At 46.5% G+C, this 131,181-nt stretch overlaps 1 protein-coding gene and 1 pseudogene across 3 annotated transcripts; both read right to left on the bottom strand.

Annotated features, from left to right (window-relative positions):
• Positions 1-9,776: 9,776 nt before the first annotated feature.
• LOC144115821 (uncharacterized) lies at positions 9,777-125,392 on the bottom strand. Of its 3 annotated transcripts, XM_077650322.1 has the most exons (12): positions 125,254-125,344; positions 106,348-106,392; positions 92,301-92,389; positions 84,641-84,685; positions 82,466-82,492; positions 75,218-75,301; positions 55,972-56,161; positions 53,252-53,398; positions 40,472-40,656; positions 38,069-38,264; positions 24,753-25,142; positions 9,777-10,834 (listed from the first exon to the last, which is right to left on the bottom strand). In XM_077650322.1, the coding sequence occupies exons 3-12, from the start codon at positions 92,385-92,387 to the stop codon at positions 10,173-10,175; spliced, it is 2,013 nt and encodes a 670-aa protein (XP_077506448.1). In that variant the 5' UTR covers positions 92,388-92,389; positions 106,348-106,392; positions 125,254-125,344; the 3' UTR covers positions 9,777-10,172. The 3 variants fall into 3 exon arrangements, with proteins under 3 accessions (XP_077506448.1, XP_077506447.1, XP_077506449.1); XM_077650321.1 differs by lacking the exon at positions 92,301-92,389 and having other exon boundaries at positions 125,254-125,392; XM_077650323.1 differs by lacking the exons at positions 75,218-75,301; positions 82,466-82,492; positions 84,641-84,685; ... (1 more) ...; positions 106,348-106,392; positions 125,254-125,344 and adding an exon at positions 72,729-73,257.
• Positions 56,921-59,609, bottom strand: LOC144115820 (uncharacterized; annotated as a pseudogene).
• Positions 125,393-131,181: the final 5,789 nt, after the last annotated feature.

Here is a 131,181-nt window from a genome sequence, read left to right as displayed (position 1 = left end):
AAAAATATAGCGCAAAAAAGTACGCACCTGCATGAATACTTATCCTGGTGCGCCTGCGTAAAAGCTTGTTTTGTTTGTGGTTTCTTTCTCTCTTAGCTCTGCGTTTTTTTTTAGTAAACACCCAGTTGCGAGTAAGCGCTTGTTTGGTCTTCCTGGTCTGTTGTCCTGAGTGCGCTATATTTTTTCCATGATGCTATACCAACTAGCTCAAATGTCGATTCTATTTCTGCTGCTCCCTGCCTACGCTTGCCTTCTCTTGGAATCCACTCTGTTACCCCAAATGACCAGCGGTTATTTTGCCTCCACATTACATGGCCTGAAGCCTATTTCTTCCCCTCAATTTCGACTAAGGTGTCAATAGCTTGCGTTAATTCCCTTACTCACTCTGGCCGCTTCCGGTCTCTTAACGTTAACCTACCATTTTTATTTCCATAGCTCGCTGCGTTGTCCTTAACATAAGCTGAACCCTTTTCGTTAGCCTCCACGTTTCTGCCCCATAGGTGAGTACGGTAAGATACTGCTGTTGTATAATTTTCTCTTGACAGATATTGGTGAATTGCCATTCATGATGCGAGAGAACCTGCCATATGCGCTCCACCCTCTTATTCTTCTAGTTACTTCCTTCGCATGATCCGGATCAGCGGTTACTACCTGCCCTAAGTAGGCGTATTTCCTTGCCACTTTCCGCACCTCACTACCAATTGTGAACTGCTGTTCCCTTGTGCCGACGAAAGGTTCGGGTCAAAAAATAGACGTTTCGGCTTCTATACGGAATACTTGTTCACTGAAAGTTTCGCTTACGCAGCGCTGCTTATGAGCGTTCCAATAATCGTCCGAGGCATCTTGCATACTTAGTCGGCAGGTTGTCATCGTTGCGATTAAGCGTCATTTTCGTCGTCTGTATCAGCAGAGACTCGAGATACTGGCATGAAAGCCCGTTCCTCTCCTTGGCGATGACCGAAGCCTCTTCCCAACAGATATCATGTCCAGCTTACTCGGCATGCTCTGGAAGTGCACTCGAACCAGCTTTCTTGTTTTCGACGTCCTTCATGTGTTCCTTCAAGCCTTCATGTGTTCCTTCAAGCGCCTTTCAAAATTCCCGCTCTCGCCTATGTAAACATGATCGCATCCAGCACGGGGAATCTTGTACACAGCGCCGGAGAATTTTTCTTTTTTTTAGTTTGTCCGTCGCGCTCACCAGCTCGTGCCGTAACTTGCGGGTGGGAACGTGGGCAATGTGAACGTCGTACGTATGCAGAACTTCCCAGTGCTTCACTTATGCCCCGTACATATGGAGTGGCGACTCGTGATCGGCAATGGCTGCGGTCCGGATTTTCTGGGTGCACAGAGCGACACTCTACGCAGTCTACAAAATTTTGGTGCAGCTGCAACTGGCCAACTCACGGCGTACTTGCGGCAGGTCTGAGGCATGGTCCTCAGGTCGTGAGCAGATTTTGCGGGACCGCTGAATTAATGAGGCCACAACGGCGCGTTTATGGCAGGTCGGGTGCACAGAGTTGAAATACAGGTACCTGTCTGTGTGGGTGTACTTGCTAAAGACTCTGAAGGAAAGGTTGCGGCCGTCTCGTTCCACTGAAACGTCCAAGAAAGGCAGTCGCTTGGCAACCTCCTCCTCGACAGTGAACTTCATGGCCTCTTCCATACTGTTGAGGTGCTCCGTACGTGAAGGCGGTGAGTGCGTCCTTCTTGATGATGCAAAAACAGTCATCAATATATCGCAAGAAGACCTTCGGCCAGGGTTGGAAAGAAGCCACAGCCCGGTTTTCTATGGCTTCCATGGTCAGGTTAGCGGCTGTGACAGAAATGGAAGCACCCATGGCAGTTCCGTGAAGCTGCTTGTAGAATGTGCCCCGAAAGACTAAGTATGTGTTTTCGAGGCAAGATTTCAACAGCTTCAGTATGTCCTGCGCCTCGAAAGGTGTCCTCTCGCCGAGGTTCTCGTCGTTCTCAAGGGCAACCGTGCACACCTCTACCGCCAGTGGGACTCTGGTGAACAGAGGCTTGACGTCGAAAGACACCATGATGTCATCGTCCACCGTGAGGCCTGTCACACATCTTTTCAATGAACTCATACGGGTTTCGTAAAAAAGTGGACCCTTTTCCAACTAGCGGCGTTTAGACACGATGCAGGTAGCCCGAGAGTTGGTACAGAAGTGAACGGACAGAATCCACTATCGGTCGCATAGGGACGCCCTCCTTGTGGATTTTTGGAAGGCCATGCAAAGCAGGAGCGGACCCATTATGGCAGAGGAGCCTGTACTATAGTGGCTTGCGTTGTTTAGGCACGAAGCGAAAACGTCGGCGAGTAGTTTCTGTAGCTCTCGTTCTAACTTCAGCGCAGGATCTTTCTTGAGAACGACGTACGTGCTCTTGTCTTCCAGGAGCTCCGACACTTTTTTGTCGTAGTCGGCGCTGTTCAAGATGACGGTTGCATTACCCTTGTCAGCGGGAAGGATAACAATGTCGGTTTTTAAGCAGGCTCCTGGCTGCACGGCGCTCTTCATCAAGCATGTCGGTGGGCTGTCAGTGCTGAAGAGTAGCAAAAATGCTCACTGCTCGCGTTCGAGCCTCATCACAGCGACCAGGGACTCCAGAACATTTTTTTTAGTGGCGGGGGGCAAGACTTTACGCTTATTTTGTTATTTATTTAATGCTAATTTACATAATAAATTTCATATTTTTGCTAATATTCTTTCTTTTTCAATGTTCAAAGGATGATGCAAACTGTCACGTTGTAGTGAAGGCACTCCAGCAGCCAGGAAGAAAACGAAACGGCTTCCAAAAGAAACTGTTTCGCGGCCACTAAGAACTGAATGACTCGGCGATGGCGAAAGCCACAAGTGTGCTGGGCGGTCATCAAACTGAATGCCTGCAGTTCTTGGTCGCACTCAATTTAAAGCTGGCAAGGAATCTTCGAGATGAAGAACCAAAAGCATCTACAACAATCTGGAAAATGAGGAAGCATTTGCACCTGTCCAGGATCAATGGAGATAAGCCTAATAGCATCTTGCATTACAAAGCAAAATGATAAAGCCTTGTGCCCGCGGTTTTGAATTCGATCAAACGGTGCAGATTCAAGCCGATATAAAATTAAGTGAAATTGGCAGCTTTATAGATGTATGCACGGGGAGTGATCAATTGTATAAAAAAGTTTGTGCATTAGTTTAATTCTGCTCATCATGATCATGTACACGGGACAGACAGTCGACTTCTGTTGGGACATGACTGGTTCAGGTTACTCATATACGAAATACTTTTACAACTGGCTACGAAGCAAAATAGCTCAGCTCCACTGTGCTTTGCATTAAGAGAGTCCCAGAAACTGAAGTGCTTCAATTGTCAGAAATCTGATCCAAGTGCAAGCAATTGGAGACTGGGTGGGAAGGGGGGAGGGGCGGTCCCCTCTAGAAAAACCTTAGGAGGGCGGCTGTCCCCCCTCCCCATGTTCCGGGATCCCCGATGGCGACTATGGTCAAGTCAACTTGGCTAATTGCACGTTCAAAAGCGCACATCATTTTCCTTGTGTCCGGTGCAGGTCTGGCATTGAAGTTTAACCCAAGCTCAAGCACGGCTAGCTCGGGTGGGGTAGGCCTGTAGCTAGAAAGATTGTGGACTCTGGAACTTGTCCAGACAGCGGAACTAACAGCACCGGCCTCCTTGCGATGGGGCATCAGTCTCATCAACTTGTTCCTGTGTGCCACTTGTCGTTGACGGGACTGAAGGCTGGCCTTGTAGTTGGCATGTAGCTGGATGCTTGCGAACTCATTCGGGCATATGTACTCAATTAAGGTGGCGACCAACAAAGAAAACTTGATTCTGAAGGTCCCTGGATGTGTCTCTGCAGTCTAGAATCCTGTCCTGCAATAGCTGGCGTTCCGCTCTTGATATGACGAGGTGTCCAAATGCCGAGTCAACGGATCAGGAGTGACGTCCAAATCAGGTTCCTCGCTTTGCAGGCGAGGATGAATTTCAAATTATATTTGAAAGATGGTAGTCGAAAGACCATGGAAACGTACTGGCGGGCTTGAGTTTCGCTTGCTGAGGTTTCGACTTAGTCAAAAGCTTTCTCATAAAATGAGAAGGCTATATACAGGGGTTGGTAATACTCTGCGCATTTTTAATAATAATTACTCATTGGCATCCACCCAAGCGCACCCCCGATACGGCTACACCCGATTGATATTTTGGTCTATTGTCGAGTAACCTTCACGGAAGCCTGCCTGATCATTTGGTTGATTGAAGTCTAAGGTTGTACTGACTCTATTAGCGATTACCTTAGTAAATATCTCATAGCCAACGGACAGTAAGCTGATCGGTACGTCTGTAAGTTTTCAATTTCTTGACATCTCATTTCTTATGGATTAAGATAATGTTAGCGTTCTTCCAAGCTACTGGTACGCCCCTGGTAGGGGATAGCACAATACCCTCTCCGTTCAATAGATCTGCATTTACCTGATCCTCACCAGCTGCTTCCCGCCCCTCTGCATTGTTCCCGAGGCTTTCTTTGCTTCTTTCGTTTCTGGCGGGGTGCCCTATTGCTGCGTGATACTGCCCATCTCATTTACGTCCTCATTACATTGGCTACTGTATAGATTTGTGTAGAACTCTTCGGCTACTTTATCGATATTGATAATGACACTGCTCTCTTTGGCTCTTAATTAATGCATACAACTGGTTTTCACCTATGCCTAGTTTCCTCTTCACTGCTTTCACGCTACCTCCCTTTTCTTTAGAGCATGCTCGATTCTCTATATATCAAACTTCGTTATGTCAGCTACCTTGCACTTACTCATTAACTTTGATAGCTCTCAGTTCTATTCTGTGGCGTCTGATGCTTTCACGCTTTGGCGTTCCTTAATCAGATCTTTCATCTCCTGAGATAGCTTGCCGGTATCCTGCCGAACCATACTACCGCCTACTTCTCCTGTGCACTCCCTAATCATAGCTGTGAGAGCATCGTTCATTGTTGGAACATTAAGGTCGTCGTCCTCAGTTAAAGCCAAATATGTGTTCTGCAGAGATATCCTGAATTGCTCTACTTTACCTCTTACCGCTAGCTCATTAATGAACTTCACTAGCTTCCGTTCCCTCTTAAAGTCTAGGCTAATTCGAGACTTTACCATCCTGTGGTCACTACAACGCACCTTCCCGAGGACCTGCACATGCTGCACAATGCCCGGGTGAGCGCATAATATGAAGTTTATTTCATTTTTAGTCTCACCATTGGGGCTCTTCCACATTTACTTAATGTTCACTCTTCCCGTTCACTCTTTTTCAGAAGAAGGTAATCATGATCCGTAAATTATTTCTCTCCGCAAACTCCACTAATAACTCCCCCCTGCTGTTTCTAAAGCCTATGCCATGGTCACTCACTGCCTGGTCTCCAGCCTGCTTCTTTCCTATCTTGGCACTGAAGTCACCAATCAGCACAGTGTAGTGTGATTTGATTTTATTCATTGTTGATTCCACGTCTTTATAGAGGCTTTCGACGATTTGGTCATCATGGCTGGATGTAGGCGCGTAAGTCTGTACATACCAGCTTCCATTTGTAGCTGTTATGCCTAATTAGAATAACTGCCATCCTCTCGTTAATAATACAGAATTCCTGTATGTTGGCTTCTATATCCCGATTGATAAATCCCACGCCTAGTTCTCGTCTGCCCGCTCATCCAGAATAGCATAGTACGTAACCACCCCCTAGCACTGTATACGACTCATCTGCCCTCCTAACCTCACTAAACACTATGACATCCCATTTAATACCCGCTAGTTCCGCGCACAGCACTGCTATAGACTAGCCTCACTAAACATCGCCAGGTTCAGTTTCCAATGGCAGCCTCTCCGGAGCCGGAAATTCTTAGCTCCCTCCGCTGCGTCACAGGTCTGCCCGCAGCCTTCCTCTGTTGGTCCGCAGCTGCTGGCGACTGAGGGCCGAGAGTTAATTGGTTTGATCATAGAAGGTTGTGGCCAAGTACTGCACCAGGGTGACCAAAACCTGTTCTGGTGAAGGAGTGCATTGTCGGTTCTGGTCACCGAGATCAGACCGCACCCCAGGCCTAGTTATGCAATTCGATCGACTGGCGGAGTGTTTTTGTTTAGCACCAGGATTTCGAACCCCAGTCCTCTTGTACACGAGGCGGATGATCTACCTATACTCCATCGCTATACCATATACTGCTTTTGCATTATTAATCACTTAACGAACTTTCTGAATGCACAAGGCAACCACTTGGCAGCTAGCTGCCTAAATACTAAATGTATGTTACATGAAAACAATAAATACCGTATAATAGCCTTTCAGAGAGAGGACAATTGTCAAGACAGTGTTCCTTGCACTATGCTTGAAGTGAGCTAAAGACAGAGAATGTAATAAGCTAATGTTATTTTACCTGAAAATGACATTGGCATTAGTTTCATTTTTTAGTTTCAGCTATTTTTTAGTTCGTTAGTTTTGGCTGCTGGTACGCTTGAGGTCATAAGGCATTGGGTATACAGGGTGGCTAGTTTTTCTAGCATAATATCCTCTCCATCCTTCAACATCTACTGTTACCTGATCCTCACCAGCTCCTTCCCCCTTTGCATTGCTCCTGAGACTTTCTTAAATTGGTAATTGGTTGTTGGGGAAAGGAAATGGCGCAGTATCTCTCTCACATCTTGGCGCCTTAACGGGCGCCTTAACGTTTCACCTCCATCAAAACACAGCCGCCACAGTCGAGTTCGAACCCGGGTACTCCGGGTCAGGAGCCGAGCGCCCTAACCAATGAGCCACCTGCTTCCTCTTTCATTACTAGCGGGATGTCAAATTGCTGCGTAATACCGCCTATCTCATTTACGTCCTCAATTACATTGGCTACTGCATAGATTTCTGCAGAACTCTTCGGCTACTATAGCTACTTTATGCATATTGCTAATGGCATTGCTCTCTTTAGCTCTTAATGCATACATCTAGTTTTCACCTATGCCTAGTTTCCTCTTCACCACTTTTAGGCTACCTCTGTTCTTTAGAGCATGCTCGATTCTATCCACTTAAACTTCATTAGGTCAGTTACCCTGCGCTTACTGATTAACTCTGATAGCTCTGTAAGTTCTAATCTATGGGGTCTGATGCTTTCATGCTTTGGCGTTCCTTAATCAGATCTTTCATCTCCCGAGATAGCTTGCCGGTATCCTGTCGAACAATCCTACCACCTACCTCTACTGTGCGCTCCGTAATCATAGCTGCGAGAGCATTGTTCATTGTTTGAACATAAGATCTCTCCCTTAGCTAAAGCCGAATCCTGCAGCGATATCCTTAATTCCTTTACTTTCCCTCTAGCCGCTAACTCGTTAATGTGCTTCCGCTTTGCTAGTTTCTTCCGTTCTGTCTTCAAGTCTAAGCTAATACCAAGACCTTACTGTTCTGTGGTCGCTGTGGCAGCGACCACAGAACCTTGGGTGTAGCCAGGATTAAACCGCTAAGATTCTTTTTTTCAGAAAGGTTGTACCTTTGAAAGCACCAACTCGCCCAAACGAAACTACTAATTTAACTTCCCTGTCCACACTTCAACCCAGAGGCATTACGTACGACAGGGGCCTTTCTTCCCCTCTCAACATCTCACCCTCCACACAGACAGGAAGTTGGCTTGACTGCCCATCACTGCGCAAGTTCGCTGGCTCCTGGAGAAAGCAAGCCTGCCTGTCTCCTCTCAACCCTTCATCCCTTCCCTTCCCGCCAACACGCACTTCACCACTCTACCCTGTCATATGGTCCCTAGTATGAAAAATGAGCGCAGGCAGCGCACTATAATCGTGTGGCAGTGACGCGAGTGCACACAACCAAAACTATACCACAAGAGAGAGCGCGTGGGCAGCAGTGCTATAGGAGATGCGTCAGCGTGGGCTGGTCTCAAGGCTTTTGTTTCAGTCTTCTGCTGTGTCTAATCCCATATGGCCTAAAGGACCATTTGAAGAGACGAAAATTGTGCAGGGTGAAAGGGTCACTGCAGATACACTGCTGGAGTGCCCGAGTGCGGCAGCTTCGCCCGCCCCGCTGTTCTTTGCAAGCCCCGTATCCGTGCACGCCACGCATACCGTAGAAATCGCTAACGTTGGGAGCACAGGTACAGAGGGCAGAACACATGTATATAACCAACGAACCGTGTGTTACGCAGCTCCCAATGCCGCTGCGACCAGGAAGGCAAAAAATGACAAATCCTACGAGTTTAACTACACATGCTAACATCCAGACCATTTTTAACCAAATGTTACGCTAGATATTGCGTTTTCAGGCCAATACACGCCCAGACCGTGTTGTAGGCAAGCGGTCAGCCCGCTGTACTGTCTTTCTCAAAAGTAACCAGGCAGGCGCGAAGGGCCAGAGAGTGGAAGCGCTGTCGTGAGGTGGCATGGCATTCGCCGACGCTTCCTCCACCGCAACGGTTCAACGACGTTGCCATTCGGCTGCTGAGGTTGCGGGATTGAATGCCAGCTTCAGCAGCTGCATTTCAGTGGAAGCGAAATGCAAAGACGCTCATCTGAAGTGTGATGTCAGTGCAGAACCCCAGGGGGCCCAAATTCGAAGCCCTTCACTACGGCCCCCTTCATTCCCATTATTCCCATGTGTCGCTTTCTTCTGAACGGTAAACTGTCTACATTTTATGTAAGCCCGTTCACAGCCAACTGTCAGCTACATCTTGATACGACCCAAATACGCACCGCATGGTGCTGCACTTCAGTTTTCCTATCCAAGAGCGCGGAACGCGACCGCAACGGCTCTCAATAATCGTCAACGAATTTCATCCAAGGCCTAACACTACCTTGCATGAGCTTTTATCGTGTGCTTACTAACAGCCACGGGGCAAGTGCAGGATCATTTACGTGACAAGCGCGAGATCGTGCATGGCAAGTTAGCGCCGTTTAGAAACGGCACAAGATTTTACCGCAAGCTCAGGGTAACAATAAAATCTCTGGTTTTCAGATACTCGTTCGATACTTCAAGCCGAAAACATGCGGTACTCGAACAGCAGATTCTCTCACAAGGTATTTGAAATTTTGATTATTTCCATAATAAACCTACTATGTGACACTGAAGGGGAAGGACCGCGCAGCAAACGTTTGAAAGCACTGGTTCCTGTTTGTTTGTTTCCATCTCGTGACAGTTTTGCAATGACCTTTTGGCGGAGGTATGGCACAAAAGTGAGCAAAAAAATTGGCGGTGGTTTAGCTCTGGTTGCACCTGGAGTGACGTGATAGATACAGCTTGCCAAGTGGAACTTGGTCACGTGACCAACCTCGTAATCAGCCACGGCGCCGCGCCGCCGGCAGCTGCTCCACACGACGGGACAGCGTGGCGGCGCCGCCACGCTGATGGCTCGAAACGCTACCGTAATGTAGCTCTCGCTACAAAACTCCATTTTGTAGCAGCAAGCACGTAGCACAATTTGCCATTTGGCACAACCGCCACAGCAGTTCCACCATTGGGAGCACTGCGAGCTGTAGCGGAGGGCTCCGGATCAATATCAATATTAATCACTGAGGTTCTTTGATCTGCAGTGCACTGACATCGCAAAGCACACTGCCATTTTTGCATTTCACTTCCATCGAGATGTAGCCGCGGCAGCCAGGATTCGATGCCACGACACTGGGCTTGGCAGCCGAAGAACGCCGCAGCCATTAACACACTGCGCCAGGCAAGCACACAGTAAATCCTTCCAGAAATGTAAGTGCACACAGCACATGCATAAACACATCTGAAGGGGGACAACTACACTTCCATCTATGCAGTGTTCCACCACACACTTTATTTCAGACGAATTAACTTACAAATCAACATGATATAGATGATGCTGTGGTTACCATGCTCCATGTACAATGTGACTAACTTATTATGAATTTCACATGATCCTTACAAAAAATTCAATACACAATCCTGAGACAAGATCCCAATACATGATCCTCATTCATACTTGCTAAAACCGGGTCAAAAATGCAGGCTATGTCACTTTTCAAAGTAAAAAATGTATAAACTGCCAAGCAAGCTTTTCTTGGCAGTGCCAAGACCTTTCCAGTCCCCTGAGAAGTTTACCTTTTGCGAACGCTTAATTTGCGGGAGATACAAAAAGTTCCCCACTTAATGGTAATCTTAAGGAATTTCGAGATCCTAATGATAATGCCTACTCTAAACGTTTGAAGGTCTTTGCTGGAGGAGCTGGAACTTCATCATCTGACAAGATTATAATGATATCTCCCTCAGGATCCTTCTCAGGGCTGCTCCTCCGCCTTTTGACAGGCAAATTTTGTCCCCTCGAGCAGTCTTTGGGTCTAGGACTCAATTTATCACAGTGAACAGGAAAGATGGAGACCTCGGGCATTAATATGGAGCCATTTTCAGTGCCATGTCTTTGTTGATCTTCAGCACCTAAACTCATGGACAGTTTGGATTTACCACTGGCAATGGGGACTGGACTGATGGTCACCCGAGGTGATTCACTGGCCACAGGAACCGCAGTGATGGTAAGCTCAGCTTTTCTCATCCTGGTGGTGGGAACTGGAATGATGGCCAGGTCAGCTGCAGCACTGCCGCCACAAACTGGACTGATGCTCAGCTGAGCTATCCTACTAGAGCCACCAGAGGGTCCAGAACTTAGCGGACGTTCAGGAATTGGCTTGATGGAAAGTTCAGATGCTGAATAAGAGCCACGTGTGAGTGCCAGGCCCGATCCACCTCCAGCAACTGGACTCTTCGAACTGTCTTCACCCGTTAGTGAGGCTGGTGAGCCAGCTGCGCAAAGGGGTTTGCACACTTCTCCTCCTCCCTCTTCTACACCTTGCTTACCTGAGAAAAGAATAAAACTCTAATCAGAGCACTATTTATGTTACCATTTCTGTGAAGACACAGATGTACAAGCATCAGTGCACAGTAATTTCATGTCTTCTTTATGTCCCATATGAAGTACAGGAAGTGTGCAAATGTGAATTAGCTTCCAAATTTCCCACCAATTAAAGGGCCTCTCAGCAGATTTGGACATTACACATATAGAAGTGCAGTACATAGACCAGGCGGTTATGACCGCCTCTCTTAAAAATGAGAGCCATGCGCACTTCAAGAAGCAGCGAAAACTCCAATTAAGCCCATTCACGATCTCCCTCGATAAATCTAATCTCGTCTACTCCACTAATGTGCAAGGCAAGGCTGAAACTAAAAAGGCAAAAGCATTTCATTGGCCCATCGTTCTAACCGATGGGTTAATGGTGGATGTAGAACGGCACTTCCAGTGATGTGATCATTTTCCCGTTGTGCTCTTGCTTTTTCTTAGTGCCCTTCATTGCTGTACATTAAAAAAAAGGCTTTTCAGTTTCTTCTCCTAGTCCATGTCTTCTGTGCAGTCTGTGTGCACGACTGTTTACTGTTTGACTATTTCTTTCTATGTCAGCACCCCACCAGGCAATCGTCCCTGTAGAAAACAAAAGTTTACATAACTCCATTTCGAGTCCATTGCTCACACACTGCCATGCTCTCCTACCCTGCATTTTTTGTAATCGTGTCCCACTAAGAGGACAGCCCACAATAATGCATTTGCACATTGAGACACCTGCACAATGTAATAATGTCATACTAATGTAATGTACTACTGTCTCTGAACTATTTTGTCAGATTAGGATACAGTCATGACCATCAAAAATGGTTCATGAATTCTTGATATAAGCAACTACAGTGCCAAGCTAAATCAAAGTTACACTGCAGCTCCAGAAGTGGAAGCATTGCTTAAATTAAAAAAGCAAGCCTTGTGTGCTTTGTTAGTCAGGCTAGGTGAATGATGAAACCAGGTTATTTGCACTGTGCACTGTAACTGCACAAACATACCCTTTAATGCATGAATGCATTTATCGCCTGCAGTGCCACTTAATCATTCCTGAAAGATTTTTCCATCCTGCTAGATTACTAGAAAACTCCCGAAAATAAAATACACAAGAACGAATTCTAAGTCCCATCAGGCTTCAAACCTATATCCCTTGGGTGTGCAACGAGAACCATGAGTGACACTTTAAACTACTTGGTTATCGTTGCAGTGCGTCTCTGCACGTCTCAAGGATGCATTTGCACTTGTAAAAATCAATGGCTGGCTTTAAGGGGAGATGCAACAATTAAAACTATTTTGTTATTTCTGCATGAAATGTAACCAAATTTGGTATAAGTACATAACTTTGTACGCACATTTAAGAACATTTCATTTTAGGGTGTTTGGGATAAAAATATCGTTTTGGGGGCTAGCATTACCAGTGTCCGCAAACACCAGAAAACCAGTGAATTGCCTTAAGTAGTAAGCAGTTAACTCATTTTGAATAATCAACCTTTTAACTAGTAGATTTAGGCACCGAGTTGCAATTAGATATGTACACGGTCATTAGTAATAGCCATATCAGTTTTAGAATTTTGAAAACACGATTACAATCACTTCTGTCGCTCGACAAAATCTGACTGCATCGTGCGAAAGTACATGCGCTTTTGAACGCATGCAGGCAAAGTAAACCCACAGTGCACGTAACTAGTCGAAAAAGCCAAATTTAGTCAAGCCACAGCGCCAAGGATAATCGCGTTTTCGGAATTCTAAGAACTGATATGGCTATAACCATCAACTAGCTACAAATCTCTAACTACAACTAGGTGCCTAACTATACTAGCTAAAAAACTGCGAGAAACAATACATAATTTTACTGAAGTCTAGTGAGCGATTTAATGTATAGCACGCACATTGAATATTTCTGCATCTCAGGTGCTGCGTAATTTCCAAGTTAATTTTTATATACACTGGGAACACAGTCCGACGCGTTCCTGTAAACAATAGGTTTGCAGCAACTTCAAAAGGGGTTGACGTCATTGGAAGCCCTCGTGTGAAGTACAAACCGCATAATGTATTATAATGACGGGGGGATAACTGGCTAAAGATAATAAAAAAGTGAGGAAAAAAAAATTGGAGGACGCTTAAGCTTCATCTTTAAGAGGGGGACGCGAAAGCATGTTGCAGTCTTGCCAAGGAGTCCAGGGAACAACATAGTCCCTTCAGCACCCCGCCTTTCCCATTGGACAATTTAAGGAAAGGAAATGACGCCTGTCCCACATATTTTGGTGGACACCCCAACTGCCCCTAAGGCAAGGAAAATTAAATGAAAATTGGTTTTAAGGAAAGCAAATTACGCCTATCTCACATATCCCACATATCTCGGTGGACACATATACCGCGGCGCCGTAAGGGAAGGAACATTTCTGATGCGCGACAGACAATTACAGCTACGCATTCCGGTAAGCATTAATTAGGTTTGCAGCTGCTTTGAAAGGGGTTGACATCATTTGAAGCCCTCGTGTGAAGTGCAAACCCCATAATGTATGAAGCACGTTCCTTCTCCCCACGTTTGTTTCCCGGTAAAGATTACGGTTGCGTTTTCGTGTCATCGTTGTAAGCAAAAAACGCCAGGATAAAAATTGAATGCCAACAGCATATCTCCATAGAAATCAGGCATACAGCATACAGTTCAAGTACATTTCACTTGTCTCTGGTTTCACTCTTTCTACAGCCACGTGTGTGAGTTTTCAAGTGACGTCGCAGTGGGTAACTGGGTGTCGTTTTACAGCTTCGCTGTCCAACTACCTTACCAGTGTGGATTGGAGTGACATTTTTTTTATTTAGCCTGGCGTTTTTTGCTTACCACGACACGAAAATTTCCTTGGTCGATAGAGACATACAGCTTCGCTGTAAAATATATTTGCATTCATGGTCATCTACATATCTATGTGTATTAGTGTGAAGCTCTCTACGCTTACAGTATCGTGCTTCACGCCTGTGCATTATTACGTCGGCATCTCAAAGCGGTCGGTCAGCCTGTTGGCTCGGAGCCGATCGAGAAACAGCTATCGAAAGACCCCATATCCCGCGGAACGCCGGTTTCAACGCGGCGCAGAATGCTTTTCCCCTAGTTACGGCAGAAACAGGGAGGCTTTGTATTTTGCACGAGGAACTCGTCGTCGACCCTTTATCCGACGATGAACTTGCAAGAAATTTGCGTGCAAGAAATTTAGCGTGATATGCTCCATGCATCTGCTGAGAATGCAGACGGTACAAGTTTGTGAGTGCTCCATTTGAGAGGAAACAGAAATGTCCTTTGCACTTCTCTACCATAATAAACGCCGCGCAAAAAACCTTTTGCAGTATACATTTGTTCACCTTATATTACGACTCAAAAGTTCAAAAGTTGTCTGCTCCCGAGGACGACGACGCTCGATATCACGCTATAGGCTGGCGCTCATGCAGACAAGTGCAGCACCTTTACGTCATAGCTTTAGCCCCGCCCTCCACTCGCCTACACGAGCTTGCACGAAGTGTAGCTCAGTGTAGGTTCAAAAACTAGCCCTTCTGCCAAATGCGTCAAAGCCAGAGAAACTATGTATGCGTCAGTGGCGTCGACACGCTTTTCCGTCAGCACGCTCTTCCGTCAGCTACCGACACCCCCCGGCACCTCTGCTGTTCCCCAAAAGTTTCTAAATACTACTAAGGAACTCCATGGCTATTCCAAATGGTGGTGCCGCCGCGACAAGCGACTCAGCAATTGAACGGCGCGTCGCAGCGAAATTTTCCAACTTGTTGGAAGCTCGCCCCTCATCGCCGCTACGACTCAAAACAGGTTTTTCCGCCACCGCGGCAGGATTCACAAGCATTTTCGCTTGCATATGAAACAGGCTTTACGCTTCGCCTTTAAAGAGGTGCTCTGAAAGGTGCTCTAATAAAGTTGTGGTATGCCTGGGATGTTAAACCACGGCACTTCACGAAATTTATCCGCCAAAAAATTTTTTTTAATGCGCTTTGTAGAAGCTGAGTTATCTGTGGTTAAAATATGCCAAGTTTCCTATTCACTGCTTTCACGCTACCTCCCTTTTCTTTAGAGCATACTCGATTCTCTATATATCAAACTTCGTTATGTTGGCTACCTTACACTTATTCATTAACTTTGATAGCTCTCAGTTCTATTCTGTGGGGTCTGATGCTTTCACGCTTTGGCGTTCCTTAATCAGATCTTTCATCTCCTGAGATAGCTTGCCGGTATCCTGCCGAACCATACTACCGCCTACTTCTCATGCGCACTCCCTAATCATAGCTGTGAGAGCATTGTTCATTGTTTGAACATTAAGGTCGTCGTCCTCAGTTAGCGCCGAATATGTGTTCTGCAGCGATATCCTGAATTGCTCTACTTTACCTCTTAACGCTAGCTCATTAATGAACTTCCTCTTCACTAGCTTCTTCCGTTCCCTCATCAAGTCTAGGCTAATTCGAGACCTTACCATCCTGTGGTCGCTACAACGCACCTTCCCGAGAACCTGTACATCCTGCACGATGCCCGGCTGAGCGCATAGTATGAAGTTTATTTCATTTTTAGTCTCACCATTGGGGCTCTTTCACATTTATTTCCTGTTCACTCTTCCCGTTCACGCCTGTTCACTCTTTTGTGGAAGAAGGTAATCATGATCCATAAATTATTTCTCTCCACGAACTCCACGAACTCCACTAATAACTCCCCCTTGCTGTTTCAAAAGCCTATGCCATGGTCACCCACTGTCTGGTCTCCAGCCTGCTTCTTTCCTATCTTGGCACAGAAGTCACCAAACAGCACAGTGTAGTGTGATTTGATTTTATTCATTGTTGATTCCACGTCTTTATAGAGGCTTTCGACAATTTGTTCATTATGGCTGGATGTAGGCACGTAAGTCTGTACACACCAGCTTCTGTTTGTACCTGTTATTAAGCCTAATTAGAATAACTGCCATTCTCTCGTTAATAATACAGAATTATTGTATGTTCGCTTCTATATCCCGATTGATGAGGAATCCCATGCCCAGTTCTCGTCTGCCCGCTCATCCAGAATAGCATAGTACGTGCCCACCCCTTAGCATTGTATGGACTCATCTGCCCTCCTAACCTCACTAAACCCTATGACATCCCATTTAAAACCCGCTAGTTCCGCGAAAAGCACTGCTATAGACTAGCGTCACTAAACGTCACCGGGTACAGTTTCCAATGGCGGCCTCTCCGGAGCCGGAAATTCTTAGCTCCCTCCGCTGCGTCACAGGTCTGACCGCGGCCTTCGTCTGTTGGTCCGCAGCCGCTGGGAACTGAGGGCCGAAGGTTAATTGGTTTGATCATAGAAGGTTGTGGCCAAGTACTACACCACGGTGGCCAAATCCTGTTCTGGTGAGGGAGTGCGTTGTCGGTTCTGGTCACCGAGATTAAACCGCACCCCAGGCCTGGTTATGCAATTCGATCGACTGGCAGAGTGTTTTTCTGTTTAGCACTGGGATTTCAAACCCCAGTCCTCTTGCACACGAGGTGCAAGAGGACTCCTCTACTCCATCGCTAGACCATATAATCCTTTTGCATTAATAATCACTTAACTAAACGAACTTTCCGAATGCACAAGGCAACCCCTTGGTAGCTAGCTGCCTAAATACTAAATGTATGTTACATGAAAACAATAAATACCGTATAATAGCCTTTCAGAGAGAGGACAATTGTCAAGACAGTGTTCATTGCACTATGCTTGAAGTGAGCTGAAGACAGAGAATGTAATACGCTAATGTTATTTTACCTGGAAATGGCATTGGTGTTAATTTTATTTTTTTAGTTTTAGTTAGTTTTGGCTACTGGTATGATTGAGGTCATAAGGCATTGGGTATACAGGGTGGCTAGTTTTTCTAGCACAATATCCTCTCCATCCTTCAACAGATCTGCTGTACCTGATCCCAACTAGCTGCTTCCCCCTTTGCATTGCTCCTGAGACTTTCTTAAATTGGTAATTGGTTGTTGGGGAAAGGAAATGATGCAGTATCTCTCTCACATCTTGGCAGACACATGAACAGCACCATAAGGGAAGGGATAAAAGAGGGACTGAGTGAAGAAAGCAAGAAAGAGGTGCCGTAGTGGAGGGCTCCGGAATAATTTCAACCACCTGGGGATCTTTAACGTGCACTGACATCGCACTGCACACGGGCGCCTTAGCGTTTCACATCCATCGAAACGCAGCCGCCACGGTCGGGTTCAAACCCGGGTACTCCAGGTCAGGAGCCGAGCGCCCTAACCAATGAGCCACCTGCTTCCTCTTTCGTTACTGGTGGGATGTCCCATTGCTGTGTGATACTGCCTATGTTATTTACGTCCTCAATTACATTGGCTACTGTATAGATTTGTGCAGAACCCTTCGGCTAATTTAACTACTTTATCCATATGATTGAGGTCATAAGGCATTGGGTATACAGGGTGGCTAGTTTTTCTAGCACAATATCCTCTCCATCCTTCAACAGATCTGCTGTTACCTGATCCCAACTAGCTGCTTCCCCCTTTGCATTGCTCCTGAGACTTTCTTAAATTGGTAATTGGTTGTTGGGGAAAGGAAATGGTGCAGTATCTCTCTCACATCTTGGCAGAAACCTGAACAGCACCGTAAGGGAAGGGATAAAAGAGGGACTGAGTGAAGAAAGCAAGAAAGAGGTTTTCACCTATGCCTAGTTTCCTCTTCACCACTTTTAGGCTACCTCTGTTCTTTAGAGCATGCTCGATTCTATCCACTTAAACTTCATAAGGTCAGTTACCCTGCGCTTACTGATTAACTCTGATAGCTCTGTAAGTTCTAATCTATGGGGTCTGATGCTTTCATGCTTTGGCGTTCCTTAATCAGATCTTTCATCTCCTGAGATAGCTTGCCGGTATCCTGTCTAACAATCCTACCGCCTACTTCTACTGTGCGCTCCGTAATCATAGCTGCGAGAGCATTGTTCATTGTCTGAACATTAAGATCGTCTTCCTTAGCTAAAGCCGAATCCTGCAGCGATATCCTGAATTCCTCTACTTTCCCTCCAGCCGCTAACTCGTTAATGTGCTTCCGCTTCACTAGTTTCTTCCGTTCTGTCTTCAAGTCTAAGCTAATACCAAGACCTTACTGTTCTGTGGTCGCTGTGGAATCTTGGGTGTAGCCAGAATTAAACCGCTAAGATTTTTTTTTTTTTTTTTTCAGAAAGGTTGTACCTTTGAAAGAACCAACTCACCCAAACGAAAGTACTAATTTAACTTCCCTGTCCACACTTCAACCCAGAGGCATTACGACAGGGGCCTTTCTTCCCCTCTCAACATTACTCACCCTCCACACAGACCGGAAGTTGGCTCGACTGCCCATCACTGCGCAAGTTCGCTGGCTCCTGGAGAAAGCAAGCCTGCCTGTCTCCTCTCAACCCTTCATCCCTTCCCTTCCCGCCAACACGCACTTCGCCACTCTACCCTGTCATATGGTCCCTAGTATGAAAAATGAGCGCAGGCAGCGCACTACAATCGTGTGGCAGTGACGAGAGTGCACACAACCAAAACTATACCACGAGAGAGAGCGCGTGGCCAGCAGCGCTATAGGAGATGCGCCAGCGTGGGCTGGTCTCAAGGCTTTTGTTTCAGTCTTCTGCTGTGTCTAATCCCATATGGCCTAAAGGACCATTCGAAGAGACGAAAATTGTGCAGGGTGAAAGGGTCACCGCGGATACACTGCTGGAGTGCCCGAGTGCGGCAGCTTCGCCCGCCCCGCTGTTCTTTGCAAGCCCCATATCCGTGCGCGCCACGCATACCGTAGAAATCGCTAACGTTGGGAGCACAGGTACAGAGGGCAGAACACATGTATATAACCAACGAACTGTGTGTTCCGCAGCTCCCAAAGTTGCTGCGACCAGGAAGGCAAAAAATGACAAATCCTACAAGTTTAACTCCACATGCTAACATCCAGACCATTTTTAACCAAATGTTATCGCTAGATATTGCGTTTTCAGGCCAATACACGCCCAGACCGTGTTGTAGGCAAGCGTTCAGCCTGCTGTACCGTCTTTGTCAAAAGTAACCAGGCAGGCGCGAAGGGCCCGAGAGCGGGAGTGTGGTCGTGAGGTGGCATGGCATTCGCCGGCGCTTGCTCCACCGCGACTGTTCAACAGCGTTGCCATTCGGCTGCTGAGGTCGCGGTATTGAATGCCAGCTTCGGTAGCTGCATTTCAGCGGAAGAGAAGTGCAAGACACTCGTGTGAAGTGCGATGTCAACGCAGAACCCCAGGGGGCCCAAATTCGAAGCCCTTCACTGCGGCCCCCTTCATTCCTATCTACATTTAAACATGTAACTACATGTAAACTACATGTAAACTATCTACATTTTATGTAAGCCCGTTCACGGCTAACTGTCAGCTACATCTTGATACGACCCAAACACGCACCGCATGGTGCTGCACTTCAGTTTTCCTATCCAAGAGCGCGGATCGCGACTGCAACGGCTCTCAATAATCGTCAACGAATTTCATCCAAGGCCTAACACTACCTTGCATGATCTTTTATCGTGTGCTTACTAACAGCCACGGGGCAAGTGCAGGATCATTTACGTGACAAGCGCGAGATCGTGCATGGCAAGTTAGTGAGCGCCGTTTAGAAACGGCACAAGATTTTACCGCAAACTCAGGGCAACAAGAAAATCTCTGGTTTTCGGATACTCGTTCGATACTTCGAGCCAAAAACATGCGGTACTCGAACAGCAGATTCTCTCACAAGATATTTGAAATTTTGATTATTTCCATAATAAACCTACTGACACTGAAGTGGAAGGACTGCGCAGCAAATGTTTGAAAGCACTGGTCTCTCACAAGATATTTGAAATTTTGATTATTTCCATAATAAACCTACTGACACTGAAGTGGAAGGACTGCGCAGCAAATGTTTGAAAGCACTGGTTTCTGTTTGTTTCCATCTTGTGACAGTTTTACAATGACCTTTTAGTGCATGTATGGCGAAAAAGTGAGCAAAAAAAATTGGCGGTGGTTTAGCTCTGGTTAAACCTGGAGTGACGCTAGCTGGCCGAGTGGAACTTCGTCACGTGACCAACCTCGTAATCAGCCACGGCGCCGCGCCGCCGGCAGCTGCTCCACACCACGTGACAGCGTGGCGGCGCAGCCACAGGGTAGCGGCGGCGCCACGCTGAAGGCTCGAAATCCTACCGTAATGTAGCTATTGCTACAAAACTCCATTTTGTAGCAGCAAGGACGTAGCACGATTTGCCATTTAGCACAACGCCCGCAGCAGTTCCACCATTGGGAGCACTGGGAGCTGTAGCGGAGGGCTCCGGATCAACATCAATATTGATCACTGAGGTTCTTTGATCTGCAGTGCACTGACATCGCAAAGCACACTGCCATTTTTGCATTTCACTTCCATCGAGATGCAGCCGCGGCAGCCAGGATTCAATGCCACGACAATGGGCTTGGCAGCCGAAGAACGCCGCAGCCATTAACCCACTGCGCCAGGCAAGCACACAGTAAATCCTTCCAGAAATGTAAGTGCACACAGCACATGCATAACACATCTGAAAGGGGACAACTACATTTCCATCTATGCAGTATTCCACCACACACTTTATTTCAGATGAATTAACTTACAAATCAACATGATATAGATTATGCTGTGGTTACCATGCTCCATGTACAATGTGACTAACGTATTATGAATTTCACATGATCCTTACAAAAAATTCAATACACAATCCTGAGACATGATCCCAATACGCAACTCCACAAGCCACAGCTCGTGCACTCAATGCATTCGTCATGATAAGGAACTCAACCAACTTGTGTGAACATGTTGGTTTTTATATTAGAGCATTAATTTGTTCAAAGAGGTGTAATCTGCCACTGGTTTTTGTGCTCTCCACAGCAAGCATTTCCACAAAAAATTTCTCCATAAATCAGTCAAATTTCATTAAGGCAAGACTCAGATGACATAAGTTGCTTGCATTTTCTCTTAACAAAACTAGACGAACATATGTATTTCGTTGGTTGCCCTTTAATCAATCATCATCATCACCATCATCACCAGCCTTACTACACCCACTGCAGAGCAAAGGCCTCTCCCATGTCTCTCCAATTAACCCTGCCCTTTGTGGGGATACGGTGGCCGCAGCTGGCAAACTTCTTAATCTCACCCGCCCACCTAACTTTCTGCCGACCACTGCTACACTTGCCTCCTCTTGGAATCAACTCCGTTACCCTTGAGGACTAGCGGTTATCTTGCTTTCACATTAATACCTTGCACTAAAAATGCAATGTGATCAAAATTACGCTTTACAGATTCCTTAAAATTAGGCACTGAGAGGTATACAAAATCCACATTCGCACAAAGTTATGCAGCCAAGGGGACACAAAGCGAAACAGTAACTGTCACTGTCAGGCACTAAATTAACTAAAGCCGATAAACTTTTTAGTGACTGCAGTAAGCAGGCATGTTTACACTGAAGACTAAGAGGCAGTAGTATACGTGCACAACTCCATTTGGTAGAATTATCTCAGCCAATGTGTGTTGCAAGATATTTTCATTAAATTTTCAGCTCAATCCACGCAATTGTGCATCCAAGGCGGTGACGACTGTTTCGAAACTAGGCACGTGCAAATAGCGGTTTTTTGGTTCTAAGCGAATATTTTGAATACTTCAGGCACACAATTGCACAATTTTTTGAACACACAAGACCACTACCTGAAAAAAAGAGAGAATGCATTGAACTTCATCACACCCACTGAAGCTGTGTCGACATCCTGCAAAACGGCCCACCGGAAATTCAGGGGTTGAGACACCAAACTTTCGGTTGGCGTGTTCTTTATTTCAAAAGTTGCGTATTTCCCCAGAACGCGTGATACACACTGCGCAATTCATATGAGTGCAGTAAATAATTTTTTATCGCATTATTTATACTGAGCGATTTCGGTTTCGGTTTCTGAGCGCCGGGGTGTGCTGCGACGTCACTGTCAGGGAAGAGCAGCAACCCTGGTCAGATGGGCCCCAAAAATTGTGACGCACGTATTTCTGCGTCGTCTGCTCCCGTACACGTGCTGCGCATAGCAGCGCCATTCGAAATCATGTGCCCGCGAACTTGCCAGGTACTGCGATATGCTAAGAAAAGCCAAGCGAGTGAGGCACGACACTGAGCCCTGAAACCAAGCGGCTCACTTCGGCCGATCTTAGTCGCCATACTGCGTACGCCAACGCGGTTTCAGCGTTCCATTTCGCTTTGCCACTCCGACACCGATGCTCGCCGGACATCTGTGTCAGTGGCCCGTAGCTGACCCTGGTCACATTACAGCGACCCGATGCCTCACTTTTCCTACCAACCAATACCCGTCTCTGTCTTCACTTCGCGCCGCCCGTGCAGCCGCGCTGTGAGACTGCTAAGGGTCCCGTGGCTGCTGATCACAATATCTGCTGCTTGTTTAGCAAACGTACAGTCCATGTATTCGCTAAATGAATGCTTCCAGACAATTGTACAGAATTCAGCATTTACCGCACGGGTACATAACTCCTCCAGGAATGCGCCCATGATGACGACTGCATCTCGGCGCTACTTCTTTTGTTTACATATCTGCATCTGTATACAGGCAGCAATTGTGCATTAGTTCGGCAGGAATTGCAAGCTACGTTCCACTTAGGCTAAGCAAGCTCATCTCTTTTGCGCTGGTTGCGGGTTTACCTGTTTGCGCAGTGCGATAACTTTGCAAGAATCGCCGAAAAATGCGAGCACCAGCCTGGGGAATACTTCATAGCCATGTTGTTGACAATGTGTAGGACCGGCATGTCAGACTCGTTGTAACTGCTTTTTGCTTTTTCCAATGTGTTCAGTAATTGAATTTAAATTGGTTTATCTAGAGGTATGTTCGCCACTCATTTGAGATAAACAAAATGATTTAATTTGTTGCCTTCAAGAGACGCTGACGTCTGTATACCTGCCGCCGCGAGCGTCTGCAGCATTGGTCGACACATGGGTCACACCGCCTAGCAGCAGCGCTTCCCGCTTGAAGTATTTGCGTCCTAAGATGTAAACCATCCTCTATTTAAGGTCACTTTTGTCAAAAGTACGATCGATGACCATATGTATCCACTAAAACTTGTGAACTCGCTCTCCACAATCGCCGATGTTGCACATACGAACCCGGCGGACTCGCTAGGCCTATATTCGTATTGCAGGTGAGCCAAAGAGTGAACATATGAAATGTAGTCGCTCGCTTCGCTTATTCGTATTATGGAGAAGGTGCAAACAAGAGAGCCATCGTCTCATAGACGTGAAGGGTTCGCTTGGCCACCGATATAAGGTGTCGGCTGGTGCATCAGCAATGGCATATATGCCGATCAGCACACCGACCACTGAGTCGCCCAAGCAGCGCCTCGCCGATGTCGCGCGTCGCCGTTCACGTCATGTTACTGTGCTGTGATGTTACTGCTGTTCACTGATATCGTTCCCAGGGCTCTACGTCACCACCTATAGCGCTAGCAATGGGCCTCCATTGTAAGAAAGAGCACTTCGGGACTCTTTGCAGCTCAATTAAAATATATTTTAAGCGTTTGTTGCATCCAATACTTTGCCGTGCGTGACCTTACATACAAAGAAAGCCCATAACAAGCTTACTATAGCCTCAAAATTTGATGTCCCAACCCCTTTATGGCAATGACTCCATAAACACCTTCATTAGAGGGAGACAAGTTTCATGGCAGCGCTCCCCCCACCCTCACTCTCCCACGCACTCCCCCCAGATCACAAATGGTTATAAAACATTTGTTTAGATATGATGGTATTGCAACATGCACAAAATATTATTGAGCAGTAGATTTTTGTGGTATCGTCAGAAATCCTGCACGGCCATAACCCTGCACTTTAAACAATGGCCAAACAGGTCCAACAGAGGAAAGGTATGAAGGAAACTTGGCACCCCCATTAAATGATTAGGTGGGGCAGTCGCTTCCTCCCACCCTTGTGCACACGCCTGTGCCTCCTAGGTGCACACTATGTGTGCCCAGTGCCACCCCACATCAGGCATCAGAGAGGGGCCCCGGTCACAATGTGCGTCGTGCTAGCTTCCTCTAGTGCTTGCGCCGTCGTGCTTGATTCGCGAATTTCAAGTGGCAAAGGGCGGCTGCGGCATCTGCGGTCTGCTCAAACTCGTTCCGCGGAAATAAAGAGAACCACACATGCTCTAATTACATAAATTTGGCATAGCGCAATCCACGGATGCTACGGCGATCCGATTTCGCAGGGAACCACTGCGCACGTGCCGATCACCCTGAGAACGCCACAAGATGCCAGGTGATGTGACTAACGTATTATGAATTTCACATGATCCTTACAAAAAATTCAATACACAATCCTGAGACATGATCCCAATACGTGATCCTCATTCATACTTGCTAAAACCGGGTCAAAAATGCAGGCTATGTCACTTTTCAAAGTAAAAAAATGTATAAACTGCCAAGCAAGCTTTTTTTGGCAGTGCAAAGACCTTCCCAGTCCCCTGAGAAGTTTACCTTTTGCAAATGCTTAATTTTTGGGAGATACAAAAACTTCCCCACTTAATGGAAATCTTAAGGAATTTCGAGATACTAATGATAATGCCTACTCTAAACGTTTGAAAGTCTTTGCTGGAGGAGCTGAAACTTCATCATCTGACAAGATTATGATGATATCTCCCTCAGGATCCTTCTCAGGGCTGCTCCTCCGCCTTTTGACAGGCAAATTTTGTCCCTTCGAGCCGTCTTTGGGTCTAGGACTCAATTTATCACAGTGAACAGGAAAGATGGAGACCTCGGGCATTAATATGGAGCCATTTTCAGTGCCATGTCTTTGTTGATCTTCAGCACCTAAACTCATGGACAGTTTGGATTTACCACTGGCAATGGGGACTGGACTGATGGTCACCCGAGGTGATTCACTGGCCACAGGAACCGCAGTGATGGTAAGCTCAGCTTTTCTCATCCTGGTGGTGGGAACTGGAATGATGGCCAGGTCAGCTGCAGCACTGCCGCCACAAACTGGACTGATGCTCAGCTGAGCTATCCTACTAGAGCCACCAGAGGGTCCAGAACTTAGCGGACGTTCAGGAATTGGCTTGATGGAAAGTTCAGATGCTGAATAAGAGCCACGTGTGAGTGCCAGGCCCGATCCACCTCCAGCAACTGGACTCTTCGAACTGTCTTCACCCGTTAGTGAGGCTGGTGAGCCAGCTGCGCAAAGGGGTTTGCACACTTCTCCTCCTCCCTCTTCTACACCTTGCTTACCTGAGAAAAGAATAAACCTCTAATCAGAGCACCATTTCTGTTACCATTTCTGTGAAGACACATTTGTACAAGCATCAGTGCACAGTAACTTCATGTCTTCTTTATGTCCCATATGAAGTAAAGGAAGTGTGCAAATGTGAATTAGCTTCCAAATTTCCCACCAATTAAAGGGCCTCTCAGCAGATTTGGACATTACAAATATAGAAGTGCAGTACATAGACCAGGCAGTTATGACTGCCTCTCTTAAAAATGAGAGCCATGCGCACTTCAAATAGCAGCGAAAACTCAAATTAAGCCCATTCACGATCTCCCTCGATAAATCTAATCTCGTCTACTCCACTAATGTGCAAGGCAAGGCTGAAACTAAAAAGGCAAAAGCATTTCATTGGCCCATCGTTCTAACCGATGGGTTAATGGTGGATGTAGAACGGCACTTCCAGTGATGTGATCATTTTCCCGTTGTGCTCTTGCTTTTTCTTAGTGCCCTTCATTGCTGTACATTAAAAAAAAGGCTTTTCAGTTTCTTCTCCTAGTCCATGTCTTCTGTGCAGTCTGTGTGCACGACTGTTTACTGTTTGACTATTTCTTTCTATGTCAGCACCCCACCAGGCAATCGTCCCTGTAGAAAACAAAAGTTTACATAACTCCATTTCGAGTCCATTGCTCACACACTGCCATGCTCTCCTACCCTGCATTTTTTGTAATCGTGTCCCACTAAGAGGACAGCCCACAATAATGCATTTGCACATTGAGACACCTGCACAATGTAATAATGTCATACTAATGTAATGTACTACTGTCTCTGAACTATTTTGTCAGACTAGGATACAGTCATGACCATCAAAAATGGTTCATGAATTCTTAATATAAGCAACTACAGTGCCAAGCTAAATCAAAGTTACACTGCAGCTCCAGAAGTGGAAGCATTGCTTAAATTAAAAAAGCAAGCCTTGTGTGCTTTGTTAGTCAGGCTAGGTGAATGATGAAACTAGGTTATTTGCACTGTGCACTGTAACTGCACAAACATACCCTTTAATGCATGAATGCATTTATCGCCTGCAGTGCCACTTAATCATTCCTGAAAGATTTTTCCATCCTGCTAGATTACTAGAAAACTCCCGAAAATAAAATACACCAGAACGAATTCTAAGTCCCATCAGGCTTCAAACCTATATCCCTTGGGTGTGCAACGAGAACCATGAGTGACACTTTAAACTACTTGGTTATCGTTGCAGTGCGTCTCTGCACGTCTCAAGGATGCATTTGCACTTGTAAAAATCAATGGCTGGCTTTAAGGGGAGATGTAACAATTAAAACTATTTTGTTATTTCTACATGAAATGTAACCAAATTTGGTATAGGTACATAACTTTGTACGCACATTTAAGAACATTTCATTTTAGGGTGTTTGGGGTAAAAATATCGTTTTTGGGGCTAGCATTACCAGTGTCCGCAAACACCAGAAAACCAGTGAATTGCCTTAAGTAGTAAGCAGTTAACTCATTTTGAATAATCAACCTTTTAACTAGTAGAGTTAGGCACCGAGTTGCAATTAGATATGTACACGGTCATTAGTAATAGCCATATCAGTTTTAGAATTTCGAAAACACGATTACAATCACTTCTGTCGCTCGACAAAATCTGACTGCATCGTGCGAAAATACATGCGCTTTTGAACGCATGCAGGCAAAGTAAACCCACAGTGCACGTAACTAGTCGAAAAAGCCAAATTTAGTCAAGCCACAGCGCCAAGGATAATCGCGTTTTCGGAATTCTAAGAACTGATATGGCTATAACCATCAACTAGCTACAAATCTCTAACTACAACTAGGTGCCTAACTATACTAGCTAAAAAACTGCGAGAAACAATACATAATTTTACTGAAGTCTAGTGAGCGATTTAATGTATAGCACGCACATTGAATATTTCTGCATCTCAGGTGCTGCGTAAATTTCCAAGTTAATTTTTATATACACTGGGAACACAGTCCGACGCGTTCCTGTAAACAATAGGTTTGCAGCAACTTCAAAAGGGGTTGACGTCATTGGAAGCCCTCGTGTGAATTACAAACCGCATAATGTATGATAATGACGGGGGCATAACTGGCTAAAGATAATAAAAAAGTGAGGAAAAAAAAATTGGAGGACGCTTAAGCTTCATCTTTAAGAGGGGGACGCGAAAGCATGTTGCAGTCTTGCCAAGGAGTCCACGGAACAACATAGTCCCTTCAGCACCCCGCCTTTCCCGTTGGACAATTTAAGGATGGAGAATTTAAGGAGGGGAAATGACGCCTGTCCCTCATATTTTGGTGGACACCCCAACTGCCCCTTAAGGCAAGGAAAATTAAATGAAAATTGGTTTTAAGGAAAGCAAATTATGCCTATCTCACATATCGCACATATCTCAGTGGACACATATACTGAGCCGTAAGGGAAGGAACATTTCTGATGCGCAACAGACAATTACAGCTACGCATTCCGGTAAGCATTAATTAGGTTTGCAGCTGCTTTGAAAGGGGTTGACATCATTTGAAGCCCTCGTGTGAAGTGCAAACCGCATAATGTATGAAGCACGTTCCTTCTCCTCGCGTTTGTTTCCCGGTAAAGATTACGGTTGCGTTTTCGTGTCATCGTTGTAAGCAAAAAACGCCAGGCTAAAAATTGAATGCCAACAGCATATCTCCATAGAAATCAGGCATACAGCATACAGTTCAAGTACATTTCACTTGTCTCTGGTTTCACTCTTTCTACAGCCACGTGTGTGAGTTTTCAAGTGACGTCGCAGTGGGTAACTGGGTGTCGTTTTACAGCTTCGCTGTCCAACTACCTTACCAGTGTGGATTGGAGCGACATTTTTTTTATTTAGCCTGGCGTTTTTTGCTTACCACGACACGAAAATTTCCTTGGTCGATTGAGACATACAGCTTCGCTGTAAAATATATTTGCATTCATGGTCATCTACGTATCTATGTGTATTAGTGTGAAGCTCTCTACGCTTACAGTATCGTGCTTCACGCCTGTGCATTATTACGTCGGCATCTCAAAGCGGTCAGTCAGCCCGTTGGCTCGGAGCCGATCGAGAAACAGCTATCGAATGACCCCATATCCCGCGGAACGCCAGTTTCAACGCGGCGCAGAACGCTCTTCCCCTAGTCACGACAGAAACATGGGTGCTTTGTATTTCGCACGAGGAACTCGTCGTCGACCCTTCAACCTCTGGGAGCGGAGCTTCCCGACCCGCCGGAGCTATGCGGCTTATTGGCCGCAGCCATGGTAGCTGCGTGACGTCTGAAAGACTCGAACACATAGCCACTTCTCAACTTGTACACGCAGGCACAAGCGACAGAGGATGATGCGAGCATGCAAAAATTGCTGGGAAGGGCTCTCCAACCTTGTCACGCGATTGTGGGTCCTTGCTGCGTATAGAAGTGTATTATTTGGCTCGGGTTTGCATGACAACACAACGCAGTTGAGCGAGTTGATGAGCTCTCCTCGGAAGATATTTTGAGTCCCATTAAGAGCAGAACATGACAGTGTTATCCGGTCACCGCTTCTCAGCAGCCGCAATCGGCAGCCACTCGCGGGAAGGGGGTGCCAGTTCTGTGCACTGACAGCAACTGCTCAACGCACAGCACCAAGAGGGATGGGATGGATCCCGCAGCAAAAATGCAGCCATGCTCTAGCATCCCCGATATCTCGTTTATCTCACCTTTATGGTGCCATGCTATGGTCTCGATTGCAAGTTGAGCAGTCCACTTCGGATTTTAAGAATTTTAAAATAGGTCAGCCTAAATCATGTTAATACAGTAACCATCCTTGGGCTAGGAATACTGTTCTCACGATACCCTCCTCCTCCCTCTGTAAACAACCTCTGGATGCTTCTGGTTGTAACCACCCACCAGTTATGCACTACTCTACTCGCATCATCCCTCCTCCTCCCATGGTAACCACCCTCCCAGTGGTTCCCATGGTAATGCATCCACCTGTTACGCAGACGATTACTACAACATACTACTTACTACGACGTGAAACCCAAGAACCGAAGCTTAACAGCTGTCACTGTAAAAGAAGTTGGCCATAGCGATGAAAGAAGGAGGAGACGAAGAAGGGGTCAAAGGAAGCAAAAAAAGGTCTACGCGGCAATTTTGTCCAGCACCATGAATGCCAGGACAAAGCAACAGCTGCCGCAGCTAAGAGAAAGCAGGACTGCCTTCACAAACAGTGGATGAGAGCCAAGAAATGAGGACTGTCTTATGCCACGGCATCTACAATATGTAGTACAGCCATGCCTTCACGACGCCCTTGGTCGTGGAGGAAGCTTGACCGGTGGACGAGGTTTCACAAAAAGTTGATGATCACTTGGTCACCATCCTGAGCGACAGCACAAGCAAGTGCAATGAAATGCGTGCATAAAATTGTGGTTCCTTTATGCACGCAGCAATAACCGGGTGAGGGCGGGAGTCCATGGAGGAAGGAGAGAATGCTGGAATCGGCGTCTTCCACGTGACTTCTGCGAAGCAAACGAATGGGAGTTCTCGCTGATGCTCGCTGCACATCTTTGTCTCGGTTTTTCCGTGTCCTTTGCGTCACGCTCTGTGCAATTAGCTGCAGCCATAGCAATCAATTATGCGGTGCACCCCAGTGTAGAGACTTGGAAATGCCATCCATTTGCAGCAATTACCACAACGAAATGCTTCAAGAGGAGATTGAAACCATACATGAAGTCGACGCTGGTGCATTATTTAAACAGAACATCGCCAACAAGCACGCACAATGGTTCGCAGTTTGTAACTTGTGGTCGGAACACTAGAAAATTGGGTAATGTACATGCACTCATCCTGGCGACTTTTGCCAGGGGGGTGAAAACTTCCTATACCTCCTAGCAGGCACGAATTACAGATGGTAGTGCCAATTCTTTCACATACAATCATAGTGAATGGTGTACGAGTTATCGCCATAACACTGGACGACCGAAACACGTGGACGCGGGGGGTGTTCGCATGGCATCTGTTTCATGCATGGACTGGTGCAAAATCGGGCCTGCTAGGGGTGATAGACGGATGTATCGTTGTCCACCTGCTCTGTGTGTGGCTGCGCGCCGTGCTTTACTTGGGCTTCCGTACACCCTTTCTTTGCTGTTGTGGCATGTTAATATTGGCTGTGCTGCTCGTCAGTAATGGCCACCGCAGCGCTAGGCCAATGTATGAAGAACAGTGAACAAATTTTCCATGGTTTAATTGACAAATATATCCTTCCCATTACTTTCGATCTAAGAGGTATTTCTCAAAATACACTGTATGTCAATGATACAGCATTCCATACAATACAGATAATGTGTTTTGACACACCAGAGGTGTTAAGTTTATCTCGAACGGTACAGCCGACATTTTCAATACGTCATTTCGTACATGATTCATGCAAATACATGTGTGATCATTCCTGCACACTGTTCATGCCATACAGAAGGTTCATTCTGAGCACAGTGAGTGCATGCAGCTGTTACGGACGGCGGCAGCCTGTCTGGATTAGCAACATCGGCAGCAAGTCTCGCCTGCTGGCAGTCAACACGTATGGTTCTTCGGGGTGGCTCTGAGCCACGCGATGGTGATCGCTCCCCCGCTTCCCACCAAAAACCACGCGGAGTGGACCCAGGTGTCAGCTGGTTACAATTAGCAAGCGTCGCCCTGTTGGATTATGGGAACCGAGGGAGCGGAGGCCTGAAAGACGCCGCCACAGCGAACGAGTGGCAGTTACCTTCCCCAATAGTCGCGACTATGTTGGGGGAACAAAGGGGCCTCGTTTCTGGTGGAAGACGGTGTGCCGAGTACAGCAGCGGGCTGGCGGTCATCGTCCGCAATCTTCGCAAGCATCTCACAGGACGAACAACACCTTTCGGCTTCTCGACCCGACCTTGCGATCTAGCCTGACGCATCGGCTGACATCTAATGAAGAACAGGTGTGAGCAGTGCGTGGGAACCTTCGGCTGGCCAGATAACATCCCCTTCCGCAGTCGACGTGAACCCGACAGCATCCTCCCCTCTCCCAGGCTCAACATGTGACGCGGACGTGTGCCTATGTGCCGTGGTGTGTCTGTGCATGTGAATGAAAGTTTCAGACCACTCCCACCCCGGCAAGGGCGCCTTCAACCTAGGGAATTTAGGGACGAAGAACAGTATAAAACTCAACAGCGAGTGCAGTGAAAATCATCCTCCATTCTGATCTTTGTACAGTTCTACTGTACAGTTTCCTTCTTAAGGGGGGACACGAGTCTTTGGGACCAAAAAATGACCAAAAAGTCAAATTTTCGAAAATGAAATTTTCGAAATCTGCAACTATTAATCTCCAGTTTCATGAATTTTTGTCTCCCAGAAATCAATATTTTTGCCATATTACGAAATGTAAATCACCGCATCACCCGATTTTGTGCATGAGCAGACGATAAAAAGGTGGATTTTCTACTCCACGGAACGCTCGTTTCAGCGCACTGATCGCAGCCATCTTGGTCTCGTTTTAAAGAAGACTCTCTACGCTTCAATTTCCCACCACTTGTGCTTGCATGCCCTGAATGGCCGCGGAGAAAAAGAAGCGCAAACAACAAAGAAAGCACGAGGTCAGATTCGCTGATATGAGCACGTAACTGAAACGAGCCCTCCCATTGGCGGATTCTCGCATGCTTCGTCTGCTAGGCTTGCTGCTGGTCACTGGCAGACGCGTCCCCGGCGCCATTTTGTTGAAAGAAGAGAGACCGACGCATAACGATGTCGCCTAAATTCCACTCGTGGCACAAGTTCGGTCAGAGGAAAAGAAATAAGCGAGTCAACAACCTCCCTTTACGCCCTGCATCATCGGAAAGCACCGATAATGCGCAAGAGCCAGCGGCCGGTGAAGAAGCGCTGTCGAAGTAAGCCTGACGAGCTCGGCGACAGCTACGCACAGCGGCCGCATACGCTGCGACACCAGGATGCTACAGCGTTCGGAATTGCTCGAAATCGAAGCGAAAGCTGAAGAAAAGCTACAAGCTCTCGATTCGACTTCAGCAACGCAGAGGAAACAGGATTTCATCGGCAACTGCGACGATCACTTGCTTCGAGACGGCAACGGCAGTGTAGACGATACTGCGTTCACTGTTGTGAATCTGGAATCTTTCACCGAACTGCTGAGTGCCGTCAAGTGCAAGGTGTGTGGCGGAAACGTGGACATTTCTAAAGGTGATCGTGAATACGGTTTAGCCGTGAGGCTCGCTCTCTTGCGCGTGAACTGCGGCGAGATTTCATCTGCATGGAGTTCGCCGCACGCTCAAGGGAGCCAAAAAATAAGGCCATTTACTGTGAATACAGTAGAACCCCGCTGTTACGTTCCTCACTGCTGCGTTTTCCCGGCTGTTACGTCGTTTTCGTCCGGTCCCGGCATAGCTCCCATAGGATCCAATGTATTGGGTACCCCGCTGTTACGTTGTAGCTGTGAAAACGTTCCCTCATGATACGTCGCAACCTGGCACCCCGAACCCGGCCGGGCAACGCGCGCCAACCGCCATTTTGACGAGTCTTGGCCAGGCTTGGCTACGGAATTGGCTACAAGACCATGGCCTCCGAGATCACCCCTTGCACGCGCGTGGGTAATCTCGGAGGCCATAAAAAGCCGCACGCGAGTTGGAGAGATTGCCACTAGATGGCCACTGCCTCGTCAGCCGAAGCGAGTAAATCCCGCGGGCCCGCAGCAATCCAGTCTTTCTTGTTTGTGCGGTTCAACCCATCCGAGTCGTCCGTGTCCTTCCGTTAACAGCTACGCTGCCTACGCCTCATCAGGCCTCGCTAACCCAGTCTTCCTTGTTTGTGCGGTTCAACCCATCCGAGTCATCCGTGTCCTCCCGTCAACACCTACGCTGCCTACGCCTCGTCGGGTCTCGCTAACACCGCGAGCGATTTGTCGTGCTTTGATGGCGTCGCGCAAGCGCAAGGCGCTTTCCCTCGAGGAAAAGCTGGATGTTCTCAATGCAGTCGACAGGCAGCCAGCGTGGAAAAGAGTCGACATCGCCAAGGATCTTGGTCTGCCACCCTCGACGCTTAACAGCATCGTCTCGAAGCGTGCCGAGATACAAGGGAATGCCGCGCTCTTCGGCCCGAAAGCTAAGCAGGCTCGTGGCGCCAATTATGGAAACCTCGACGAGTCGCTTCTTACTTGGTTTAAACAAGCTCGCGCTGCCGTTGTTAACTTCGACGGCAGCATTTTGCACGAGAAGGCGATGGAAATAGCCGACCGACTGGGCATCAGTGACGTGACTTTGTGGCGTCAAATGGCTGGATCGACCATTTCCGGAAGAGGCACGGCATCGCGTATAAGACGGTATCCAGGGAAGCAGCAAGTGTAAACTTGGAAACAGTCGACGATTTGAAGGCCACACTATCTGCCATAATTGAGGGGTATGAGCCTCGTGACATTTACAATGCCGACGAAACGGGTCTTTTCTTTCGGGTGCAGCCATCCAAGTCGTTAAGCCTGAAGGGCAAAGCATGCCACGGAGGCAAATGCAGCAAAGAACGATTGACAGTGCTCCTTTGCTGCAACATGGATGGCTCGGACAAGCTGAAGCCATGGGTAATCAGAAAATACCGAAACCCACGGTGCTTAAAGAACATTCGCCTGCTGCCATGTCACTATAGAAGCAACAGTCGTGCATGGATGACGGGTTCTTTGTTCGAAGAATTTCTTCCGTTACTTCAACAACAAGATGGGCTCCCAGTGCAGGAGTTGTGTCCTTTTTCTGGACAATTGTGCTGCCCACCCGAGAGACCCGTCGTTTCTTCGGAACGTTAAGCTTGTTTTTTTTCCTGCAAACACTACAAGCCACTTGCAGCCGTTGGATGCCGGCGTCATAAAGAACTTAAAGCACTCGTACAGGAAGTCCATCGTAAAGCGCTGTCTGGCGCGTATTGATCGCGGACAGCAGCCTACGATCGTTTCAATACTGGACGCTATGCACTACGTCGCTTCAGCGTGGACTGCAGTGAGCGCGTCAACTGCACAGCACTGCTTCGCGCGGTGTGGCTTTCGCATGGACGGCGGAGAGGAAACTGCCACAGAAGCTGAAGAGACGGAAGCAGCCTCTCATGATCAAGAGCTGAGTGAAGCTTTGAATGCGCTGGGTGCCACGGGAGTCACATATGACGACTACGTCACCGTGGATGCTGCTGTCGGGACATCCGAGTGTCAGAGTATCGCCAAGATCGTTGCAGACTCGGTCGCGAGTGAAGCCTCAGACTGTGATGACGACGAGGAGCACGAGCCACATGATTCCGGGGAGTTGGCGGACCCGAGCTTTGGAGAAGCCGTCACGGCTCTGGACCTCCTCCGCAGGTACGTCGCACCTCAAAGCGACGTTGAGAGCAATGCGGCTTTCCAGGCCATCGAGAAACGCGTGGTGTTTTTCCAGCGAGCGGAAAAAACGGCAATCGACCATCCTCGATTTTTTTAAGACCTAAGCTCACTTGATGTCGAAATAAATTGTTTCAAGGCAAAGCTGCACTGTTTTCATTAATTTTCGGACCTTTCCTCACTGTTGCGTTTTTCCGGCTATTACGTTTTTTTTTCGCGGTCCGGTGAAAAACGTATGAACAGGGTGGCACTGTATTCTTGCTGCACGGGCAATACAAAGTACGGGAAATCGGCAAACCGCACTGAACGATGTCTTTGCAGTAATGAATATTTCCCATAGAGGGCTTCACAGTAAAACCTGGCAAGGTTACATGAAAAACAAGCTGACGCCCGCGACAACATGCGCAGCCGGAAAAGTGATGATGGACAGCGCCCGTTCCGTTCGCGAGCTCTACACAGAGTTGCGCTTAAACAACCCTGGAAATATCGCTGTCTCGTTCGACGGTTCGTGGATGACCCGGGGTCATTCATCGCACATCGGTGTGGCCGCAGTGATTGAGCTGTTCACTGGGCTTGTACTGGACTATGTTGTGTTCAGCAACATCTGTGCGGGGTGCAAGCGCGGGCCTACGGAAAGTGACCCATCGTATGAGGCAAGGAAGAGCAGCCACAGGTGTCAGAAAAACACGGAAAAAAAATCTGGCGAGATGGAAGTGCAGGCTGCACTTGTCATGTTTCAAAGGTCATTAGAGAAACATGGCCTTCGATACACGACAGTTTTGTGTGATGGAGATAGCCGCACATTTCTGGCACTGCAGGAGCCTGATGTGTATGGTTTTATAAAAGTGCAGAAAGAGGACTGCACAAACTATGTGCAAAAGCGCATGGGCACGGCCCTGCGCAATGTGATTGCTAAGCACAAAGGTGAGGGAACAGAGAGCCTCAGTGGCAAAGGCAAGCTCATGGGCGACCTTGTCAACAAGTTGACTGCATACTACAGCTGGGCTCTGAAGTCTCACACCGGAGATGTCGAAGCAATGCAGCAGGCAGTGATAGCCACGTATTATCACGTCACATCAAATGATAATGTGTCAAATCAGAGCCTGTGCCCAACGGGCCCAAGCTCATGGTGCCGCCAAAATGCTGCCGCAGCAAAGGGAGAGCCCACTCCGAAGCACAGATATAGCTTGCCGTCGCATGTGTGCAAGGCACTTATGCCAATATATCAGCGCTTGGCAGACCGAAAGCTGCTGGAGCGTTGCCAGCGAGGAAAAACTCAAAACAGCAACGAGAGTTTGCACTCGCTAATATGGTCACAGGCACCAAAGGAGCGCCACGCATCATTATTTGCGGTTCAAGCCGCTGTTGCAGAGGCTGTTGTCCGTTTCAATGCAGGCAGTCTTCAAGCGTCTTCCCAAATACTCAGCGAGCTGGACATTAACCTTGGCCTAAGTAACAGGAAGAGGATGGCTGAGAAGGATAGGCGACGAACAACCGAGTCTATGCGCAAACGGGCCTCTTCTGCAAGTGTGCAACGGGCACTGCAAAAGCGGCACTCTACCCACAAGCAGCAGTCAGACTACATGCCTGGTGCTTATTAGCCCCCAGGAAATATAAATATGCAGATATCATCATGAATATTCAATAAAATGGGGCCCATTTGGGTTTTTCTCATTTTTCTCAATTCGCAAATTTTTGCCACCCGGCTGTTTTGGGACAATGATATCTCTGCATCTAGAGCAGATAAAGATGTAATTTTTTTTGCTAAAAGAGGCTTAAGGTGCAGGGGTTGCAATGTTCAAGACAGAATTCCCCTATCAGGCTTCAAAAATTAATGATTTTGCAAGCTTTTGAATGCTTGACAAGCACATTTTGAACATTGATGTTCAAAGTTTCATTAAATTACACACATGGATAAAATGGAAAAACTGCCTTGAACATTGCGTTCTCTATTCATTAGGATATGTAGCCATGCTTAAAAAATTAATTTTTGCCAAGCCATTTTCACTGTAGCGAGGTACTAATAGTGACTAATTAATGTGATGTAACTTTGGTAATAACTAGCTTAGAAAAAAAGAAAGGCATATTTGAAATCAGCACAAAAAACTTGGCAACGCAGTTATATTTCATTATTATTGGCATAGAAATAATGAAAATAGCTTTCAGACCAGTGTCCCCCCTTAATGGAGTCTGATAATGTCCTTCGGAGCCGGGACCTGCGGTGCTGAACGAGTCAGCCTACTCAAGGGACCCTCCATCTCTAAAAATCCACAATGACAGCCATCAAGCCAGCCATCTTAGAAACCTCCTAAAAGACTTTAAATCAGCCTTGAACCTACCAGTATGCTAAACATGAATTCATATACAGTCGATGACCGAAAATTCACACCCCTGATTTATTGGACATGCTTGAGTATTCGGACTTTTTCACGGAACTGCAACATGCCCCATAGAGCCAATGTATAAGAGCGCCTGAAATTTCAGACGCATCACAACTGACTGCTTCAGACTTTTTTTGCACTCGGCGCCAATACCCAAGCCGCCATATAATGTGTACAATGCAACCTCATTCATTCAAGCCACACGGAAGATCAAGAACTTGATCAAAAAAATTAAAATTCAAGGTAAACGGGAGCCTCTAAAATGACAGGGCTGATACTGCAAGTCTGTACATTGCGCCCGCGTGGTTACAAATTCGTATGGTTCTAGGACGTCATCCACCGCACAAACTTGAACAGTAGTCAAAGTTCACGGAATTCGTCTACACCGAGATTTTCGTCCCGAATAGGGGAAGAGGTAGCAGAGACGTACGTGGGAGGCGTACGGCTTCATGGAGACGGAGAGCGCAGAAGAAAAATGTGCATTTCAAAGCAAGGTAAGCATAGCCATGGCAAAGCACACCGCAACCACGACTTTATATCATAAAACCGTCAACTGGTGTTTTGATGACAGAGAAGATACGATACCTCTCATTATACGCCAGCCACCGGTTACCTCATTATACCACCGGTTACGATACAGATTTTGGCTCTAGTCGCCAGGCCTAATTACGAAGGCCAACGCCAACAGAACACTTGCTTCGGCAGTTTTATGTTCTTATTGTTTCGCCATCTACTCCTTCTCATTCCAGGCCCTTCGTACTGCAGGCGTAGCGCAGTTCCCGCAGCAACAGGTTCGCTTTCATGCCTAGACTTTGCCCCAACCCATGAGTTCACTGGTGACATGCCAGATACAGTACAGCCATCGTACGCCAAGCTTGTGAAAGCAGTTGCCGTCCATCGTCTGTGTACACGACACTTCAGAATGTGCAACTGCTGAACCTTTCCTCCTGCGCATTGGCAATAAGGTAATAATTTTTTCAGTGAAAATGATTTTTCGGACTACCCGATTTTTCAACGTTTTTGCAGTCCCAAGAGAGTCAAAAATCGGTCGTCTACTGTAAGTTACTGTTGATGATTGCTTTGGCTTAATCCCCCCCCCCCTTTTTTTTCATACTCAACAACGAGGTGAGGCAGGCGTGATTCTTAACCATGCAAAACTGCTGTTATACTGCACCTTCGTTAAAGATGCTGTTCTCCAAAAGGTCTTTCTCTGGAGTCTTCTTGTCATCTTCAATGCTGCCTTTCTCATTCTCTTCATCGTCACTCAAGTTACTGCTATCTTGTTCCGGGGAACGATCACAGTCTTCTTCTCCCACCTCTTGCGGCTCCAGCTTTAACTCCTGCTGCTTGTTTACGTAAGCCTGGATCACCTGCATAGCATCCAACACACAGCAAAGTGCCCCCAGTCAACGAAAGCAATAAAGATACACAAACTCATGCCATGTGTCCTAATGTAATATGGCAAAGGTATAAGCTTCACAAACTGTGTCATGCTCAAACCTTACATTATTACTGTCTCAAGTAAACAAGCAGAGCTGAGCACTTACTACAGAGCCATTCAAGCAAATGATCTCAACCCTGTCATAAGTAGCTCATAAGTCACAAGTGTCACAATTAGTTCAGAGTAGAATTTTGAAGTTAAATAGAAAAGGTCCACAAGCTCAACAAGTAACACAAAGCCACAACTTCTCACATTCTGCATTTTTGCATGCATCCATGCATGATAATGCATGCCACTACACTGGACGGCCCCATTCATTTCATTTCTCGGTACAATCCTTCCAGAGCACCGCTATCATTCAGAATTTCTGCATATAAATTCCAACATGCAGAAACAATGGAAGGCAATAATGATCAGCTGTAACTAAAATATGTGAGAGCCTGTGGGTATTCCACTACTAGCATGACTCGCACAATATAATGTGCGGGAAAATGTGTAATTGATCAATTAAGAATATCTACTGCACCTGAATTTTTACTTATTATTTACGAAAATAATTTACCACAGCACCTTTACAAATTTAACAAAGCATTCATTTTACTGCAAAGGCACATCAAAATGCCACTAATGCATAAGTGACTTGCATGTTATGAAGGTCCAAAAAGCAGATGCAAATGTACACCAGAGCATTTCTCTGCAGCAACCTGTGTTACATGCCATTACTGTTGGCACCACTTTGTTGCCCGGTTATTTGCAGTGGTTCGTCTGGCAGCAACTTCTGCCCCCACCCTCCCCCCAGAACCAAACACACCAAACTGGGGGATGTTTTGTGCCAAGAGAGGCAGTACTAAAGAACTCTCAAACCAGTCATTACCTGCACTCTACCTGCAACTGCTAAATATTTTAAAGCTAGATGAAGCATCACATAGCTAAAAACGCTTGGAATGACTATGGTTTATGGATTTATGGGGGTTTAACGTCCCAAAGCGACTCAGGCTATGAGGAACGCCGGAGTGAAGGGTTCCGGAAATTTCGACCACTTGGGGTTCTTTAACGTGCACTGACATCGCACAGTACACGGGCCTCTAGAATTTCACCTCCACCGAAATTCGATTGCCGTGGCCGGGGTCGAACCCGCGTCTATCAGGTCAGCAGCCGAGCGCCACAACCACTGAGCCACCGCGGCAGCTTGCTTGGAATGACTAGTTCACATCTGTGTGGACAGATCTCACATGCCTGTAAAGGCGCGTTTATACTCCGGCGTCCTCGGGGCGCAAGCGAGCGCTGGCAGTGGTCAGTCACATCAGGTCGGCGATGCCACACCAGGCACAAATTTGGCCCTCCTACAGACCGACCGCTCCGACGCGGCTCAGCGGCTGCGCACCAAATGATGCGCAGAACATTCGACACGCCATCTCTCATAGAGATTTGCTAAGCAGCGCCGCCCTGACGAGAGGCGGAACCAGTCTGGGTCTGGCCAGGCCGGCGGCGGCTGGCGCACTCGGCGCGAAATAGAGACATGCTCCAAGTCTCCACCAGTGCGATCAGAGTGCACCGAAGCAGCCGAACGCATCGGCAGTCAAGCGCAGTTGGAGTATAGAGGTTCTCGCTTTGGCAGACATGACATCGCCGTGCCACACACGCTCGTTATGTCGGAGTATAAATGCGCCTTAAGCCAAGAGCAGAAGTTTGTTTCCACTGCTTCATACACACCTAGCCTTCCCATCCACCACTATGACAACTGCCTCCGAGCTTCACAGTTTCCCCACACTACATTTATCCGAAACCTGCCAACAATTTGTGCCTTTATTTCGGACTCTGAAACTGGCTGATGTAAGTCAGGCTAAAAACAAGAGCAGTTTTTCTACATGAAAATTCACTGTCAGCATACAGTGCCCCTAGCAAGCCAGGCAAATTACAATTTAAATCAACCTTCTGTTCGCTAATATTTGAGCATCCATGCAATTTCTGCTCATAAATACACACCTAAAGGCCCAAGATAGGAGACTGCACGTGAACAGTCAAGGAAATATCCTCGACCCTGTGGCTATACAGCACAAGTTGCAAGTGTCACAAGTAGTGCGGAGGTCCACAAGCCCAACAAGCACTGATAATTAAGGATCTGGTTGCACTTGCATCATCCATCCTCTTCTGATACACATTGGTATTTTCTTCAAGCTTTGCCCTAAGCTCCGGGTCATTCTTGGCAGGATCACGCCCGTAGTCTCCGTAGTCGTCCAAGTAAGCCATTGCACTATTCAGCTCATCTCTCTTCCGCCGACGTTGCAGCTCCCGCCCGACACTCGTGAACACCTCCTCAGCTGCAATGCAGTACCATGAAAATGAAGCCAGCACAAAATGTAAAAGAGAACACGAAGTTTTTCAAAGAACACACTAATGTGCAAACAACAAGATCAACCTGATCAGCACAGTGACAGTCACAAGTGACAAAAAATCTGCATTCAAGCTACTTCCCTTTCTCGAAAAAAAAAAATTAATAAAAAGCCAGCGTCTAGAGTGCTGTTTCACAGCATCTTTACAGACTTAAACCTGGCAACCAATGGCATGCCAATTCCGCTTTAAAAAAAAAAAATGACCTTTTAGCAGCAGTGTGCCTCTGTATGATGGGGCTAAGTGATCAGCATGTCCATTTTCAGTTATGGCACTGTACTGCATAAAGGAGAAAAAACTTGTCCTCAGCAGGGCTAACTGCTCAGTGCTTGCAGATTGCCATTGCTGCAAATGAATGACCAACCAATGAGCAGTTTTGTGCGGAATAGTAATCTGCAAGAGAGTTGATGCTTTTCAGTAACTACTCATTATCTGAAAGCATTTAAACAGCGTTATAAATTCTTAAACTGCCCATGCAAAGTCACTGTCATGCGCATGAAACACGCTTATCCTTTCTCTCAAAAGCATTTGTGACATCATCGCAGTTCCATTCAGGAAATTTTCCCCTTTTCATGGAATTGTGGGATACACTAGTATCCCCCCTCGTCCCCTGCACCAGCGGCGACCGTGACTTCCATGTGCGCGCTGGCCACCAGGAATGTGGAGAGAAGGCACCCCTGCGACTCTGCTCATTTCCGCCCCAGCACTGACGTGACGTCACGGCAGCGCGCTGCCTTCTGTGAAAAGGGTTGTATGTCTAAGCTTGACGGCAACGATTTGCTGCTAGGGAGGCAATGTCCGAGGGGATAAAAGGGGGAACTCGCGGCGGGAAACCGACTCTCACTGCCGGACCTGACCTAAGTGCCCCAAGGAACCCTTACGCTGCCCGCCGGCCCCCGAACCCAACGCCGGTCGACGCCAACGACTTGGTGAGCTACTGAACATCTATTTTACGGATAGTACATTCTTCCGCAGTGTGCTTTACCTCGCGTTAGGATAATAAACTATTTCCTAGCGTGCCCTGCCGTTGCCTATTTCATCCGGACGTGCCGTGGCTGCGACTCTGCGCCACAGGTTGGGGAAACGTGTTGCGTACTTGAATAACGCCTATGTGTAGCTGGCACGGAAGTTTGCCTTCCCGGCCGGCTGGACGCAGAGTGACCCCATAGTATAAAGACAGAAAAGCAGGGGGAGACACAGAGCAAGTAGAAGGGAATGTGGTTCCTAAGTTCTAACCTAGGGTACATGGGAGAGATGGGCCGAACGACACACATAACGCCGCACACCCCAGCTGGTACAGGACAATGACAGCGGGAGGTTGGACGTCCTGTGGCAGGTACTAAGTCCATATGACACCCGCAAGAGCAGAGGGCCTCGGGGCCCACTTTCGGTGGTGTATGTGGCAGTTGGCTGGCCACCTCATCTACTGCAGAGACACCAGGCCTAGAAGATACAGAGTTGCTGTGGCCAATCCAGAAAGCACGATCCACCACTCACCGCCACCAACTTCGCCCAGGTAGCAGCAGAGCACAGAGATATCCTAAGCCCAGATGAGACGCTGCAGCTGCAACAGCTCCAGAGAAGGAAATGTGAGTGACGAAGTGCATGTAGAGGTGGTCACAGCTCCTTGAGGTCGGACGGAAGCACTGATAAATGGTATACATTCAGAGGTGTGCAGACGCAACACGGTTGAAACGCCGCCGTGCAAGCAGGGGAAGATTGCTGAGGAACCATTACACAGCAATGGAGCGCAGAGGTGTGCGTGCTCGATGGTAGCTGCATGCCGGGAGAGGTCGAATGGTGACAAAGAGTCGAAAGGAAGAGCACACGATATCCACCGTGCAGCGAGGAAACTGCACGAAGGACAAAGGAATAACCAGTGTAACCTTGCTGTAGTAATATAGGCAGCGACGCGGATAGGGCTGCAGGTACGCAAAGGTCCGTGCGTAGACCGCTGCAGGACGAGTACCGGGCGGGTGACGATGGGAGGTCCACAGGGTACTCATGCATAGCGGTGGCGCGAAGAGCAGGGCGAGCCCACGAAGGCACAAGCAATGGCCGCCATGCAGCGGAGAAGCCGGACGAGCGATGAGGGATCCGCTGCTGAAAATCGGCAGAGTTGCGGTAAGGGTTACGTGCGAACACAGATTCCCCAAAGTTAGCACCATGATGAGGAACCTTCACATCATATAAATCAGGTTTGGTGCAGGAATTCCGAAGAGAGCGCGCAATGTTTCAGGTGTCCACCGTGGAGGCCGCAAAAGTGGCGGGGGCGCCGCCGCCCGCGAGCGTCGAGACAGGCAACTGCATGCCCTCCGAGAAAAACACCGAGTCGAATTAGATGTGCCTTTCTGCAGAAACTTGTCGTCTATTATCTGTCTTAAAAAAGGCAGTAATATAACCCGCCTTCAACGCCGTGCACCACAAGCCCGAACAGGCCGCCAAAATGGAGTGCTTTGCCGCCAAAACTTCTGTGGTCTATAAGGCGTCTTAAATAGGGCTAACACAGAACCAGCTGTCTGCCCGGTGTCCATACCGAGGCCAAAAGCCCGCCAAAATAATATGCCTTTCCCGGCAAAACATCAATTGCCTTTAAGGCGTCTTTGAGAGGGCAGAGATAGGACCAGTCTTCTGAAGCCCTCTTTTAAGCATATTGTTAGGACATATCGAATCCCGACAATAAACCATCTCCTGAAAGCATTTATTTTGATCGAAAATCTATTTTATCCATTTTATTTCTAAAATAAACGTTTTGGAGATCTTGCGTGCTACCTGGGTGGTAGTGCTCCGTTTGCAGGCGCTTGGTACATAAGGTATGGCTACTTGATCCCAGATATTACTGCACTAGAACGGTTCATGCAAAGTCAGCCGTAATGACAGACCGCTCGTTTACAAGCTACAGTAAAATCTCATTGATACGTTCCCAGTTCATACGATTCCCCAGTTCATACGCTCAAAATCGCGGACATTAAAAATGTCCCATAGAGTTGCACCACATTTTTCACGACTAATACGTTCCCGGAAAAACGATTTCCTGTCTACTACGTTTAAAATTTCAACAAACTGTGGTCATATAATACGTTTATTCACCAACCGCACATTTGCAAACATACAAGTGGGCCGGACGAGAGGGCTCGCAACATGTTCTTTGCGGCAGTCACCCGCCGTAGTGGCTTCTCTGCAGTGCCTTGAGGCAATAAGGCGAAGCACCACCACCACCACCAAGAACAAAAAAAAATGAAAACCGCGCTAGCATTCGCAACGGCCGTTTCTGCGGGGACGCGATATGAGGAGGAGAAACGCCGAGGTTTCTTCGCAGTGCATAAGGGAAAGGAGGCGAAGCTTCTACGAAATACAGCGATTTGCTTATTACGAACGGGCCGGGTACGGAAAACACAGCTTAAAAAGCAAAAACACTGCGACACTCAGCCGCCGCGGGCGGTGGCTTTCCCACGGTACATGTGTGCAAAGGGGCGAAGCATCCGAAAATGCCAAGGAGAGATTTTGGTTACTTTCGTCACTGCTGTCGACAGACCGGCTGCATTACGAATTTCCTTCCGCGCTAAGGACAGCGCCACCGCAGACTGCGAACACTGGAATAGGATCTGTTCAGCTCCTGTGCCAAGAAATGCCAATTGACATTTTTATAGAGTGAAATTGTCAATAAATGTCTTTTTACCTTATTCAACAGTTACATTTCTCAAAATCAGACGGTTTGGATTATACATTTTTCTAGATAATACGTTTTTCCCCTCCAGATTCGGCCCCTCCAGATTGAGCGGCTGTGTTATTGCACTCGCATTTGTGAGCGCTTGTGAAAACTTTGTCGTATGACGTCATGGTGGTCCAGAAAGCCTGAACTTCGGAGCTATGGTGCCTACAGACGTCGTACATTCTCATGCTGCCCGCATGTGTTTTACGCACTATGCTTAGTTTCACAAACTTTACGCAGCTTCGTCTGCTTTGTTACTGCTTGGTAATTTGCTGGAATCGATTCATTATGTTTGTTCATGGGATGAAATAGATCGGACCGGACTGGACAAGCCTTTCCAGGCTGCACATCAGGTTTTTCTCCTAGAAAGCCACCTTAATCCACGCGAAGCAAATGTACCCACCCGCCGTTAAATGAAAACATTAAAAAAGAAATGGCTTGCTCTGGTGAGTTGGGCACCGTTTCAGTGATATGCCTTTCTGGTATAATCTCAATCACTTTCCATGAGAAAAGCATCCATTTGCTCCGCGCCTGTAACGAACGAGCACTTGAAATATGCGCATGGCATAACAATAGAATAGAATTCTTTCGTCAAAGAGCCCATTCCTGTGCCTTGTTATCAGGCTTATCATACTATTCACTAGCAACAATTAAAAGTTACTCTGTTGTAAATAATATGAATATTTATCTTTTTCACATTATTATAGCATTTATCAAGCTACACAGCCACAAAATGTAATCTGTCAACATTCCTTCAAGCGATCATATAGTGGCGCACGTGAAAGCGAGGCTTATTTCATTTTAGTTCAGCAACAAATACACAGTTACCATCAGATAAGATGGGAAGTTAATTTCGCTTGTGAATAATTAAGAGCATTTGTTTTTCCCAGCTTTATTATCGCTGCCTTATGCACCGTTTCAGTGATATGCCTTTCTGGTATAATCTCAATCACTTTCCATGAGAAAAGCATCCATTTGCTCCGCGCCTGTAACGAACGAGCACTTGAAATATGCGCATGGCATAACAATAGAATAGAATTCTTTCGTCAAAGAGCCCATTCCTGTGCCTTGTTATCAGGCTTATCATACTATTCACTAGCAACAATTAAAAGTTACTCTGTTGTAAATAATATGAATATTTATCTTTTTCACATTATTATAGCATTTATCAAGCTACACAGCCACAAAATGTAATCTGTCAACATTCCTTCAAGCGATCATATAGTGGCGCACGTGAAAGCGAGGCTTATTTCATTTTAGTTCAGCAACAAATACACAGTTACCATCAGATAAGATGGGAAGTTAATTTCGCTTGTGAATAATTAAGAGCATTTGTTTTTCCCAGCTTTATTATCGCTGCCTTATCACAACACCGCACCTGTGTCAGTTAACCACAAGTCCGATGCCACAGCATCAACACATGAGAAATCTACGCTTTCAGTGTACAGTCGTGCCCGCTTATAACGAACATGAGCGTCACGCGGCGCCCGTTCGTTATATCTTGAAGTTCGTAGTAACTGGACCACAGCTTTAATGACAGTTGCTTGTCAAAACACAAAATTTTTTTCTTTGCGAAAAAGTCCGTGATGGACGTCTGCTTTCGAAGCGCAGATCCTATGAGGGAGGTTTCCAGTTAATTTAAAGCAGAAGCGTGCTCTTCGCTGAGGCCCTTGGCATAGACAAGGTGTCTGTAGTTCTCTATGTAGCCATTGCTACAGGCACGCTTATGGGTGCTGGCTCTGAAGTTTCATCCTCATCTGATTCCTCCGCGTCACTCTCGTCCTGCACTTCAGAAGCGATGCCCTCCTCCGTCCAAACACGATTCCGCGGTGTCGGTGTCGTCATCGACAGAAATAAAATCATTCCAACCAATGTCATGAACCCCCATGTCGGAGTCGACAACGCGCTGCCACAAATCGCCGCCGGGCTGGTCACCTTCCGAAGTATCAGGTTCGGCATCAGACACTGTGTTGACGAAGCCGGCCTTGCAGAAGCAGTTCCGCACACAAGTGGCCGTCACCTCTGCCCACGCCGCTTTCATCATCTTCACCGCTGAATACAAAGAAAATGGGCACGGTGACCTCATCCGCCATCCTGAATTACAACCAGGGCCCGAGATTTGAACAAAGCCAACGAACCGTCCGCACCGCAACACAGAGTGACAAAACCGCGCGGTGGGGTAGACGCGCAACGTGCACAGGCAGCAATCAAGCTAACGATGCAGACGCACAGCGCCAGCGGAGATCTCGACCAATGAGGGGCATCCGTGAGCGTCAGTGCAGCCACCTCTTGGCTCTCACGGAAGGCCTGCTTCACCAAGCGTGGCCTGCGCGATCGGCGCCGGCTGTGACGCGGTTGATCGTGGAGGCCACGCACGGATTTGCAAAAGAGTGAGGAGAGGGGAGCGTGAGTTGCAAGGAGGGCCTGGAGGGCTATCTTGGAAGGCGCATCGGCAGGGAAAGGGTAGCTCACTTGAGAGCGGCACGAAACGGGGCGGGCAGTTTGCCTGCGATGAGGCTTGGGTCGGGGAAACAGAGGAAAAGACAGTTTTTTTTCCTCCATGAGGGGAAACATACTGCGCGCCAGGCACACAAGGGGGTCGGAGGCAGGTTATCTCACGTCGCGGAGCCGGGTTTACGCCGTCCGTTTGCTGTAATCAATCAGCAGGACTTAATGACGTTCGTTATGCGTGTGATTTTGTGCCATTGAAATAATGTGTATTTTGACGGTTGCGCAGGTCTCGTTCATTATAAGCGAAAGTTCGTCTTAAGTGGGGCCGTTATATGTGGGTTCGACTGTAAATGGGTAAAATGCTTCACATGATAAACAAATGAGAAAGATTTCGCATTGTGTGAATGCTTGTCAGCAGAGGCGGCATACTATGATCTCCTCCTCATCTAGCAAGGCTTGGCGACGCTCGCCTGCAGCAAGCACTATTGTTCCTGTGAGATGTAACATGAGCTACAGCTCCACTCTCATGCAGTGTAATCGCCTTGTGCATGTTTTTTCACCGCAACATTAATTGTGCGGGACGCCCACGGGCAGCAAAAGACACGTGCGTATCTCGGCCAAGCTTGCAGCGGCAGCAGGAAGACGCGGCGAGCGGCCCGCCTACCGCTCCAACAGCTGCCACTAGGAGGCTTTCAGTGGCGCCCCTATAGGTGCTGCGCACGGCGTATAAGCACTCAAATACAAGCCAGCAGCGGCATAATGTCCATTGTCCCCCAAGCGCTGAATGTGGTAGTGGCAGTAAATTGTGCCATGCAGATTGTTTCTGTCTGTTGACAGTGGAGGTGTACACATGAACAGAGCAGCCGCACAAAAAAGATTTCGACAGTACAGAAGTACCTGCGACAATGAAATGCCATCAGCAAATTAACATCAACCAATGTAATACATAGGTGCTCAACTCCACAAGCCACAGCTCGTGCACTCAATGCATTCGTCATGATAAGGAACTCAACCAACTTGTGTGAACATGTTGGTTTTTATATTAGAGCATTAATTTGTTCAAAGAGGTGTAATCTGCCACTGGTTTTTGTGCTCTCCACAGCAAGCATTTCCACAAAAAATTTCTCCATAAATCAGTCAAATTTCATTAAGGCAAGACTCAGATGACATAAGTTGCTTGCATTTTCTCTGAACAAAACTAGACGAACATATGTATTTCGTTGGTTGCCCTTTAATCAATCATCATCATCACCATCATCACCAGCCTTACTACACCCACTGCAGAGCAAAGGCCTCTCCCATGTCTCTCCAATTAACCCTGCCCTTTGCCAGCTGCGGCCACCGTATCCCCACAAACTTCTTAATCTCACCCGCCCACCTAACTTTCTGCCGACCACTGCTACACTTGCCTCCTCTTGGAATCAACTCCGTTACCCTTGAGGACTAGCGGTTATCTTGCTTTCACATTAATACCTTGCACTAAAAATGCAATGTGATCAAAATTACGCTTTACAGATTCCTTAAAATTAGGCACTGAGAGGTATACAAAATCCACATTCGCACAAAGTTATGCAGCCAAGGGGACACAAAGCGAGACAGTAACTGTCACTGTCAGGCACTAAATTAACTAAAGCCGATAAACTTTTTAGTGACTGCAGTAAGCAGGCATGTTTACACTGAAGACTAAGAGGCAGTAGTATACGTGCACAACTCCATTTGGTAGAATTATCTCAGCCAATGTGTGTTGCAAGATATTTTCATTAAATTTTCAGCTCAATCCACGCAATTGTGCATCCAAGGCGGTGACGACTGTTTCGAAACTAGGCACGTGCAAATAGCGGTTTTTTGGTTCTAAGCGAATATTTTGAATACTTCAGGCACACAATTGCACAATTTTTTGAACACACAAGACCACTACCTGAAAAAAAGAGAGAATGCATTGAACTTCATCACACCCACTGAAGCTGTGTCGACATCCTGCAAAACGGCCCACCGGAAATTCAGGGGTTGAGACACCAAACTTTCGGTTGGCGTGTTCTTTATTTCAAAAGTTGCGTATTTCCCCAGAACGCGTGATACACACTGCGCAATTCATATGAGTGCAGTAAATAATTTTTTATCGCATTATTTATACTGAGCGATTTCGGTTTCGGTTTCTGAGCGCCGGGGTGTGCTGCGACGTCACTGTCAGGGAAGAGCAGCAACCCTGGTCAGATGGGCCCCAAAAATTGTGACGCACGTATTTCTGCGTCGTCTGCTCCCGTACACGTGCTGCGCATAGCAGCGCCATTCGAAATCATGTGCCCGCGAACTTGCCAGGTACTGCGATATGCTAAGAAAAGCCAAGCGAGTGAGGCACGACACTGAGCCCTGAAACCAAGCGGCTCACTTCGGCCGATCTTAGTCGCCATACTGCGTACGCCAACGCGGTTTCAGCGTTCCATTTCGCTTTGCCACTCCGACACCGATGCTCGCCGGACATCTGTGTCGGTGGCCCGTAGCTGACCCTGGTCACATTACAGCGACCCGATGCCTCACTTTTCCTACCAACCAATACCCGTCTCTGTCTTCACTTCGCGCCGCCCGTGCAGCCGCGCTGTGAGACTGCTAAGGGTCCCGTGGCTGCTGATCACAATATCTGCTGCTTGTTTAGCAAACGTACAGTCCATGTATTCGCTAAATGAATGCTTCCAGACAATTGTACAGAATTCAGCATTTACCGCACGGGTACATAACTCCTCCAGGAATGCGCCCATGATGACGACTGCATCTCGGCGCTACTTCTTTTGTTTACATATCTGCATCTGTATACAGGCAGCAATTGTGCATTAGTTCGGCAGGAATTGCAAGCTACGTTCCACTTAGGCTAAGCAAGCTCATCTCTTTTGCGCTGGTTGCGGGTTTACCTGTTTGCGCAGTGCGATAACTTTGCAAGAATCGCCGAAAAATGCGAGCACCAGCCTGGGGAATACTTCATAGCCATGTTGTTGACAATGTGTAGGACCGGCATGTCAGACTCGTTGTAACTGCTTTTTGCTTTTTCCAATGTGTTCAGTAATTGAATTTAAATTGGTTTATCTAGAGGTATGTTCGCCACTCATTTGAGATAAACAAAATGATTTAATTTGTTGCCTTCAAGAGACGCTGACGTCTGTATACCTGCCGCCGCGAGCGTCTGCAGCATTGGTCGACACATGGGTCACACCGCCTAGCAGCAGCGCTTCCCGCTTGAAGTATTTGCGTCCTAAGATGTAAACCATCCTCTATTTAAGGTCACTTTTGTCAAAAGTACGATCGATGACCATATGTATCCACTAAAACTTGTGAACTCGCTCTCCACAATCGCCGATGTTGCACATACGAACCCGGCGGACTCGCTAGGCCTATATTCGTATTGCAGGTGAGCCAAAGAGTGAACATATGAAATGTAGTCGCTCGCTTCGCTTATTCGTATTATGGAGAAGGTGCAAACAAGAGAGCCATCGTCTCATAGACGTGAAGGGTTCGCTTGGCCACCGATATAAGGTGTCGGCTGGTGCATCAGCAATGGCATATATGCCGATCAGCACACCGACCACTGAGTCGCCCAAGCAGCGCCTCGCCGATGTCGCGCGTCGCCGTTCACGTCATGTTACTGTGCTGTGATGTTACTGCTGTTCACTGATATCGTTCCCAGGGCTCTACGTCACCACCTATAGCGCTAGCAATGGGCCTCCATTGTAAGAAAGAGCACTTCGGGACTCTTTGCAGCTCAATTAAAATATATTTTAAGCGTTTGTTGCATCCAATACTTTGCCGTGCGTGACCTTACATACAAAGAAAGCCCATAACAAGCTTACTATAGCCTCAAAATTTGATGTCCCAACCCCTTTATGGCAATGACTCCATAAACACCTTCATTAGAGGGAGACAAGTTTCATGGCAGCGCTCCCCCCACCCTCACTCTCCCACGCACTCCCCCCAGATCACAAATGGTTATAAAACATTTGTTTAGATATGATGGTATTGCAACATGCACAAAATATTATTGAGCAGTAGATTTTTGTGGTATCGTCAGAAATCCTGCACGGCCATAACCCTGCACTTTAAACAATGGCCAAACAGGTCCAACAGAGGAAAGGTATGAAGGAAACTTGGCACCCCCATTAAATGATTAGGTGGGGCAGTCGCTTCCTCCCACCCTTGTGCACACGCCTGTGCCTCCTAGGTGCACACTATGTGTGCCCAGTGCCACCCCACATCAGGCATCAGAGAGGGGCCCCGGTCACAATGTGCGTCGTGCTAGCTTCCTCTAGTGCTTGCGCCGTCGTGCTTGATTCGCGAATTTCAAGTGGCAAAGGGCGGCTGCGGCATCTGCGGTCTGCTCAAACTCGTTCCGCGGAAATAATGAGAACCACACATGCTCTAATTACATAAATTTGGCATAGCGCAATCCACGGATGCTACGGCGATCCGATTTCGCAGGGAACCACTGCGCACGAGCCGATCACCCTGAGAACGCCACAAGATGCCAGGCATCGGCCAGCTGCTTACACCTGCCCCGTCGGGACCGATCAGCGTGTGCACACTAGCGTCGCACGGAAGTTGATCGCACTACACTAAATCTCTCTGTTGACGCACGCCGCAATACCGCGTACGGCACATGCGCACCGGGGGTAGAGCGACCGCAGGCACCTGGCAGGTGCAGATCTTGGCACTGCACTTCAGCCTGCTCGCGTCTGTTGCTGCGAGCATGCGCAGACCGGCTCCGGCATACGCACGGGAGTGCAGGCAGTCGAAGGCTTGGTTGCACGCCTGCCACATTGCGATCTCAGAGTACGAAGCAAAGGTTATGGAAACGTTATTCACAAGGAACGAATACCTTGAGATTTCGAATACCAAACATTCGGTTTGATTCCAATATCAAATACTTTACTATTCGATCGAATATTCAAAATTATCATATATTCGCGCAGGCCTACTTGAAACTCCTCCTGGCGGGGCGTGGTCTTTTGCCTCCAAAGGTGTAAAGCGACCGGTGTAGTTGATGTTTCCCTTTCACTTTAGGCCATCGAAATGGAAGGCACACCTGAAGCAACAGCTCTGTCACACTACGGAGGAGTTTCACTGACTGCCACCGCCCTGCATGCGTAATTATGTGAAATCAGTGGAAACTTTGGGGATGAATATCTTGGAACACATGTGCTATAGAAAAATTCTACCAAACTGTGCACTAGTCTAGAAATGCAACCGCCTCTATGTTTCCATTATAAACATCAATGCTAGTGACAGCGGTTAAAAAGTTAATATATTTTAGTTAATTAGGAGCCTGACTATGACCACTTTAGATGGCCTATAACTTAAGTGCAGAGGTGGGTTTCACATACCACTCAGTGCCTAATTTCAAGAAACCTGGAAAGCTTAATTTTTATCACCCTGTGTATGGCAGACTATGCTTAAAAATCTGCTCAAAAAAGAGGCAGCTTGGCAAAGCAAACAGCCATTCAAAGGGCAGTAAAAAACGGCAAGAGAAAAATCAAGTGTAAAAAGGACAATAAAAACAGGAAGCAGCTATGCACAGAAAAGTCACAAATATCCCCTTCAGGTACTGTGTGCCCTTTTGTACACACAACCTGAACGCTCTAAATTCCCTGTAGCAAGGAGCCATGTGCACAAATTTGGACATTATAAAGAAGTGCCGGAACACGCAAAATCTTCCTTAGAACCATTTGATGCCAGTCATGCAAAGTGGTTGCAAAAAAATTGTCTCTAGGATGGACACCTTTGTGTTTTAGGGTAGCTGTGGTACGGCCCTGGTCAGCATGGATTTTTCCATTGGCTGTTTTGCAAGGATGAGTGCTTTAAAATGTACAAAATGTGCTGATTTGTCTGCTTAAGTTCTTATGACAGGTTATGAGCCAAAGCAGTACCACTGAGACCCAAAAACTAGTGTTGAGTCATGGTATGGAGATACAACGTCTCAACAGAAATTATGTCATTAAGCATCTGGGAGAATAAGAATTTTTTCTGTACGACCTTGGCATGCCCCTCAATAAAATCTGAAAAATTTATCATTTTACTCCTTTCGGATATTAATTTGCACCAGAACGGGATAGTATAAACACACTTACACTAAGCATTCATAACATAGCCCAAAGAGGCGTAGAGCTCGGGGACCCATATTAAAAAAAAATGGTTAAGCACTTCAAGTAAGCATCTGGTAGAGTAGATGCAAATTTTGCATTCCAAAGACATTAATCAGCACAGACTAAAGGTAAATCACTGAAAGCATCAAGTATATAAGCTATAATGAAAGTAAGAACTTGATGTACGGGCAGCCCCTAGCCCTTATTTACTCTCAGTTCCGACTTGGGCTACCTTACCAATGGTTTCAGTCTCCTTTCTGTCAAGCCCCAAGTCCTCTTGCTCATTTGCTCGCTTCACCAGATTGCGAATATCAGTAAAATCTGGAAAGATTCTGTTGTTGACCAGCCTCTCCACTTCAGCATTGATTGCAGGGTAGATTGTTCCTAAAGGACAAAAAAATGGCAGGGTTTTAAAGTAGTTAAACCATGTAGGTCGAGTGAAAGCACTTGAGGCAACGCCTCCTCAGAGGCAACCACATGCAAGATCTTATCGTCAGCCACTATCGGCAGCTGCGTGCGGGAAGGGGAGGGTGCTGGTTCAGTGCGCTGATGAAGCAGCTGCGCAAGGCCTCCGACGCTGGCGCTCCATCAAAGGTGGAGGCCTTACACACACGTTGGATTTTTCACTTTCAGCTTTGCTAGAAAAGCAAGGAAAAGCAAGACACCTTAACTAGAGGCATCTTCACTCACACCACTGGTATGCAGCCCATTGTGAACATTTTCCAGTGCTGCAGGAGTAGAAGCATAAGTGTATGAAAAAACTGAAAAACTGAAGGAAAAAAAAAATTCTTTTTTTTCACTGCCTGAATGAATAAAAAGAAAGTCAAAATTTCCAACTGCAGTTTGCTATACAGTATCAGCTCACTACAGACTAAAAGCTGGTTTAAAGGAGCTATTTAGGAGTCTGTTAAGCATCTGGAGCAGTCCACATAGTGGCAAGATCTTTGTAGCAACCATTTGCTGACATGAGTTGCATGTCGGCTACTCCAGGTTCCACCTTTATCTGCGTCATGAGAATGAAACTGGTTGCAGTTCAGTAACATGTGCATGAAGCTGCACAACAGGCTTGTGGGAGAGCGCATGCAAAAGCTTGCGTACATGCACTCAAACCTCAACATGGGAAAAGGTGCATGAACAAGTGTTTCCCTACCCAGCATGTGATGAGTCACACTAACGCAATCCTTTGCATCGATTGTGCAATATGCAATACGTTACTATCTTTTCCTGGAAAGCCTTTGCAGCACCTTTGTTCTGGTGCAAGAATATAACTCTTAATTTATTTCTAAGTTACAAGATAAATGTGCTTAATGAAACTGTGCAGTCTCACTTTTTCCCAAAGTTTCATAGTTTTCTAAAAAATCAAGAAAAAACGTCTTTTTTCCTACATTTCAAAATTTCCTGAAATTTTACATCTCTATCAGCAGGAGAAGAGTCACAGCAAAATGCCAATAGATTCTCAAGTGCAACGTTCTTGTCCTATACAGCAGACTCCTGTTAAGACAAACTGAGTAGGGACAAATTCTCAGATATGATTAAATATGTAAGAACATTTGGCTGGTTTCCCACACATTCAATGTAGAAAAAAAAAATCTATCTGAGACGACCTGTTCTGTGTGGCCATTGGTTAACACGAGCTTTTGTTGCTACCACGAACCTAACGGCTCTGTATGATGTTACAGACTTTTTTTTTTAACATTGTGCATACCACCACCACTACCACTTACTGTGTACCATGTGCCACCACTGCACATGCTCTGACTACCCTGAAGGTGTCAGATGGTGCCAAGTGTTGGCCAGCAGTAGGCATACTTGCCACGTCAAGACCATCTGTGCATGTAGAGTAGCAGCACATGGTTCCGGTGAGGGTACACGCTATGCTAAAGGTCTCTACTATTTGTGCAGCGTCTGCACGTCGCGCTCGAGGCAAGCAGGGAAGAAAAAATAAATAGAACATACTCAACTGACACTGTAAACTTTTCAAAATTGATTTGAACTGGAATGAAACGCCCACATGACCACCTAACTTTTCAATGGGAAGCCTACAGTAAATTTTTTTTAGGATATAGTAACGTCGAAAAAAAACCCAGAGCTGCCTTATATATAATATGAAAGCAAGAGAAAAAAAAATCTGACGATGGAGTCTGTCTGTGCAGGTGGCACAAGCTTATACATAAAAACGAGAGATTCAAGCCCAGTGCATCACATACACAGTCGACAAGCCCAAAAGTCTGAATTAATCCCTTCCCTTATACGGTGCGGTTCAGGTGTCTGCCAATATGTGAGACAGATACTGCGCTATCTCCTTTCCCAACAGCCAATTCAATTCAATTCAAACCTACAAGGCACTTGTGCCATCAAGTTCTACGAAAGGCCATTGCAAAATCATAGCAATAATGACCACAGTATTTGTGAAGCATCTGAACCTTACTGGGCACCCGTTCACCACATTTGAGTGCTCACTTAAATGACCACGTGGGACATGGCTTAAATGCATCATGCCAGGATCATGCGACTCCAAAAGGCTGACTGGCTGCGCAACCCACAGGGATAAAATTCTCACCAAAAAGAAACATCACGTAATAGCTTTGAGCAGCCAGTCATTGCTCTCGCAAACAATACAAGAGCATGGCAGAGGTGCCAGTAACACCTACCATTGTAGAAGTCATAAAGACAAGCTGCACACTTCAAGCTGTGCATTAATGACACTAATGGACAGCCTCCAGTCTGTGTGTTAATAATTTTTCTTATGCCATTTTATGATTGATTACATTCAAAACGACTTGAAAGAAAGCTATCTGGATGCATTAACAACCCTAAGTACTAGCCTTGATACAAATCATTCAGCCTTCCCTTCGCCAGCCCAGAGGTGAAGTGCATGGGCATGAGAACTGCAAGGTAACAATGGCATACAGATAGGTCAGCTTCAGCTGCTTTTAGCACTAGCAGGTATAACCTACCTGTGAAATGGAACTTTTTGTATTGCTCACATCCTGTGTTCGGGTGCCTGCCTTCCAGTTTGCATAATTTCCGCCAAACGTTCCAGGCCCTCTTTGTTAATCGGTCTTCCTGGATGTAAGCACTATCCTCATCATCCTCATTAAAATCCACCTCCTCTTCACGAAGTTGCCTAATGCTCCGGCATAACTCCTGCAGGGATGAAAAAAGAAATGCTATGATTGGCAACACATAGACACAGAGAGGGCACAACCCCTGTAACGATTCAAATAACAAGCTCAAAAGACTGAAGGAAAACATGAATATTCCAACAGACAGGCTAAGAATGTTGAGGAAAAGGTGGTAAAACAGGATGAAGACGAAGTGACATGGCAACCTTAGTAGGATAAACGGTTCATCTGGCTCTACAGCAGTTCTTATTCATCTGAACATTAATGCTGCACACTCAACAATAAAAGCGAGTCACCAGCAAGAAAAGGTAAGTGAACTGCGCAAGGAAATGTTCAAGAAAATGTTAACTCCCTATGAACAGTATCTATTTAAAAACCTATCTGGAGGCTAAAAGAGGGACAGCATAAGAGAACCATTTCCAGGAATTGTTGAGAAGAAAATATTGATAGCTGGTGTTCTAGGCAACCCCAAGCTTTGCACGCACTTTTTTAGAAACAAGTCCACTGGCACAGTGGTGATCATTCCTTGCACACCGAATTGGAGTACGATGTCTTTCAGTAGGAATTTCTTAGACAGTTCTCAATTTCTAACACTCTAAATAAAAGTGAAATTGGCCTTCAAGTACATCACCATGGTGTCTACCAAATTCTTATTTTCAAATTCCCTGACTTTTCCAGGTTTTCCCTGACCATTTCCATAAAATTCCCTGACCCACGTCCTGGAAAATAATTTAGACCACTGCTATAAAAACGCAATATATTGCACAGGTAGGCATTGCACTCAAAGCAAAATATTTTATTCAGGTACATAAAACCACTTATCCACTATTGAAGAAGGTAAAATATCATTGACTAGTTGTTTCAGGCATGTTTCAGGGAGATAATTTCTTCCTCAAGACGAGAAGCCTGCAACTGTGCATCGCTGATGAGCTTTTGCTTCTTGTGTTGAAGCTCCTTGACAAGAGCAGCCACTCTCTTCTTCTTCCTTTCAGCATCTGATGCATCCAATCTCTCTTGCCTCTTTCTTTGCAACTCCTCCTTCCATCGGGCGTTGGCACCGCGAACCATTTGCATCATTGTGTTTGTAACATCAATTTTGGCAACCCCTCCAACAGCTGAAACTGCATCATACACCACTCTCTGTGCAATCAGCGACTCTTCTTTGAGGTTTTCGACAAGGCATTCTTTGTTTACAGAAAATCCTCGTTCCACAGCTGCATTGCCATGAGACATGCAAAGAATTAGCTTGACGAACAAAAATAGCTCATTATGGTCCCGTGAACACAACTCAAACCAGAGCGCATCCAGCCTCTGTTCCTTTCTGTCAAAGCTCCTCAATGCCACCTGTACCGAGCTCAATGAGCATACCTCGACATAGGAACGGTGGGTACGCTCAGCTTCCAAGCCAGTCATCCACTGGTGCTCCGTTAGCACCTCCAGTGCCATGCACAGTTTTTTAGCACCAGCCTCTGGGGACAACGCACTAGCAGGGTCCAAGCAGCTTGCACCTCTGGTCAACTTGTATTGCAAAGGTGACCTTTCCATCACCTTTTGTGAACACCTCTTCACGAAGAAAATAGTCTTTTTTGAAGCTGAGCACAGTCAGTTGCGACGGTTTTGGGATCTTGCGGAACTCATTTTTCGCAGCAAACCCAATGTCGAATGCAGCAGCAGAAACCATGTTATCTGGGTTCTCCAAGTCAATCCTAAGCAGCTTGGAGGACGTGTTGGTAGCTTGGAGGATCTCTTTTCGGATGATTCTACCAAGCAATGACCGTAACAGGCGATCCAGAGCAGGAGCAACGAACGGCAGCATGGGCTTGTCCGTCTGAAATTCAGCCAGAAATGGCTCGAGTTCTTCAGCAATTGACAGCATAAAAGCCAATTTCACAGGCAGCATCCTGTCACCTACTGCCTTTTCAACAGTGCTGAAGCTAGCGCATGCTGGCGACTTTTTTGCTTCCTTGGAGCATTCCACATATTTCAGTAAGTTCGGAATAATGTCAAGCGCTCTCGAGATCACCTTCCTATTCTCGAGCCACCTTACTGGGCAAAACTTCAACGGGAACACAACACTGCCCGTGTAGCGAGTGTAGTCTGCGCGACGTGCTGGCGCACACTTGAAGAGATTATAGCTCCCACGAAGAAATGCTACCAGATCCCAGTGCGTCGCAGAGTGGCCTGTTTTAAATGCGCCATTGACAATGTGGAGTCCACAGCTCCCAATGTCCAGGATCTGGTGACTGTTGTCAGCTTCTCTAAGTTCTTCCTTGAGGGACCTCAAAAACTTTAAGTTGACGTTTGGCCCGTCCATCGACACTTGTAAAATCTTCATTTGCTTAATGCCTTCTGTGGCTTTCCTAAAAGCAACACTCAAGTCTTCTGCGCAGGTGTGCCCCAAGAAACGCGAAGTTAGGTAGCGCGTTTTCACTGTGGCATAAGTTTGGTCCCAGTACCTGATCAGTACATCCATCTGTTCTTTCTGAGTGACTTTGTTGAGCGACTCATTAAACGCAATCACCAGATAAGGAACGCTAGACAGGCTTGACAGCAACTTCTCTTGAAAGTATGGTCCAATACCATGACAAATGGTGTATCCCACTTTGTCTTTTCCAAGTTGCATTTTGGTAGCGATCTCACAAGTGGGGAACATCAAAGGAAAGAGCGAGGCAGAGGCTGCCGCTGATCGAAAAGATCCATGGGTCATTATAGTGTTCAAGCACCACATGATCTCGGCCTTTGTAACTTCGTTCTTCAATTGGAAGCTACGCACTGACGTCATCAGAGAAGGGCTAAGTGCTTCTGTGGCGGTAGTTGGAAGCATCGCCGCAGCACTACGACCACTATTGCAACCTCCGAACGAAATGCCCGCTGGTACCGCGGAAGGCGAGCCCGCATTTGTCGCAGTCTCGAAAAATGAGACGACTCGGGTCTGGGAAACGCTTTGCAGAGATTTCATAGCAGCTTGATGCTTCTTACTCTCAACATGACTAGTAATCGCCCTCTTACCCATGTTGCTCAGGGAGAACTTCTTGCAGCACATGGTGCAGCGAGCACTATTTGGGTCATTTGACACGGGTCTAATCCATGTTGCATGTGCGGAGATTTCCGGGTTTGTCCAATCAAGGTTGAAGGAGCATTTCTTCGACAGTGACATGAGCACTTCCACAAATATCTTCAGTTCAGGAGCACAACACAAAGGAAATTTCAACCTGAAGACCGAAATGCACGCGGTAGAGACAGGTGCGCGTGACTAGTTGTGATCACGGGGAGACGCGAAAACTAACGAACGAATGGAGTGCTATTTGCGCTATACACGCGCCTCTGGAAGTATAGATGAACAACGGCTGTACGATTCTGAGCTAGTTCTGCGTTACGAGTGGTAGCGCGCACCACCTTGTATCAGTGACACGTACCTGCAAGCGCTCGCGGCGGATCGCGGAGGCCACGGCGTACGTATCATGCGCCGCGGCCGCCATTCACTGTACTCAAATCCGCGCCTGACAGCGACTGCCGCTACTGGTACGAGCGCGCCAGCATATGTTATTTTCCCTGACTCTGCAATCTTTTTAGTAATATCCCTGACAATTCCCCGACTTTTCCCGGCGTCTTAAAAATCCCTGACAATTCCCGGTATTCCCGGTCGGTAGACACCCTGATCACGTCTCCTAGTAGACTATTCTTCAAGACATCAGCCGTCATTATCAAGTACACTCCTTCTACTGAAAAACTGCTAAAGGGATAATGAGGACAAGTTTAACGGTCTGTATGGACAGATTTGTGCAGTGCAGAGTTAAAGACACACCTGTCCCTGAAAAGACAGCTTTATAGACTAGAAAAGGTCAAAAAATGAAATACATGTGCCACCACCATTGACCGTTTTTGTAGTCAAACTGCGGTACATTAACAGCTTCTATGCGAGAATCCATGAGGCTAGGCTACATCGCCATTCACTCCTAAACAGTAATCACAGAGTCCTCTTCAAAAAGTCCTGACATCCCGAGTTTGAATCAAGGGGCAGGAAAATATTTAAATCCAATTTTCTCAGCAACAGATGTGTCTTATTCTGCTGGACACACGCAGCCAGAAAGGGCCACAGAATCAATTTTTAACTGAAAACAAAAAAGTTGCATACAATTGACCCCAGTGTTCCTTTAACAAATTTTTCTTAAGAAAGGTGCTGTCCACACTTCTCAACAGCTTCTAGCTTTGTCTCTCAACAAGTGGCGAGGGGCTCTGGTGGTTCAGGTGCCTTGGGTAATTGATTTTTGTCGTGTCCGGAAGTTGTTGTCAATGCAGCAAAAGACACGCGATAATTTCACACTGTTTATTTACTACTAAAGAGGGTGCGACCAGCGTCGACCGAGGCGGAAGCCGAACTGCCGCCCGAAGGACAGAGGGGACGACGCGGCGTCCACACGAGGGAGTGGCTTCCCAGAACAAGAGGGCGTGGGGGCCCGCCGTGGGGGGCATCTTGCGACGGCGCGCGAAGAGGGGCAAGTGGCCGTTAGAAAAGAACACTGGTGACACAGAACAGAAAGAAAGAAGGGGACACAGCACAGGGGACACAACACTTCCTTCCCCCTTAGAAAGTTGCCTGGTAGCGTGCAGGGGGTCTGTGCGGACGCGTGGAGGCGCGCTGGCTTTGTGCGCTCGGGGGAGAAGCACTTGTAGGCTGGCTGTTAGTCGCTGTGTCTTCTAGGTCTGCCCTGGGCGAAGTCTTTTCCTCCGGGGAGAGGTGCCAGGCTATGTGGTTAGACGGTGCTCGTGTTTTCTCGGATGCCGGACCGCTGTCAGCAGGCGTTGTAAATCCACGCAGCTGGTTGAGGTGTCGGCGTGCTACTGTTCCATGTATGTTGACGAGCCAAGAGCGCAGGCCTATGCGTTTTACAATCGTAGCTTCCTTTCAGCGTGGCTTTTTGAGAAACTGCCGGGCGAGGACGCGCTGCCCCTCATGAAGCGATCCGCAGCGCGGAATTGGTTTTTCTTCCCGGAACGTTTCCGCTTTGGGCTCGGGGAGGATGGCTGTGAGCTGGGTTCGCATTTCGCTCTCAAACATCATTTTCGCTGGGGTGTGGCCAGCTGTGCTCTGAACCGTCGTGTGCTGCTTGAAGAGAAAGCGCGCAAGGCGGCGCTGCAGCGACCCTGTATTATCTCTTTCAAGGGCGCGTTTTAGCTCGGCCACGTAGCGCTCGGCTTGTCCGTTTGTTGCTGGGTGGTAGGGGGCTGATGTGACTGATGAGATCCCGTTGTCACGATAAAACTTGAGAATCTCCGCAGACACAAACGGTGTTCCGTTGTCCGACACTACCTCGCGAGGCAGGCCGAACGTTGCGAACAGTGATCGCAGGTTGTCAATGACTGCTGCCGAAGTCGTCTGTTTCATTTCTCTTATCTCAAGCCACTTGGTGTAGGCATCTACGACCACGAGGAAGATGCAGCCCTCAATTGGTCCTGCAAAATCAATGTGCAAGGTGTGCCAGGGTGTGTCTGGTTTTTCCCATTCTGGGAGAGGAGCTTTAGGCGGGGCGCTGCGGCTGCTCTGGCAAGGCTTGCAATCTCGGACCACTGTTTCGATGTCGAGGTCAATACCAGGCCACCACATGTAGCTTCGGGCACACTTTTTCATTGCAACGATGCCCCTATGGCCAGCGTGGATGAGAGACATGGCTTGTGCGCGTAGTTCTCTCGGAATCACAACTCGAGACCCAAAGATGATGCAGCCGCGATGGGTGCTCAACTCTGTAGCTCGCCTGCGGTAAGCGTCGAAGTGGTCCCCTTTGAGTTTGTGCACGTTGCCTTGTTGAACAGCTGTGTAAACCAGCCGGAGAGCTGCGCACTTCTGCATAGATGCTGCAGCTGTGCCTGCTGTAAGCGGAGGATCTGGCAGCGCTTCGAACATGAGAACGTCTCCAGGTGGAGGTGGTTCGTCAACAGTTGCGTCAAGTGGCAGGCGGCTCAGCGCATCGGCATTTTGATGTTTATTCCCACTGCGGTAGACCAGATCGTAGTCGTACGCTGAGAGTTTGATGCACCAACGGGTCATTCGTGGAGACAACGTCGACGGCATAGGCTTTTTTTGTCCCAAAATGCCCAATAGCGGTCGGTGATCCGTTATAAACGTCACCTTTCAGCCGGCAATGTACTGGCGAAAGTGTGTCGCCGCGTAGACGACAGCTAGCCCTTCTTTGTCAAGTTGCGCGTAGTTGCGCTCTGCTTGCGACAACGTACATGAGGCGAAGGCGATAGGGGCTTCCCTTCCTTGGTCGTCAGTCTGCGACAGAACTGCGCCGACTCCGTACGGAGATGCGTCGCAAGCCAAAAGCAGAGGCTTCCTTTCGTCGTAGTGGCGGGGGACTGTACATCTCCGAAGCAGGTCTTTCAGGGCGTCGAATGACCGTTGATGGCGTGGCGACCATGTCCATGTCACATCCTTCCGAAGGAGTTGGTACAAGTCGTTGGCCACGGTAGCTCTTTGCTCCAAGAATCGGTCGTAGAACGTTAGGAGTCCGAGAAACGCCTGTAGCTCCTGTTTGTTTGTTGGTGCTCGCGCTTCGGTGATTGCTCGCACTTTGTCTTCGGTAGGGTGGATGCCTGCTGCATCAATTCGGTGTCCCAGAAATTGCACTTCTGGCACCGCAAAACAGCATTTCGATTTGCTTATGCGCAAATTTGCGCTTGCTATCCTTTGAGAAACAAGCTCTAGGCGCGCTGCATGCTCTTCAATGGAAGCGCCACTGATGATGACATCGTCAAGGTAGACGCAAACTCCTGTGATCCCTTGAAGCACTGTCTCCATGAACTTTTGAAATATGGCCGGGGCTGCAGCTACGCCGAAAGGCAGTCGCTTGACTTTGTACAAGCCTTTCAGTGTGTTAACTGACAGTAATTCTGCCGCTGATTCGCTCACCTTCAGCTGCTGATACGCCTGGGTGAGGTCCAATGTGCTGAAGACTCTTGCGCCACGTAATATACTGAACACTTCCTCAGGTGTCGGTAGCGGGTAAGAGGATGCTTTAGTCGCAAGGTTGACGGTGCTCCGGTAGTCTCCGCAGAGGCGTATGGTTCCGTTCTTCTTGCGAACTACCACAAGTGGTGTGGCCCATTGTGAATGTTGCGTCGGCTCGATGACACCTTGCTGCTCCAGTTTGTCTAACTCCTTTTCAACTGAAGTTCGGAGAGCAAACGGCACCGGCCTGGCCTTCAAAAACTTTGGTTGCGCATTGCCCAACAACTCCAGTGTGACTGGGGGCCCTTCGTTTCCTGGAATTTCTTCCGAGAATACTATTTCGTATTTCTCTTGTAGTTGCTCAACCACATCCTGGCTCGGCGTCTGGTGTATGCCGCATATGGTCACTCCTAATGAAGCAAACCAGTTTCTACCTAGGAGGCTTGATCCTGAGCCCTTCACAACAAGCAGAGGTAGCGTATGGGTCTTGCCGTTGTAATTAACCCACACGTTGGCAGAGCCCAATAGTGGCACGTTTTGTCCTGACCACGTTCGCAGGTGCGTGTCGTCTTGTTGCAAGGTTGGTGCGTCAGATGGCCACGAAGTTCGGAATGTGTCCTCACTGATCAGAGTACAGGCTGCGCCGGAGTCCACCTCGAACTTAATCAGTTGATCATGTACGCTTACTTCGGTAAAAATCTTCGGTCGCGTGCCGAGATTCATGGTGTTCAGGTCGTACAACACAGATGGTGCTGCTGATGTTGTTCCATGGACATCAGATGGCGGCGTATTCTCTGAGGCGTCGACGCTGTGATTAGGCTGGGAAGGCGACTTTATCTTGACAAGCTTCCGTTTCTTAATGCAAGCTCTCTCGATATGCCCTCGCTTGTGGCAAAAATTACACGTGGCTGACTGGAATCGGCATTCCTGGGGGCTGTGTTGGTCATCACACCGCCAGCAGCGTTGTGCTTTCTTTAGAAATTTCGCAACAACAGAAGTTTTGCGTACCTGGTTGCTTGTTTGGTGTAGCAGCTCGGTGTTCCGGCGAATCTCTCTCTGCTGGTGACCAGCGCTCTCCGCTCGTACGGCGATGTCGTAAGCTTTGTTGAACGTGAGATCCTTCTCAGCGAACATGCGCTGCTGCAGTGACTCGTCACTCAGTCCGCACACAAACCTGTCACGTAACATCACGTCCAAGGGAAGCATGGTGGTGTCAGCAGAAGAAGCTGCGTCTCTTTCCTGCCCGGTGGCTGTTGTGGTCAGCGTGCCAAAATTGCAGTGGGCAGCAAGCTTCTTGAGCGCTGCTATGTAGGCGCTCACAGTTTCTCCTTCCAGTTGATCTCTTCGTTGGAAGCGAGCCCGGCTGTAGACCTCGGATGGCCTTGGGTCGTAGTGCTTTTGCAGTGCTGCTACGATGTCGTCGTAAGACACTGCCGCTGGTGTGCTTGGCTGAATAAGGGCGCAGACAGTGTCGTAGGTCTGCTCCCCGCACAGCATCAGCAGGTTGGCCCTCTTCAAGGCTGGGTCTGTGATGTTGTTAGCTTCAAAGTAGAACTGGAGGCGTCCAACCCACGATGACCACGATGAGCCGTTGAATTCTGGTATTTGGTTGGAAAACCCTCGCGTAGCCATGGCTTGTTAATAGCGTTGCGTAGCGCGGGTCGAATCCACTTTCTCGTCGCCACTGTCGTGTCCGGAAGTTGTTGTCAATGCAGCAAAAGACACGCGATAATTTCACACTGTTTATTTACTACTAAAGAGGGTGCGACCAGCGTCGACCGAGGCGGAAGCCGAACTGCCGCCCGAAGGACAGAGGGGACGGCGCGGCGTCCACACGAGGGAGTGGCTTCCCAGAACAAGAGGGCGCGGGGGCCCGCCGTGGGGGGCATCTTGCGACGGCGCGCGAAGAGGGGCAAGTGGCCGTTAGAAAAGAACACTGGTGACACAGAACAGAAAGAAAGAAGGGGACACAGCACAGGGGACACAACAATTTTTTAATGAAATAAGTGAGAAAGCATTATCATTAATATAAACTAGGCTGCATGAATAAGTACATTCACATAAGTGAAGTGTTTTCTGAGCTCCAAACTGAATATCAAAGTGCATGAGCAAAGCAGGCGATGTGCAACATCTTCAAACAGAAGGTTTTCAAGAGAGCAGCAGCAGAATAACTTGCTTTTTTTCCACTTTTACTTAATTATGTTCTTCCCAAACATAGTTACTGGGCACAGCAAAAGATGGCACACGGTTTAATGTCCCAAAGCGACTCAGGCTATGAGGGATGCCGTAGTGGAGGGCTCCGGAAATTTCGACCACCTGAGGGTGGCTGTGCTGGCTATAATTTGTGCTGTCCGAGTGCACCTCAAAGCGTGCAAGTTAGGTTCTCTGCTTTTGCGTTGCAGTGGGCACCATGCACACTTCTGCTACAACTATGCTTTCATTTTGCGGTTTGATACCGCCCATGGTGATTGTTGCGCAAGCTCCCGTGATGACACGTTCCAAGCCCATGAACGGTTGTAAAGCCTATGCGCCCGGAGGCTATATTGGTTGTTGTTGCGACACACCTGCGAGCCGGGTCCGGAAGGCGACTCAACTCGATTATGAGTAATGCATACTTTGTACCCAACCACAGACTTCCATGGATCGAATGCCGTTTTTAAAGCCCTTTCAGAGCATGCTTGTCTGGAACTGTGACGCACGGTAATCCCCCAGAGCAGATAAGATATTGCAATCGAGCGGCCATGTCTGTTACTGTTACATCGTCGGCTACTCAGCCGCGAGCAAACAGCCGCAGACACGGCTGGCCGGGAATGAACGCTTTATTCTGGCAACGGAGGCCAATGTATAGCTTAAGGAGGGAAGGGGGGCTCAGAGGACGAAAGGAGCATAGACGGCTATCGCTCGAGCCATCAAAAGATACGCGAAGACAAGAAAGGGAGCCATTGATATGGCAAATGCGCTGTTTGCAACAGTTACGTAGTTATTAGTTCGGCATTGAGTAAATGCATGTTTCTGAGAAGTCTTTGTAGTCGTCATCCAAGTAGACGGATGCAATGACTGCCACAACTGCTGCCACTGTCTGGCCTCCTGGCTACCCGAAAACTGCCCAACAAGCTGCGACTAAATGTGTTTTGTGCCTAATCTTGTGAATACATGAAATAACTCTCAACAAGGCCATTTTTTGCACTAAATTCTTTTGTTACAGAGACGGGCTATTCAGGCTCCAGTGGATGATTAATAAATGTAAATTATGCATTAAAGTCCCGAAGCGACACATTGGCTATATGAGGGAAGCCACGGTGGATGGCTCCGGATTAATTATGACCAACGGGGATTCTTTAATGTGTACTGATATCGCACAGCACATGAGCGCATTTCGCGTTTCGACTCCATCGAAATGCAGTCACCGCAGCCGGGACTGAACCCGTGCCCTCCAGCACAGTAGCCGAGCGCCCTAAACCAAAATAACTGGCATTACTAACGGTGCTCTGGACCCTCCCTAGTCTATGTGTATCACTCTTTACTTTCCGAAAAACCTCCAACCTAGACACACCAAATACAAGACGGCACGGTAGCGCAGCAAATAATTTCATTCAGCCATCTCACTGCCTCCAGCAGTTTGCACCCAGTGTGCATTTTGGTGCCACAAAACACAGTGTTATGAAAGGTAGAAAATATGCTGGCAATGTTTATAACAAATATGCAGGTGCATAATTTGTGCGATTTTTGAATGATCGATGGAGCATTTTGGGACAGAATATTAAGAGCAATATACCGTATTTATTTGAATCTAGGCCGATAGTTTTTTTCCAAATAATCATATTCCAAACTCTAGGGTCAGCTTAGATTCAAGGATTTTAAAAAACGCGCCAGTTTTTCATTGAAACTGTTAAATATGGTGCATAGCTAGCACCATCTACAAAAGTCAGTATCGCAGCCGCTACTAGCCGTGCCAGTAGCCAACCGTACACAAGCGAGGTCGCCATTTTAACCTGTGTCGTGTCGGCTGTATCGGTGTGCGGCGTGGTGTTATCACGATGGCAACAAGCAGGAGATGCCACTACAGTGCCGCTTTCAGGCGAAAAGTTGTGATAGCCGCAGAGGCATCGTCGAACCTTCAAGCCGGGCAGGACTTCGGCGTCGACGAGAAAAACGTCCGTTGTTGGAGGGGGCAACGACAGCGGCTTTTTGCGTGTGCCGCAACGAGGATGGCATTTATCGGACCAAAGAAAGGCCGTCACCACAAAGTGGAGACAGTTTTGGCCGACTTTATTCGGACGCAGAGAGCAGCCGCCCTTCCAGTGACAACATAAGTGCTTTAAGCGAAAGCTAGGAAACTTTCAAGGGAGCGAGGCCTAACGCCAAAGGATTTCAAAGCCAGCCGGGGCTGGCTTCAGAAATTCATGAAGCGATTCGGCTTCAGCCTCCGACGTCGCACTTCAATCACCCAGAAGCTGCCAAGCGATTTTGAAGAAAAGCTGATAGCTTTTCAGTGCTATGTGCTGCGAAAGAGAAGCGGCAGCCTACAACCATGGGCAAATCGGCAGCGCCGACCAGACAGCTGTGTATTTTGATATGCCAGTGGCGTACACCGTGAATGAAACGGGTGCCAAGGACGTGAACGTGCGCTCTGCGGGCTACGAGAAGCAGGGCGCAACTGTGATGCTGTGCTGCACAGCTGATGGACAAACTCCCTCCTTATATGATATTTAAAAGGAATACACTGCCTGCTCAAGAAATTTTCCCAAGAAATGTCATTGTGCGGGCATATGAGAACGGGTGGATGATGGGTGCGATGGTGGAAGAGTGGGTTAAGATTGTGTGGCGACGGCGTCCAGGAGCCATTTGGACAAAGAACTCGCTCCTTGTCGACTCTTACCGTGGACACTTGACCGACAACGTGAAGGCTGCGCTCGCCCAAGCGAACACGGACCTCGCTGTCATACCGGGCGGCATGACGGGCCAGTTGCAACCACTTGATGGCTGCATTAAGAAACCTTTCAAGGATTGTCTGCGAAAATATTACACAAATTGGTTGACTGACGAAGACCACATTCTAACAGCAACGGGCCGCATCAAGCGTGCATCGCAATCCGCCTTTTTCACGACGCGACTGCGCATGCGCCCATCCCCTGGCGGCGGTGTCGCGAAACATATTGGAAGGGTCGCGCCCTCCACTCGAGACCAGCCGTGGAAGTGTAAACAAACCGGCTTCCTACGCAGGGTGCGTTGCTGCAGCCGTCGGGCATTCAGCGCGACGCATTTCGCGATACCTACGAAATGTGTTGCATACGGCTGCAATGCCCAATATGTAAAGGGAAGCAAACTTGGATTTTTTCGCTTTCCGAGCGCTTCCCGGGACAGCCTTCAACGCAAAGCGTGGATAAAAGCAGTTCGCCGGCTCGACGATCGTGGCCGCCCTTGGGCACCGTCAAGCACGTCAAGACTGTGCGGGAATCACTTTGCGACAGGTACGGACGAGGTACTGCAGTTAAATGCGTGTGCAGTCTATCACAAAAGGTTTTATTCATGGCCAGGAAGGCCTCAAATGTCACCGCGGCATTTAGACTTCGTTCCGACGCTTTTTGCTTTCTCAAGCAAGAAGGCCGAATGGGCAAGTGCTGTGAGCCGCTTTCAACGCGCGATGGAGCGGGCAACGAAAAAGTAGCTACAAGAGCATTCACGCATGGTGCTAAAATTTTGTCATAATCTCCTACGGAAATTTCCTTGTTTATGCCACTACACCCTGGCCAATCCCCACCTTGTGGTTATGTGCCATGTATTTAAGAGGCATAAGAAGAAGAAGGTGCGTTATGCGTGTGTTCGAATCATATCCATGATGAAGACCTCTGCGTGGTATCGCCAGAATGGATCAATGTGCGCCTCTCGCGCTCGTCTTTATGGACGCGCATGCTTGTTTAACCTATGCAGCGGTGTGCTGTGGGAAAATACAGTGAAATGCTAGCAGAGCTGCTTTGTTGCGAGTACGCTTGTGCTTTTATAGCTCGTGTAGCTATTCTGCAGCGCTTGAACACTATTGCTTGTGAAAACTGTTGTCCCCAGTCGTTTTCTGTACTACGGCGTGCACGATGTAGTATCCACCTTTCATGAATGGCAGGCATATACAGCGGAAAACGCCAACCTTACTCGGGGATATTTCATTGAACATTATGTTTCGAATGTAGCCTTCATCTCTGAAGCGGCGGCCCTTGCTCAGCTGGTGTTCACATCGCATGCCGGATGATCGGAGATACTGAAGAATTTGCTCTTCGGTGGGCACTGCAGCCTGCCTCGGACTTCGCACCCAGCCATCAGTCAATCCTAGAAATTCTCCGGGTATTAGGTGCTGCCCAGGACACGCCATCGTCGACAGATTCCAACAAAACGTGCTCCGGAGCGGCACTCAGTCCGGCCGGGCTGGGCGCGCAGTACCCTACCAGTGAGCTTCCATCATTGTACGCAAGGTGGCAGCACAGGAAAATGAAAAAGGCGGATTGCAGCTGGCGGGCTGGGTAGCTGCAGCGTGAGACGACATCCCAGGTACTTTGATCGTGCGCGCCTTTAAAAAGTGCAGCATATCTAATGCGCTTGACGGTACCGAAGACGGTGCACTGTTTGACGGTGACAGTGACAAGGAACACACCGACGACGACGCTGAATGATCTCTGCACATTCAGATTCAGTAAATGCTGCTTGCATTTTGTGAACTCTGTCGCTTTTTTTTTTGTTCGGCCTACATTCGAGGTAATATTTTTTTTGTTGGCTTCAGACTTTAGGAGGTCAACCTAGATTCGAGTAAATACGGTAGTCATTTTGGCAAGCCCACTGCAATCCTTCTGAACTGACACTCACCAAGTTCGGTTTACAGCCTCAGGTATATCTTCTTGCGCATGCCAGTCTTTCCTTGAGATCGTCAGCCACTCGGTATCGTCGGTTTCGGTGTAAAAGATGAGCTCGGCGGGAGAAATGCCAGGGGCATTTTCACAAGCTAAAAGTGCACTGCACTAGCCACTAAAACGTCGTAGCCTAGGTTTCCTTTCATTCCCGGTACTCGCGCATATAGCGGCGCAGACGTTCTGATATCGAGCACGAGACCGATTCCCGGCTTGGGGGCAGTATTTGTGATGCAGGCGAAATTTGGAAGCACCCTTAATATTGAAAAAACCCAGGTCACTGAAGTTAACCATATTCTCTGCACTGCGGGCCTCATCTTGTCACAGCATAAGCTCATTAAATGCTCAAGCAATGTTTGAAACGTACGCGTAGGCTTGTTGGCCCAAATGTGAGAGCTTGCACGTTGAGGCAGTATAGTTAACCATGCTCTGGGCAGTCGTGCGGATGAAAAAAAAACCTTGCAATGAATGTATTTCGATGACGAGCGCCAAAGGACCACAGGGCTGCGTCCTCGCTGCTGTTCCACCCATTCGTGCAGTCTCAGCAAGTAGAGCACGAAGTAGCGGAAAATGCCTGTGCCGACGGCAGTTTCAATCCTTCTGTGCCTTGCCGCACTTAAATAAGCACGCATAAATGCCGCGGCACTGAACAATCCTACAACACTTGCAGTACAGCCACCACAGCTCAGCAGCTTGAAAAGCCTACATCGCGTGGCACCATCTGTGCACATGCAGAAGCAGCGCAAGGAGCAACAAACAAGATCTGGTTGCACCGTCAGGCAGAGTGTCAACACCTAAATATATTCTTACACTGTGGTACAAACGGAGGACTTCTTTCTGGCTAATGTATTTAAAAATGGTTCAAACTGTGAAAAATTAATGAAAAATGAATACATTTAAGCCAGTACATTAAGGAGCGCAATGACCTTCCCAGGGCTGAGTAGGTTTGAAAAAAATTACACAAATTTTCCGCTATCAAGCAATACGTGCTGAAAACACAAACGAATCTTTGCCACACTTGGTCAAATGAAGGAGCACTGCAAAAAAAGGTCTGCGAGACAGACTGCCCTACCAGTGACTGAAGCCATGCTTTGCCGTAAGCAGGGAAATTTAACGTCTTATTTTGCGAAATGAGTGCGAGTAAAGAAAGCCTAAGCCCACAGCACCACTACTTTTTAACGAACGCAGCAAAAGAAGCCGAAATCATGATGGGATCGGCTGCACACAGACTGCTCTGGTATGGAATGCCGCAACTATGTCCTCACAGGACTTCTGACTGGCTCTGTGTGTAATGTGTATGTGCACCGGCATTACACATGCCCGCACCGCACCAAAGTCATGCTCAGTGTGGTTGCTGTTTTATGGTGCAGATCTCTCTGTTGCATTATCTTTAATTGTACAATGCAACACAATGATGCAATCCAATTGGCCTGTTGGTGCTATGAAGTGCTAGGCATATAGCATGGCATGCGTTTACATTAACCAGTGTGCACAAGTTAATGGCCAGTATTTACTAAACATTAGTTCTTGGATTTTGTGAGAGACTAAACAAATGTCTCGAACATGTCAGCTTATCAGAGAAATTAGGTTAACAGAGTCCGCCTTGAAATAGTTCACTGTAATTGCTACTGTTCACATTAACAAAACCTTGTCTAGTTTTCTGCATTAGTTGTAGTAGTTTTGAAGGAGTGAATGCGGAGCAATTTCAGCACAACTTCACTACAATGACTTGACCTCGCGACAGCCACTCTACTGGAAGCGGGAAGATCACACCTCGCATGTTATCAGAACCATGAAACCAGTACTCTGCTGCTTTTAAAAGGAAAGTAATCATGGGTACTGAAAGCATCAGCACCAAGTGAAGCACTGCTACATGGACTGGATAAGGTAGGGAGAGCCTACAGTTACTGCTGCTGGTAACAAGCACCTCCCGCTACACTGTGCAGTTGGATTGCAGATGCTTGGCCAGAACTCCCAAAGAGCTCATTGGCCGCAGCTTCAAGAGCTGTGGGATATCGAATGCGCTCGATGGTACCGAAGATGTGTTTCTATGGAAAGATATCTCTGACAAGAGCCTCTCAGAAGGCAGCACACCCGACGATGACGATCACTAAAGCTCCGACTCCAGACACTTCCGAAATATGTGCGCCCGGAACCAGTCTGCCCATGCGCACAGCACGGTACATGAGGAAGCGCGAACACAGCGGCCAGATCTGTACCTGCCAGGTATTTGGTGCCTCTGCTACATGCTTTACACACGTATCGGATCCGGCGCCGGCGTACACCAATCAGAGGATTCTCTGCTTCTGCAGCTTCCGAAACGAGTCTTCAAACTGACTGCGTTCTTTACTCGCATTATACACAGATGAAAACTGTTTTCCATTTCTGCTATCCCCAAACTGCACCTTGTATTATATGCAAGTCTCTATTATATGTGGGTTTTTATGACAAGCATTTACACTAAATCCCACTTTTTAAGCAATGTGTATATTCCTCACACACTGCACTCCTATTCATACAGCACCAACATCACCTATCAGCTTCACACATTTTCCCAATATAACCAACAGTGAAAAGGCTCCCGAAGTTTACCTCAACATTGGAGGACCTAATTATTGTGATGACATCGCGACTTATAGACACTGTAAACACATAAGTTACACTGCAGGTGTTTTCGACAGAAAAATATTCAGAACAATCTAACCAAAAAATAAAACAATCATAGATAAAGTTCTAAGTAAACTCACCAAAAGGTACTCTTGTAGCTTTTGAATGTTCCCGAATGTCTCGACGTGACAGACTGCTGCTCTCCCCTGGACGGCCAATGCCATTCCTTAATTGTTGTTCTTCAACCTCCCTCTCCACCTGTCTACTGCTACGCCTGCGGTTTCCAACCCTGCCTGCAAGGCCACTCATGCCAGGTTGCTCTCCAATTGAGATCCTTGATTCAGGCAATGCATTTGAATTCGGCATCTGTACAGCAGTTGAAGAAGGAGATTGTGGGCCCGAAGGGTTGCCTCGCAATCCTGACGCTTCTGCACTTGGAGGTTTGTTTGCAGCAGCGGTGTTCGACGAAGACGCAGGACACATGGGCCTTGGTGCTGCACCTCTTTGGTTAAAACGTCCAGTTACACCCAAAGAAGATGCCTGCGAGTCAGCTTCTGGCCCAGCAGCAGGCAGTGCACTGTTGTGCGAGTTCTCCTTCGACTTATTCTCACGATGAGCGCGCAGTTCATCTGCAAGGTCTTTCAGGTACACGTAAGCTGTTGAGCCATCAGCCTCAACGTGTCTGGTCATTACAGTCACACTACGCTGGAACCCTTCAGAGGCCAGGTAGTGGAGATTTGTCTGGCACAACAGTGACTTGATCCTTTCAGAATGTATAGGCGGTCCACTTGCCTAATATGTGGCACGCACGTAATCAAGAACTGCATATTAAGACAACATTGCAATGAATTACAACCAGCTTTTTTTTTTTCACCGGATAAAATTCACAAAACTACCTGTTTAAGCAATAAATAAGACATTTTTCAGACTTAACTCCTACAGCTTGTTAATTACTCCGCTAATGAAGAAATACATTATCAAAAATAAGGTGTTTTTGCAGCTCAGAATAACACAAGGTAAACACCACGCTATGAACTATTATAATTTATCTGAAGCTTGGCATTAGCTTTCAGAGCACAGGAAGTGTATACTACTCAAGAAAAACTGCTAGCTTGGAAACACCTTCAAAATGTTTTTGGAGCGAGTAAATGTTCAAAGTTTTTAAAAATATGAACAGTATGAAGGCATTAAATTTTTTATGCCAGCCAGCTACTACTTTGTAAACAGAACGGCTAGTGCTAACTAACAAATACGATACTACCCAAATATCTTGCATCACTCAAATGTGCAGAATCCAGGAATTCCACTCATAAGGCACTATGTAGAGCTATGTAACGCAGTGCTATTGAGAGCCATATGCACTAGTCAGCAGTATTTTTTTCGTTCTGCAAAAGTTTGCTAATTAGTTGAACTAATTAGCTAACTTTTTAAATATTGGGTTCAGAAAAAAAGCATCAACACAAAAATTGTAAATCACCTTGAAAAACAGCTGGCTGAAATGTTTGCAACAAGGTACCGTCTACATAGGCTTTTCACTGCAAAATTAAAAATCTATCACTTTACAGCGGTGCTACTTGAGCACCCAAAAATGTGCTGTCAGAGAGAAAAATTCTCTTCTCTTCAGAGCACTGTCTCCCGGCTGGGCTTTGCAATTACACTGGGTGTGGGACACGAGATATACAGATTTTTCTAACTGAGATCACGTCTGAGGTGCTCAAGTAGCACCACTGTGAAGTGGTAGATTTTGAATTATGCGCGCTTTCTTTTACAGCCGGTAAAAAAAAAAACTATGCACACGGTGCCTAGTTGCAAACATTTCAGACGGCTGTTTTTCATTATGATCTAGCCCTTCCGAAATGACATTTTTTTTCCCAAAACCAATATTTAAAAAGATACCTCTACTTGGTCTTAACTTTTTTTGTTGTTGTTTTATATGGGGGTTTAACGTCCCAAAGCGACTCAGGCTATGAGAGACGCCGTAGTGAAGGGCTCCGGAAATTTCGACCACCTGGGGTCCTTTAACGTGCACTGACATCGCACAGTACACGGGCCTCTAGGCGAAATTCGACCGCCGCGGTCGGGATCGAACCCGCGTCTTTCAAGCCAGCAGCCGAGCGCCATAACCACTCAGCCACCGCAGCGGCTCTCTTGGTCTTAACTGCCTTTGGAGAACGAAAAAAATACTGCACACTGCATATCGCCATCATAGCAGTCGTGGCCCATGAATACCAATACAGCATTCTCATGGGGCAGCACATGAACGTGAGTCTTCTGTCGTGGTTAATGCCTGAATGTTAATTCCATACTGGAACTCATAATGAGTGACTGCACAAATACTACCAGGCTGGATTCAAATGCAAACAGTTCTATGCATTACTGCTCAAGTGCAAAATGCAAGATCACTATAAAAACAGTAGTTAAATATGTACTTCACAGAACCCTCAATAATAAAACATAAATCACGCTAGTTTCTCATTATGATCGAAAATAAAAAGGTGAAAAATTGTGCTCTGTTCAAAACTCATGCCTACGTTTGATGCCAGCCTGACAGTACTCTTTTGAACAACAAAGAAATGGTTATTTTTTGAGATACAAAGTCTCTGCAAGGCAAGACATGATTATGAAATACCTTAAACATAACCCTATTGGATTCTTGTGTCCTTTTTGTCAGCACAGGTGAAACCTGGTACTCAGCCCTGTTGAAAGTGTTCCCCTAGTATTGAAGAAATGGAAGGAAATTACAAGGACAATTAGCATCAGGAACAAACACTTTTCAGCCAGAATTTTCGGCTTGTTACAGAACTGCAAGGAAATGATAAAAAGCTTTGTAAGAGCAGAAAGTCCAAGAAATAGCAAAAGCATTAATATACAACTCTTTACAGCCAAGAAAAAACATCAGGCTATCCAATACAGAATAATGAAGAAGCACAGCATGATTAAATGTGAACTTTACCAAAACGACATTCATCGCAGCCCTCACTGAAATGCACACAACCTAATGGACCAGAAATTTAGAGAGATTAAAAGTGTTTAAAGAAAACAGATTCTAACTAAAGGGTGATCCTCTCAATGGGAGGCTGACACAGGTAGCGAGTGGGCACATGATAACCACAGTGCAAACTGGTATCTGCGGCAACACTTCCAGTCACATCATGACAGATCTGGAAACATTAACAAAGCAAGTCATTTTGTCTGGGGCACACAAAAGAGGACTGTGCATCGTGTTGGATTTTATGCTGCATAAGCTACAAAGTATACCATGAGTCAAACTCGGGTTTAGAAATGTCCATTTTTTGTGGTACAGAACATGCAAGCAAGTGCATGGGGACGAACTTTCTAAGTCCATGCTTAAAAGGACCAGCCAAAAATGTGTTTAGAGTTTATGGTTGATATGATACTTTGACTTGCACTGATAAAATTTGGCCAGTATTACCAGTTAAACGAAAAATTCTAATTTTAATTCAGCACACTGAAAATCGTGTAAAATTGTAAAATGAGATGAAGCAATATTCTATGGTGGTATCATTGGTCAGGGACCCCGGAACAGGGGCGGCAAGGGGGGCGTTTGCCCCTCCCCCCTTACATTTCTCCTGAGACGGCAGTGCCCCCCCCCCCCCCCATTTCCAATTGCTTGCACTTGGATCAGATTTCTGATAACTGAAACACTTCAGTTCTAAGATTATTTAAATGCAAAGCACAGTAAAGGCCCAGCTACTTACTTAGCTTCGCTAGCCAGATGTAAAGCATTTCGCATATAAGTAACTTAAACCAGTCATGCCCCAACAGAAGTTGGCTGTCTGACCCGTGTACATGATCATGATTAGAAGAATTTAAACAACTATGCACAATCTTTTTTAATGCAATTGATCACTTCTCGTGCGTAAAGCTTCCCATCTATAAAGCTTCCCATTTCAATTCATTTTATACTGCCGTGAATGTTTGCATCGTTTGTTCGTTCGCACTCAAAACACCAGCACACGGCTTTATCATTTTGTTTTGTAATGCGAGATGCGACCAGACTTATCTCCATTCATCGTGGCCACGTACACATGCTTTCACATTTTTCCAGATTGTTCTAGTTGCTTTTGGTTCTTTATCTCGAAGGTTCCTGCCAGCTTTAAATTGAGCGCGGCCAAAAACTGCAGGTAGTCAGCTCAACGATCGCCAAGCGCACTTGTATCTATCGCCGCTGCCGAGTCATTCAGTTCTTAGTGGGCGCGAGTGAGCCCCTTAAACAATTTCTTTTGGACGCTGACTGTTGGAGTGTCGTCACCACAATGTGGCACTTCGCATCAACCTTTGAACAATGAAAAATAAAATAATAGAAATATGAAATTCATTACGTAAATGAGTATTAAATAAATAAATAAGAAAATAAGCTCGAAGTCTTCCCCCCCCCCCACTCAAAAAATAATTCCGGAGTCCCTGCCAGTGGTACATTGGCAACACTAGCGTAGCCCAATGTGTGACATCATGTTACCCATAACTTTGCCATTCTTAATACAGTGCAGTTTTTCTTGTTACACCTAGTATATTTTTGGTTACATCTTTTTTGTCTTGTTAGTGTTTGTTATACCTTATTAGCACTTGTGCTGTCTTCAGCACCTTCTGATGCAAAAGTTCATATCGAAAAGCAATGCTACATTTGCATTGACGAGCGAAACAGCTGCTCCACTCATAGCATGACAGCACAGTTTTTGCATGTAAAACGCTAAAAAAAAGGTGAAGAAATAGTCTTGGAGGCACGTACCTGTACTGTAATCACATTATTCAACACAAGATTACTTTTTCGAGGTGGCACTACATTTGTCTTCCAATCTTAAATTTTGTCTGCTAACCCACAGATACTGCATAAGCTTACGATTGCTCACAGCAATGGGATACACAAAACTGAATGTGCCCACTGCCCACAAATTTTTTCTGAAAATTGCCTTGGAGCATTTCTATTGCAGCCATTGTGGGATCAGGCACTTTGGATGCCAAGCTTCCCACTGTGCTGAAAAAATTGACATCGTTCAAAATCAGCTGCTGGTTCCTTCAAAGAAACATGGCCATGGTTTCAAAAGCAAAGACTACATAGCTGGCAGCGTATCACCAGTTTAAAGCTGGCCCTAAACTTAACAACAAAAGTGAACCTGGTCGAGAGATGAAGCTTGGCTGGCTAGCCTCCTCAGTAATTTTCGATTTTTAGTTTTGCCAGCCTCAGTGGGGGCTTCTTTCAGGCGACTGAAATCAGTTTACGAACTGCGAAAACTTTTCGCAGCTGTAGATCACCGAAGGCCATGCAGTGCACCTGAACAGCGCAGTAGCCATCACCATACGTTCACCTTCTCAAGGCAGTACCTGGACTTCAACCTAAAGTGTGCTTTGCTGAGGTACCATTGCCTTAGGTGACTTGCAGACACAATGTTGATGATGATAATTATAAGCTTGAAGGGCGCAAGGCAGCTGTGGCTAAAGAATGCCATGGCACAAGGTATTTTAGTGCACTAGCACTTAAAGTGGCCATCCCCTGCACTTAGCCATTGTGGCACATCACTTGACCCCTGCGCCAGGAGTGGTAGCAAGACTCCCAGGGACCCATGAATGTAGAGAATGACCAATTCCGCATATATGGACACTAACCCATTATCGCCATCTGAACAACTGCCATCCATGACCACTGGTCTGGGCACTGAAACTAAGTGAAAACCGAACTTCTAGTGCACCTAATTCGCATTTGACCTAACTACGCAAATCAACCATAATTTTTTTCTGTCTACACAAGGTGGGGTGATAGACCCATTTTCCAAGCATTTTACCGTAGAGAAGTTGAGCCCCAGGCGAGAGGAAAGCGAAAGCTTGTACCTATCGTATCGCCGGTGGGTACATGCTGGCAGTGGGGATCAAACCCCACACCTCCCACATACGAGCGGATGCTCAAACAACTAGGCCACCACTGTGGTTATAGACAGACAAAATTGATACTTAATGGTTCACACTGCTAGCTGTTTACTGGAAAACAGACAACACTGATGCATCATGGTTCACACTGCTAGCTGTTTACTGGAACTGTAGCCCCCAATGACAAGCAATGTACTGGACTTGCATCTGGTACAAGGATTTCACAAGTCATAAGAAGATATCAGTCTACTTTAAAGTACCTAGATAGTCAAAATTAATCCGCAGCCACTACTAAGTATGCCTCCTGGCCTACAGAGTTCCTTTGTCCATTAATATATAAATTAAAAGTATATTAAAAGTCCATTAGTTAAAATTCAGAAAGCCTTAGGCTATCAACGTCACAAATTGTGATTCAAGGTTCTGGCAAAACAAAGTTTTTAAATCCTTAACAGAAATGAATACTTCATGCCTATTTACTGTTCATGTGAAATGGCTGCTGGCATAAATTGTAAAAAAAAAACAGCACAAAAGAAAAGTTTTGCACATGAGCTTTTTGGGTAAGCACCACAAAAATATGGCATGTGCAAGTACACAGCATGAAGCACTGATTTAGAATCAGTTCAGTATTTGATGGACAAAACAGATTACATATCGAGAAGTATTTCCAGTCAAAAGAAAATGGCAGAAAACAAAATGTGCCTTTTGTATAGAATTGCTTTGCGGCTGCTCAGGGCCAAAAGCAGCCCATTGAATTCTCGGCCATTATAAACAGAACAGTAAAGTCTTGCCTGCAGCACAATTTCCCATAACTGAACTTTATGCTACGTGAAAAGCTTCCAGCCACTAGCAAGCATGTCCATGCATATACTTGACAAAGTCTGTCTAGTGAATAATGCATGGTGTAAGCTGAGCACCAGCTCAAGTCCATTGTGCTGCCCAAAAAGACAGCCTCAGAACTCGTCACTGCTGATGGCACAAGCAGCTTGTTTAGCACCTGATAATGCGGTGGAGGGGAGCATGTCTGTATGCATAGACATTCTGGCCCACAACAAAACTACAAACTCTACTCTAGTAACAGGCTATATTTCATTGTTCCTGAAGGAGCACTGTCGTCACCTGTTGGCAGCAGATAAACAAGGCGCCATTGCCGTTTTGCCCAACAGGCTCTTTAGATAAAGCTCACATGTCCACTGATTGCATGTTTCCAATTAACAACATATCACCAAACAAAGTAAAGGTGGAAATGAAACAGCCTCGTGGCAGGCTAAACCTAATCAGCTAGCACGAAGCACTGCACAAAGCTTCAGCATAGCATTACAGACGTTTTTTACTACCCTAACACATAAAATTTTGCCACAAGCAAATGTTACCACTTCTGAAAACCATACACGCCAAAAGTCCATTTCCACATTTAAAAAAAGAGCTATAGTTTCTCAATGTCACGGACCTTTTTATGATAATGCATTCAAAGTGAGTGATTAGTTTGTCAACGCATTCAATGGCAATAGCCTCTTTGTCTCCTCCATCACAACCAAAGATGTCTATTATTCTGCTCCACATAAAAATCTGCTTCTAAATGTAGAGAAGTGCATCAATAGCTATATTTGCAGCCTATCAATATTCTTTTGGGGGTCTCCACTTCTAAACTGCTTGAGTTTCTTGCATGTACTTGAACTCAATTTTCAACACAGTAATGAACTGAATACTTCAAAGGAATGGCATTTATATAGGATCGTGTACCACATCTGCACTAAGTGACATTTTTCTTGCTTTAATCAACAGGCATGTGTCCAATAGACTGAAAGACTCATGCAATAAGGGTGCCAAGATTCTTGGAAGATTTTTCTGGTGCTGGTTAAACGTGACCCATGTTCTTTTAAAACGGGTGTGATGCAAGCATAGGAAGAGTTTAGTTCCAAGTCTGCCCTGCCTCAACCAGGAAAGACAAAAAAAAATGACAAATGAATATTGCCTCAAAAACAACTAAATGTAGCAGCGGAGTATTCAGCTAACACCTGGAGCTTGGATCACTATACTCCATCTCGACTTTTTGCAGGAGAGTGGATACAATAACCGTGGGTGATGGCTTCCATGGGTACGTAGTTCTCACATGCTCACAAGCCAATCACACATGCCTCAAAGCTGCTGGCTCATGCTCATAGCTTCCACTCTACAGTAAAAAGTTGTGCAATGCAGTTTAAACCCAGAAGCCACCAGGAGAAGGTGCACTTTTACAACACTAGCTGTAAAAGCCAAGATTCCCAGCCTCTGTGTAGTCGTCGTCATGCCCATCCAACGGACACTGAATGGTCACGACATCCAACATTTCCTATGTGGCCACGTGATTACTACTACGATGTGGTCCCGTGATCACCTGACAACCACTTGCACATAGCTTGTGCCTCGCACTAACTTCGTTGTCTTATCTGATGACGAAGTTAGCACAAGGCAAGGAATGACTGCATGACATGGCATCTTGTGCAGCCGTAGCAGTTATGCAGGCAGCGAAGTGGCACATTAGTCACATTATGCGGCTGAGGCAGAGCATTGTGCTCCGAGTGCTGCCCGTATGCAGGAGGTCAGAGCCACAAACGTGCAGCACGTCAAACAGAAGACAAGCGTTCTCGGAACGCTGCCCACAAACGCGCTACACAACAAGATGCACAAGTCTGTGCAAAAATATTTCTCACATCATAAAGCACTCACTGTAACCGTCCCAAAACCGTAACATGCTCATGCACGGTAGCAGCAGTCAAAGCAAATGCAACAAGTGCAAAGGCACAGGTGCAACTTTTTCACTTCTCGGATGATTGTCACTATGGATGTTTAAACTAATGGGTTTGCCCAGTTTACATGCTTACTACTGCATTGGGCTTGTATTCCCCACCACTCCGGATAAACCGCACCCCTAATTTGGATCCACATATTAATAAAAAAATTACCCATCATATTACGTGCACACACCATCTATGGAAAATATGACTATGCATTATAATTGGGAAAACAATGCTCAATTTGTTATCCAAACAGGCTTATTCTGAGATGCTCACTGCAATACCAATCCACGACCGCATTCAGTCATCACTTTCACTGACATTTTCCAAACCTTCAGCTTTTCTGCCAGATTTCATCTCCTGATCCGCCAAGCTTGTTACTAATGAAACACTTCTCCAAGCTATCAAGCTTCATGTGTTGATGTCACTGGAGATCACAAACATTCCAAGGGACGATACACATTGAAGCGAAGCGTACCCTTCTCCCGAAATCCACATAACGTTCACATCCTACTTTCCAGTCACATTTTTTGCCATCTTTGATGTGGCTAAATGGACACAAATAATATTATATGTATGGCTTTTTTGCCAAAGCTCACAACAAAGCTCAATTCAAACTGCCACTTTTCTTTCCAATAATGAAGATTAACTACATGTGAAGTCACTGTAACATGGCTCTAGTAATATGGTATTAATTCATATGAACTTGGAAACTTTCAAGCAGCTTTCATGGACCACAAACCACTTATAGGACTTCGCTGTGCATGTACACTGAATGTAGGATAATGTATCACCTTAACCATATCAGACCACAAAACCAATGGCTCCCAGCTTTCAAAGGCACTCAAATAAAATTACCGGGGCACTTAAGAACTTATATGCAAGAAATGCAAAAGCATTGTAATTCCATTCCAATCCTACTCCAATTCTATTTTATTCCTATGTAGTATATGCACTTGTAAGTACTAGTACTGACTATTACTGATGAACATTTTGTATTTTCCCGCCTCTGATGGCGTCACACCGTTTCAACTAACTGCGAGTTTTGTAATACCAGCACTATTTAGGTGATGCCGGGTTTTCGCGTCGACGAGCCATCTAATGCTTTCGCATTAAAACCAAGCAGCCTAAGCCTAAATATCAGCCAGCTGTTATGCTTCCAGAGACAACAATCATTAAAAGCTGTACATACACACACACAAACAGAAAAAATTTCTTACCTTATCCTTAGGCACCGGCTGTATAAGCTGCAAAAAAATAACAGATTTATGAAGCTTCTATTAAGATGCATGCTCAAAAGTTATACAAAGTTTAGAATACGAAGCAGTCCTAAGGTCAAATAACACGTCATTTCCTGAATCATAGCAAGCATTGATCATGATTATTAGAAGCCTCAAATAGGCTCATGCTGCTAAATATGCTAAAACAAAGAAAAGTTAAAATACAGTCAATAGGTCTGTAGTATAATACAGCCTAAAAAAACAGCACATTACGGTAACAGTGGGCCACGGTCCACAGCATCCTGTATCACTCTGCTGGGTAAGCACAACAGCGAACAAAATAAGCTTTTTGATGTTTGACTTTATCAAACATGCCAGAGACATCAAAATTCTTGAACTTATAATTTCGTCTCACGATTAACTTCTTGTTTAGGTAACAAGAAAACTTAAACAACGGTCTACTTTTTGTCACAAAGGAATTCTGTTCAGTGGTCACTGCAGACTTGAGTTGTATCCAACTATAGCAGAAGTACAAATGGATAACCCTCTCACTTGCATAAGATAAGCTGGAACTAGTATCAGTAACATTTATTTGGGTTCAAAGCTATGCTTTTCAGACTGCACAAGTCCATTTCTAACCTTGTGTTATTAATTGGTTCATTGAAAATTCACATTTTCTTTCTGATTAAATATTGACCATTATATTTGAGCAGCATATATCATGGAATACTTGTGTAGATAGGACAACTGCTAAAATATCATGGAAGTACCCTATAAAATTTTAGATGTTTCTTTTGATATTGTATAAAAAAATTTGTGTACAATTGGTTGTTTTCCAGTGTCACTATTGCTTTTTAGTTTGGGGCACTACAAGCCCTTCTAACATTATAAAACTCCATTTAATCCAGAAAATATCCATCTGTGGAATTAACTTTGCACGATACTTATACCAAACCTGCTTTTGAGCCATTACACTTTATACCTACTGTATTATCCTGAACAAATAAAATGCAAACAAGAAAACGGAAATTCAAAAAAAAAAAAACATATTAGCTCTAGGAAAAAAATATATGCAAGGTTGGTTAAGACAACTAAAGGAGAGTCTCTGCACCTTCGAAATTAAATTAACGTGTGTTAGTATACAACTTCCCCTTGTTTATGTCTTCTCATTTTGCTGTTAGTGCTTAAGTTGTCTTGTTCATGTTTCATGCACTTATGCATAAAAACGCACATCATGCATTACCTATTCCGACATGTTTTTTACTGAACTCAAAATTAAAATGTACGGAATGAGTTTTGACATTTCCTTCTCTTAGAAATCTAAAAATGCACGTGCGGCTAAATTCACATTTTCGTGAAATAGTATTTTTTGAGCAGGCTACATAACACAAAATACACCACAGTTACAATATGAATGCTTCCAGGACTGTCTAAGGCAACAAAGAAATCAGGGTTAGGGCACAAAAATCTCACAAAAAGCTGCAATTCTGCGAAACACACTTGTGTACAAAGCACATTAAATGGTTAAAGATGTCAGCAAGACTGAACTAGCCATTTAGCTGCCAGCCCCCATGAGCAATATTCCTTCATGCTATGCATTACAGGGTGTTAAGTGCCTTGAGTCACACTACTGCCTCTACTCAACTGAAGTCAGCCCTTCAATAAACAGTATATTTATCACCTAAAAGCAGACACACGCACATTCTCAATGGCTCTAGGAAATGTTTAATAGAAATTTTCAAAGAAACACTGGCCTACACTATGCCTCTGCAGGTCAGTGCTGTGCCATAAATGCTGCAGGGCTAATAAGGACTACTGTCTTAACAAGAGCGAGCACTGTTTTCAGCAGCCGTAAATGAGTACTGGTCGTAGTGAGACTACTAAAGTGTATCTACTCTGCTGCTACTTGCCTTAACCTCAGCTGTCCACAAGTTTCTTGTATAAAAAACATGGTAAACCAAGTGTGCACAATATCTGTATCATTGGGCTATTATACATCAAAGAAGTCACTGTTGTAAGGTATTTTGAACTGGTGCTCATTTGCTAGCATTTGGCACAGATCCACACATTTCTCAGCTTCTACAACACTGCCAAGATTTAGGACACACCACAGAAAGTTACTTACATTCTCTTTTACAATCGCTACAATAACTGCCATTGTGGCTATTTGCTTACCGTTTTAAATTCCTCCAAGATAACGTCGATGGGTTTCTTGTTCTCCTGAAAAATATAGCAACATTTAGTACATTTAATACAATGGCTTTGCTTTGACAGCATTATTTACAGATCTTTTATTCAGTTGAAACCAAGCGCCAGGTGCCAGCAAATTTAAGCCAGGCACAGTCAACTTATTTTTCTAATAAGTCATAAGAAAAAATTACCTAGAAAATTTATTAGAGGGCTTCAGAACAACCCTTCTCGTCCCTTTACGCATTTGTCCTTCAACTCTTTCTGCGCCATTAGCATGCTACTCTGTTCTGTCACAAGAATCCCAGAAATGGTACACCGCCAATGGCTGGCATCTTTACCAGAGAGGAATGGAGGATGTGCTTGCAAGCTAAGATAAACAATTCTAACAAAGGCACTGTCATAGACTCTGCATACTGCCAGTGTGGTCAGCCCAACAGAAGGAGTGAATCTCACACGCTGCACTTGCGGCCACCAAAGTGCTGCACTGGGTGTACCTCTACAGCTTTCAACACACTGGCAGTGCTGAGAGGAGCAAGAAAAAGTAAGAGCTAGTCCAAGGGCCTGAGCTGCGAAGCGCTGGCTGCTGGGTCCGCGACTATGCTGCCCAGAGGGCAGTTGCAGTGGCTGACGACAGCGGGTGCCCTGCACGCCACTCTAACGTGGTCTTGGACCTAGAGGCCAATGCTCTGCCGCTCTTGCATTCGTGTTGTTTGTGGAAGGCGATATATCCATGTTGTCCACAGCGTACTATTGTTACGCTTGCAGATTCAATGAATTGTACGCAGCTAAGAAGATTTTTAAGCTTAAAGGCAGCAATGCACTGGTCGCATCTCAGAACAAGGCCTGCTAACACTGCACTGGCACATCAGGTGGCACAGTGATAGCCATAGCAGAGTGGTATCCTCAAACCTAAGCAAACCTGCCAGTTTTGAGTCCGAATAAACCATCAGCTCAGATTCTAATACTAAACACCGTAAAACACAGAAATTAGAAAACTAAAAAGAAGGGCAAGGGGAGGCCTTAATAAAAAGGGAGGGTCATGCAGCAAATCGTACAGGTAGACAGCCCAGGTATAGTTGAAAAGACTATGACAATGTGGACCTGGAATCCAGTTTGTACTTTACTGGGAATGTTAGGTCAGTGTAGTATTCTGCAAATGGCTGTAGCTGTACAGCGCCTGCTTATAAGGCAATTCCAGGGGCTTTTTGATCAGATGATCATGCTACTCCTTGATATACTCTCTCTTCACAACAATAAATTGTTTTTTAATGTACTGAGTGAAACAATTTTAATGCAGTACCGAAACTAGGCTGCGTGGTCGGAGGCATTGCTTTGTGTGACATAGCAATGACATCAGAGCCATCATCAGCAAAGCTCTCACGCACGTTAAACAGCTAAATTAACAACTGTAATCAAAGGTTTCACTCACAAAAGGGCTCAAAGGAAGAACAAGGCTGAAATTTTTAATTCAGCAAGCAGAGCGGACAAAAAGTTTGTTTAGAACACCCAAACCGAGTGCTCTGGACTGAATTTGCAATATCTAATAATTACACCTGGTTTGAGCAACCCCAATGTGGCCATGCATGCTCACATGTGGCCTGTCTCACAAACTGGCTCTAATCCCACACCTAAAGCATACCCTGTACGCTGATGATGTTACCACATGAACCACTCATGGCTCTGACGGGGAAATTGAGGACACTCTTCAGTTAGCAGCAGACACCGTCTCCTCTCACGCGTCATCCATTGGGCTCAAATGTTCCCCCGCTAAGTCCACGCTCTTCCTAATTAGGCCAAAATCTGGCGTTAACTCGCCCATTCAAATCACTTTACAAGGATCCCCTGTCCCCATCACACCCGCCCTCCGCATCCCTGGCCTCCACTTGCAGGATTCTGGACGAAATGAACATACCCTTAAAAGACTCAAGGCCTCCACGCAATCCGTGTAGCACCTTCTACGCCGAGTGTCCTCCCTTAACAAGGGTTTAGACGAAGCGGACAACATGTAAGTAGTGCATGCATTTACGCATAGCCGCATTCTATACGCAACCCCATATCTCAAACTGAACCGCACGGAAACCGAACGCGTCAACGCCATGATCCGCCTTGCGACTAAGGCAGTACTAAACCTACCTCGTAGCACTAACAAAGCCAAACTCCTTGCACTAGGCATGCATAACAACATTCAGGAACTAGTTGAAGCGCACCTTAAGACACAGTACCTTAGAATTGCCACGAGCGCCAATGGCCGCCATATACTATCCTCCCTTCGCATCAACATACCAGCTAACCAGTCAACCCTTAGAGCCATTCATCGACACTTCCATACACCTCCCACAACTCTCATTGTGAAACCAATATCATAACCCTCGCGGCGTAGCTCGCGCTAATGCCATCCATAAGTATTATGGGCAAGCCCACGATGCCATCTGGGTAGACGCCGCATGTACAGCGCATGAAGCGGTAGCAGTTGCATACAATAAAACCTTACCCCACCCCTAACTCACCGTCTTCCCTCGGGCTCTACGCTCGAGGAGGCAGAGGAGGCCGCCATCGCCCTAGCCCTTGCACATTCAGACACCCAATACATCTTCAGCGACTCCAAAACGGCACTGTCCAGCTTTGTCAGGGGCAGGATTCACACCCCTGCCTGGCAATTGTTAAACAATCCTTGCCAAAATTTACCGCGTAGGGTAGAGCTCCAGTGGGTGCCGGCTCACTCTGGGAACCCTGGAAACGAGGCTGCTGATAAATTGGCCCGAGGTTTGATTTGCCGGGCTCATGACAGTCTCGATCCAGGATTCTCGAGGGAGCGGGCGCACACCTTGGCGGAGCTCACGCAAATACCCCACTTGGACCGTCGGACTTAGCCCCCTCCCCACCCCTCTCTTACGCACTCCCAACAGATCCTCTTCAGACACCTCCAGAGCCGCTCTCTGTCATCCCCTCAGCTGTTATCCCATCGTGGCACATCCCCTGCATGCTCCCTATGCGGTGACCCTCACGCCACACTTTCCCACATCCTTTTCGCTGCCCTGCTGACCCTCCCCCGCAGGGACAGAATGCCATCTCGAGCTGGGAGGACCGGGAGGTCATGCTCATGTCTACAGACCTGACATCACAGCTTGCTGTGATGACTAGGGCTGCCGACGTCATCTCCCGGCATGACCTACTTGATGCAATGCGGGACAGTGCAGTGGCCCAGGGACCCAGCAGGGTCTAAAATTCCCTTGCGAAATAAAGTTTTTCTGTCTGTCTGCCTGTCTGTCTCGGACAGGTGCTATTGATAGACTTTGCTCGTGCAGTCCAGAGAATTTAGTTTTTGTGTTCTAAACAAGCATTTTACCTTCTATACAGAGTGGGGTTCAAAGCATACATCAACACAAAGCACCTCCAGCCTGCATAATTCGGGAAGTTACCTGGACAGAGAGGAGAACCTGGCGAAAAAGTAAAAAAAGCAAGAAGGTGCTGATGAAATAAAGCAATTCTTGTGCGCGTTATTACAGCTTAGTCTGCATACCTGCATGCTACACAACATTCCATCATGAATTGGTGATGACTTTGGCATCAATTTATCGCTTTTGAGAGATTCCCATTTTCTTGACCAGAATAATATGGACACAACAGTTTTGCTACCAGCAAGCATGAATTAATCAAAGAAGCTGTAGAACGAAATCTCGATGCAAGCGGTATTGCCTTCACTTATCTTTCACGAAAAAAAAGAATGCAACATATTATGCAAAATGAAAAAGTAAGAGGAACAGCGCTTTTAAGAGTGCAGTGTGAAGAACGAGGGGCAGAAAAGTAGACCCGCCATAAAGCCCAATACCTATTCCAGTCGCAGTGTCTTGTGTAATTTCATACCTCTGCAGATCAAAGAACACACAATGCTATCCTACAAACAGTACACTGTTCGTAAGCTGCTGCATATCATCATCGTCCGCAGCAGCATCAGCCAGACTGCACCCACTGCAAGGCAAAGGCCTCTCCCATGTCTCTCCAATCAACCCTGTCCTTTGCCAGCTCTGCCTACCCAACTTCTTAATCTCATCCGCCAACCTAACCTTCTGCCGCCCCCTGCTACGCTTGCCTTCTCTTGGAATCCACACAGTTACCCTTAAGGACCAGCAGTTATCTTGCCTTCGCATTGCATGCCCTGCCCAAGACGATTTCTTCCTCTTGACTTCATCACTAAGTGCTGAAGGGACCCAGAAAAAAAGGGTCTCGATAAAGGTGCGATATGTCTGGGATGTTAAAAGACGACGGTTCATAATTATCCCCCAGCAAGAATTATTTTAATGCGTTTTGTGGAAGCTGAGTTATATACAGACAAAATTTGAACTTCCGCGTCTTCGCGCCTTTCGCTCTCCTCTCGCACGCCAGAACAGCGGCGCTCCTCCGTCGGCCCCACTCACTCCGCCCCTCCCCTACCTCCGCCAGCTGCAGTGCGCGCGGAGTGGCGGCGGCCGCGGTAGCACATGACGTCTGAAAAGAATTTGGCGCTGGGAACCAATGATAACCGCCAGCTGCTGACGTCATTTGCAAGACGTGACGTCGTATGCCAGGTTTTCGTGCGAAAGCCCGGCACCGCGCGTCGCCGCAAGGTGCGAAAGCGGAAAGTTTTAAAAATGTGTTGTAAATTTCCCGCTAGCTCGCTTTTGAGGTTTTGTACTCAGCATGGACGCTCGGTGCCCTGTGCTCTACATAGTGCAAGCAATTTAAAGCCTAGCTAAAACACCCCTTTCTGTGGCCCTTTAACAAACACATAGTGAGAACAGTTTAAAAATCCTATCCAATATATCTTTCCAAGGCCATTTGTAATCCATTAAACATTATCAAGAAGAGTTTTCAACTAAAAGTAAGGCCACAGGACCCCAAAGGAGCCTGCAGCACAGCCACTGCCTGTGATCGCTAAAAAGCTTCCACTTTTTCTTCAAACCAGTTTAAGAGATATTTAATTCGTAAAGAAACTTTTTACGCAACTGTCTAATTTAGTTCACTGTGTCATGGGTCACCGGCACATCACGCCATTTATACATGCTGTGCAAAGAGGCCTCAAACACTGTGTCACATAATGAAGCCATGGGTCATGGATGGGACCCATTATTCACGGCCGCAAAGCATAAAAAAATGATGTGCCCACCAGTGACCCACGACGCAGCGAAGGCGTGTTGTGTTGGGTTTAATGGCACATGGGCACCTAAGGCCATCATGCACCAAGCACAAAGAAGGAGTTAAGTAAAATGGTATAACACATACCAATATGTATGTACAGTAGAGTTGTACACAGATGCATTAAGGCATCTACCAGAGTCCCTACCAGATACCCCAGTACCCCCTGAATCCGTTACAAAGCAAAGCAGCAGTGGCTTTTTATATTCCTTTTTCACAATAGTCCCTTACAGTAAGCGAAATCGCAACTGTAACGTAGAGCAAGCCATCACTGCAGGCCGGGCTGCCAGCGTCATGAGCCTCCGGGACATGAACGTTTGAGTGCAGTGGGGCCGTGCGGGGGCCCAAGGACCTGCGTGTCCTAAACTCCCCTTCCCCTGTGTGTATTAAAGTTTTCACCCCCACCACCACACCCGACCAGGGCGCTACCGTAGACACATGAAAAAAATTGAAAATTGGTTTTTGGGAAAAGGAAATGGAGGATAAACGCTAAGGCCGCGGTTGCTCAGTGGTTAGAATGCTGGGCTACTGATCCGGGGCACCAGGGTTTGAACCCAACCACGACGCCTGCGTTTGGATGGAGGGGAAACACTAAGGCGCCCATGTGCTATGGGATATCAGTGCACGTTATTGATCCCCAGGTGGTCGAAATTATTCTGGAGCCATTCTGGAGCCCTCCACTACGGCACCTCTTTCTTCCTTTCTTCTCTCAGTCCCTCCTTTATCCCTTCCCTTAGTGCGCAGTTCAGGTGTCCACCCAGATATGAGACGATACTGCGCCATTTCATTTCCTCAAAAGCCAACTTAATTTAATAATAGAAAGGAAATGGCACAGTATCTGTCCTACATATCGGTGGGCACCTGAACCCCGCTGTAAGGGAAGGAATAAAGGAGGGACGGAGAGAAGAAAGGAAGAAAGCGACCACCTGGGCAGTGTTGCCGCACTGGCCTGTTGGTATTTCCCAGCTTACAGCTCAAAATTTCCCATTTTTTTCAGACAAACATTTTTTTTTTTTTCAAAATATAGTAATTTTAGAGTGAATACAGCTAAGGTAATAAATATAAGTATGAGTAAAATAAAAAATACAAAGACCATAAATAATGAACAACAGGGCTGGATTGTTCTTAGTTTTCCCCCTTCGTTATTAGTTTTTGCGATTGGAGGTTTGATCTAAAGGCATATGCTTCCGCCTGCTAGAAGAATCTCTCGCGGGACGTTCTCATGACGGTCGTACTGCCTGGACCTAGCACTGCTGCGCCGATGCTTCTCCTCATTGCGCCAAAGTCATGCGGCGCAGCATCTTGGCTTATAAGGGGATCAGGCGCCCGTCGGGACCCGCTCGTCTCCAGTCGTCGTCCGCTGCACGAGCCGCGGGAACCGTGGCTAGAAGCCCGATCATAACAGGAGACGTACCAAAATTGTTTACGGTTGACCATAGGGGCAGTAAACGTGGGAATATGTAGCAGTACGATTAGGCGATCGAACGCAGCCATATTTATAAGGAACCAAGGTGGAAAGGATGTGGAACTATCGAAATAGAATACAAGAGCACATATACACACAAAACCCACGACGATACCGAAAATAAGGTTTTAATAAGGGGGCGGGAGGCCATGCTCCGGAATGTGCGTTGTTCGTTGTTACTTTTTGGGGGTGAAAGGAGAGGTGTATATCGCAGCGCTGCCACTATAGATGGAAGAAATCCAAGGACGCAGCACTCGAAGCCTGAATGAACCTGAATGGGCCAGGGCTCTGTATTTAAGGCTAGGCAGCAAATTAAAGGGAAACATCAAGCCACTTCTCGGGACTCTAGTGAGTCCGCCATAACAGCATTTTCCCTTCATCTCTGCACATTTTCCCGAGAAAGCACATATAGAACACCGGTTAGAACAAAATTTCCCACGTTTTCAATGGGTTATTAAAAAAAATCCCTTCTTCCCTCACTGGCTTGATTTTCCCTCGATATGGGAAATTTCCCACGATTCGGCAACACTGCACCTGGGGACCCTTAAAGTGCACTGACATCGCACAGCACACGGGCGCCTTAGCGTTTCGCCTCCATCGAAACACAGCTATCGCGGTCGGGTTTGAACCCGGCCACTCCGGGTCAGTAGGACGCTCGGCTACTGATCCGGAGTACCACGGGTTCAAACCCGAACACGGTGGCATGCGCTAACGTGAGATTTCGAAACGCGCGCATATTTTCGACTTGACATTAATATGAATATGGACTTGCCGATGGCCCTTTTCAGACGCATCCAGTCACCGAAATAATAGTACGTAACGTCAGTCCAAACCGAGTGCCCAAAACAAGCGCCGCATGACAAGAAGCCATCGCTTGCGAACGCCGACCCGACTGAACGCCGACCGCCAAGGCTCGCAACACGCAGTCTGCAATAACACAAACACGATCGTATCCTGACGATTGCTAAGAACGACGCACAAATCACTAGAGCATAAAATGTGACTAACCGTTGATTCGGGTACTTCCTCATATATCGTGATTATTTCGGGTCTTTTGCCCTCGGCGCGTGTCTCGATTCTTCCGAACTCCGCCATGGCTAAAGAGACACAGAAGAATGACGCGATTACGACAGAGAAAATATTTTAAAATCCACCACAAACGTCCGGCCCTCTGGTGGTAGCGCTGCTTTAATTGTGATATTTATAATGACACTGATTTCAATTACGCCTTAGGGATGGTTTTAAACAAACTCGGGTCATAAACACCTCGCCGCTCCCACAGGGGGCAGCCGATCTGTTGCGATTTGACACGAAATGGAGAAAGCCAACTATAAAAAAAAAAACTGGCAAGCAAATATTTGGACAGCAGTAGTGGGGCAAATCAGCAATTATCGGTTAAGAAAAAGGTTAAAAAAACAGACAGAGCTCTGTGGAAAACAGGGATGCTCACGAAATCGGCACTGGAAAAATACAGGATATTAAGGTAGAAATTGCCAAAGAAAATATCTATGATAATTGTAAGGGAAGCTCTTTGTTGTTTGAGGCCAGGACGGGAGTTTTGCAGACTAATCAACTGAACTGCCGTTGAAAACGCCCGTGTAACACGGGTATTATTATAAGACAGCCGCCGCGGTCGGGTTTGAACCCGGGTTCAAACCCGAACGCGGCGGCATGGGCTAACGTGAGATTTCGAGACGCGCGCAAACATATTTTCGCCTTGACCTTAATATGAATATGGACTTGCCGATGGTCCTTTTAAGAAGCGTCCAGTCACCGAAATAATAGTACGTAACGTCAGTCCAAACCGAGTGCACAAAACAAGCGCTGCATGACAAGCCATGCAGCGCTTGCGAACGTCGACCCGACTCAACGCCGACCGCCAAGGCTCGCAACACGCAGTCTGCAATAACGCAGGCACGATCGTATCCTGACGATTGCTAAGAACGACGCACAAATCACTAGAGCATAAAATGTGACTAACCGTTGATTCGGGTACTTCCTCATCGTCCGATATCGTGATAACTTCGGGACTTTGGTCCTCAGCGCGTCTCCAATGCTCTGAACTCCGCCATGGCGAAAGGGACACGGAAGAATGACGCGATTACGATTAATTCGGGTACTTCCTCATCGTCCGATATCGTGATAACTTCGGGACTTTGGCCCTCAGCGCGTGTCTCCAATGCTCCTAACTCCGCCATGGCGAAATGGACACGGAAGAATGACGCAAGAGAGAAAATATTTTAAAATCCACAACAAACTTACGGCCCTCTGGTGGTGGCGCTGCTTTAATTGTGATATTTATAATGACACTGATTTTAACTACGCCTCAGGGGTGTTTTTAAATAAACTCGGGTCATAAACACCTCGCCGCTCCCATAGGGGGCAGTCGAGACACGATAGACACGTTGTCCGTTGCGTGCGGAGGAGGAGGAAACGGCTGAACACTTGATACTTTTCTGTAAAGGCCTTCACCCTACAGTGAAAAGCAGCGGGGCTGATTTATCGAAGGCGTTGGAGTTTAAGGACCGTGAAGGGAAAGTAGATTTTAAGCGTGTAGAAATAATCAGGCGAAGGTTATCTGATTGGTGGCTAAAATCAAGACGAGTAAAATTTCACAAGTCATGGCTAGGTGGCTTGAGCCACCGCCCGATTTAAAGGGTTCAGCCGTATCCATCCATCCATCCATCCATCCATCCATCCATCCAACCAACCAACCAACCAACCAACCAACCAACCAACCAACCAACCAACCAACCAACCAACCAACCAACCAAACCAACCAAACCAACCAACCAACCAACCAACCAACCAACCAACCAACCAACCAACCAACCAACCATCCATCCATCCATCCATCCATCCATCCAACCAACCAACCAACCAACCAACCAACCAACCAACCAACCATCCATCCATCCATCCATCCATCCATCCATCCATCCATCCATCCATCCATCCATCCATCCATCCATTTCTACCACCCAAGACCTAATGAACTAGAGATCTGCACAATTGGCGGCATAGAGTTTCTTACTATTAACTAGAGGGAAAGCTGGCGGCACTGCACCTGTACCTCCGTGGGCGCGCAAAGCATCATGGGGCGATGAGCTACTTGGTGTGGAACAGGTTTTTTTTTTTTTTCATGAACACAGAGTGGCGTTACTGAGATGTCCCATTCCGTATCCACGGCGCGTTCCGCGCGCAGACGACTTCGGCGTAATAGTATAGTGTGCAAAAGCCATAGTAGCGAAAACGCAACAGCACGCGACGCCAATAAAATTTGTTTTCCGGATTACTGTTGAAAAACCTTTTAGAATGTTGAAGCGACAAGTTTTTTTAACTTATTTTTTTTAAAAGAGCGCCTGTTAAGCACCAAGTATTGGCTTTTGTGGTCTGCACTGCTTGGCCAATAGGAGATCAAAGCCATCAAAGCCATCGCTTATTTTGGGCAAAATTTGCATTTACACGCTTTCCTGCTCGTTTGTTACGATTCTTAGACAGGATATTGAATGATATAACATTCTTACTTATCGAACAACGTTTGTTTAATTATTTTTTTGGCCAAAAGTTGTAGTTCCGCAGTCGGTAGCTCTCCGCCCCATGATGCTTAGAGCGCCCATGGCGGAACAGGTGGTTTCGAGGAAGCTCCATTCAAACTCCCATGGGCGGGGCGTCAGCTTTCCCTCTAGTTCATAGTAAGAAACTCTATGTCCTATGGGACTGCGTGCGCCAACTTTTCAACTTTTTTGCCGCTGAGGGCGCTCGGTTGACCGGTTTGTCATGATCATCATCATCGTCTGCATTTCACAAAAGTAATGAACGATGCAAATATGACATTTCTTTAAATCATAGCGGTGAATATTCTGTTTGCGCGCATGCATGCGTGAGACTTTCTGGCATCTTTGCTAAGGCAAAGAATGAATGATGAATACTCAAAACGTAGACAAATGACAAATTTATTACATTCTTAAAGTAAAATAATCGACGCCATCTTGCTCAACAGGTTAATTGTAGCGCCACGCCGCCCGTAATTGCCCTTCCCTAGCGGCACATGGCATAAACTAGAAGGTGCGCGCTGGAGCAGTGCCAAGTGTGCAGGTCTCTAGTTCCGTAGGTCTTGGTACCACCGCGCTGCGGTCGAAGATGATTCAGAGCTGGTTCACGGCATCAGTCCTGAAAAAGTGCCGCTGGTGCCAGCGCAGTGCAGGACCAGTTCTGTGGTGCAGGTGCAGAGCGTCAGCAGCGCCGCACCTTATGTGCGACAATTTTCAATCGAGCGCGTCAGGCAGCTCTTGTCGTCTGCTCGCCGTGGAGGTGTTCAGTGGTGCAGTTCTCGCGGGTGTTTTTTGTGTGCGGCCGCTTTCGTGCGTAACGAGACTTGCGTCGTCCATGGAGTTGGCCATGTTCGACGACGGGGACATCACATAGTTCCTTGTTATAGTGTAGTTCTACTCTTACGACAGTGAATACCAGCAAACCGACTCCGTGCTGTCCTTTGCCGCAACTCACTTGTTTGGACCTATTGCAGCCGAATTCCGAAGTACTGTAAAAGAGTGGTTGCAATTGCTACTTAAATTTCGAATTCATGAGGCTCTTCAGACTGTCCAGAGAGTCGTTCGAACTTTCGGCGCGCTACAAGGCCCTGCATATTTTCCGACGCCCATATGGGGGGCGCCAACAAATTACCGTCGAGAGCCCGCCTCGCTCGTTTAGCTTTTTATAAGGAGTTTAAAAGCTGCCTCGCTGCTTAGCGTGGGCCCCGCCATCCCCGTAGCCGCAGCAGAATTGTCCAGGCAGCGGCGAACCAGCAGCATCTGCCTGCTGCGCAGCAGGCAGAGGTACCGGCGCCGGAAAAACACGTCCGCGATTCGCCCTGCCCGTATTTTTCCAACATCCCACACACCATTGTTGCGCCGTCTGAAAAAAAAATGTTTTCTGATAACTCGATCGCACACACACGGACGGCTTAGCTATCTGTTACAAGTAGCAGGCACAACAAAAAACACAGAAAGTTACCTGCTGTCGCGTATATTTCAGCGTCATTTTCTCGCGAAATGACATAGGACCCGTCGACGACAGCGAAGACCTCCCGCAATTCACCTTCAATACTTACGAGCATGTTAGCGTCGTCTGCGTGTCGTCTGCTAAGGCCGCCAACACGTGCACAACTTTCCTGCATCTCCTTCGCGGACGGTGCGCCAAGGTTCCTTGCACCACAGCGACACCACGGCTGCACCCAAATCAATCGCGGACAGTGGTGCAAGGGCGCTGAATCGAGGGCTTTGGTGCAGCGCGCCGTGAACCGGTGCCGGCGGTGCAGAAAACCAGGGCTGAATCGAACAAAGCTGAAGCTATGCAGTGCACGGCGTCACCTTGCGCGCCGCGAAGGTAGCGAGAAGTTTAAAAACTGAAAATCGGTTTTTGAGGAAAGGAAATGGCGCAGTAGTCTCACATCTCGGTGGACACCAGAACCGCGCCTTAAAGGAAATGAGGAAGGTCCTTGGTCAAAAAATTGAAGGGCAGCAAGCAGAGCAACGCGAAAGACCCAACGAAGTGTTCAAGGCCGGAGGTGGTACCATACGTACACAGAACTTCCCACAACATCAAGAAGGTGGCCAAAAAGTACGGAGTAGAAGTTGTTTTTTCTGCTCCGCGAAAGTTGTCCGGTCTGTGCGCACGCATAAGAAGAAAAGAAAAACGGCAAGAGTGTGGCGTAAAACACCGTAAGCCCCACGTAACCTGCAAAAAAGGAGTTGTGTATGAGTTCCCGCTCACTTGCGGGAAGGTTTACGTTGGGCAAACTGGACGCTGCCTCAACCAGCGCCTTCTGGAGCACAAAAATTCTTTAAAGAAGACAGGCTCCCATCTCCCGGACCATCTCCAAGAATGCACTAAGAAGACTAAGGTCGCCTGTTTTCCCCGATTATCGGACTGTAGAGTATTGTTGAGAAGCCGCGATCAGATTGAACGGGAACTGGTGGAAGCCTATTACATCAGAAAAAAAGGAGATAACTGCATCAGTGATTCGTCTGTAATGCTTCGCCGATCTGAAACGGTTTTCTTATACCCCTGTCACACGGGACTTCTTCTCGGCCTTTGCCGTAAAGTTGTCTTATTGCACTAAAGGAGGAAAACCGAAAAGGAGCAGCGACGCTGCTACACGGCAAATCCAAAGGAGCTAGAACGCGGCCTCCGTGAATGCCAAAAGTCACCGCTGTGTGTGAAGCGGCGCTAGTAACATTATTAAATTAAAGCAGACGGTAGCACTTCAGCTAAGAGTGCATTCGTTTATGTTGGAAAAAGTAGCTAACACGATAATAAACGAGCGTTCTGACGGTGAGAAACGGATATTTTGAAACAAAGTTTTTTTTTTTTTCATCGTTCTCGGTCCGACCACGGTAGGCGCACTTTTCCGTTCGGCTCCTCGTTGTGTTCGAGAAGCGTGCTTTGTTGCTTGTGACTGTGCACACAAGCAAACTCAAAACACGCACACAACAAAGAGCAAACGAAGAAAAAACAGCAAAGCGAGATGCGCAAGCACGTGTGTCGATGCGGCTGCTGAAAAGCGTTCAAGTCCATTCTTAGCAGTGTGGATGTCTTTAGTGATAGCCTCCTCTACGGTTAAGTGCACTGTAACGCAAAATTAACCATTGAATAAGATAAATTAGATACTGTTTACGGTTTCAAAACTAAAAATTGCGTCAATTTTTTATTCTTTGAGGTCGCTAGCTGGCGCTGCCGTCTGGGTTGCTCCTTTAAGCAACTTTAAGGCCGCTGACGGCCGCCTTTATTGCTACGGAACTTTATTGCAAAGGTATCGACGCTTTGCCGTGTAGATGCGCGTCACGCGCCTTTGGGGCAAAGGACCTTAATTTCTAAGGCCTTACAAGTGCCCGTGTGACAGGGGTATTAGATAGATTTCTGTAATCGCCTACTTTTCGATTTCTTTTGGTGTTTTCTGTTACCCACGTGCTTGATTCGCACAGTGGCGCTTGGGTAGGCGAAAGTATATTAACGGTCTACGTCAAATAAAGCCTGTTGATAGTAAGCGCTCGTCCCTGTCTACTTCTATGTCCGTGTGTTTTTGTTGCGCCCCTGTGTCCTCCTGAAAAGGGAGTGATAAAAGCGGGAAGTTTGCTTTTCGTTTTTCTGCGCACTGCCTTTTTGGCCTTATGCTTTATTTGTTCATTCGTTAAACTGTTTCAGCGCTACTTTTGCAGCAAACAACCTCTGTGCACGTTTACACGTCCTAGCTTTGACTGAGGTAGTGGCGTTCAATACTTGCGTTTGTCGTCGCAGACGTCTCACCTGCGGGCAAGGAGGTATAGCAGAAAAAATGTGGAGGACGCTTAAAGGGAAGCTGAAGCACTTTTCGAAACAAATGAGTTCTCTACGTCATTTTATAGCTTTTAGTCCGCTGAAAAAGAATATCTCATTCAAAAAAAGCGGAAATAAACGCAAAAATCTGTTTTTTAAAAGAATTGAGATTCTTTGAATGGTCAGTGGGGGTAGGGAGGGGGGGTGAAATTAAAGGGAGTGCTCAGCCCTATAACTGTCTCCTTTGGGAAGGGAACACCGCAACGGGGCTGAGCAAGGGAGAGGGATTAAAGAAATATGAGAGAGGAGGGGGAGTTGTCAGGGGGGGAGGAGCAGGTAGAAAGGAGCACGGCAAAGAGCGGCGCAAGAGGACATCACGCAAGGTGTCGTGCGAGCACCCACCTCGCGTTAAGGTTACCGCATAAGCGGATGGCGGGCAAGGAATTTGCGCGCAAAGGAAGAAGTAGGATGCCGCGAAGGGGCAGGGGGCATGGAATGCCTGTAAGGAGATACAAAGTCGACCCGGGGCGGGAAGGGGTGGGGAGCGAACCAGCCCGACGGCAAAGAGAGCGGGAGGCCACGGGAAACGAGGCGCCCGAAGGGGTGAAGCGGTGGCGGCAGAAGCGGATGCGTCCGGGGGGTCCCTGCCCATGAACACGACAACGCAGACTACCGCCCATAGATAACGCAGGCGTGTCAATGCACCCCGTGTGTGCCGACAAGTGCGGCCAACCCCGGGGAGCCCACGCAACACGAGAAAACCCACAATACGAAACGCGCCCCATCGACTCAGGGCGCCGAGCGAACGCCGCTCTTGCCCACGATTGGTCGGGACCGTCGTGACGTCATCCACGGGGATCTCCGGACGGTAGCGACGGCGTTGCTGCGTAGCACGTTGCTTCAGCTGGCTTTTAAGGACTACGTTTTGGAAATTATGGATAATTCAATCAGTGTTGAACAGTTTGGACTTTCACCATGCATGTTCAAGCCATCAGCAGCTTCAGGAAACGGCGGAACCAACGGCGCCGCGGAGTGCGCCGGCAGCGAAAGTCAAGTCGCGACATTTTCCCGTGTTGGAAATCTCGACTGGACGGACGGACGGACGGATGGATGACAGTTTTTATTTCCACCGGAAATGGAGACCCCTTGCTACTCACCGCACCCGGCACGCAGGACTGGAGGGCAGGGGCCGGAGCCTCCGTGACTAAAGGTAACAAAGAGATTTTATCTCTAGGCGGCATCAGCCGCAAGGTGGATTGGCTTGTTTCTGCCCAGCGGGTTCTTCGCTGCGCAGCAGGGGTTCCCAGCTTTCTCTGCTATAAATATCTTCATCGACACCGGGGTAGTCAGCGCATTCCCATATTCTTTGCTTCTGGGTAACCGTAGAACTGCCAGACTGTCGGAACCCAGACGAGCGCGCGCAAACCTATTCCGAAGTCGTCGAGAACTACAAACTAAACAGAAAACTGGTGCCACCGCCGGATAAGAAGCTAATAGAGAAGCGACCACATGGCGGCGCCTGCAAGCCGGAAATTTCATTAACCCAGTATGGGCTTTTCACGTCCTACCAGGTAACACGAAAACCAAATCTCGACTGATACGTATGTTTTACGTAGATGCATGCACGTGCATATCTTTTATGTAGGTGCATGTGCAAGTGGCAATGAAAAAAAAAAATTGCGCCGAAACGTTGTGTACCACTGCTGCATAAAAGCCTGGCCACCAACTTCTTTCCGGCGACAGTCTGTGTATGTCTTCTGCTGGTCCTGCGTCTTTCTTTCGATGTTTTTTTTCTCTTGGCGAACTTCTTGTAACGCCCGCAAACATGATCTAAATCAGATCACTGGCACGTTTAGACGAGTTGCGCGAGGTAAAGCATTTCTTTGTTCATTTATTTATAATTACTTGCCTAATTACTCCCGAAGGCCTTATATAACTACAAAAAAATGCCAAAATGGATGAGTTGGAGTGGGTTCACTGCTGTACTGCAGCGCCAAGAGACGAGGCGACCAGGAGGAAGCTCCCGTGTGCGCTTTCGTTCTTTCGCGTGTTCTGGCTACTGTTCAACCATGAAATTTCTGCACTTACCCCCGTACATTGTTTTTTGCATGATGAACACGCTTTTGAAGAATAATTATGGCTGTGTTTCGGAGCTTGCAGTGCTACTCATCAAAACTAGTATGCTGCGAGGTATAGCGGCTGCTGTTGCATATAGAGATAACCAGAAGAATTACTGTGGATGACATACATGTATGCGTAACGCTGCTTGACAACTTTGCCGTTCTGACTCAAGGACAAATTAGTATGAATTCTGGTGCCATTGTCGATCGTCAGTCATGACCAAGCGCTCATGAATGCAAATGTTTGCTTTGCTCGAGTATACTAGGCTTATATAATCGCTTCTTTGTTCAGTTAGGTGCAGCTGCACTTGCTGCGCGCTGATGAAAGATTAAGAGAATTGCTTGTGCTGCCATGAGGTGCAAGCAATCAGGAAAAAGCAAAAAGGCACACAGTGCACAACGAGCCCACAAGAGTTCAAGACTGTGTGCCTTAAAGACAGTGCTGGAAGTGGCCTTAGCTCTGCATGGATGTGGACCAACTGGAAAAGGCAGAGTTTACAAACACGTAAGAAAGTAATATAACGAAAAGGGAAATATTGATGCACATATTTGTGCACGCAGTTTCGGCATGCTGCGTACCACCAGATTGTAAGATTAACGTGGAAGAGGCTGGGGGAGAACAACCGACGGATTCTACCAAGCTGTGTGCTGAGCGCTGTTCGAAAGAAGTACCATGCCAAAACTGGTTTATATACAGGCTTCAAGCATTACACAGAAGGCCCAAACGAGAGAAAGTAAACGGCAATGGCAGAAGATTACGTTGATCTGTGGTTAGTCAAAGCACAAGCCGCAGCTAAGCAAGCACAGCCGTACGGCTGGCTGACTCTCCGTGAATGGCGTCACTTCCGCCAGTTCTCCCTCTCTGCCGTCCCCCCACCCGGTGCTTCCGGAAGCGACGACGGTGTGCCAGCGGCGGGTTTTTAAGAAGTGAATGCAGCTCTGTTTGCGGACAGAATCGGGAAAAAATATTACACACGATTTTCAAGGTCCTTTCTTTCCAAACAACGTCATTTGACGCAATTTTAAAACCGTTTCAGCTTCCCTTTAAGCTTCGTCTTTAAGAGTGAGACATGACAGACTGACTGACTGACTGAAAAACTTTATTTTCAAAATATATACAGAGAGCGAGTGGAGCGGTCCTTAAGGGGCCGTTCCTTACAAGGGCTAAGTGGGCTGCTCAATCAGAAAAGAATCGGTATAGGTTCCGTTCAGCTGTAGTCTGTCGGCCGCCGGCTTTTGCTGCTGGCAAGGAATGCACGCATAATTGATCGACAAAAGCGATCAGCTGATTGAACGTTCATCTAGAACAAGCGGGTGTACTCAACAAATTTAGCTGCGTATCGTATCTGTAATGCTACAGCTTTACCGCAGAGGACTAGCACTTGAATGAAAGACGCTACATTAATAGTCCGGCCTTGCGTGTCGGTGCCTCACGTACCGCCATGTGCATGCATGCATGATTATCCGCGCTGGGAGTCTTTTTATCTCTTTAACGAGCTAACCGTGAGGAGATGCATGCATAGGGTACTTCTCAGATATTTTAAGTGTTTGTGGCAGAAGGTTCAAGCACCAAGCTCTACGACAGTCGGCGATGGCAGAATCGGCAGTCTCCTCAATCGGATATGCCTGTATGACTCAAGCAATGTGCTTGTGAGGGCTTTCAATAAAGGACATGTTCCAATCAATCAAGCGTTTCTTAAACTATATCCGCCTTTCCACTGCACAGAATGTATTGAAGACTATGCTCGCCAAACACGTTCAGCACATGCATATATGCGCGCGTCTGAGCGCATACTTGGAGCTGGAATCTGCGGCCGCTCTCATGAAAGGCCGCAAACACCATCACAATATCATCTAGGTGCAAGAAATTAACAGCCGAAATATTTCGTGAATTAGAACTATATGCGATAGTAATATAAAGCGAGCATTTGTGCTTGCGAGGTGGTGAGACCATCGAATTGCGATCACACACACGTACGCAAAACAAATATATAAACAGCGAGAACTATCGCAAAAAGGTGCTATTGCAGGCAACACAGAGTATATGCACCGTGGTCTAGTCGAAACAAGCGCCTGTACCACACAAAACATCTTATGAAGAACCGCGGTCCTTCTGGTCCAAATAAAAATGGCCGCACGCGCTTACCGCTACTATACCACCTCTCCGTCGTCTGCTAGTTGCCCGAGCGCTGCCATCTCAAAATCGTCTTGGCGAGTCTGGCTGCCAGCTGGCAGCCCGAAACCGCCTAGCCAGAGAAAAACGAAGGCGTTCTTGGCAGCCACCAGAAGTACGCGGATACATCTGATTGATATTCAAAATTTTGAGTATTCGCACACCCCTAGTTTGGGGCGTACTTTTAAGTCATACCTTGCGTTTTCAAATTTTTGTTGTAAAATAAAAAGAAGGCAAGAAAATATTCTGGAGAAAAACGTTAGTGAGTCTCAAATGCATGCATGCATGCAGTGCAGTGCAGAGCGCAGCTAGATAACCACTGGCGGGAGGCATAATACAGTCCCGTTCCAACAAGGCACTTGCACAAATTGTGGTGGTGAAAAGTTGCCATTGGCTGTTAATCACTAGTATTTGTGAATGGGCAATGCGAATATTTTTAAATTAAGTAAAATTTTTCTGAAAGCTGACAGGGGTCCCACGTTTGCGCAGCTACTGGCCACTTTTTACAACATTTGCATGATTGCTTAGTCCTCCCATTTATGATAGAAAAACAAGTACAAGCTTGTCAGAAAATAAAATACATTAACATTTTATCAGTATGTGCTGTTAATAGCAATTATTGTTGAGTGAGTTGAGTTGAGTGAGCAAAAATGCACTACATAAAACAATACTTTTCTCCGATTTGCCTACTTGCAGAATACATATGCGAAAAACTACTGCACCAAAAAGAGGGCTGCTTCTGCAGCGTTTAAATGAACTGTTAATCTCTGTACGTTTGTAGTGGTTTTTGCTCCAGTGGGTGCTTATCAAAAATGGCCCACTAAAAAAAGATCAAAAATGACAAAAAAGAAGCACATTAAAGGCTTAATTGATTTCCATCTAACTGACTGAACACACGCATACTTGGCACATGTGTGGCATGGGCATATTTCGTGAAGTGTGCAAAAATTTATCTCAGCTACACGTGGCAGTGTGGCAAGACCTGTGTGGGTTGCATTTTTACAATGTCCGTTAACTCTGAACAACGAAAGATAAAGAACTACTGCGTGCTGTTCAACAAATTTTGCACACTTAACTAACAATGAACGTGCCACACATTTGCCAAATATGCAAAATTATTAAGCCTTTAATATGCTTCATTTTTGTCACTTTTGATCTTTTCTAGAGCACTGGTTGTAAATAACTAACCACTGGTGCCAAAACCCACTATAAACATGAAACCATTACGAGAATAACATTTCATTTAAATGCTACAGAAGCGGCCCTCTTTTTGGTGCAGTAGGTTTCCCCAAATGCATCCTGCAAGCAGACAAGTCGAACAAATATATTGTTTTATGCACTATGTTTTTTGCTCACTCTACTGGTACCAGCAATTATTGCTATTAACAACACATTTATCTTTCTAATGGGCTAAAACTTGTTTTCTTACCATACGCAGGAGGACTATAACGACCATGCAAACATTTTGAAGAATGGCCAGTGGCCATGCAAGTGTAGGACACCTGCCTTAACGCCATACAACTAAAATAAAATGGTGGAATTAGCATTCATGGCAATAGTTCATTGGTGTGCTGGGTTTTTGGCGCAAAAGCATATGAGGCTATCAAGTGCCAAACACAAGCTTGGAAATATCTCGCTGTTGGGTGGTCAACTACTAGTTTTTTTTAAGTTTCTGACATTTCCTTTTCTTAAAAATCTAAAAATGCACGTGCAGCTAAATTCACATTTTTGTGAAATAGTATTTTTCGAGCTGGCTACATAACATAAAATACACCCCAGTTACAATATGAATGCTTCCAGGACTGTCTAAGGCAACAAAGAAATCAAGGTTAGGGCAGAAAAATTTCACAAAAAGCTGCAATTTTGCAATACACACTTGTGTACAAAGCACATTAAATGGTTAAAGATGTCAGCAAGACTGAACTAGCCATGTAGTTGCCAGACTCCATGAGCAATATTCCTTCATGCTACGCATTACAATGTGTTAAAGAGACTATGCAACGAAAAAAAAAGTCACTTGTAAATGTTTTCAATGCTTAGAAATGATGCTAAGAAGCATTCACACCAAGTATGAATCTTCAGAACTGAGCCGGCAATTTATTATGAACTTTTAAAAACCATGTTTTTCAAAATTCGCGGCCAGATTGCTGTGCTCGTAGTGACCGATTTTGGAACTAAAAACGTGAAACAAAGACGTCACACTACCCATGACGTCGCCAGGCCACCACACGCTCTCATTCGCTGGAGCCACGGCAGCCACGACGTCACGGGCACACTTCCGGTATCCGTGAAAATCGTCTGCTCGTGCCGCCGAGCGACCCTCTCGGGCAAGCGCGAGCCAGGGCATTGCCTTCGCACATATGGTTTCAATTTCCCTCTGCCGCCTCCTTCTGTCGGGAGTTCCGGAGCAACTCACACGGCTCTTCGTGCGCACGCATAGGGCTTGATGCCCATCGCGGCCGTAAAAGCGAGCTGTCGCACCTCGAGGTCCGGGTTTATTACTGCTAATGACCACAGATGACAAGCAAAGAAACCCGACGCGCGCCGCAATCCAGGAAGGCGAACAGACCTGAGAGACGTCGCCACGCCGCCAACGCTGCTGCTGGGGGGCTAGGAGCGACAACCAGAAGTTGCAAAATAAACGTCAGCGGATGACGTATTCATGGGCGAGGCCCAGTCCCAGAGCTGTCATCTTTATTTTTTTCTGGTGCTCCTCGTGTACGAGTTGAGGGGGGGGGGGAGGAGGAGCGTAATTTTTAATCATCTATATCTTCGCTGTTATTGATGCTAGCTCAAAAATTCTTGCACTGGGATGACGAGTTATCGAATGCCTATCTCTCGTCTGCTTTACGTAATCTCAATTTATTTCATAGTCCCTTTAAGTGCCTTTAGTAACACTGCTGCCTCTACTCAACTGAAGTCAGCCCTTCAGTAAACAGTATATTTATCACCTAAAAGCAGACACACGCACATTCTCAATGGCTCTAGGAAATGTTTAATAGAAATTTTCAAAGAAACACTGGCCTACACTATGCCTCTGCAGGTCAGTGCTGTGCCATAAATGCTGCAGGGCTAATAAGGACTACTGTCTTAACAAAAGCGAGCACTGTTTTCAGCAGCCGTAAACGAGTACTGGTCGTAGTGAGACTACTAAAGTGTTTCTCCTCTGCTGCTACTTGCCTTAACCTCAGCTCTCCACAAGTTTTTTGTGTAAGAAACATGGTAAACTAAGTGTGCACAATATCTGTATGCTTGGGCTCCTACACATCAAAGAAGTCACTGTTGTAAGGCATTTTGAACTAGTGCTCATTTGCTAGCATTTGGCACAGATCCACATATTTCTCAGCTTCTACAACAATGCCAAGATTTAGGCCAAATCACAGATTGTTACTTACCTTCTCGTTTACAATCGCTACAATAACTGCCATTGTGGCTATGTGCTTACCGTTCTAAATTCCTCCAAGTTTACGTCGATGGGTTTCTTGCTCTCCTGAAAAATATAGCAACATTTAGTACATTTAGTACAACGGATTCGTTTTGACAGCATTATTTACAGATCCTTTATTCAGTTGAAACCAAGTGCCAGGTGCCAGCAAATTTAAGCCAGGCACAGTCAACTTATTTTTCTAATAAAGTCAAAAGAAAAAATTACCTAGGAAATTCATTAGAGGGCTTCAGAACAACCCTTCTCGTCCCTTTACGCATTTGTTTAAACCTTCAACTCTTTCTGCGCCATTAGCATGCTACTCTGTTCTGTCACAAGAATCCCAGAAATGGTACACCGCCAATGGCTGGCATCTTTACCAGAGAGGAATGGAGGATGTGCTTGCAAGCTAAGATAAACAATTCTAACAAAGGCACTGTCATAGACTCTGCATACTGCCAGTGTGGTCAGCCCAACAGAAGGAGTGAATCTCACACGCTGCACTTGCAGCCACCAAAGTGCTGCACTGGGTGTACCTCTACAGCTTTCAACACACTGGCAGTGCTGAGAGGAGCAAGAAAAAGTAAGAGCTAGTCCAGGGGCCCTTTAAGTCCAAACAAATTTATATTAAATTTGGCCAAAGCATGAGCAACCCATCTAAAAACCAGGGCCTAGCCATGCAGAAAAAATTCTTTTTGAGCAGTACTGCACTGGAAAAGTGCAAATCAGAATTAAGCACCAACTGGATAAGGTGATACTTCACGACGACACAATGCACGATGGGCTAGCAGCTGCCAAAATACTGTCACTCATTGTGTCAATCAGGTTTTGGGTTTTGTAGAAGATTTTGCTTATACCTGAAAGCAGCTAGAGAAATCAGACACTAGCGATAAGCTTTGTGAATATATAACTTCCAATCTAGCTGTTTCGCAAGTGAAGTTTGTTTTAGTGCGAAAACACTACTTCACGAGGTCAAACCAGCTAACCGAGTTTGTGTGAAGCTTGACCTTGAGGGTAACCTTGAGCAAACCATAAAAAATAAATTATAATGCTGCAACTGGGATTCAAACCCATGGTGGCACGAAAAGATTAGCTTCACTGGCCACTGCACGAGAGCACTATGCCAACAGCACAGCCGATCACACCTCGTGTCAAACAGCAACACACTTTCGCACTGTGCATTCCCCATTTTCGTCTTCATCAACTAATACTACATCGAACTAATATCGTCGTCAGACAACCCAGCAGAGCAAAACCATGAGCCAACCAGGTTAAACAAATGCTTTCACATGTCCACTCAGTTTAACTACGTTAAAACCCTACCACTTTTTTCTAGCGCGGTTTCGGCGAACAGGCAGGTGACATTAGCTTCATCTAAGCTATACATCGAAACAGTTCAGTGAAAGCTTGGTAGGAATTATGAAACAAGAAAGGCCGTTGTGCCGTATACAATGCTATTATGTAAAGGTTGGAAGAAGAAAAGTCTCGCTTCTTGCATGTCTTGGCACCACAAAATGCAGTTTGGTACCAGTGCGCTCAGTTCCTTACAAATGCCATGTATTACTAGAGGAATTTTCATCATCGTTTTATTGCACTTTATGCTTTTTAGTCTTAAAAAGGGGGTACTAGCATAGTTATACTTCCCTGATGATGCAAGGTGACTGAATGTTAAAGCAGTGGAAAAAGAGCAACCCTGTAAAGGCGCTGCAGTATCGCCAAGCCTCATCGCTTCATACAGGTGAAACCAGAAACAGCGGTAGGCGTTGGGTGGCACTAAGTTGCATCTCGAGGAACACCGCTTCATGCATTTACCGCTTTACGCTTGTGTGCCTCATCCTCTTTTTTTTTTTTCCAAGCAAAGTCCTTGCCGAGGAACAAAGCTGCGACACTGCTTCTCTCAAGGTAAAGCTATCAGTATTTCACTGCTTCATTCCTTTCAGCAAAAAAAAAAATTTTTAATGTTCCATTATATCTTTTGATGAATAAGGTGCCATTCAGCTCAGCTCTAAAGCAATAATAATTAAAAAGAAGGCTGTTAAGAAGTTAAAAAATTACTATTCGATCCCCATAAAAAATCTAGGAAAACGTAACGGCTATGCAAGCGACAGTTGTGAATTCAGTGCATTGATTTTCAAGGTTTAAAACCAGTTTTAAGGGTGGTCAGAATGCAAACCAACGAAACATAATCGCCTTGACTATAACCCATGCTACAGCAGTGCCTATGTAGAAATTTTCTATTCTTGAGGAAAGCTCATAGTACTCCATAATTAATTTTTAATTCTTTTATAGTTTCCTCTAAGAAAATCAACTTTAAAATATGCAATTTTCAGTAACTTAATTTTGCCCTAAAATCATAATTCTGTCATTATACCACTGTGAGCCAAAAGCATGCTCATCACTACTACATGTTGATGCCTAACTGAAAGAAGAAAATTTACAAGTCACACTAGTAAAAAACAGGAAGATGGCATGAATTAAGAATCAACTAACTAAGCAATTAAATAACTTGTCAAGTCACATCAGCAAAAGCACAACTCAATGACAATGTACTATGCACATCAAGACTTGAAATGTTTCTGCATGCTACTCATGCATATGCATTTTGAACGCAAGCAAATACAGTGTGGTATGCAGGTCACTGGTATGGTGGTATCATTTTTTTTCTCTACATTTTGCAGTTTAGTGTGGAAGTAACAATTCCTTCAAAAATGAGAACCTGCTTCAGCTCACTTTGCTGTTACGTCCATATTGATCACTGCAGGCTTTTTATGTTCATATAATACCTGAGTGCCATTAAATTCCCATACCATATGAATAATAAAAAAGCTCAACTGCACCTCCATTTACAAGCTGGTAAGGTTCAACGAAAAGAAAAGCTTTTAAGCTTTTGATAAAGTTTTGTTCGTATAGAAATCGGTACCCGTGCCCTCCTCCTCCTGGGCATGCCAGGAGCGACCATTACCACACTCAATTCTCACTGTACGTACACATATGCATGACAACACCAACATACTTTAAGCAGACTTTCAATCCCTCACCATTCCTTGAAGGTCACTTCATAACGTTTTAATAATATCTTAGAAATATAACCAGATCAGGTAATCTTTACTTAAGTTTAACATACCTTGAAGAGGCCCTGCAGCCCAAAATCAAGAATCCAGTTCCCATTCTTTCTTTTCACACTGTTGGACCTGGCAATGCACCAGCTCCTATGAGAGCACTAAAATCATATCTGCCCTTAAATGCTCACTTCAACCATTTTAAGCAGCAGATCTAAGGTGCTAAACATCCCTTCCTGCTACCCTGGTCACTGTCTAGACATCCAGTTTGTACTTTGCTCCATTATAGTGAAACCTCGCTGATACGTTCCCGGTTCACACGATTTCCCCGTTCGTACGCTCAAAATCGCGGATATTAAAAATGTCCCATACAGTTACACTATATTTTTCACAGTTAATACGTCCCAGAAAACACGACTTCCCGGCTACTACGTTAAATGTTTCGACAAATTGTGGTCGTATAATACGTTTGTTTACGAATTACACATTTGCAAACATACAAGTGGGCCAGACGAGAGGGCACGCGACATGTTCTTTGCGGCAGTCACCCGCCATGGTTGTTTCTCCGCAGTGCCTCTATGCAACGGGGCGAAGCACCACCGGCCCCGCCAACGCCATCACCACCACCACCACCAAGAACAAAAAAAAAAAAACGGCGCGCTAGAATTCGCGACGGCAGTTTCTGCAGGGGCGCGATATGAAGAGGAGAAACGCTGAGGTTTCTTAGCGGTGCATAAGGAAAAGGAGGCGAAGCTTCTACGAACTACAGCGATGCGCTTAAATACGAACGGGACGGGTCTGAGAAACGTAGCTTACAAAACGAACACAGCGACAATCAGCCGCCGCGGTGACCTTCCCACAGTACTTGGGTACAAAGGGGCGAAGCATCCGAAAATGACAAGAAAAAATTTTGGTTACTTTCGTCACTGCCGTCGACGCAACGGATGCGTTACGAATTTCCTTCCGCGCTAGAGAAAGCGCGAACGCAGACTGAATGCAGCGAGAACTGGAAAGGATCTGTTCAGATCTTGTACAAAAGAATGGCAATCGACATTTTTATAGAGTGAAATTGTCAATAAATGTATTTTTACCTCATTCAACAGTTACATATCTGAAAATCAGGCGGTTTGAATCATACGTTTTCTCGCAAAATACGTTTTTCCCCCGATTAAAAAAAAAACATATCAACGAGGTTTTACTGTTGAAGTTCAAGTTGGAAGTTTATTAATGAATCCAAAAAATTTAACAAGCGTATACAGCGAGAGGTCCAATGGTACAAGACAGAGGGTGGGACCTCCCATGACAATAAATTTTGATAAGCAACAAAATAGAAAATACACAACACATTAATTAGTTACGCAGAGAATCAATAGATAAATACATAGTCTAATATGAGTACCGAAATGTCTAAATACAAACAATATAATGCAGGAGAATGTACAGTAAAGCACTCACAAATGCCGCAATACTTAGGATCAATAACACAAAAACGAAAAAAAAATCACACATTAATAAGTAAAAGCTTTAATTTGACCTTGAACAAAGAAAGCGTATTAGTTTGTTTTATGTCTCAGTTCAAAGAATTCCGAAATGATATGGATGAAAAATTAAGGCATTGTTTCCCGTAGTTAGTTCTGACCTTAGGTAGCAAAAAGTTATTACGCAGCGCAAAACATGTGACGATGTTGCTTATGATCGTGCCGGGAGAACATATGCTTAGCGGGAACTGATGATGAAGAATCTTAAAGAATAGGATAACAATGTTGTAAAAATAAAGGGCCTGGATAGGTAGAACATTTAACTCGATGAACAAAATGCGCGACGGTGACATTCGAGGGGTTATGATGCACATGGATTGCTTTTGCAGTTTTATTAAAGGCCAGAAATGAATATGATAGGCATTACACCAAACTGAGATACCGTAGTTTAAGTGGCTGTGGATGAATGCGTAGTAAAGGTATAATAAAGTTTCAACCGAGAAAAAGCTTTGGACTCTGATTAGTGCACGTAACCCATACTAAATTTTCTTGCAAGATTCAGCTACGTGACGATAGAATTTTAAATGAGGGTCAATGATAACACCCAGAAAAGAAACACGATCTTGCGACGAAATAGCAGCAGAATTGAGGTATAGTAGTGGTGTAATGGGCAATGGCTTCTGAGGGGGATGAAAAAGCTGAAAACAAGTCTTAGTTACGTTCACGGACAGGCGGTTAATGTGGCACCAGCACTCAAGAGAATTAAGGTCATATTGTAGGCTATGTATGAGCTGATTAATGTCCTGATGCGATATCATGGTAGAGTCATCTGCGTATAGTATAATATTGCAATGCTTTAAACAGGACGATAAATCATTAATGTAGAGTAAAAGCAATACAGGACCTACAATAGAACCTTGTGGAACACCCTTGTTAATTAAAGCTACGTTAGATGCGTGGTCATTAATAGAGGCTATGTGCTCTCGGTCACAGAGAAAGCTCTTCAAGAGCATTAGGGGAGGTCCAGTGATGCCGTATGATTCTAGTTTGTGAAACAAGATGGAGTGATCGATGGAATCAAATGCTTTACTAAAATCTATGTATACTGCTCCTGAGAACACTCCTTTATCAATAGCAAGCCTAACGTAATCAATGAGAGACACTATCGCAATATCTGTAGATAGTCCACGCCAAAAGCCGTGTTGACTATCTGTCAATATGTTAAATTTTTCAATATAACTTGACAACCATATTTAAATTAATTTTTCTAAAATTTTATGATGATTATGAAATTTCGTGAATGATTTTAAAAAACAATACCTATCAGTTTACAACGTTGTGTGCACAGAAAACAACCCCAAGAGGAACAATAAAATCTAATGAAAAAGAAGCAAATGACACTATGGGTAACATAAGCTCTTCTGATTCAAACTCTCCTGGAGGTCAGCACTGTTGTATGGAATGCATATATCGTGAAGACAGCGCAGAAAACAGTGAACTGACATTACCACAAAAAAAAAAAAAACAGAAAAAGAAGAGTACAGAGCAAAAGCTTTCTGAATCTATTCTGCCTCAAAGAATTATCAGCAGGAATCAGGGAGCTAGGGAACCACACTGTGTGCACCTGCCCCACCAACAGTGCTACATGAATTTTTCACACAAAATGCAGTTTGAATTTCATAAGTGAAACAACTGCTCTTTGTGCATGCCATACTCTCTCTTCACAACAATAAATTGTTTTTTAATGTACTGAGTGAAACAATTCTAATGCAGTACCGAAACTAGGCTGCGTGGTCGGAGGCATTGCTTTGTGTGACATAGCAATGACATCAGAGCCATCATCAGCAAAGCTCTCACACGCGTTAAACAGCTAAATTAACAGCTGTAATCAAAGGTTTCACTCACAAAAGGGCTCAAAGGAAGAACAAGGCTGAAATTTTTAATTCAGTAAGCACAGCAGACAAAAAGTTTGTTTAGAACACCCAAACCGAGTGCTCTGGACTGAATTTGCAACATCTAATAATTACACCTGGTTTGAGACAGCCACCACATAAGCACGTGAGCAACCCCAATGTGGCCATGCATGCTCACATGCAGCCTGTCTCACAAACTGGCTCACTTTGGCTCTAATCCCACACCTAAAGCATACCCTGTATGCTGATGATGTTACCACATGGACCACTCATGGCTCTGATGGGGAAATTGTTGTGTTGTGTGTTGGGTTTTATGGCACACAGGTGGCTAAGGCCATCATGCGCAAAACGCAAGGTGTAGAAAATTGCCTTGTGCTGGATTTCATACAAAAAAAAAAAAAACGGTGGTTTAAAGGACCTAAAATGTTATTTCATATCACCTAGTAAAGGTAAAGGGCAGAAAAAGTTTTAAAATGGGTAATGGTATAAGCTTTAATGAAGGTCAGGTAGCCTCAGCGGCCATCCTTTGCAGGGCAAGGATGTCGAGGCCCCCAACCAATGACATAGACACCTCAGCCTTCTTCTCAGGAGTGAGAAAGTGGCTGAGGTTTATCTAAGAAAAGTGAGGCATTCACAGTTTATTAAGACAACCAGCCTCTTGTAAAAAGTTAAAAAACATCGAAAATGTCAACAGTTGCATTATCGCTCAAGAGTAGCGCTGGGTGAAATGGAATGCATTGATTATAAAATTGATACAATACTTCTTTCTTAGCTTTTCTAGGTTTGAAAATGTAAATAAGATATGGTTTAGTGAGAGCTCTTCTCCGCATCTTTCACAAACAGGTTTAGCTTCTTTTGTAAGTAAGTAGTTGTGTGTCAAATGTGTGTGTCCTATGCGAAGGCAACATAAGATTACTTCTGTGAAACGATCCTGGTGTCTGTATGACTTCCATTCCCCCAAGGTAGGTTTTATGGAGTGTAATTTGTTGTTGAGTTCATTATCCCACTCTTTCTGCCATTTGTTCTTTAATTTTCTATGTATCAACTTCATGCAGTCTTTAAAAGGTATGTCTACATTTTTGATTTCACCATTTTGAGCTCGCACTGCTGCTGAGTCTGCTCTCTCATTACGCTCTATGCCGACGTGGCTCGGGACCCAGCAGAACCTTAGAATATGTCCTTGTGTTGTGACTTTTTCTATGCTGTGTATGATGTGGCCTACTAAGGGTTCAACTGCATTTCTTGACTGCAGCGCTGTGAGCAGGCTGAGGGAATCTGTGTATATTATACTGTTTTCGATGTTCTCATGTACTATTTTGCCCACAGCCATACACACTGCACAACATTCGGCAGTAAAGATTTATACATAACTTGGCAATCTTACTATTTTTTCCCATTTCCCCTGTACTACGGCACTTCCAACGTGCATCGCTGTTCTAGAGCCATCTGTGTAAAACTCCATGTAGCTTGAATATTTCTCTTTCAAAGTCAAGTATTCCTGTAGTAAATGTTCACGTGGTGTTTGTTTTTTCCGAAACTGTGTTAGCGTGAAGTCACAAGCAGCGGAAAGACAGTACCATAGTGGCAATGGATCGTGCCTCGGGGCAATTTTTGGTAGAGCATCTAGTATTCCAAGTTCACGACATGCATCTTCAAAGCGTAGTAACAAAGGTTTGATCGATTGTGGTTTATTATTGAACAGTCTTCTAGATGTGCACTTGGTAACTATGGGGTAACAAAGGTGTTTTGTTAAGGATCTTATTTTCAGTACATATGCACAGGTAAGTATTGCTCTTCTGTTTGCAAGAGATGGTTCATTTGTTTCTACATATCGACTATTTATGGGGGATGTTCTGTATGCGCCAGTTGATATACGAAGACCCATGTTATGTACGGGATCCAGTTTTTTTAGGTATGATGGTCTTGCAGACCCATACACAATGCATCCATAGTCCAAAGTTGACCGTAAGACGGAGCGGTAGATCTGTAAAAGGCATAACCTGTCGGACCCCAGTGTTTCCGTGAGAGTACCTTCAGTATGCTTAGAGATCGAAAAGCTTTCTTTTTGAGGCTGTTTACGGGGGGTAAGAATGTGAGCTTTCTGTCAAAAGTTATGCCTAGGAATTTATGCTCTTGTTTTACTTGTAGAACACTTTCACTCAAGTGCAGGGTTGGATCAATCTGCATGCCTCTTTTCAGTGAGAAAAGGACAGCAACTGTTTTTTGTGGAGAGAACTTAAATCCGTTTTGGTCTGCCCAAGTCGCTAGTTTGTTCAGTGTAAGTTGTACCTGTCTTTCGCATGTTGATAAACTAGAAGATGTGCATGAAATTTGAAGGTCGTCAACATATACGGAATATATGATGGACTTTGGAATTATTCGCTATATTGAGTTCATTTTTACAATAAAGAGTGTGGCACTTAGAATACACCCCTGCGGTATGCCGTTTTCTTGGATCAATTTTTTCGAAAGCGTGCAACCTAGACGTACACGAAAGGAATGATCAGAAAGAAAGTCTTTTAAACAGTTCAGCATCCTGCCACGGATGCCTAGATCCGCGAGGTCACGAAGAATCCCATACCTCCAGGTGGTATCATAAGCTTTTTCCAAGTCAAAAAATACTGCCAGACAGTGCTGTTTGCGTATGAATGCTTCACGGACTGTGTTTTCAAGACAGACGGGATAATCGTTTGTACAGCATGCTTTTTTAAATCATCCACATTGGTGGATATCAAGAAGTTTTCGCGATTCTAGGATGAACATTAACCTAATATTTAGCACACTTTCAAAACTTTTAGCAAGACAACTCGTAAGCGCTAATGACCTGTAACTACCAGCCGAAGTTGGCGGTTTTCCTGATTTCAGGAATGGCACAACCACGGCGTTTTTCCACGCCTCTGGCATTTTTCCAGACTGCCATAATTTATTGAAGAATTTCAGAAGACCTTCTACAGCATCTTCAGAGAGGTGTGCAAGCATTTCATAATGAATTTCATCTGGACCTGGTGCTGTCTGTTTGCTGGCCAAAAGTACTGTACGGATTTCTTGTAGTGTAATTAATTTGTTGTAATGTTCATTTGCACTGCCACTGGTCGGTAGTCATTGTTTTTCAGTTGTGTTTTTGTATTTTAAAAATGATTGTGTGTAGTGTGAGGAGCTTGAAACTGTGGCGAAGTGTTCCCCCAGTTTGTCGGCCTCTTCGCTAATGCTTGTTTGTTTATCCGGAGATGTTAGGAAAGGAATTGTGAAGGAAGAAAAGCTGCCATTAAGTTTGCGGACTTGTTCCCACATTTGTTTTGATGTAACCGAACTATTTATTGACGATACAGTTTTTCCGCGAAGTTTTTTCAGCATTGCGACGGATATGTCGTGCTTTTGCTCTCGCCTTTTTAAAATTTATGAGGTTGTCGTGTGTGGGGTATCTTCGGAAATTTCCCCAGGCTTTGTTTTGATTCTTTTTTGCTTCTCTCCAATCTTGGTTATACCAAACCTTGTGGTTTCGCCGTACTACTCCTGACGACCGCGGAATAGCTAGACGTGCAACCACAATTATACATGTTGTAAAAATTTCATTTATTTCGTCAATGCTAAGATCATCTAAAAATATTTTCTCCAGACAGGTCTTTTCTTGAAATAGTGGCCAGTCCGCTAAGTGCAGTTTCCAACGGCGTGATTTAGTTGGAATGATTGGTGCTGGTGATGAAAAGTTAATTATCACTGGAAAGTGATCACTTCCCGTATGGGTTATCAAGAAGATTCCACTTAAAATCTGTAAAAACGGATGGAGAGCTAAAAGACAAGTCTATGGAACTCATCTTACCTGAGGATGAAGAGCAATATGTGGGTTTGCCTGTATTAAGCAAGCAGACGTTGTTGCACAGAATAAAATCTTATAAAACCCGACCTCTAGTGTCTGTCTGTTCACTCCCCCAAAATGGGGAGTGTGCATTAAAATCTTCGACTACCAGATATGGCTCCGGTAACTGATTAAGAAGTGCTTCTAGGTCATGGAGTGTTACTGTGAGGTGTGGTTGAAGATAGACTGTGCATATGGTAATTGTTTTAAAGCTAATGACAGTGACTGCAACGGCTTCATAATTCGTCTGGAGCTTGATTTCATGCGTTGCAACATCGCTCTGAACAACAGCAACGCCTCCAGAGAGCCTATTTGCCTGCTCACGGTCATGGCGAAAGACTTTATACTTTTTAAAAATATTTTTGTGTAAAGGTCCCAAATTGGTCTCCTGAAGGCACAGTGCCACAGGAGACAGAGAATGTAAGAGATCTGTTGCCTTACCATAGTTATTTAAAATTCCACGGCAGTTCCAGTAGACAAGAAATGCCATTATAAATTTTTGAGGGGATGTATTCTGAACCTCAGGTCCCTTTTATTGAGGGCCTGTTATCATGATTTTTCTTTTTTTCGGTCAAAGAAGCCCCGCTGCCGTTGCGGCCAAGGCGAGCTCAGAGCTGTATCCATCGCCTCAGTGGAGGCGCTGGAGTTCCGCGGGGAACCCACGGGCAGGGGGGTGGTGGACTTCTCCCGAACGGGGGAAGCCTTGCGGGCTGCCGACTTGGTGGCCGGCGGGCCCGTTTGCGGGGGTGGCATAGCAGCTTTCGCTGCATCTGCCAGAAGCGCGGATGGCCTTGCCTCAACCTCACTTAGTGTGTGCTGGGCAGGTGCCGAAAGCCGCTGTGATGCGCCGCGCCCGCGCACATCGGCGAAGTTTGTGTGAAGTGTGATGGAGAAAGTGCCATGTGACATTGCATAACGCCTTCTTGCCTCTTTAAATGTGATATTGTCTTTTGTCGTTATTGTAATTATTTCCTTTTCTTTCTTCCAGGCAGGACGAGACCTTGAATAAGCAGCGTGGTCGCCTTCACAGTTTGCACAGCGTGGCGCGGCATCGCAGGCGTCTCATTGGTGGTCATTTGAGGCACATTTAGCACAGGTGTTACGGCCGCAGCAGTTTTGTGAGCCGTGACCGAACTTCTGGCATTTGAAACAGCGTCTAGAGTTGGGTATATAGGGTAGAACAAAGATTTTTGCATAGCCTACCTCGATTGACTCGGGTAAGGTACAAGAGGCAAACGTCAGGACCAGGTGTCTTGTTGGAATCTCTTTGTTGTCTTTGCGGATTGTAATTCTATGGACGTTGGTTACATTCTGAGGGTTCAGTCCTTCAAGCATCTCTTCCTCTGTTGGGTGCAGAGAGTAATTGTCGGAGATGACACCACGTACTGTGTTCAATGATCTGTGTGGTGTGACAGAGACAGGAATAACGCCAAAAGTTTCAATGTTTGCAAGCTTTGATATTTGAGTAATGTCGAGCAGTTCGAGCAGGAGGTCACCACTAGCCACCTTTGTGACTTTGTACTGAGGGCCCAAGGAATCTGTAAGAACTTTTGAAACAAAGAACGGGGATATTTGTCTGGCTGGCTTTTCTGTTTCTTTACTAAGAACGATGTGGTACTTCGGAATAGTTGTCTTCTTTTTGTTGAAAAACTGGAATGTGACATCGGTCCGCCCCCTTTTCAGAGGGCGATCATTAGTAAGCAGGGAGGAAGCCATAAAAAATTTTGTTCTTCGGCCATGGTGCCAGCCACCCACCATGGAGCCCAACAAGGGGACGGGACAGGAACTTTAAGACAAGCCCTGTCCACGCCAGCTGTACACCACTGCTATAACCAAATATGACGAAACTCAGGGTGGTTGGCCACACAAGGTTAACCCTCACCGCCTATGAAAAGTGAAAAAACAAAGAAGGGAGGAGGAGACAGGAAAGTTCTAAGAAAGATGATAGGAAAGTGAAAGACGGAAGGGAGGACAGGAAAAGGCGACTGCCGATTTCTCCCCGGTCGGGTCAGCCCGGGGGTGCCGTCTACAGGAAGCTGGGGCCAAAGTGGTGTGTTGCCTCCGCCGAAGGGCCTTAAAGGTCCAAACGCTCAGCATCGGCTCAACCACCAGAATCCCCTTTTCCCCGGACACGGCGATGCCACGCACGGCGATGCGCGGGTGCTCGGGTCCGTGGTGATGCACTGTTCACCATCATTCCCCTGGGGGGGGATGTCCCTGCGAATGCTCGGGAACCCGTGGTGTCGCCACTCACCAACGCCTGCAAGTTGCAGGCGCCCCCCTGCGGGGATGACGGGGAAATTGAGGACACTCTTCAGTTAGCAGCAGACACCGTCTCCTCTCACGCGTCATCTATCGGGCTCGAATGTTCCCCCTCTCAGTCTGCGCTCTTTCTAATTAGGCCAAAATCTGGCGCTAACTCACCCATCCAAATCGCTTTAAGGGATCACCTGTCCCCATCACACCCGCCCTCCGCATCCATGGCCTCCACTTGCAGGATTCTAGACGAAATGAACATACCCTTAAAAGACTCAAGGCCTCCACGCAATCCGTGTTGCACCTTCTACTCCGAGTATCCTCCCTTAACAAGGGTTACAATGAAGCGGAGAACATGAAAGTAGTGCATGCATTTACGCTTAGCCGCATTCTATACGCAACCCCATATCTCAAATTGAACCGCACGGAAAGCGAACGTGTGAACGCCATGATCCGCCTTGCGACTAAGGCAGCCCTAAACCTACCTCTTAGCACTAGCACAGCCAAACTCCTTGCACTAGGCATGCATACCACCATTCAGGAACTAGTTGACGTGCACCTACAGACACAGTACCTTAGAATTACCACGAATGCCACTGGCCGCCATATACTCTCCTCTCTTCGCATCAACATACCAGCTAACCAGTCAACCCTTATAGCCATCCATCGACACTTCCATACACCTCCCACACCTCTCGTTGTGAAACCTCTTCCTCGAAACGTCCATCCCCAATATCATATCCGTCGCCGCGTAGCTTGCGCTAATGCCATCCATAAATATTATGGACAAGCCCGCGATGCCGTTGGGGTAGACGCCACATGTACAACGCATGAAGCGGTAGCAGTTGCCTACAATAAAACCCTACCCCACCCCTAACTCACCGTCTTCCCTCGGGCTCTACGTTTGAGGAGGCAGAGGAGGCCGCCATCTCCCTAGACCTTGCACATTCAGACGCCCAATACATCTTCAGCGACTCCAAAACAGCTCTGTCCAGCTTTGTCAGGGGCAGGATTCACACCCCTACCTCCTTGCCAAAATTTACCGCGCAGGATAGAGCTCCAGTGGGTGCCGGCTCACTATGGGAACCCTGGAAACGAGGCTGCCGATAAATTGGCCCGAGGTTTGATTTGCCGGGCTCAGGACAGTCTCGATCCAGGATTCTCGAGGGAGCGGGCGCACACCTTTCCGGAGCTCACGCAAATACCTCGTTTAGGCCGTCGGACTTACCCCCCTCCCCAGCCCTCTCTTACGCACTCCCAACAGATCCTCTCCAACACCTCCAGAGCCGCTCTCTGTCATCCCCTCAGCTGTTATCCCACCATCGTGGCACATCCCCTGCATGCTCCCTATGCAGTGACCCTCACGCCACTCTCTCCCACATCCTTTTCGCTGCCCTACTGACCCTCCCCCGCAGGGACAGCATGCCATCTCGAGCTGGGAGGACTGGGAGGTCCTGCTCACGTCTGCAGACCCGACATCGCAGCTTGCTGTGACGACTAGGGCTGCCGACGTCATGTCCCGGCATGACCTACTTGATGCAGTGCAGGACCGTGCGGTGGCCCAGGGACCCAGCAGGGTCTAATACTCACTTGCGAAATAAAGTTTTTCTGTCTGTCTGCCTGTCTGTCTCGGACAGGTGCTATCAATAGATTTTGCTCGTGGTGTCTAGAGAATTTAGTTCGGGTGTTCTAAACCAGCATTTTGCCTTCTATACAGTGGGGTTCAATGCATACATCAAAACAAAGCACCTCCAGTCTGCATAATTCGGGAAGATACCTGGACAGAGAGGAGAATCGGGAGAAAAAGTAAAAAAAACAAAGAAGGTGCTGATGAAATAAAGCAATTCTTGTGCGCGTTATTACAGCTTAGTCTGCATACCTGCATGCCACGCAACATTCCATCATGAATTGGTGATGACTTTGGCATCAATTTATCGCTTTTGAGAGATTCCAATTTTCTTGACCAAAATAATATGGACACAACAGTTTGCTACCAGCAAGCATGCATTAATCAAAGAAGCTGTAGAACGAATTCTAGATGCAAGCGGGCTTGCCTCCACTTATCTTTCACGAAAAAAAAGAATGCAACATATTATGCAAAATGAAAAAGTAAGAGGAACAGCGCTTTTAAGAGTGCAGTGTGAAGAACGAGGGGCAGAAAAGTAGGCCCGCCATAAAGCCCAATACCTATTCCAGTCGCAGTGTCTTGTGTAATTTCATATCTTTGCAGATCAAAGAACACACAATGCTATCCTACAAACAGTACACTGTTCGTAAGCTGCTGCATATCATCATCGTCCGCAGCAGCATCAGCCAGACTGCACCCACTGCAAGGCAAAGGCCTCTCCCATGTCTCTCCAATCAACCCTGTCCTTTGCCAGCTCTGCCTACCCAACTTCTTAATCTCATCCGCCAACCTAACCTTCTGCCGCCCCCTGCTACGCTTGCCTTCTCTTGGAATCCACACAGTTACCCTTAAGGACCAGCAGTTATCTTGCTTTCGCATTGCATGCCTGCCCAAGACGATTTCTTCCTCTTGATTTCATCACTAAGTGCTGAAGGGACCCAGAAAGAGGGTCTCAATAAAGGTGCGATATGTCTGGGATGTTAAAAGACGACGGTTCATAATTATCCCCCAGCAAGAATTATTTTAATGCGTTTTGTGGAAGCTGAGTTATATACAGACAAAATTTGAACTTCCGCGTCTTCGCGCCTTTCGCTCTCCTCTCGCACGCCAGAACAGCGGCGCTCCTCCGTCGGCCCCACTCACTCCGCCCCTCCCCTACCTCCGCCAGCTGCAGTGCGCGCGGAGTGGCGGCGGCCGCGGTAGCACATGACGTCTGAAAAGAATTTGGCGCTGGGAACCAATGATAACCGCCAGCTGCTGACGTCATTTGCAAGACGTGACGTCGTATGCCAGGTTTTCGTGCGAAAGCCCGGCACCGCGCGTCGCCGCAAGGTGCGAAAGCGGAAAGTTTTAAAAATGTGTTGTAAATTTCCCGCTAGCTCGCTTTTGAGGTTTTGTACTCAGCATGGACGCTCGGTGCCCTGTGCTCTACATAGTGCAAGCAATTTAAAGCCAAGCTAAAACACCCCTTTCTGTGGCCCTTTAACAAACACATAGTGAGAACAGTTTAATAATCCTATCCAATATATCTTTCCAAGGCCATTTGTAATCCATTAAACATTATCAAGAAGATTTTTCAACAAGTAAAAGTAAGGCCACAGGACCCCAAAGGAGCCTGCAGCACAGCCACTGCCTGTGATTGCTAAAAAGCTTCCAGTTTTTCTTCAAACCAGTTTAAGAGATATTTAATTCGTAAAGAAACTTTTTACGCAACTGTCTAATTTAGTTCACTGTGTCATGGGTCACCGGCACATCACGCCATTTATACATTCTGTGCAAAGAGGCCTCAAACACTGTGTCACATAATGAAGCCATGGGTCATGGATGGGACCCATTATTCACGGCCGCAAAGCATAAAAAAATGATGTGCCCACCAGTGACCCACGACGCAGCGAAGGCGTGTTGTGTTGGGTTTAATGGCACATGGGCACCTAAGGCCATCATGCACCAAGCACAAAGAAGGAGTTAAGTACAATGGTATAACACATACCAATATGTATGTACAGTAGAGTTGTACACAGATGCATTAAGGCATCTACCAGAGTCCCTACCAGATACCCCAGTACCCCCTGAATCCGTTACAAAGCAAAGCAGCAGTGGCTTTTTATATTCCTTTTTCACAATAGTCCCTTACAGTAAGCGAAATCGCAACTGTAACGTAGAGCAAGCCATCACTGCAGGCCGGGCTGCCAGCGTCATGAGCCTCCGGGACATGAACGTTTGAGTGCAGTGGGGCCGTGCGGGGGCCCAAGGACCTGCGTGTCCTATACTCCCCTGTGTCTAATAATGTTTTCACCACCACCCCCACACCCGACCAGGGCGCTACCGTAGACACATGAAAAAATTGAAAATTGGTTTTTGGGGAAAGGAAATGGAGGGGAAACGCTAAGGCCACCGCCCCTGAGTACCAGGGTTTGAACTTGTTCTAGAGGGTTTGAACTTGTTCTAGAGGGTTTGAACATGTCTTAGAGCTTAGCAGCATAACACTGTAACCACTATAAATATTAAATTGAAAATTGTTTTTTGGGGAAAGAAATGGCGCAGTATCTGTCTCACATATCAGCAGATGGCCTCCTCAGCCCATATGTGAAGGGGGACTGAGAGAGGAAAGGAAGGAAGAGGTGCTGTAGTGGAGGGCTCCAGAATAATTTCAACCACCTAGGGATGTTTAATGACATGGTTTCCCCTCTATGGAAACCGTGTTTAGATGGAGGCTAAGCCATGTCATTAAAGATCCTCAGGTGGTTGAAATTTTTCTGGAGCCCTCCACTACAGCATCTCTTTCTTCCTTCTCTCAGTGGCTCCTTTATCACTTCCCTTAGGGCTAGTGGAGATGTGAGACAGATACTGCACCATTTCCCTTCCCCAAAAGCCAAATTAATTTAATAATAGAAAGGAAATGGGGCAGTATCTGTCTCACATATCTGCGGGCACCTGAATTCCCCCTAAGGGAAGGGATAAAGGAGGGACTGAGATAAGAAAAGAAGAAAGAGGTGTGGAGGTCCCCGGAATAATTTAGACCCCCTGGGCAGTGTTGCAGCATTGGCCAGTTGGTTTTTTCCAGCTTTCAGCTCAACTTAACAAAACACATAGTGGGGATAGTTGGTGAAGCATAGTTTCTCGAAGTTCTTTATAGCGCTACAAAAAAACAAGGACACAGGGTCCTGTGTACTTCTTCCTGTGTGTCCTGTGTACTTCTTCCTGTGTCCTTGTTTTTTTGTAGCGTTATAAAGGATTTCAGCTCAAAATTTCCCATTTGTTCCCACAAACATTTTTTTTTTCAAAATATAGTAATTTTAGAGTGAATACAGCTAAGGTAATAAATATGAGTAAAATAAAAAAATACAAAGACCATAAATAATGAACAACAGGGTTGGATTGTTCTTAGTTTTCCCACTTCTTTATTAGTTTTTCCGATTGGAGGTTTGATCTAAAGGCATATGCTTCCGCCTGCTGGAAGAATCTCTCGCAGGACGTTCTCATGACGATCGTACTGCCTGGACCTATACTGGTGCGCCGGTGCTTCTCCTCATTGCGCCAAAGTCATGCAGCGCAGCATCTTGGCTTATAAGGGGATCAGGCGCCCGCCGGGACCCGCTCGTCTCCAGTCGTCGTCCGCTGCACGAGCCGCGGGAACCGTGGCTAAAAGCCCGATCATAACAGGAGACGTACCAAAATTGTTTACGGTTGACCATAGGGGCAGTAAACGTGGGCATATGTAGCAGTACGATTAGGCGATCGAACGCAGCCATATTTATAAGGAACCAAGGTGGAAAGGATGTGGAACTATCGAAATAGAATACAAGAGCACATATATACACAAAACCCACGACAATACCGAAAATAAGGTTTTAATAAGTGGGCGGGAGGCCATGCTCCGGAATGTGCGTTGTTCGTTGTTACTTTTTGGAGGTGAAGGGAGAGGTGTATATCGCAGCGCTGCCACTATAGATGGAAGAAATCCAAGGACGCAGCACTCGAAGCCTGAATGAACCTGAATGGGCCAGGGCTCTGTATTTAAGGCTAGGCAGCAAATTAAAGGGAAACATCAAGCCACTTCTCGGGACTCTAGTGAGTCCGCCATAACAGCATTTTCCTTCATCTCTGCACATTTTTCCGAGAAAGCACATTTAGAACACCGGTTAGAACAAAAGTTCCCACGTTTTCAATGGGTTATTGAAAAAAAAATCCCTTCTTCCCTCACTGGCTTGATTCTCCCTCGATATGGGAAATTTCCCACGATTCGGCAACACTGCACCTGGGGATCTTTAACGTGCACTGACATCGCACATCACACGGGCGCCTTAGCGTTTCGCCTCCATCGAAACACAGCTATCGCGGTCGGGTTTGAACCCGGCCACTCCGGGTCAGTAGGACGCTCGGCTACTGATCCGGAGTACGAAGGGTTCAAACCCGAACACGGTGGCATGCGCTAACGTGAAATTTCGAGACGCGCGCAAACATATTTTCGACTTGCCCTTAATATGAATATGGACTCGCCGATGGCCCTTTTAAGAAGCGTCCAGTCACCGAAATAATAGTGCGTAACGTCAGTCCAAACCGAGTGCACAAAACAAGCGCTGCATGACAAGCCATGCAGCGCTTGCGAACGTCGACCCGACTCAACGCCGACCGCCAAGGCTCGCAACACGCAGTCTGCAATAACGCAGGCACGATCGTATCCTGACGATTGTTAAGAACGACGCACAAATCACTAAAGCACAAAAATTTGACTAACCGTTGATTCGGGTACTTCCTCATCGTCCGATATCGTGATTATTTCGGGTCTTTTGCTCTCGGCGCGTGCCTCCAATGCTCCTAATTCCGCCATGGCTAAAGAGACACAGAAGAATGACGCGATTACGACAGAGAAAATATTTTAAAATCCACCACAAACGTCCGGCCCTCTGGTGGCGCTGCTTTAATTGTGACGATATTTATAATTACACTGATTTTAATTACGCCTCAGGGATAGTTTTAAATAAACTCTGGTCATAAACACCTCGCCGCTCCCATAGGGGGCAGCCGATCTGCTGCGATTTGACACGTAATGGAGAAAGCGAATTAGAAAATTGACAAGCAAATATCTGGACAGCAGTAGTGGGGCAAATCAACAATTATCGGTTCAGAAAAAAGTTAAAGAAACAGAGAGAGCTCTGTGGAAAACAGGGATGCTGACGAAATCGGCACGGGAAACATACAAGATCTTTAAGCAGGAAATTGCTGAAGAAAATATCTATGATAATTGTAGGGGAAGCTCTTTGTTGTTTGAGGCCAGGACGGGAGTTTTGCGGACTAAGACATATAGACCTCCTGCATGTTTGTAAACAAACGAGGTGGCGCTGCAGTCGCTAGCGAGCTCGAGGTAGGCAAAAGGCCAGGGAGTGTCGTCGCGGAGAGGTGTTGAGCGCGGGTTTTCAAGGCTTGTAGGCGCGTTTTCAGTTTCTGCGAATCACATCAATGTTTGATGTTTACAGCTTAGTAATTTCTTGAAGTACACGAGCTCGCGTTGGCCACGTGCGGCGTATTCAGAGAAATAGTTCGCCACTGTGTATCGTATATATGGTTAGTAGTAAACAGAAAGCGTTTCTGCCGTTGATTTCTACGCTAGGCATTGAATAAAATAGGAAGTTTTTGGCACTCTGCTCTAGCCAGAATGATTTTGCTTCGGGACAGCAGTGAGAGGATGTGCTGGCGATATTTCGGCGGAGCAGACGTGCGCTCACCGTCTGCTGACATACGTAGGTGTCATGCTGTGCGAAAAGTGGGGACAGCGTCGTGTACTTATTCTCCTCTAGCTGTCCCGCTTAAGCGCCGTTTTTATCCGCAGGATCACGCACCAGCCAGGCCGACTTCTCCCCTTGTTAAACTGATTGATTTGGTGAAAATTTTTTTATTTATGGAATTATTTTCTTCCTTAGCCCTGGGGTGTTGTTTCGTGACGAAAAATTATAGCAAAATATTAAAGTACGCTTTCGAGATGCGGGGTCGTCGAAAATTGTGAGGTAATTCCTTTGAGGCTTTCTTTGTGTTCAGGGCTGCATTTCTTTGACCAAAGCGCAAGCGAAGAGGCCAAAAATGAGGAAATAAACGTTAATTATAAGGTTTGTTTTCTGACCTTTCACATTTTCTGCGATTGGCATCACTCACACCTTCGTAATTTCGTAACGCATCAAAATAGAATGATTCTATTTGTCGCAAACGATTCCTGAGACGTTGAGGAATGTAATTTCTCGATTTTTTTTTCCTACAGGTGCAGTATTATGTCCGTTATTTTTGTAAGAAACGTTTTCACATAACTATGTATGCATAAGTACATGATCATCTAAAAAAAGAAGTAATAGCGTCATATACAGAACAAGGCTTTGTAAACATACTGGCGTAAAAAATTTGAGCACTTTCTACTCAATTAGTTAGGACCTTGAGGTGACTTGACGAGGGTGTTAATTATAATTACCCAAGAACTGCACCAGGTATAGCTAAAAATAAAAGGCATTACCGAAACTAACGTAGCAATTTCATATTTGCACCAAATTTAGTTTCATATCGCGTGCATAAATAACGAAAATACTTTTCATTGCCGCGCCCCCTCTCAATTTCGACACGTCTGTTAGTAGCACGCCTGCGGCTGCTTCTTTCCAAACAAGCTTCGCGGTCATGGACTGCATCATGAAACATGACACATGCATGATGCAATGAAAAAGCATGTGGCTTTTAGCACACTTAAGTTACGCTATTCTAAGCAAGCCAACGTGACCGCGCATGAACTTACCAGATTTCTTTCTACTCGAATCAAATAATTACGTGTCATATTAGGAAACACTTTCTAGTAAATATCAAATGCCATAAAACGTGCCATTAAAGCATGCTGTGCTATTAACAAAAGAACGCATTCCTTGGGGGCGAGTGAACCTGCCGGCGGGGGCCCCGTGCACACCGGCTCAAGGTGATAAATGCGTGCGCAGCTAGATACGTGCTTTTTTTCCTTGCGCAGTTATAAGCGTACTATGCTGATGTTCAGGTGAATGAAAGCGGTAACTTACATGCTATTAAGTACATTGAGTGGCAGTGCCGATCGACTCCCAGACTTCGCGCTTTAGTACCGCGGCCCATTCCCCGTTAGCCAGTTTACTAATGCGGTATTTGTCGCGAGGAGCCTATCGGGGCTAATTTAAATTTCCTTTTATGCCACTACTTGGATCGAACAGTGACGCAGCTGGTCAATACATGCGGCTTCTGCAGTGCGCAGGCATGATATGTAGCCGCCGGTAGCTGCAGCAGCTGCGGTAGGCACCGGCTGGCCGTAGCTGTTTTGCCTACCACGCGGAAGTCGCTGCTAACATCAGCGCCACCGCATCTTCGTGACGTCGCGGGGTGAAGGAGGTCCATAGAGGCAGGTACTACGAGTGAGTGAGTGAGTAAAAACTTTATTGAAAGAAAGTATAGATTCGTGGTCAGTAAGTGAGGTCCAGACCATGTAGGTCTCGTACCGCACAGGCCCATTCGACAGCCTTGACTTGAGTGTCTCGGTCGTCGCTGACCTTTACTGAAAGCCACGCGTCAGGTGAGGGAGCAGCCATGAGATCTGGGGGTGGGGGATGTGCTTTACAGTCCCAGATTATGTGGTCTAAAGTAGCTTTTGCACCGCAGAAGCGGCAGTTAGGGCTGGAGGTTGTAATAAATATGTGCGAGTACACATTTGGGTTGGGGAAAGAGTCGGTTTGTAGTCTTCTCCACGCCACCTGCTGCTCCCTTGACAGGGAGGGGTGCGGCGGCGGGAACTGCCTACGTGCGAGTCTAAAATGGGTGGTGTGGTCGTGATAGGAGGTTAGCGCTTTACCGGTTGCCTCCGGGTTCAGACCGTCTACTGCTCGGCCGGCTTTAACTCGAGCTTGTGCGTTGGCGGCCTCGTTTCCGGGGTTTCCGGCATGCGCCGGGACCCATACCAGGTCAATGTCTCGGAGGGGGGATGTGTCTTTAACATTTTCCAGGATATTTCTGGCCGTGAGTGAGATGCGGCCTTTGGCAAAGTTCGCAATGGCATATTTGGAATCGCTAACGATGGTTGTAGCGTCCGTAAAGGCGATAGCAGCTGCAATTGCAGCTTCTTCCGCGGTTTCCGCGTTCTTGGTAAATACTGTAGCGGCCATGAGTGGAGTGGCCGGGTCCGGGTCCTGAGGATGAGATACCCCACAGATGGCGAATCTGTGGGGGCTGTCTTGGTAGTTGGCTGCATCGACGTAGATGACGTCTGGAAGACTCTGCAAGCGTCGATGCAGAGCTCTGGCTCTTGCTTCCCGCCGACCCTGTTGGGTTTGCGGGTTCATGTTCTTGGGTAGAGGTAATATTTTTATCTTTTTTCGGATATGGCTAGGAATGGGGCCTGGATGGTCCGCCATAGGCTCCCCTTCGATGCCAAGTCTGTCCAGGATGATTCTGCCCGCTGCAGTGCTGGAGAGTCGAGCCGTCTGTGTTGTTAGGCGGGCTTCCTTAAGTTCAGAAAAGGTATTGTGTACTCCCAGGGCGAGGAGTTTCTCGTTGGCTGTGAATTTAGGAAGGCCCAACGCCGTTTTGTATGCATGCCGTATTAGGGTATCGATCTTTTGTTCTCCTTTCTTGAGATGGAGATATGGGAAGGCATGTGTAATTTTGCTGATGACGAATGCTTGAAGGAGTTTGTAGAGGTCGTGCTCCTTCATGCCTCGTCTCTTGTTGGCGATGCGCCTGATCATGCGCGCCACCCGGTGTACTGAGCTTTCGAGTCTCCCCAGTGCTACAGTGTTGCGGGAGGTGTTGGAGATGTGGAGTCCTAAGACCCGTATGTTCTCCACTTCATCTATGTTTTTGCCTTGGATCGTAATGTTGATGGGGATCCTGTCTTCAGGTTTCTTGCTCTGCCGTACGATTAGGAGTTCTGATTTTGGTTGGGAACACTCGAGGCCGGCTCTCCTTGCCTCCAACTCAACCGTTTCAGCCGCTGCTTGGAGAGCTTCTTCAATTTGTCCATCGGAGCCGCGGTTCGTCTAGATAGTTATGTCGTCTGCATACAGAGTGTGATGGATGTTTTGAATTGCGTTGAGTTGAGCCTGTCTGGAAGCTTGATTAAAGCCAGATTAAAGAGGAAGGGCGACAAGACTGCTCCTTGTGGTGTCCCTCTGTTTCCGAGCCTGATTGGGGTGGATTTCAGTGGTCCAACGGTGATCTCCACCGTTCTATTTTCTAGGAAGGCTTTAACATAATTGTACGCCCGTTCGCCTGGGTTAAGGTCGGCTAGGTGTTTCAGAATGGTATTGTGTGACACGTTGTCGAATGCCTTTTTGAGATCGAGGCTCAATATTGCTCTTGTGCTCTTAATGGAGGGGTCGAGTATGTCACGTGATAGCTGGAGCATGACGTCTTGGGTGGAGAGTCCTCTTCTGAAGCCCACCATGGAGTGTGGCATGAGGTTGTGGTCTTCGGTGTAGTCCCGTAGTCTGTTCAGAACCACGTGCTCCATGAGTTTCCCGAGACAGGATGTGAGGGAAATGGGTCTTAGGTTGTACACGTTGAGTTTCTTGTTGGGTTTTGGAATAAATGTCACTCGGGCATGTTTCCAGCTGCTGGGAATGATTCCTGTCTCCCAGCATACGTTGAAATAATCTGTGACTGCAGTGACAGATTTCAGGTCCAGGTTACGGAGGACCTTATTCGTAATCTGGTCTTGTCCTGCCGCTGAGGTTGTTCTAAGCTGGCCCAGCGCTGCCCAGACTTCTGCATCACTGAACGGCTCGTCCAGCTGCGGATTTGGTTGTCCCGAATACTGTGGGCTCGTTTCTCCGTCGTATGCGGTATTTGTCCCTGAGGAGGTCCAAGAAGTAGTGTTCGTCCCCGGGGTGTTGATGGATGACTTTAGCGAGCTGTCCTTGCGCAGCCGACTTGGACTGTGTGGGTTCGAGAAGGTGGCGGAGCAGGTGCCACGCCCTCTCACTACCCAGTTGTCCGTTCAGGCTGTCACAGGTTTGATACCATTGTTGCCGGGTAAGTTCTATCGCATATTGTTCAATTTCTCTTTCGAGTTGGGCGATTCGACTTCGTAGCCTTTTGTTGAGTCGCTGTATCTTCCACCTCTTTATAAGACTATTTTTTGCCTCCCACATGTGTGCCAATCTTGAATCGAGGTTAGGTTGTGCGGCGTTTGTTGTTATTTCGCTTGTGTGCGACTCTACATCCTTACATATTGATTTAACCCAATCTTGGATGTCTTCGATTTCAGTCGGGGCCGTTTGATCCCGTTCTTTGCGAAATTTTTCCCAGTCTGTAAATTTCGTTACCATCCAGCCCTTCTTCCGAATCTCGGTACGAAGGGTAATGGCCAGGATGTAGTGGTCGCTGTTTAGATCCGTGCCTGTGTTTCGCCAGGCGGGGTTCTGCACATTCCTGGCTAGCGTGAGGTCCGGGGTGGTGTCTCGGCTAACGCTGTTGCCAGTTCTGGTCGCTGTGCTAAGATCGTTTAGTAGCGAGAGTCCTAATCCTTGGATTTTGTTCCAGAGGATGTTGCCTTTCTTGCTTGACTCCTGGTATCCCCACTCTACGTGTGGCGCGTTGAAGTCGCCCGTAATCACTAGCTGCCCATTCTTGACTAATTTCGTGGTGGACTCTAGTAATGCCGGGATTTCTCTGGATTGAT

Source organism: Amblyomma americanum, chromosome 1 (genome assembly GCF_052857255.1).
Source record: "Amblyomma americanum isolate KBUSLIRL-KWMA chromosome 1, ASM5285725v1, whole genome shotgun sequence".
Taxonomy (NCBI): domain Eukaryota; kingdom Metazoa; phylum Arthropoda; class Arachnida; order Ixodida; family Ixodidae; genus Amblyomma; species Amblyomma americanum.
This window is presented reverse-complemented; position numbering and strand designations above follow the sequence as displayed.

Excerpts from the sequence above, each read along its gene's own strand:
- LOC144115821 (XM_077650321.1), bottom strand. The coding sequence starts at position 125,346 with ATGGCGGAATTAGGAGCATTGGAGGCACGCGCCGAGAGCAAAAGACCC. Across the intron at positions 106,393-125,253 it reads AGGAAGTACCCGAATCAACG|GAGAGCAAGAAACCCATCGA; the intron begins GTTAGTCAAATT and ends TATATTTTTCAG. Across the intron at positions 82,493-84,640 it reads TCTTGGAGGAATTTAAAACG|CTTATACAGCCGGTGCCTAA; the intron begins GTAAGCAAATAG and ends ATTTTTTTGCAG.